Source organism: Oncorhynchus nerka, linkage group LG4 (genome assembly GCF_034236695.1).
Source record: "Oncorhynchus nerka isolate Pitt River linkage group LG4, Oner_Uvic_2.0, whole genome shotgun sequence".
Lineage (NCBI taxonomy): Eukaryota > Metazoa > Chordata > Actinopteri > Salmoniformes > Salmonidae > Oncorhynchus > Oncorhynchus nerka.
This window is the reverse complement of record NC_088399.1, coordinates 11,130,019-11,250,643: the sequence shown is the minus strand read 5'-3', so window position 1 is coordinate 11,250,643 and position 120,625 is coordinate 11,130,019. Positions and strand designations below refer to the sequence as shown.

Below are 120,625 nucleotides of genomic sequence, written 5' to 3'. Positions count from 1 at the left end.
ACAAAATTGCATCAGTTGTTTTCTATTTCACCAGTGCTTGTACAGTAGCTTATTGGACATGAATATTTTATGAAAACAAGCATTGCTTGCTGAGTTTAACTTATCCTTTTGGTTAAATATTTCTGATCATAATGTCAATATTCAAACTTATTCATTGAGACTGGGTTGACATTGATTGGAGTTCTTCAGATGGCTTCAGTCAGACGTTATTTTGCGGTGTGTTGGTTGAAAGGACACCTAGTGGTGAGCTGTAGAATATGTTTGGTTGGAGGGACACCTAGTGGTGAGCTGTAGAATATGTTTGGTTGGAGGGACACCTAGTGGTGAGCTGTAGAATATGTTTGGTTGGAGGGACACCGATGATATTATCCACCCCTCTTAATGGCTCCCATACGCAATCCATGTCTCAAGGCTTAAAAATCCTTCTTTAATCTGTCTCCTGAACCTTCATCTACACTGATCGAAGTGGATTTAACAAGTGACATCAATAAGGTATCATAGCTTTCACCTGGATTCACCTGGTCAGTCTTATGTCATGGAAAGGGAAGGTGTTCTTAATTTTTTGTATACTCAGTGTGAACAGAACAGGTGAAAGTTTAGGGTTGTTTTTCAGAAATTTCGGTTGGACAATACTTGGAGCCAACCAGGGTTTTTGGAAAACCTGGGAATTTTCAGAAAGTTATTGGATATTCCTGATGGGCAGGAAAGTATTTTCTGATCACATGATGGGCAGTAAAGGATTTTCTGATCACCTGATAGGCAGGAAGAGATTTTCTGATCACCTGATAGGCATCCAGATTAGCACATATGAAGAAAATTAGGTGAGTAGAGGAAGTCACCATTGAGATGCATCCATTGACTTCAGTCATATGTTCTGGAGAAATTATAGAATTTGTAGTTCAATCTTTTTTTTGCTATTCTCAACTACGATGATCTGTGATTATACAGTGTGTTGTAAAACGAGTTGTGAATTCATTATGTTTAATGATTGACCATCCCAAAGCAAGGGCAAACTATATATGTTGCTCTCTTACGCTCTCTTATTTGACCCTCTTAGAGCTAAGCTACACAAGGTCAAGAAGACAGTCTGGCACCCTATTCCCTATGGTGATCTTCTTATGTCTTGGGCCCATAGGTCTCTTGTCAAAGTAGTGCACAATGGCTGCGTTTACACAGGCAGAAGAATTCAGATATTTTCTTCTTCACTAATTGGTCTTTTGACCAATCAGAACATCTCTAAAAAAGATCTGATGTTAAACAAAATCTGATGTGATTGGTCAAAAGACCAATTTGTGCAACAGTAAAACATCTGAATTGGGCTGCAGTTGTAAACGCAGACAAAGTTGGAAATCAACATAGCCACAGTAATTGAAACTCTTTACCCGCTAATTCAATGGGTACTGGTAATTCCCTGAACATTGATAAATGTCCAGAAACCGTAGGACATGATCAGAGAACAGATAGGACATTTTCAGAAACCAGATTAACATTTAAAAAATTTAAAAAAGAGGAAGGGAAGCACTGCTAAAATCCACAACAGTAAGTTTTGCATTCTGGGAAATGTAGTATATTCCCCATATTGAACATTTTTATTTTAATATTTACTAAATATAATAACTTTGAATATTCACATACAGGTTTTGTTTTCCTTGATCATTTATTTGAAGAATTTGTCCTCTAAATCAATTTCAACAATATTTGATATGCATGTATATAACAACATGTTTGATGTTTTATGTACAGGATGTATATTTGTATAGACCACACCTAATGTGGAACAGAAAAAGGCATCGAATTAAATTAAAATTCGAATTGCAATTCTGTATCATTTTCACTACTTCAATTCACATTAAATTAAAATGCAAGACTTGAATTGGAATTTATGAGGCATTCTCAATTCCGTTGTGAATCGAGCCCAACCTTGTGTTAGAAGAAGAAACCTTTATTGTCCATGATCTGTCAGAAAGTGGGAACATTATTTTCCTTTTTGACCCAACCCCCAAAACACACACACACACACACACACACACACACACACACACACACTGAGGGGTTTGGAAGCTCATTGTCAGCAACAGTGTGGCTCCCGGCATAGAGTGCGTTTAGACAGGCAACCCACACCAGATTGGATTGGCCAAAATAACAATTAGTGAAAAAAAATATCAGAAGTAGGCTGCCTGCCTAACACAGCCATGTAGAACAGTTAGGGGTGCCTTGCTCAAGGGCACAACGGCAAGGGCACAATAGCCCGGCTATTGTGAAAGATTTGAGCTTTAGACGGTGGAATCAATACTTTCACCAAAGCAGTTCCTGTATACTCTGCTTCTTGTTTTCCAAGTTTGCTTCTACCCATACTTGTGTTTTTGAGGCTTTGGAGGAATTATGTCTCTTTTCCCGCCCCTTAGTGACGACATACAAATTACGTTTTTTGGTTATTGGGGTGTATTCATTACGACAATTGTGTTGGAAAACGTTTCTTAAACAGAAACACACTGAACGAAATGGGGGCGGGACCTACCTGAATTAGTCCAATAGAAACTCTCGTTTTGCTCTGTTTGCTTACTTTTGGTTCTTTAACGGCAAACGGTTTCCGTAATGAATTAGCCACCACGGAGTGGAGTTTTGTCCGCTAGTAATGAATACGCCCCTGGTATTTTGAGATTTTTAATGATAGCTGTGATAGCGCAAAATGAAAATCCCCATGCATAATTGGTAGAGTAAAACTGCAAAACACACTTGGAATAAGGTAGATAAATCAGCATCCCTGCTAGTAACAGTGTCGGGACAATGTTGGCTGCAAACTAGCAACAACATTTTTTCATTGCACACACATTCAGCAAGGTGTACTACTGGCAGGCTAGCTAGCTAAGCTGTCCGTGTTGTCAGAAGCCAAGCAGGACTAACTTACTTTGAAGGCATACAGACTCGACTAAGGGCGTTTCATATTAGATAAGGTAAGAGACATTTAAAAAAAACATTTTTAACGTTAAGTAAAAAAAAAACAACACAAATTGTACATTTAATTTCACTAAGCTTAACATAAGAAGGGGAGGCAAGCGTGCCTGGCCAATGTTAACAAGTCGCTAGACATTTGTCAGGAAGTACAAGCTAACTGTGCTAGGTAGCTAACGCCGTTAGCCATAGACTAGGCTAACAGCGAGGTGATGTACCTGTCTGGATGGAGGAAGACCGATGAGTCATTCAGTCATTTTATCGGATGAAAAGCTTTTTGAATTCCCCATTCAACTGAAAAAATGCTAGCTAGCTAACCCTAAGAATATTTAGATAAGTATGTCATCCAACCCCAACGTTGATGTGATTTAGAACTATAAACGTCCTTTTCCGTTGCCCGAGTGAATGTTGATTGTAACGTCGTTAATAATTATTTCACTGTCTGTGTCAGCTTGTTATCATTTACATGTTGTAGAAGCTAGTTTACTAATGGCAAGTATCAGACCCAATGTTACTCTTTCTATTCACATACTAATAATCCTGATCAGAATATGTTTCCAGGACACAGTCAGAGAACTGGTTCACTATCAGAAGTCTATTCAATACATCTTCCTTGAACCCCATTGCAGTCTAGCCTAGTATATATGTGTGTGTGTGTGGTCCACACAGAAAGGAAAAAAACATCAATCAGTAGCTACAATCCAACCTGGAGAACTTGCCCTTGCATTTCAAGGTTGGACTTGTTTTGGATTGGGCATCATCTGACTATCCTGGGCTGATTGTAGCATCCTGGTCGTGCTGTGACTGACATTTTGTTCCCATGACAGATGTCCAGTCTGAGGGTGATGGAAGGTTGCATGGTGGTGTGTGTGCGTGCCCAGGCAGATAAACAGTGTCACAAATAGCCCTATACACTACTTCTGACCAAAGCCCGACGACGAGGTGAAGTAGTCACTGACATTTGCGTGTGATACTGTTATTTTATTGTTGCTCTTTTTAAATCATTTTTGCCCCACTTTGTTTTTACTAAATACTTTATTAACACTTATTTTTCCTTTACTTAAGGTCTTGTAAGTAAGCGTTTCACTGTAAGGTCTACTACACCTGTTGTATTCCGCATGTGACAAATACAATTTGATTTGATGTCAGCGAAACGGTGTGGTCTTATCTCTGTCAAGCAAAAGAGGGAGAATGCTGCTGAATGCATATTTTCTGCAAAATGCTCTATATTTGAGCTTTCTAGCCTGTGTTCATTTGTGTTGAAAGTCACTGTCTTTTCTAGATGACAGCTCAGAGTAGGCTACTTCCTAGTCAGGTGAAAGGATATCAGCTAGGCCTAATATCGATGTGGAAACATTCGGGAAAAAAACCCGATATAATTGGTTGATGGTGCTAGAACAACATAATACACATTACTGTTATTGAACAAGGCTATTTTTGGCTAGTGTTCAACCTTTGGAAAGTGTGTCCATACTCTTCTGTTATAAATCTTACATGGGCCCTTTCACTTCAGGTGAGTGGCCACTTCCGCAATAATCCTGGTTCACTTGTGTCCCAGTTCAGCTGTAGGCCTATGCAATTCACTAGGTTGTCTTTCTATGCTATTGGCTGTATTCAAATAAAATCTAATGTTATTGGTCACATAAACATATTTAACAGATGTTATTGCGGTTGTTGCGAAATGCTTGTGGTGCTAGCTCCAACAGTGCAGTAATATCTAACTAAATGCTTGTGGTGCTAGCTCCAACAGTGCAGTAATATCTAACTAAATGCTTGTGGTGCTAGCTCCAACAGTGCAGTAATATCTAACTAAATGCTTGTGGTGCTAGCTCCAACAGTGCAGTAATATCTAACTAAATGCTTGTGGTGCTAGCTCCAACAGTGCAGTAATATCTAACTAAATGCTTGTGGTGCTAGCTCCAACAGTGCAGTAATATCTAACTAAATGCTTGTGGTGCTAGCTCCAACAGTGCAGTAATATCTAACTAAATGCTTGTGGTGCTAGCTCCAACAGTGCAGTAATATCTAACTAAATGCTTGTGGTGCTAGCTCCAACAGTGCAGTAATATCTAACTAAATGCTTGTGGTGCTAGCTCCAACAGTGCAGTAATATCTAACTAAATGCTTGTGGTGCTAGCTCCAACAGTGCAGTAATATCTAACTAAATGCTTGTGGTGCTAGCTCCAACAGTGCAGTAATATCTAACTAAATGCTTGTGGTGCTAGCTCCAACAGTGCAGTAATATCTAACTAAATGCTTGTGGTGCTAGCTCCAACAGTGCAGTAATATCTAACTAAATGCTTGTGGTGCTAGCTCCAACAGTGCAGTAGTATCTAACTAAATGCTTGTGGTGCTAGCTCCAACAGTGCAGTAGTATCTAACTAAATGCTTGTGGTGCTAGCTCCAACAGTGCAGTAGTATCTAACTAAATGCTTGTGGTGCTAGCTCCAACAGTGCAGTAATATCTAACTAAATGCTTGTGGTGCTAGCTCCAACAGTGCAGTAATATCTAACTAAATGCTTGTGGTGCTAGCTCCAACAGTGCAGTAATATCTAACTAAATGCTTGTGGTGCTAGCTCCAACAGTGCAGTAGTATCTAACTAAATGCTTGTGGTGCTAGCTCCAACAGTGCAGTAATATCTAACTAAATGCTTGTGGTGCTAGCTCCAACAGTGCAGTAATATCTAACTAAATGCTTGTGGTGCTAGCTCCAACAGTGCAGTAGTATCTAACTAAATGCTTGTGGTGCTAGCTCCAACAGTGCAGTAATATCTAACAATTCACAACAATACACACATCTAGATAAAAAAGAAATGGAATTAAGGAATATCTAAATATTAGGATGAGCAATGTCTGAGTGGCATTGAATAAAATACAGTAGAATACAGTGTATAAATATGAAATGAGTGAAACAGATTGGAAACATTATTCAGGGTAAAATGAGCGCGCACACAGTGTCTGTCTGCACCCGTTCATAGTTGGCTACCTTTTAGTTCTTCAAAAGAGCAGATCTTGAAAGGGCATAGTTTTCCCAGAGCTGTCAACAGCCTGGAATATTTATGGTGGTTGAATTGGCTCAGTTCTTGTGGGCATTTGTAGAGCTACAACGACTCCAGGTGTATTTCACTCCAGAAATCCATTCGTTTTTTTTCATGAGGAATATAAAAAAAATAAAAGGCCTATGGCATGAATAGTTAGGATGATAATGTATTATACAGACAATTCTGCTGCTAACACAGATCTAGCTCTAGTGTCATTTAATTCAAGCTCCTTTTCCCTTGCCCTCATCTCCCTCTCAATGTCTCTTCACTGAATTAGATCTATTCATTTGTGCCATTCTGTCAGACAATGCCCTCCATTTTATTTTTTACTTCAGTGGCATTCCTCCCTAGCCTTCCTCTCTGCTCGCTCAGACATGAGGATTACCCGGTTATAGCCGATAAGTACCCAGTGAAAAACTTCCAAAGTGTCTCTCATCCTGCACCGTTAAAGGGAGGTTGTTAGGACAGCACATGTAACGGTCTGACCTTCCCTGTAATCTGGGTTTCACGTTCACTGTCTCTGCAGTGACGTGAACCCGTTTGATAGTCCGCTCTGCTTCTTAATCAGCGGGAACAGGGAGGACAGCCGTGTGCGTCATGTTTCATTGCCGTCTTCCACTGTGTGTGTGTGTGCTGTATTATGCTCACAATATGACCCATGTGGAGGATGGACAAGTTCAAATATCCTTATTGGCCTCCAAACATTTGGGGCCTTTGTGATAATTTATTTTGTGGTGGACAAATAAAGCACATCCATGTTTGTGTTTCAGGCAAGATATTTAGAGGACAAAAAGGACATGCTGGGCTGTAAGGAACAGGACGGTGGGAGTGTAGCACCAGCTCACTGGCTGTGACCCTCTAACGGAGTACGGTAACCCAGCACCCTGATTGTACAAGTAGACATGCACCAGGGATAAACCCATTCCCTTCCCCATCAAGTTCTTTAAACTACCCCCCCCCACCTCTTTCTCAGGGGGTCTAGTGGACCAGTTTGGGTCCCAGACAGGCAGGCCCTGGGGTAGGGAAGAGAGGGTGAGGGATAAAGCCTAGTTCTTTGGGGGCTGGGAGGTGAGGTGAGTGAGAGGTGTGGCATTTGGAGGAGGGAGTGCAGCAGGAGGCACAGGGCCAGCCACAGACAGGTCTGTGGTAGAGAGGGACAGGCCTCAGCCCCAGGACTCCCAGGGTCCCCAGCCGCAAGACGGCCCAGCCATGTCTAAAGGAGGTGAGGCTCCAGACGGCGGGGAACACCCTCGCTTCTTCGTAGGCTGCGACGACAACGAGGGCGAGGAATTGCTGGACCCCGGGCGGGTCATGGGCTACGACTGCCTCTACGAGAATGTGGAAGAAGAGGAGGAGGACGAGGACGACGAGATGTATGATTCGGTGAGTTGATTTGCCCATAGAGATCGTCAGTGGCTGAAGATAAAGCGTCCATCTTTATAAAGAGAACATCATCCAAGTCATAACAAAATAGGCACAATTGAGATTGCAGCGGAGGCACTTGATTCTGCACTAAATGTAAATCTATGGCTTTTGATCGAAGTCCATTTTTAGGTGTAATATGCTCACGTATAAAGTAACTTTCCAGGTTCTGAATTGAGCAAAGGGTTCACACACAACAAAGTGAATCCTCAGTCTGTTCAAATCTTCACACAGACTGTTTCATAGTCTTTTTTTGGAGCATCTAATAGTGCAACATCATGGAAATTAGAGATTTATGTCACAGTACATGTTATAGGATTTGATCAGGATTTGGCTGAGATGTTGCAGTGGAAATTTGGAGTTGATCTCATATATTTGCATTGGGCATCTTTGTGAACATACTTTAATTCATTAAAAATGATATGTATGTAACTCCAAACACTCAAATGAATTGCCTTCCATTCTAAAGCTTGTGATGGTTGAACATTCTATTTTGAATCAGCTTTGCTGAATATTGTGAGTTGTTATATAACTGTCAATGCCGTTTCTATCCTCTGTATGAAGAATTGATCGGCTTACATTTCCCCCAAAAATGTCCTTCTTTAATGTTCCTTGAACAATCCTAAATAAAATGATTGGTTTACATAACAAGTGTGTTGTGCCATTGTCATGCACTGTAAAATACTGGTATGATGACATAGTTGTTAAAAAATGACCCAGAGTGGACAGTCAGTTGTCTAGAAAGAGGCTCATTAGGCAATCTACCAACTGACCTAAAGTAGACAGTCCGATAGCTGTCTAGGGAGAGTCTCATAGCTTCAAGTTCCTCTCCCCTCCCTAATTTGTAATGATCTCAAAACAAACCAAATGGTTGTCTCCTGGGAATTGGCTTTCAGCTGTCCAGTTCTTGCCCACAAGTGGAAATTACTAAAAGAAGACAAGGAGAGCACTTGAGCCTATTGAGATGCACCCATTGGTGCCTATTCCTCCATCTCCTCTCCCTAGCGAGGGAGGAACACGAGAGACTATTGCATTGCACCAAGGTTATAGGCTGTGTTCCAATACTCTATAGCATCCTGTCCTCATCTCCTTAACCCCTATTCCTCCATCTCTTCGCCCCTAGCCTCCTGAGAGGCAGATCGTGGTGGGCATCTGTGCCATGTCCAAGAAGTCCAAGTCCAAGCCCATGAAGGAGATCCTGGAGCGCCTCTGTCTGTTCAAGTACATCACGGTGGTGACCATCGAGGAGGAGGTCATCCTCAACGAGCCTGTGGACAACTGGCCACTCTGTGACTGCCTCATCTCATTTCACTCCAAAGGTGAGCGCTGGGTTACCATGCATGTGCGTATCAACAAGCACACAAGCGCATAAACACACATACACATGAATAAACACACACATACACCCTGGGTCACCATGGACACGCTGGGTTACCATGGACATGTGCGGACACACAAACACAATTTATAAACAAACAGACACAGTAGGGATGAGACAAATGTACAATGTTTAAATGGCCATTTTTCTTAATCTGTTTTCCATTAAAACAGTAAGTCAAATTCCACGTGAATTCACAATGCAGATGGTGTACATCGTGCTGCCTGTGGAGAGAGAACAATTTATCATTTATGCTGCTCTTGCTTTTCACGAGAGTGGCGTGTGTAGGTTATTGTCGTCCAATCACAAGGCATCAAACCGGTTAGATATCAGAAGATATCTAGGTTAATAGATTGGAAGGCTAGTTCTCAGGAGATATCTAGGTTAATAGATTGGAAGGCTAGTTATCAGGAGATATCTAGGCTAATGGATTGGAAGGCTAGTTATCAGGAGATATCTAGGCTAATAGATTGGAAGGCTAGTTATCAGGAGATATCTAGGCTGATAGATTGGAAGGCTAGTTATCAGGAGATATCTAGGCTAATGGATGGAAGGCTAGTTATCAGGAGATATCTAGGCTAATAGATTGGAAGGCTAGTTATCAGGAGATATCTAGGCTAATAGATTGGAAGGCTAGTTATCAGGAGATATCTAGGATAATAGATTGGAAGGCTAGTTATCAGGAGATATCTAGGATAATAGATTGGAAGGCTAGTTATCAGGAGATATCTAGGATAATATATTGGAAGGCTAGTTATCAGGAGATATCTAGGATAATAGATTGGAAGGCTAGTTATCAGGAGATATCTAGGATAATAGATTGGAAGGCTAGTTATCAGGAGATATCTAGGCTAATAGATTGGAAGGCTAGTTATCAGGAGATATCTAGGCTAATAGATTGGAAGGCTAGTTATCAGGAGATATCTAGGCTAATAGATTGGAAGGCTAGTTATCAGGAGATATCTAGGATAATAGATTGGAAGGCTAGTTATCAGGAGATATCTAGGATAATAGATTGGAAGGCTAGTTATCAGGAGATATCTAGGATAATAGATTGGAAGGCTAGTTATCAGGAGATATCTAGGCTAATAGATTGGAAGGCTAGTTATCAGGAGATATCTAGGATAATAGATTGGAAGGCTAGTTATCAGGAGATATCTAGGATAATATATTGGAAGGCTAGTTATCAGGAGATATCTAGGATAATAGATTGGAAGGCTAGTTATCAGGAGATATCTAAGCTAATAGATTGGAAGGCTAGTTATCAGGAGATATCTAGGCTAATGGATGGAAGGCTAGTTATCAGGGATTTTTTAAAACATTATCGATCCCAACTTTGAAACGTTCACACCCCGAACACATGCACATACGTAAACACATATTTAAACACACGCACACACACACACACACACACACACACACACACACACACATAAACAAACTCATACACACACATACTCACTTACCCACGCCCTCGCATATACAGCCCTCATTGTTTAGGTTGACACTGCTGTTCATTCATCACAAGACGGTTCAGTGTTTTGAAATGTCCAACATTGCGTAACCGTTACTGGAAGGAGGCAAGGGGGTGTTTCTAAAGACAGAAGAGGCATGTGCTTCAGCACATACAGTGTTTCCTTTAAGGGATACTTTTCCCAAATTAGGATGATTTGCACATGAAGTGTGAAAAAGGTTAAGGAAAACAATATGTAATTGGGTAAAGTATCTCACACTGATTGTGTAGCTCAAAGTTACTTCTAGATGATTTGGACAGTGCAACATACTAATATTGATAACATTGACTTGCATTGGATATGTGCCACAAATGCTAAAAAGTTTGCATTTGGAAACAGTGGCCAGGTCAACAAAAGACTAGACAGCTTACAAGGTATGACAACAGGGTAAGGGAAACTACACACATTTTTATATTATTTGGCTAAACTATCCCTTTTTAAGGAGTCACAGCACTGGTGCTTCTGACTTTGTGTTGTAATTGACATGTAATGTGTTTTCATTGTTTCCTGTGTCTGCACGTCCAAAGTTAAGTGGGGGTGGGGGTCACCCTACTTTTCTTAAACCATTGCTTCGTCCCAAATTAGGGCTGGGAATTGCCAGGGACCTCATGATACGATATTATCACGATACTTGGGTGCGATACAATATATATTACGATTCTATGTATTGCGATTCGGTACTGTGATTTTATTGTGATTTGATTTTATTGAGATTTGATGTTCCAAACATATTCCTTGTGCTGGGGGACAAGAGTGCCATGAGAAAACGACTATTAATCAGTCATGGAAATAAAAGTGCTGAAAACACATTGGCTCCCTATTTAAAAGAAGATGAACAACAAGATATATGAAGAAAAAATATGTTGGTGCAGGTATAGCAAAGTAGCGCAAAAATTATATAGCGATATTGTCAACGATATAATATATCGTCAAAAATAATATCCTGATATATACCAATTAAACCCCCCCCCCCCCCCCCCCTTCCCTGCCTGCAATGCTTTGGACCAGGGCCTATATGTAAACAGACCTCTCCAACAAGCGATTTATTTACTACGTAGTCCTTGTCTGTCTGGCACACCACACCTATGTCACCCAAGAAGCTGTGATGTGATTTGGTCAGCTGCCAAGCGGCCTGTAGTTAAGTTTGTTTACGGCTGGTGGTTTATTTCAGCTTGTTGTTTAGACTTGTCCTCTAGACCTCAACTCTAGCTGGTAACCTAAGAGGTTTAGGATGTGTCCCAAAATACACCCTATTCCCTACATAGTGCACAACTTTAGACCAGAGCTCTATGGCACCCTATACCCTACATAGTGCACTACTTTAGACCAGAGCCCTGTGTACTGTGTAGGGAATATGATGCCATTTGGACGGTCATTAGTCATTTTGTCATATGAGCTAAACAGTAAAGCAAACATGTTACCTCTCAATGTATTGTAGAGAGAGAGAGCGAGAGAGAGAGAGAAACACACATGCCCGTTTAGTTCACACAATCTCTGCTAGTAAGGCCTTTAAAGCACGGGCTATACAATGAAATGCCTTCGTATGAAGTGAAAAAGTTGCAAATGTTTTAGGAAATTAGCCGTTAGCAAATGTATTTTCCTCCGTCCTCCTGGCACAGAGGTCTTTTGAATGAGCTTGACTTCACCTCTGTTCTCCTACAAACAAATGTTTTTATTGGTCTTTTTTTTTTTTTTTTTTTTTTTTAGGTTTTCCATTGGACAAAGCAGTAGCCTATGAGAAACTCAGAAACCCGTTTGTCATCAATGATCTGGATCTCCAGTACTACATCCAAGACAGGTAAGGTGATTGACAGTTGCTATGGGAATCATGACCATATCTGGTCAAAGGCATGTGTTGGACAATAGGTCATTCTTCACATTATGGTTGCTAATAGTCATCGGTGGATAACTGAGCAATGCTGAAGTTTATAATCAAAGGGTGAATGATATGTTCCCCTCTGCCGATGTTTGATGCCTTGGCCCAATCAAGAGAATCTAGTGTTTTCATTTCTCATGAAACAAATACCACTGTTTCACTAAAGGCAAAGGTGTACAACTCTTGTCAGAGGGCAGCAGTGTATGCTTCCTCAAATTAATCTTGGGTTGGGTGTTCGATCATTAATTGATCAATCATGTTGAATGAAACACTAGAAAATACTCACTATAGACCATCCACAACAATGTCCTTCACCGTTTTCTAAACTTTTGCTTTATTCAATAATCCACTAGTCAAAAGGCATGTGTTGGACAATAGATCCTGACATGCTGTTGCCCATTCTTCACATTATGGTTGCTAATAAAAGGTTTCCCGAGTGGCGCAGCTGTCTAAAGCACTGCATCTCAGTGCTAGAGGTGTCACTACAGATCCTGGTTCGATCCCGGGCTGTATCACAGTCGTCCGCGTTAGGGGAGGGTTTGGCCCGGGGTAGTCCGGGTTAGGGGAGGGTTTGGCCCGGGGTAGTCCGGGTTAGGGGAAGGTTTGGCCCGGGGTAGTCCGGGTTAGGGGAAGGTTTGGCCCGGGCTAGTCCGGGTTAGGGGAAGGTTTGGCCCGGGCTAGTCCGGGTTAGGGGAAGGTTTGGCCCGGGCTGGTCCGGGTTAGGGGAAGGTTTGGCCCGGGGTGGTCCGGGTTAGGGGAAGGTTTGGCCCGGGGTGGTCCGGGTTAGGGGAAGGTTTGGCCCGGGGTAGTCCGGGTTAGGGGAAGGTTTGGCCCGGGGTAGTCCGGGTTAGGGGAAGGTTTGGCCCGGGGTAGTCCGGGTTAGGGGAAGGTTTGGCCCCGGGTAGTCCGGGTTAGGGGAAGGTTTGGCCCCGGGTAGTCCGGGTTAGGGCAGGGTTTGGCCCCGGGTAGTCCGGGTTAGGGCAGGGTTTGGCCCGGGGTAGTCCGTCATTGTAAAATAAGAATTTGTTCTTTAATTAACTTGCCTAGTTAAATAAAGGTTAAATACAAAAATAATACAAAAAAACACTGGTGGATTTTTAAACAATGCACTACTTTTGATAAGCCTTTATGGACTCTGGTTAAAAGCCATGTGTTGGACAATATCTCCCCACATGCTGCTGCCTGTGTTTTCACTGCAGCAATGGAAACAGGAGGTTGCTTTCATTCTTCACATTATGGTTGCTAATAAAAATAATTAATAATAATAATAATAATTATTATAATAATAATCATAATCAATCAATAATAATAGAATAATTTTGCACGCCCAATTTTTCAGTTTATGAATTGTTAAAAAAGTTTGAAATATCCAATAAATGTCGTTCTCCTTCATGATTGTGTCCCACTTGTTGTTGATTCTTAACAAAAAAATACAGTTTTATATCTTTATGTTTGAAGCCTGAAATGTGGCAAAAGGTGGCAAAGTTCAAAGGGCCCAATACTTTCGCAAGGCACAGTATATAGTATATATACAATATAGAAAGTATATATATATATATATATATATATATATATATATATATACAATATAGCATTTCACCCAGACAGACATGGATTTTGTCCCAAATGGCACCCTATTCCCTATATAGTGCACTACTATAGGGCTCTGGTCAAAAGTAGTTTATTATTAAGGGAATAGGGTGCCATTTGGGATGCATACATACACACTAGTGATGCGCGGGTTGACTCAGAACCCGCGGTTATATCCGTGGGGTGGACGGGTTTAGGCTCATGACATTTTGTGTGGGTGAACGATGGGTAGGTGGCAGGCAGGCGGGTTGAATAGATTAAACAATGCATTAAAATAAAAATCTATAAATGTATATTTCTTGTGTAATTCATATCTATAGCCTAGATTCTGTAATTCATACCAATTGGCTAGATTGTTTAATTCATATCAACAGGCTATATCCTGCGATGCAGTGCCTTACACCGCTGCGCCACTCGGGAGCCCAAGATTAGTATTGCCTCCACACTGACGGTCACGGGTCATTGGGGCAGTGAAATTCCACATGACTGTTTAGTCATGGTAATTAGGCTTCTCCAAGCTCTGATGCTGATCATTAGTAGCCTACCAAACTTGCTAACTGCCTGGTACTCAAGCACTCTCTTGTCCCTCTAATCACTCCGACATCAATGCAAATGTAATCGAAAATCAAATAAAACACTTCATGAGAGCCCATGAGCTCATGTTGCGCAACATTTCTATAGGCTATGTAATTGCATGAGAAAACAGAGTGATGGCTGCTAATAAAAAGAGGAGGATCCCATCAGCTCTCTATAGGCTAGGCCTACTATATTTCTCAACTTTCCTAATATTAAGCACATTGCTTATATTTACAACAGGAGTATAGCCTACCTGGCTGGCATGAAAATAAACCACGGGGAAAAGTGTCCTCCATTCGCTATTTTTTAAGATTTCACCTTTATTTAACTCGGCACGGCAGTTAAGCACAAATTCGTATTCACAATGACGCCCTACCCCAGCCAAACCCGGACAATGCTGGGCCAATTGTGCGCCGCCCTATGTGACTCCCAATCACGGCCTGGATTCGAACCAGGTACTGCAGTGACGTCTCTTGCACTGGGATGCAGTGTCTTATGCATAGACAACATATGTTTTTCCTGCTGCCCCTGTTTCAAAACAGGTGCATGATAATTGTCCATTCTAAATCTAAACAAATGTCACACATATATTGTTTAGTGTATGTAAATACAAGTTAAAATCAAGAAAAGTCTGATGGGTGACGATATTAGCCTATCACTTGTGAATGATATATTATCACTTGTGAATGATGCCCAACATAAGAAACAATGCCTTTTTTACGACTTGTTTGAGTCATAGTTGCACACCTCATGTAGCCTAGCCCATAGGCCTATATGTTTTAATAAGGTTTGTATCACAACTGAAGTGGCCCAAAAAAATTAAGCACATTAATCCGCTTTACAAGGCGTGTAGAGCCTAACTGGCATATATAAGCAGTGCGTGAGTTTCAAGTTCGGAAAGACAATTTTCACCATAAAAATGCACCTTTTATAATAAAAGCATTACATGCATAATTGCATTTGCAGTCACTTTTCATAATGTTTTCTGCTAATGGAACATTAGCACTTATAGCCTACTACCACGTGCTCATTGCTGTGCTTATAATGTGAAGAAATAGCCTAATAGTTTCTAACATTTTAAGCTAAATGTTCTGATCTGTTGCGTCAGCCACATTGCATAAAAAATGTTTTTTGGTTGTATTAATTTGGGATCTATTGCATCCCATAACTGTCCCAGACTGTTTGAGACATTGAATGAATGTCTTGGAAGATAATGATTCATAACAGAAACGTGTATATATAATAGCGTATTATAAACTGGGTGGTTCGAGCCATGAATGCTGATTGGCCTAAAGCCGTGGTATATTTGACTACGCGTTGCGTCTTGCATAAGAACTGCCCTTAGCCATGGTATATTGGCCATATACCACATCCCCTTGAGCCTTATTGTTGCTGATACACCAAACACACCACCTCATTTCCGCACGCGAATGTCAGTTACTAGACAGAATGAGCTTTTGATTGAAACAACGTGTGAATGCAGGTTACTAGGTAGAATGGGCTTTGATTGAAACCGCGTGTGAATGCAGGTTACTAGGTAGAATGGGCTTTGATTGAAACAACGTGTGAATGCAGGTTACTAGGTAGAAGGGGCTTTGATTGAAACAACGTGTGAATGCAGGTTACTAGGTAGAAGGGGCTTTGATTGAAACAACGTGTGAATGCAGGTTACTAGGTAGAAGGGGCTTTGATTGAAACAACGTGTGAATGCAGGTTACTAGGTAGAAGGGGCTTTGATTGAAACAACGTGTGAATGCAGGTTACTAGGTAGAATGGGCTTTGATTGAAACAGCGTGTGAATGTCGGTTACTAGGCAAAATGGGCTGTGATTGAGACAAAATACAGGAAGGTTATATGTAAGTATTTCACTGTAAGGCCTGTTGTACACCTGTTGTATTCGGCGCATGTGACAAATACATTTTGAAAATTTGATTTGATTTATATAGTAAACACCATCTGCTCTAATTTTCTTACAAAACAGTTGCAAGAAGATCTACATGCATATTCCGGTCTAAATGCATGCATGTATGTAGGCTACGCTGGCCCACAAAACCATCCTGTTGTCCCCCATTTGGATGTTTTTATACGCGGTCACCCTACCGGCATGAGTGAGAAAAAATAACCTGCTGGAAAGTAGCCTCCATCTGCTATTCTAGTGAGTGTGATGACATGTCTTTATCCCCTGCCCCTGTTCCTGCCCATTTGCTAATGGTCCACTCTAAGTCAAAACTCATTTGACATATTATTAAAGACTAGATTCAATTGAGAATAGTCTGATGGGTGAAAATATGATCACTTGATGAGAGAACAGTTTGTGCAGCCTGAGGCAAGGAATAGAACTCAAGCTTTTTTCCCCATTATTTTTCTCAAATCATCAGTAGCAAATAGTCGCATCATACAGACCATATATATTTTTATTTGTAAGACATTTTAAGGTTTGTATCATTCACAACTAAAGTTACCAAATAACTCTAAATCAAATGTATTTATATAGCCCTTCGTACATCAGCTGATATCTCAAAGTGCTGTACAGAAACCCAGCCTAAAACCCCAAACAGCAAGCAATGCAGGTGTAGAAGCACGGTGGCTAGGAAAAACTCCCTAGAATGGCCAGAACCTAGGAAGAAGCCTAGAGAGGAACCAGGCTATGAGGGGTGGCCAGTCCTCTTCTGGCTGTGCCGGGTGGAGATTGGCCAAGATGTTCAAATGTTCATAAATGACCAGCATGGCCAAATAATAGTAATCACAGTGAACAGGTCAGGGTGAAATGTTGAAATGTTTTCTTTCATCAAAACATTAGGCTACTATGCACTAGGGATGTGTCAAATGGAAACATTTTCTTAATGTTTTAAACAGCAATATATCAGTATTCCGTTAAAACTATAAAACAAAAATTATACAATTCTATGTGAATTCACAATGCATCTGCACGGCTGCCAGCAACAGTTAATGTCACAGTAATGCTAGTATAGGTGCAATGCTTAACGTTCTGAAACCATCTGTTGCTGGCAGCAGTGCAGCTGCATGACCTGTACTAGCATTACTGAGCCTCAATTCCACCTGGCAAAGTTAGCATTTTCTTCTCATTTAACTTCTCAAAATATTGCCATACAGGAATTTACTTCGGTCCCTTGCCTTTCTCTGATTGATCCAACTGTTAACGACGATGGCGTTGTGGTGGAGAATCGACTCCAAATTAATTGATTCCTCGACTTCTTGCACGTCAACTCCCAATGTTGACTCCCATTTCTGAGTGTCGATGGTAAAAAGTAGTGCACTATATAGGTGATACTGTGCTGATTTGGACGCACGCCATTGCTGATTTGCTGTACATTGGGCCTATCCTATATTTACGATATGATGAAACAAAACTTGACACCCACCACTTGATAGTGTTAAATGCTAAGTCAATAGATGCCATTGTACAGGCTAATGAAAGGCCAGTTCAATCAAGAAGCAGGGTGAAAATGGATACTTCGGGATTTTGCCAATCTACTTCCAAAAAGTAAATGAACTTGTGTATACTATTTTTATGTCTCTGTGTCCAGTATGAAATAAGTTTTGCGAGCCAATGGTAACTAGCGTTAGCACAATAAATGGGAGTCAGATATCCATAGACTTTGTCATTGCGCTAACGCTAGCTAGCAATTGCTCTGGCACTAGTTAGCAACTTCCATATAACCACGTGCAGAGACAGAAAATTGGAATCCATGAGTTCATGTAACTCCGGGGAAGATGATAAAGGGCTAAAATCCTGAAGTATCCCTTTAAGAAAGTGGTCACATTCAGAAAGACTTGAAACGGCACACAGCTGTTTAAAGGTGAAGCCTTGCTGCAGGCTAATTGACGCCACACAGCTAATGAAAAGAGTGGTTTGATCCCTGTGTTGTTGATGCTCAGTCAACTGATCTAGCATTTCTCTTCCTCCAGGAGGGAGGTGTACCGGATCCTGAAGAACCAGGGCATCCTGCTCCCACGTTACGCCGTTCTCAACAGAGACCCTGCGAGACCAGAGGGTTAGTACCCAGTACCTTAAAGGTCAAAGCAGGGTAGCCTAGTGGTTAGAGCGTTGGACTAGTAAAGGTTGCAGGTTCAAATCCTTGAGCTGACAAGGTACAAATCTGTCGTTCTGCCCCTGAACAGGCAGTTAACCCGCTGTTCCTAGGCTGTCATTGAAAAAAAAGCAATGTTTCTCAATCCTGGTCCAGGCAACCCAAAGTTGTGCACATTTTTCTTAGTTTTTCCCCTAGCACTAACACACCGGATTCCAATAATCAGAGGCTTGATGATGAGTTGATTGGTTGAATTAAGTTTTTGGATGCTAGGGAAAAATCTTCCATGTGCTTTCAGACTTCAAAAGTAATCTAATGTCAAGATGAGTACTTATCATATATATCGATCCAGCTATGCCTCAAACCCCAAGATGAATGGAAAAGATGAGCACAGCCAATCTTTAAATCAGATGGTCCTTCTCTTTTCCATTCATCGGTATTGTGTATTGTGACATATAGCTGGATCTACAAAAGGGATGGCCTGGGATGTGGACTTAACTCAACAGAAGAACAGGTTTGAGGTTTGTAAACATCAGACAAGCTTTGAAGTGTAATGTCCCTTTAGGTTTATTTGTAGAATATGGGGCACGTTCTCAAATGCGCCTCTGTATACCTTAATGATGGTGACAAAAAAAGTGTTTCAGTGTAGGAAAATAGCATTATGTGATCAGTGTTTAGACCAGTGTGTTATTCTCCATTTGATTTCTGCCCAGAACCTCACGTTAGACTGTAAACATCCTGTTCCACTGCTTGTTCTGTGTCATAGTTTTTTGTTGTTGTAGTTTATTCTTATGATTATCCAAACAGAAATTGTGTCCAAAGATTTACTCACGAAACCACATTTCCACCCACAGTTGTTATGCAAGTAAAGTTCAACCATGTGGAAAGGATATTATGTGGAAAGGATATTATGACAGCCATGTTCAGCATGGTTGGATCTTTTTGTGTCTGTAAATTGAATTATGTGAGAAATGGTGGCGGAAATGCCTTTATGCGCAAATATTGATAAAATAACCACTTATCCATAATAATCTCATCATGTAGACTAGCCTACCCACACATCCTACCGCACTATATCGGCAAGCTGTTGGCTAGAGTGCCAAGACCAGAGGAGGCACCTTTGCTATTCAACGCAACAGTTTTTTGTGACAAAACTATCAGTAGAGTTGAAAATGTTAGGAAAACACATTGAACTTTAGATTTTTATTTGGGACGAGACAATTTAAGCGAAAAGGTACATTTTCTGTGCACTACTTTCATCACGCACTAATTTCTATCCTCAACGAGTCCGTTTGGTAGAGACACCGCTGGTGGGGAAATGTGCATATTGTCTTTATGCAGAATTGTGAATATTTGAATGAAAACCTAGCCAGTGATGTTAATTGTCTAGTCCAATATGTCAGCTCAATATACAAACACATTTTTAACATTTTCAAATCTGTCGTATCTGGAATGGAATCAGTTTAAATTCCTCTCTCGTCCTTTAGATCGCTGCAAACAGAAGATTACTGGCATGTAGAAAGGCTACAGGGATTCAACTGTTTTACATTTCAGTCTTAAAATGGCAACTAGCCATGACTGTGAAACAGATGGGGAAACAATACTGTTTTAGTGGAAACAATCCTGTCAAAAAGGACAATGCAGCCATTTGGCATCTGAAATGAACCCCCACCATCATGTTAAAATCCAATAGGAATATGAGCTACGGCTGGATAGACCTGTTCACACCACATCTGTTGCTGTTGGCAAATAAAGGCCATTCAGCTACGGCTTAAATTTGGCTCATTCCCTTGATGGTAGAGCTTTATCTTTTGGCAAAGAGACCTAATCGCGTCTCTTAACATATTATCTGCTAGCCTTTCCCAAGTGTACGTCATCAACACTTCTCTGAGATGAAATTAGATCAGACCATTGATCATTCAGGATGCCTCATTGTCTAGGTTGGATGCCTCATTGTTGTTTGAATGGCTACCACACAATGTTTGAATGGGCACCAGGTCTAATCCAGTCCTGGTACACAGGGTTGTGTTCATTAAAATGAAAACGTTCAGATAGGCCTATAGGCTCAGCTGTGTAATGTAGCTGCAGTGAACCGTGTGTGTGTTAGCAGCTGTCTCGTTCCCATCCACCCCCTGCTCTGAGGAGTAAAACTGGAGCACCACTAGGCCTGGGAGACCTGCTTCCTGTCTGTCCTGTCTCAGCTCTGCACTGCTTAGTGATTATACACCCACCCACACTGGTGTTTGGATCTCTCTCTGCCACGTTCCCTCTCTCCCGCTTGCTCTCGCTCTCTCGCACTCGCTCTTGCTCTCCCTTTTCCAGGATGATGTACTGTAGACTAGTCCTTCTGTCTCCTCTGTCTCTGTCTTTCTCGCTCTCCTCTTTCCCTGTTTTTCTCTACTGGTTCTCTAGTATGGGTGGCCAATTTAAGGAGGCCCTCTGTTGACATGACAGCTGTCTGCTTTGACCTCTCTGACTCTAGGCTTCCATTGTGATAGATGGGATACACTATGGTGTTTATTTTCCTTTTTATGAAATGGATCTCTACTACAATTCCATGTTTCATCTCTACGTTCATATTTATTGAAATTGTGTAGAGTTCCGTGTATTTACCAGAGGATGTTGAGAAGGCCTATTTAGAACGTTCAATGGGCTTTCGTCAACTGAACTAAATCACCCCGCCCAGTGTGTCAGAACACATAAAGGGACTTTTCAGACCAGCATCCTGTTAATAGGCCTATTAGCCTGAAACGAACCACATCCTCAACCGATTCCTAAATGAAATATCAGATTGCAGTCTGCCACGTCCACTTAGTTTTTCCCGTTGGAACAGGCTTTTTCAGGCACGCAGCAGTAAAGATGGCTGCTGTGGAATCTAGCAGATAAGCCTCTGTGCAAACGAAGAAAGCTTCCCTCCCAAAGTCGGGTTGTGTCCTAGCCAGTGGAGCACAGGTACTTTACTCACACATAGTCACTGCCATGGAGGCTTTTATTAGATATTAGATTAATAGGTGAGAAACCATCTGGTCCCATTTTAATGTAGCAGTTTGGTGACTGTGCTGTTTTGGGGGGGTTTCAGTGAGGTACATGCAGATGGGCAGCCCTATGCTTTAGCCAATTTATTTAAAGCCGCTATGCTGCATCAGTTGGGCAACAGGTTATAATGCTTTTAAAGGGAGCATTATATTTCAGATGGTTGACAACCTAAATGAATTTTCATTCATTTTAAAGCAGAATGTCATTTTTAAAAAGTCACCAGAAGTGACCTTCTCAGTTCTACACAAAAAAATATCACAGGGGTGCCCCCCCCCAACACACACGCTTACTTTGCCTCCGCTGCTAAACTAAAATCCTAAAGGAAACACTTTCCCTTTCTGTTGGATAAAGCCAGATTATAAAAGGAGAAAAGCATCAATGTATGAAATTGTCATTCTGCCGCACATCAAGAGGCCTTTTGAACTGTCAGGAAACCCAAGAACATATCTGTTTTTGTCCATTTTCTATCTCTTTTGCATTACAAGCGCCATTAACCGACAATGCAGTTAAAAAATAAAAATACCTACCAAAAAAAAAGAAGAAATAAAAGTAACAAATAATTAAAGAGCAGCAGTAAAAGAGGCTATGGTTAACAACTCTTCTGTGACGCAGACACTGTAGAAACACTGTACTAACACCAGCACAAACAGATCTGGGACCAGGCTACAGAATTGGTTGGTTTGGTGCTGGACTATTAAATGGCTGCACAGGGTATATCTATTTGACCAGGGTTAGTGACCACTGTTGTACAGTAAAGAGTTGCTGCTAAGGGTTCTGAATGAAGATCAAGGCCTGCTAATCCCATAGATAACCAGTTGTATGTGCCGTCTCTATCCAGAGTGTAACCTGGTGGAGGGGGAGGACCACGTGGAGGTGAACGGTGAAGTGTTCCAGAAGCCCTTTGTGGAGAAGCCTGTGAGCGCCGAGGACCACAATGTCTACATCTATTACCCCACGTCGGCCGGAGGGGGCAGCCAGAGGCTCTTCCGCAAGGTTAGGATGCACACATAAGGTCATGACATCCATCCATACACCAATAGGCCATATATATATATATATATATACATATATATACACTGCTCAAAAATATAAAGGGAACACTAAAATAACACATCCTAGATCTGAATGAATGAAATATTCTTATTAAATACTTTTTTCTTTACGTAGTTGAATGTGCTGACAACAAAATCACACAAAAATGATCAATGGAAATCAAATTTATCAACCCATGGAGGTCTGGATTTGGAGTCACACTCAAAATTAAAGTGGAAAACCACACTACAGGCTGATCCAACTTTGATGTAATGTCCTTAAAACAAGTCAAAATGAGGCTCAGTAGTGTGTGTGGCCTCCACGTGCCTGTATGACCTCCCTACAACGCCTGGGCATGCTCCTGATGAGGTGGCGGATGGTCTCCTGAGGGATCTCCTCCCAGACCTGGACTATAGCATCCGCCAACTCCTGGACAGTCTGTGGTGCAACGTGGCGTTGGTGGATGGAGCGAGACATGATGTCCCAGATGTGCTCAATTGGATTCAGGTCTGGGGAACGGGCGGGCCAGTCCATAGCATCAATTCCTTCCTCTTGCAGGAACTGCTGACACACTCCATCCAGCCACATGAGGTTTAGCATTGTCTTGCATTAGGAGGAACCCAGGGCCAACCACACCAGCATATGGTCTCACAAGGGGTCTGAGGATCTCATCTCGGTACCTAATGGCAATCAGGCTACCTCTGGCGAGCACATGGAGGGCTGTGCGGCCCCCCCAAAGAAATGGCACCCCACACCATGACTGACCCACCGCCAAACTGGTCATGCTGGAGGATTTTGCAGGTAGCAGAACGTTCTCCACGGCATCTCCAGACTCTGTCACGTCTGTCACGTGCTCAGTGTGAACCTGCTTTCATCTGTGAAGAGCACAGGGCGCCAGTGGCGAATTTGCCACTCTTGGTGTTCTCTGGCAAATGCCAAACGTCCTGCACGGTGTTGGGCTGTAAGCACAACCCCCACCTGTGGACGTCGGGCCCTCATACCACCCTCATGGAGTCTGTTTCTGACCGTTTGAGCAGACACATGTACATTTGTGGCCTGCTGGAGATCATTTTGTAGGGCTCTGGCAGTGCTCCTCCTTGCACAAAGGCGGAGGTAGCGGTCCTGCTGCTGGGTTGTTGGCCTCCTCCACGTCTCCTGATGTACTGGCCTGTCTCCTGGTAGCGCCTCCATGCTCTGGACACTACGCTGACAGACACAGCAAACCTTCTTGCCACGTCTCGCATTGATGTGCCATCCTGGATGAGCTGCACTACCTGAGCCACTTGTGTGGGTTGTAGACTCCGTCTCATGCTACCACTAGAGTGAACGCACCGCCAGCATTCAAAAGTGACCAAAACATCAGCCTGGAAGCATAGGAACTGAGAAGTGGTCTGTTGTACCCACCTGCGGAACCACTCCTTTATTGAGGGTGTCTTGCTAAATGCCTATAATTTCCACCTGTTGTCTATTCCATTTGCACAACAGCATGTGAAATGTATTGTCAATCAGTGTTGCTTCCTAAGTGGACAGTTTGATTTCACAGAAGTGTGATTGACTTGGAGTTACATTGTGTTGTTTAAGTGTTCCCTTTATTTTTCTGAGCAGTGTATATGTATATCTATCACACACACACTATAAGTATATGGACACATTCGGCTATTTCAGCCACACCCATTGCTGACAGGTGTATAAAATTGAGCACACAGCCATGCAATCTCCATAGAAAACCACCACTGACAGTAAAATGGCCTTACTGAAGAGATCAGTGACGTTCAATGTGGCACAGTCATAGGATGCAACCTTTCCAACAAGTCAGTTTGTCAAATTTCTGCCCTGCTAGAGCTGCCCCAGTCAGCTGTAAGTGCTCTTATTGTGAAGTGGAAACGTCTAGGAGCAACAATGGCTCAGTTGCGAAGTGATAGGCCACACAAGCTTACAGAATGGGACCGAGTGCTGAATATACATTTTTTTTTAAATCGTCTGTCCTCTGTTGCATCAGTCGTTACCGAGTTCCAAACTGCCTCTGGAAGCAACTTCAGCACAATAACTGTTCGTCGGGAGCTTCATGAAATGGGTTTCCAAGGCTAAGCAGCCACACACAAGCCTAAGATCACCATGCGCTATGCCAAGCGGAATTGTGAAAAGCTCAATGCTATTGGACTCTGTAGCAGTGAAAATTTGTTCTCTGGAGTGGTGAATCATGCTTCACCATCTGGCAGTCTGATGGACGAATCTGCGTTTGGCGGATGCAATGAGAACACTACCTGCCCCAATGCATAGAGCCAACTGTAAAGTTTGGTGTTGGAGTAATAAATGGTCTGGGGCTGTTTTTCGGGCTAAGCCCCTTAGTTCCAGTGAAGGGAAATCTTAATGCTACAGCATACAATGACATTCTAGATGATTCTGTGCTTCCAGCTTTGTGGCAACAGTTTGGGGTAGGCCCTTCCAGTTTCAGCATGACAATGCCCCCATGCACAAAGTGAGGTCCATACATAAATGGTTTGTTAAGATCAGTGTGGAAGAACTTGACTGCATCGACCTCAACCCCATCAAACACCTTTGGGATGAATTGGAACGCTGACTGCGAGCCAGGCCTAATCGGCCAACATCAGTGCCCGACCTCACTAATGCTCTTGTGGCTGAATGGAAGCAAGTCCCCACAGCAATGTTCCAACATCTAGTGGAAAGCCTTCCCATAAGAGTGGAGGCTGTTATAGCATCAAAGGAGGGACCAACTCCATATTGATGCCCATGATTTTGTAATGAGATGTTCGATGAGCAGGTGTCCACATACTTTTGTAATACACATACACACAGTCAGCTGTCAACATTCCTAACTAAGGCCATAACTCAGTGCTCTAGCAACATCTCTGCAGTGTTAACAAGCCCCTAATACCATTTCATACTAACTAGAGCCTGCTAGAACCTGTACAAGCCACTAACACCCTGCAAGGCTAGCTAGAGCCTCTAACCCCCTGCAAAGGCTAGCTAGAGCCTCTAACCCCCTGCAAAGGCTAGCTAGAGCTTCTAACCCCCTGCAAAGGCTAGCTAGAGCCTCTAACCCCCTGCAAAGGCTAGCTAGAGCCTCTAACCCCCTGCAAAGGCTAGCTAGAGCCTCTAACCCCCTGCAAGGCTAGCTAGAGCCTCTAACCCCCTGCAAAGGCTAGCTAGAGCCTCTAACCCCCTGCAAAGGCTAGCTAGAGCCTCTAACCCCCTGCAAAGGCTAGCTAGAGCCTCTAACCCCCTGCAAAGGCTAGCTAGAGCCTCTAACCCCCTGCAAAGGCTAGCTAAAGACTGTACAAGCCACGGTACAGCATTCATGGCTGTCCATGTAATTTATCTCCACCTGATCTTCCCTCTAGATTGGAAGCAGAAGTAGTGTTTATTCGCCCGAGAGCAATGTGCGAAAAACCGGATCCTACATTTATGAAGAGTTCATGCCAACAGATGGAACTGATGTGAAGGTAAATCCCATTAGTCAACAGCCGTTTTAGTTAAACAAGTGTTAAACCTGTTTACTTCAGTGTTTTCCATTCTACTGTCTAAAAAGTAGGGTAACAGTTTGGGGTCTGCAGGGGTGAATTTAGAGTCAATATTTGCCTTGAAGAACAACATAATAGGATTTATGTGTTATGCCTCGCGGAAGACTGTCTCGGTTTCAAAAATGATGAGAGGAGAGTGACTGTGCAAATCTAGACTGCGGAGTCCGCCGAAATAGAAGTCGTCCAACCCAGCAGTATATATATCATTCTGCTTATCTCATGGGCTCAGCTGAAAAGGGATCTAGCTAAAACCACATATTATGTCTACGTTCCAAATGGCGTAGGGCCCATAGGGTACCACTTGGGACAAGCTATATTTACTATCTGGGACCAGCTGAAATAGGGCAGCTAAAAATGCTCATTATATTTACTTTGCAGGAACAGGCACCAGCTTTTAGTTACACAGCTGATAAAAGGCGAGGACAGTGAGGCCACTAGATTCAGTGTGTATGTCCATGGTCTTTGCTTTGAGCACCACAGTCAATTCTGTGTCCTGAATTGCACCCTATTCAGTGCACTACTTTTGACCAGGGCCCCTACTCTCAGAGAACGATGGAAGTAGAATAGATAAATAAGTAAAAAAATGATAAATGCTGGATAGGTAACCATCATTTTGTGGGTATGTGTGTGTGGGGTGGGCTTGGTCCTTAGGTGTACACAGTGGGGCCGGACTACGCCCACGCAGAGGCCAGGAAGTCCCCGGCCCTGGACGGCAAGGTGGAGCGGGACAGTGAAGGCAAGGAGGTGCGCTACCCTGTCATCCTCAACGCCCGCGAGAAGCTCATCGCCTGGAAGGTCTGTCTGGCCTTCAAGGTAACCAGGGACAACACGCTAGCAACCGGTAACCAGGGACAACACACTAGCAACCAGTAATCAGGGACAACACGCTAGCAACCATGACTTTAAGCTTGGCCAAGACTGTTGCTATGTCCCAAATGTCACCCTATTACCTACATAGTGCACTACTTTGTACCAGAGCCCTGACCCTCTGGTCCAAAGTGGTGTACTGTGTAAGGAACAAGGTACCGTTTAGGACCAAGCCAGGGACTTGACTCGTTATCCTTAGTCTGACTTGATTAAGGTGGACAGCCCTGTGGAATGGACCAAGCAAAGGTGATGGGGATTGTCTAAAGAGAGACAAGTGGCCTAAATGCTAGGAAACACAGAGTATAAGTGCCATAAGTATCCAAGTTCCCTAGAGACTAAATAGAACGTAGTGCCCAAATTGTAACACATCAGAAATATCAAAGTATATCAAGACATTGTCTGTTTTCAATTATGGCCCAATAATGTGCATTCCATCTGATTTAATCAAATAATGTATTTTAATATTCTTTGATACTGTGTACAGTAAACTGCTTTAAATGACGATAGGTTTCAATTCCCGTTTCTGCCTTACCAGTGAACCATAAAGGCCTGATTGCAACTTTAGATAGTGAGGTTTAAATGTCAGATCTCGGATTCTCATTTTCACTTCTCCTTTCTCTTGACAGCAAACGGTCTGTGGTTTCGACTTGCTACGTGCCAACGGCCAGTCGTACGTGTGCGACGTCAACGGCTTCAGCTTCGTGAAGAACTCCATGAAGTACTATGACGACTGTGCAAAAATACTGGGGTCAGAATCCACATTTTGGAGAAAAGAAATGACTAATTATTGTTGCTAAAATTGCTCATTTTACAGTTTGCAAATGATCTTTTTGAAATGAATTAGTTATGGGTATTCCTAAATGAATGAAATAGGTTATGTAGTACTTTAGATGGAAGACGCTTCATATGATGTCTAATATTGCCTTGTAAAAATACTCAAGGTTTTTAAAATATTTTTATATATATATATATATCTAATAAACAAAAATATTATTTTAACTAGGCAAGTCCGATAAGAACAAATTCTTATTTACAATGACAGCCTAGGAACAGTGGGTTAACTGCCTTGTTCAGGGGCAGAACAACAGATTTTTACCTTGTCAACTCGGGAATTCGATCTAGCAACCTTTCGGTTACTGGCCCAATACTCTAACCACAAGGCTACCTGGACCGAACCGTTGACTGTGAGATCCATTCAATAGTTTATGGAGTATCTTAGATCACCAGTGTCATGGAGCTTCATTGTTTTTATAGATTTTTATTTTTTATTTTATTTCACCATAATTTAACCAGGTAGGCAAGTTGAGAACAAGTTCTCATTTACAATTGCGACCTGGCCAAGATAAAGCAAAGCAGTTCGACACATACAACAACACAAGAGTTACACGTGGGATAAACAAACGGTCAAATGGTCAATAATACAATAGAAAAGTCTATATACAGTGTGTGTAAATGAGGTAGGATAAGGGAGGTAAGGCAATGAATAGGCCATAGTGATGAAATATTTACAATATAGCAATTAAACACTGGAGTGATAGATGTGCAGCAGATGAGTGCTTCTATTGCTTTATAGACAGGATGGAGTTAAGAGTATTATGCAACTATGTAAGGTGAGATACTGTTCACTGTATATCACACACTCTTGTGCTTTATTATACAGCAGGATGAAACGATTCCCATCGGTTCCCGGTTTCAAATGTTTCCGCGGACCCCAAACCGATCCAAATGTAGTATGCATCGGTCAGAAAATCAAACGTCACGAATCGCCTGTTTAATTATAAATATTTTTTGCTTATATTACTTTCTTTCTACTGAAATAACCTAATATTTTGGAACAACTGATACACATCAGTGTCAAACTAAGCATGTAACTGTGTTGACAGTCATTGATCTACAAGTCATTTTGTGCTGAACAACCCCAGGTAATATCAGTAGCCTAGTCAAACTGCTGCACTGTGCCCAGCTTCGTGCTGAACAACCCCAGGTAATATCAGTAGCCTAGTCAAACTGCTTCACTGTGCACAGCTTCGTGCTGAACAACCCCAGATAATATCAGTAGCCTAGTCAAACTGCTGCACTGTGCACAGCTTCGTGCTGAACAACCCCAGGTAATATCAGTAGCCTAGTCAAACTGCTGCACTGTGCCCAGCTTCGTGCTGAACAACCCCAGGTAATATCAGTAGCCTAGTCAAACTGCTTCACTGTGCACAGCTTCGTGCTGAACAACCCCAGGTAATATCAGTAGCCTAGTCAAACTGCTGCACTGTGCCCAGCTTCGTGCTGAACAACCCCAGGTAATATCAGTAGCCTAGTCAAACTGCTGCACTGTGTCCAGCTTCATGCTGTCCAGACTGAGGTAATATCAGTAGCCTAGTCAAACTGCTGCACTGTGCACAGCTTCGTGCTGAACAACCCCAGGTAATATCAGTAGCCTAGTCAAACTGCTGCACTGTGCCCAGCTTCGTGCTGAACAACCCCAGGTAATATCAGTAGCCTAGTCAAACTGCTGCACTGTGTCCAGCTTCATGCTGACCAGACTGAGGTAATATCAGTAGCCTAGTCAAACTGCTGCACTGTGCCCAGCTTCATGCTGACCAGACTGAGGTAATATCAGTAGCCTAGTCAAACTGCTGCACTGTGCACAGCTTCATGCTGACCAGACTGAGGTAATATCAGTAGCCTAGTCAGACTGCTGCACTGTGCCCAGCTTCGTGCTGAACAACCCCAGGTAATATCAGTGGCGGCCTGTTCTGATCTTGAAATTCTGCACAGCACCTTCAGCTTTCAAATGCTAAAATGGCTTGTGGGAGATTAGGCTTTATTAGTTGACTGACAACCTATGTAATTTGCTATAGGTTATTATCTATGTGCTGTTGAAAATTGTGTTTTACCATAATAAAAGTACATTACCGGAGACCACTCATTTGGCTATTCCTGCTGAACTGGCTTACAGTAGATTTCATTTCGATTCTTCAGGTTCACCATCTGCAATAGTTTTGATAGTTTTACTTGAAAGAATCAGTGTTATCTTTTGATATATAGGTTAAAGTTGATCATTTCGTCACAATAACTGCATGGACATATCAGGAGGAGAAAACAAGCTATTTAAAAACTTTCAAACATTCCATTTTGCAGAATTTAATTTAGAATGGAGTATGAATGTGTTACTGCAACAAATGTTAGTGCATCGATTCGTTCTCTAAACAAACCGACCCCCCCCTGAATCGTTTAAAACTAAAACGTATCAACCTGTATCGTATCGGAGCCCATTCATCTGGATCCATGTACGTAATGAATCGTCTAGAAAGGGAAAGATGCACATCGGTATTATACAGATTCATAATGGTCAGACACAGCTTGTTTTAAGATTAATATTTGTATTAGGCAGTGTAGCGCTAATACAAACCCAATACAACATGTAATAAGAATGATCTTCAAGTAGTTACCAAAGTTTCTTTGTCCCTGAACATCATCTGTCCTCTCCTGTAGAAATATCATCATGAGAGAGCTGGCTCCCCAGTTTTCCATCCCGTGGTCCATTCCTCTGGAGGCTGAAGATATCCCCATTGTCCCCACCACCTCTGGAACCATGTACGTATTTACACACATTTTGATGATGCGTTCGTAGTGAATAAAGCTGTTTTAGCCATAGCAAATGTAGCTGTAAATTGGTGCACTTTTAGGCCCCAACTTGACTTCCGTGTGCATAACTCAAATGTTCCTGCATATCCTCCATTGACATAATCGTATACATTTAAATCAAGCAAAAAAGATGAGCGTACATCTCAATAGGATTTAGCCAGTAATGAATAGAACATGGCTGAACTCCACTCATATGGTAAGTTGATATGTTTAACTGTTGCTACTCTTAACTCAGGATGGAGCTACGGTGTGTTATCGCTGTGATTCGTCATGGCGACAGAACTCCCAAACAGAAAATGAAAATGGAGGTTCGGCACCAGAGGTACATGACAGCTGTTCCACACAGTCAATGTACAGGGCTACTGTCACACTACAGTACTGTTAACATGGTGATTCAGTATTGGTGAATGTTTTCATCACTGTAATGTATCGCCTCTTTATTTGTATTTATTTTATTTTTTTAGGTTTTTTGATCTATTTGAAAAATGTGGCGGGTACAAAAACAAAAAACTAAAGTTGAAAAAGCCAAAGCAATTACAGGTAAATAAAACCTATTTGTATCCTTTGTACGTTGTAGCTTCATCACGTGTTGTACAGTACAACTTACCTACATCTCATTTGTTTATTTCCAAATCCAGGAAGTGCTAGATATCGCAAGGCAACTCCTTGTCGAAATCGGACAGAACAACGATTCCGAAATTGAAGAATCCAAAGCAAAACTTGAACAACTGAAAACAGTCCTTGAAATGTATGTGTTACTGCACATTCCCAGATGTCTTTCTAACGATTTGAATATTTGATTTAACAATCTGCTCTTAAAACAAAATGTGTTTTGCTTTAGGTATGGCCATTTTTCTGGCATCAATCGCAAGGTTCAGATGACGTACCTTCCACATGGGTGCCCCAAAACATCCAGTGAAGAGGAAGGTAGGATTTGTTCTGTCATGTAGACTTTATATAACATTTTCTCTAGTCTGAGAACTGATTGTATGTGTTTGTGTGTCTGTGTGGTTCTCTGTGACTTACTGACTCATTATATGTGTGTTTCTTTGTGATGTCTGTGCTTGCTGTGCCCTATAGACGTGCGTAGGGATGACCCTTCTCTGCTGCTGGTGTTGAAGTGGGGTGGGGAGCTGACCCCGGCAGGCAGGGTACAGGCTGAGGAGCTGGGGAGGGCCTTCCGCTGCATGTACCCTGGAGGACAAGGTAACAACCTCTATCCTCCACTCCCTCTTTATAGACAAGGTAACAACCTCTATCCTCCACTCCCTCTTTATAGACAAGGTAACAACCTCTATCCACTCAGGCTTTAAAGCGGCAATCAGCAGTTGAAACGATAACAAAGCTTTTTTCCTGATACCCCAAATGACCCCAATCCTGACTTACATTTATTTGTCTACCTAGATAAGTACAATCCACTTCAATACCCATCTCATGTTCCATATTTAGGTTGTAATGTTAAATTAGTGGACGTCCTTACAGACTCACACTGATGTGTTAAAAGCTGATTTGGTATTTTCCAGGTGACTACGCAGGATTCCCAGGGTGTGGCCTGCTGCGCCTCCACAGCACCTACAGACACGACCTGAAGATCTACGCCTCCGACGAGGGACGCGTTCAGATGACAGCCGCTGCCTTCGCTAAGGTCTGTCTGACAGTACAGATTTTTAAAGAGACATTTATCCGATGTTTTTAGACCCCAACATTTTTTTAAATGTTAAGATAAATCCATGTCCCATGCCTATTTGCCTCTTCCCAAATGAATAGAAAATACTAACTCACAATAACATCTGGAAATTGAATGGCGCTTATCTTTTTTCCATTTAATTTTGGATTGAGGCATATCTCGATCTACTCAACCAGATGATCTGAAATGTGGATATATCTCAAAATGTGTCTACTTTTGAAGTCTAAATAGAAACAGCTGACACACTTTCTTTTTGGAGTGAAATGTACTTTTAAGAATGTTGTCTCGTTAGTCAGTCAGTCAGTCTAGTTATAATACGTAGCCTAGTGGTTAAGAGCATTGGGCCAGTAACCAAAAGGTCACGTTTTCGAATACCAGAGCCGACTACGTGAAAATCTGCCGATGTGCCCTTATTGCTCCTGTAAGTCGCTCTGGATAAGAGCATCTGCTGAATGACTAAAATGTAAATATATCTGGTGGCATCCATTCAGGGACTGCTGGCGCTGGAGGGCGAGCTGACACCAATTCTGGTGCAGATGGTGAAGAGTGCCAACATGAACGGGCTGCTGGACAGCGACAGCGACTCTCTCAGCAGCTGCCAGCAGCGCGTCAAGGCCCGTCTCCACGAGATCCTGCAGAGAGATAGGGACTTCACTGCCGAAGATTACGAGAAGGTTGGGACTAAGTGATGCAGTCTTAAGTTCTGTCCTGTCCGATCCATTTTGTCTGTGACTGTTGTGGCTCATACGGGCTGTGGAGAAAGCCACTCTGTGACAAAATATACATTAGCGTTTGATCATTATAAGTACTACTGTTGTAAATAGATTCTTGCTAAAATATTATTTTTGAAAATGTCCAATGACCCATTTTTTTCTTGTCCTAATGAAATAGTCCAAGCAGGATACATAAGCTGACATGGCTCAGAGATGTATAAAATCCTGTCTCTGACTGTGGGCCGTAGTGATTTTTGTCTGTACCATCCCTAATATTTCCCCCCTTCCTAGTGCTCATAGTATTTTGTCTTTCTGTTCCCAGCTGGCACCCACCACCAGCTCCTCCTTGATCAAGTCCATGCAGATGATCAAGAACCCGGTGAAGACGTGTGACAAGGTGTACGCTCTCATTCAGAGCCTCACTCTGCAGATCAGACAGAGGATGGAGGACCCCAAGTCAGCTGGTAAACACTCTGCTCATATCTCCAGCGAAGATCCCCATTGAAACTAATGAACTCCAGGGATGGTTCCAAATGGTACCTTATTCCCTTCTTTAGTGCACTCGCTTTGACCAGGACCTGTAAAGGCACTGTCGGGAATAAGTTGCCTTTTGGGATGCTCCCCAAATTTTGCTCTGAAACCCCATTTTAAAATCCATAATTATGTTGAATCATAGGTCCCTGTCATTATCGTGAGTCACTAAGTCAATGGCTTGAATTGAAAGTTAGAGCTCTGATTTGGAACAACGGGCTTGTTTATTTATTTTATTTATTTCACCTTTATTTAACCAGGTAGGCTAGTTGAGAACAAATTCTCATTTGCAACTGCGACCTGGCCAAGATAAAACATAGCAGTGTGAACAGACAACACAGAGTTACACATGGAGTAAACAATTAACAAGTCAATAACACAGTAGGAAAAAAAAGGGGGGAGTCTATATACAATGTGTGCAAAAGGCATGAGGTAGGCGAATAATTACAATTTTGCAGATTAACACTGGAGTGATAAATGATCAGATGGTCATGTACAGGTAGAGATATTGGTGTGCAAAAGAGCAGAAAAGTAAATAAATAAAACAGTATGGGGATGAGGTAGGTGAAAATGGGTGGGCTATTTACCAATAGACTATGTACAGCTGCAGCGATCGGTTAGCTGCTCAGATAGCTGATGTTTGAAGTTGGTGAGGGAGATAAAAGTCTCCAACTTCAGCGATTTTTGCAATTCGTTCCAGTCACAGGCAGCAGAGTACTGGAACGAAAGGCGGCCGAATGAGGTGTTGGCTTTAGGGATGATCAATGAGATACACCTGCTGGAGCGCGTGCTACGGAAGGGTATTGCCATCGTGACCAGTGAACTGAGATAAGGCGGAGCTTTACCTAGCATGGACTTGTAGATGACCTGGAGCCAGTGGGTCTGGCGACGAATATGTAGCGAGGGCCAGCCGACTAGAGCATACAAGTCGCAGTGGTGGGTGGTATAGGGTGCTTTAGTGACAAAGCGGATGGCACTGTGATAGACTGCATCCAGTTTGCTGAGTAGAGTGTTGGAAGCCATTTTGTAGATGACATCGCCGAAGTCGAGGATCGGTAGGATAGTCAGTTTTATTAGGGTAAGCTTGGCGGCGTGAGTGAAGGAGGCTTTGTTGCGGAATAGAAAGCCGACTCTTGATTTGATTTTCGATTGGAGATGTTTGATATGAGTCTGGAAGGAGAGTTTGCAGTCTAGCCAGACACCTAGGTACTTATAGATGTCCACATATTCAAGGTCGGAACCATCCAGGGTGGTGATGCTAGTCGGGCATGCGGGTGCAGGCAGCGATCGGTTGAAAAGCATGCATTTGGTTTTACTAGCGTTTCAGAGCAGTTGGAGGCCACGGAAGGAGTGTTGTATGGCATTGAAGCTCGTTTGGAGGTTAGATAGCACAGTGTCCAATGACGGGCCGAAAGTATATAGAATGGTGTCGTCTGCGTAGAGGTGGATCAGGGAATCGCCCGCAGCAAGAGCAACATCATTGATATATACAGAGAAAAGAGTCGGCCCGAGAATTGAACCCTGTGGCACCCCCATAGAGACTGCCAGAGGACCGGACAGCATGCCCTCCGATTTGACACACTGAACTCTGTCTGCAAAGTAATTGGTGAACCAGGCAAGGCAGTCATCCGAAAAACCGAGGCTACTGAGTCTGCCGATAAGAATATGGTGATTGACAAAGTCGAAGGCCTTGGCAAGGTCGATGAAGACGGCTGCACAGTACTGTCTTTTATCGATGGCGGTAATGATATCGTTTAGTACCTTGAGTGTGGCTGAGGTGCACCCGTGACCGGCTCGGAAACCAGATTGCACAGCGGAGAAGGTACGGTGGGATTCGAGATGGTCAGTGACCTGTTTGTTGACTTGGCTTTCGAAGACCTTAGATAGGCAGGGCAGGATGGATATAGGTCTGTAGCAGTTTGGGTCCAGGGTGTCTCCCCCTTTGAAGAGGGGGATGATTGCGGCAGCTTTCCAATCCTTGGGGATCTCGGACGATATGAAAGAGAGGCTGAACAGGCTGGTAATAGGGGTTGCGACAATGGCGGCGGATAGTTTCAGAAATAGAGGGTCCAGATTGTCAAGCCCAGCTGATTTGTACGGGTCCAGGTTTTGGAGCTCTTTCAGAACATCTGCTATCTGGATTTGGGTAAAGGAGAACCTGGAGAGGCTTGGGCGAGGAGCTGCGGGGCGGAGCTGTTGGCCGAGGTTGGAGAAGCCAGGCGGAAGGCATGGCCAGCCGTTGAGAAATGCTTATTGAAGTTTTCGATAATCATGGATTTATCGGTGGTGACCGTGTTACCTAGCCTCAGTGCAGTGGGCAGCTGGGAGGAGGTGCTCTTGTTCTCCATGGACTTCACAGTGTCCCAGAACTTTTTGGAGTTGGAGCTACAGGATGCAAACTTCTGCCTGAAGAAGCTGGCCTTAGCTTTCCCGACTGACTGCGTGTATTGGTTCCTGACTTCCCTGAACAGTTGCATATCACGGGGACTCTTCGATGCTATTGCAGTCCGCCACAGGATGTTTTTGTGCTGGTCGAGGGCAGTCAGGTCTGGAGTGAACCAAGGGCTGTATCTGTTCTTGGTTCTGCATTTTTTGAACGGAGCATGCTTATCTAAAATGGAGAGGAAGTTGCTTTTAAAGAATGACCAGGCATCCTCAACTGACGGGATGAGGTCAATGTCCTTCCAGGATACCCGGGCCAGGTCGATTAGGAAGGCCTGCTCACAGAAGTGTTTTAGGGAGCGTTTGACAGTGAATGAGGGGTGGTCGTTTGACTGCGGCTCCGTAGCGAATACAGGCAATGAGGCAGTGATCGCTGAGATCCTGGTTGAAGACAGCGGAGGTGTATTTGGAGGGCCAGTTGGTCAGGATGACGTCTATGAGGGTGCCCTTGTTTACAGAGTTAGGGTTGTATCTGGTGGGTTCCTTGTTAGTGAGGGGATGAGGAAACGGAGACCTTGATTCTGGTTTGGATTCTATGACACATCCCACTTAATGAGTATGAATGAACCATAACATTCCCTCCCCATGTAGTAACCAAAAAAGTTATAAACAAATCTAAATATATTTTATATTTGAGATTCTTCAAAGTAGCCACCTTTTGCCTTGATGACAGCTTTGCACACTCTTGGCATTCTCTCAACCAGCATGGAGGTGTGTTGGGTCATTGTCCTGTTGAAAAACAAATGATAGCCCCTCTAAGCGCAAACCAGATGAGATGGCGTATCGCTGAAGAATGCTGTGGTAGCCATGCTGGTTACCCTGGAATGAGTAGGTGTGTCCAAACTTTTAACTGGTACTGTCACGCGACCTTGATGAAATGAAAAGACAACAATGTGTTGACCAACGATATGTATATTTGTTTATTTGAAATTGAACCTTTATTTAAAACCTCTTAAGGATCTACCCCTTTTTTCAATTTTTGCCTGAAATGACATACCCAAATCTAACTGCCTGTAGCTCAGGCCCTGAAGCAAGGATATGCATTTTCTTGGTACCATTTGAGGAGGAAACACGTTGAAGTTTGTGGAAATGTGAAAGGAATGTAGTAGAATATACCACATTAGATCTGATAAACAATAATACAAAGAAAAAAACAACTGTTTTGTATTTTTTTGTACCATCTTTGAAATACAAGAGAGAGGCCATAATGCATTATTCCAGCCCAGGTGCAATATACATTTTGGCCACTAGATGACAGCGGTGTATGTGCAAAGTTTTAGACTGATCCAATGAACCATTTCTGTTCAAAATGTTGTATCAAGACTGCACAAATATGCCTAATTTGTTTATTAATAACTTTTTATGTTCAAAATTGTGCATTCTCCTCAAACAATAGCATGGTATTATTTCACTGTAATAGCAACTGTAAATTGGACAGTGCAGTTAGCTTAAATTCTTCTTAATCTTTCTGCCAATATCAGATGATATTTGTCCTAGGAAAATGACACTGATTCCGAAGAGGCTTTTAACTAGGCAAGTCAGTTAAGAACAAATTCTTATTTACATTAACGCCTACCGGGGGAACTGTGGATTAACTACCTTGTTCAGGGGCAGAACGACAGATCTTGGGATTCAATCCAGCAACCTTTTGGTTACTAGTCCAACACTAACCACTAGGCTACCTGCCATCCCAAATATATACATTAAATGACTGATGGGGCATCTGTTTTGAAGCTACCGCGCCTCAATCTTGGTACTCTCCCATCATTGGTACTCCCCCATCAAGTTAAAGAAATGCATTTAATAAAGTCTACATTTGTTTTTGCCACTTAATTGAAATACTGTAGAATTTCATTCATTCCTATGGAGGCCTGTTCCTCCTGGGGAGTGCAAAGATGGCCGACCGGAGGTTTCAACGCCTCTCATTGGCAAATACATCAGCAATACAGGGTTTGGTGATGATGACTCATGAATGTTAATGTAACATATACTCAGTGAAATGTATGTACCAGGCCTCCCGAGTGACAGACCGGTCTAAGGCACTGCATCGCGGTGTTGGGGCGTCACTACAACATGGGGTTCGATCCCATGCTGTGTCACAACCGGCCATGACCGGGAGTCCTGTAGGGCGGCGTACAAGGGGCCCAGCATCGTGTAGGTTAGAGGAAGGTTTGGTTCGAGGGGGCTTTACTTGATTCATTGCACTCTAGCAACACCTTGTGGCGGGCCGGGCACTTGCAGGCTGACTTCTGTTGTCATTTGAACGGCGTTTCCTCCGACACATTGGTCCAACTAGCTTCCTAGTTAAGTGAGTGGGTGTTAAGAAGCAGGGATTGGCAGGTCATGTTTCAGAGGACGCATGACTCGACCTTCCCCTTTCGTGAACCCGGTGGTGGAGTTGCAGTTTTTTATTTCTTTTTTTATTTCACCTTTATTTAACCAGGTAGGCAAGTTGAGAACAAGTTCTCATTTACAATTGCGACCTGGCCAAGATAAAGCAAAGCAGTTCGACACATACAACGACACAGAGTTACACATGGAGTAAAACAAACATACAGTCAATAATACAGTATAAACAAGTCTATATACGATGTGAGCAAATGAGGTGAGATAAGGGAGGTAAAGGCAAGAAAAAGGCCATGGTGGCAAAGTAAATACAATATAGCAAGTAAAACACTGGAATGGTAGATTTGCAGTGGAAGAATGTGCAAAGTAGAAATAAAAATAATGGGAGGAGCAAAATAAATTTAAAAAATACAGTAGGGAAAGAGGCAGTGATGACACAAGATGGTAATCATGAAATTGGGGGGAAAAATTGCAACAAAAAAATAAATGTATGTACCAGATGAAAGTAGATTACACTGATTTTCACAGTTACTTAATAAAGTAGTTTTGACTCAGTTCTTATTCATTATTTGACATGCCATATTTTACCACAATATCTAAAAGTTATTGGGATATGAATGAAAGACACAATATTAAACCATTTAATTTAAAAAAATTTAACTACATTTTGAATGATGTTTTGGTCAAACTGTCATCTAAATGTGGTAGTTGCAGTATTTGTGTACATGCCTTTTAACAGTAGAAATACATTTCAAATTGTTCATATAACTTGTTGTCCTGCACCTATAGTGTAATGTTCATTTGAAAAAATGTACTTTCTAGACATCCAATTGTACCATAGTGAAACTCTGGATCTGATGCTGCGGCGCTGGGCCAAGCTGGAGAAGGACTTCCGGATGAAGAACGGCCGCTACAACATCAGCAAGATCCCAGACATCTACGACTGCATCAAGTACGACGTGCAGCACAACAGCTCCCTCAACCTGTCTAACACTATGGAGATCTACCGCCTGTCCAAGGCCCTGGCCGACATCGTCATTCCACAGGTATGTTCCACGTTTTGGATCAAAGATTTTATGATTGGCATTTATGTAGCAAGCGCCTTTCACCAAGACACTACAGTGATGCACAGCAGACGTACAGCACCAGTATACTCTCCATACATCGTGGTGAAGTTTGGAATGATTGAAGCATTTAATAGTGGCAGCCCCTATTACATTCTGCTTATAGATATAGTTTATTTGGTAAATATTTTCTTTACTCTACTTGAACTGCTCTGTTGGTTAAGGGCTTGTAAGTAAACATTTCACGGTAAGGTCTACACTTGTGACAAATAAAGTTTGATTTATATCTTGTAGTGTTACCAGATAGACTAGAAATAGGTGTTTGGTTAAAGGGACATTTGTTTTAGTGGCCACTGTTATGCTCTTGTTGAAATAAACATATTTTTTACACCCCTGTCCCGTCAGGAGTATGGTATCTCTCAACCTGAGAAGCTGGACATAGCCAAGGGCTACTGCACCCCCCTCATTCGCAAGATCCGCTCCGACCTGCAGAGGACACAGGACGACGACACCGTCAACAAACTGCACCCTGTGTAAGACATTTCTCGAACTCGGGGCTCCAGAGTGGTGCAGCGCTCTAAGGCACTGCATTTCAGTGGGCTCCAGAGTGGCACAGAGCTCTAAGGCACTGCATCTCAGTGGGCTCCAGAGTAGCACAGAGCTCTAAGGCACTGCATCTCAGTGGGCTCCAGAGTGGTGAGGCGCTCTAAGGCACTGCATCTCAGTGGGCTCCAGAGTGGTGCGGCGCTCTAAGGCACTGCATCTCAGTGGGCTCCAGAGTGGTGCGGCGCTCTAAGGCACTGCATCTCAGTGCTAGAGGCGTCACTACAGACACCCTGGTTCGAATCCAGGCTGTATCACAATCGGCCGTGATTGGTAGTACCATAGGGCGGCGCACAATTGGCCCAGTGTCGTCCGGGTTTGGCCGGTGTAGGCCGTCATTGTAAATAAGAATTTGTTCTTAACTGACTTGCCTAGTTAAATAAATGTTAAATAAAAATAAATGTAAAAAAACATGTGGAGTCACCATCCTCAGAGTAGTATCCATATCGGTCTCCCTATGAAATACAATTGCAGTTGTCTCATGTGTGTTGTCCAGGTATTCCCGTGGAGTCATGTCCCCGGAGCGTCATGTCAGGACCAGGCTGTACTTCACCAGTGAGAGCCACGTGCACTCCCTGCTCTCCATCCTCCGCTACGGAGCTTTCTGTGACGTGAGTCCTCTCTAACATTGTTCCTGAACTTCCGTACGTTTACATTTCTGTATTGTATCTATTGAACCAGTTTAAAGGGCCATGTTTCACATTAGAATCCACCAAACATTGTGTATTGCATATATTTATTAATATGATGTGTCACATTTTTTGTGGGGGGGTTTATTTATTTTTTTAGAAGAAAAAGAAACGCACACCTATTAAGACGAGGTGCTGGCTAGCGGAGTAGAAACTTGAAAATAAAAGAAAGCCGCACACTCTTGGAGCTCAGATGCAAAAATTTAATACCAACGTTTCGACAGCCAAATTTTTGCATCTCAGCTCCAGGAGTGTGCGGCTTTCTTTTATTTTCAAGTTTATTATTTTTTTGTCTACCAAATATAACCACATTTTACCCAGAAGAATGTGGTTAATATGGCTTAAATATGTCTGAATCTCATATTTAACTTGCTCATATCCCAGGAGACCAAAGATGACCAATGGAAGAGGGCCATGGAGTACCTCAAGGTGGTCAGCGAACTGAACTACATGACACAGATTGTAATCATGCTTTACGAGGACCCTAACAAGGTACTGTAAGGTCCAAGTATATGCCTGTGGGTTTTGGTTATGTTAACTAGCAGCCTGACTCAGCTGCTCACACCAGCTGAGTCATCACACAGCCTCTGTAAGTGGGATTGTTGGAGTAGAACCAGATTTTATTTTCATAGCCGATATAGAATGGATCTCTTTCATGTCTATTTACTGAGGAAGTTGTCATAATAATGTTGCATATATAATATGGGTTGTTTTGGCGCTCAGTATTATGGGTCATAGAGGGAGCAATGCGCTTTCATCTCTAATTGTTTTGTGGTATGTTTTTGAGGGTAACACCAATGTTATTATAATATTAATATAATAATAGTTAGGTGGGTGCTTATTATTTGTCCTATTTCACACATGTACAAGTGTGTATTATACGCATGTGTGAATTGGAAATGTTTATTTTTTTTCCGCATTTCCCAACTTCTCCTCGGAGATTGGGGTCACAGCCAGAGTCTGCCATGATCAACGACTGCCCTGTAGAAAATTAGGGCTCAAGGGCACATCAACATATTTTTTTTCACCTTGTCGGTTCTAGGATTCAAACTAGCAACCTTTCGATTACTGGCCCAACACACGCTACGCTGCCTGCCACCTTATTATTACCAGCACCATTGTATCATTACTCTAGGACCCTTCGTCTGAGGAGCGCTTCCACGTGGAGCTGCATTTCAGCCCGGGAGCCAAGGGCTGTGAGGACGACAAAAACCTGCCCTCAGGGTTTGGCTACAGACCAGCTTCTCGAGAGGTAAGGGGTCCCAGTTTCTGAAGAAACCATGTGTGTGTGTCATTAGATGCAGGTCTTTGTAGAACTGTGTAACCACTTTTAGTGTGGCATATGGTGAATGCTGATGTAGTTACTGGGGAAAAAGTTGATAGAAAAGCTTATTGAGGTTAAGTGTTTTATGGGTGTGAGTTGTGTAGTTAATATTAGTATTCGGCTTACTCACATCTTGACAGGAAGTAGTTAATCTTAGAGGCAACATGAATGAGCCTATATCCTGTTTGTTTTTTTACTCCATTGTGTGCGTTTTTCTGATTAATCAGGAATTCCAGATCTTTTTTTCCAAACCTCTGAAATCATCTTATTTCTTTTTCTCATGGTTTAATGTGGACTATAACCTTCTTTTCCCTTATACATGATGTTCTACCAATCGTATCCCTGTCATCTCCAGAACGAGGGATCCAAGAAGAAGTCTAAGGAAGACAACGACGAGGAGTCGGCCGCCGCCAACGCCAAGCGGGACGAGCCGGACCGAGCAGCCCTAATGATGTTCAGGCCACTGGTGTCTGACCCCATCTACATCAACAGAAAGTGCCCACTGCCCCGCTCCAAAAAGATTGGCTCTGTGGAAGTAAGTGCCACCTTCAGGTCCAGTTCAGAATACACATGTGGTATACAGGATAGACTGTATACGCTAATAGTTGTAAAGTGTCACAACAAACGTACACTATGGTAGTCACCTGCTAGCTACATTGGTGATAAAAATGCCTGGTTAGTGCTACTGCTCTTGCATGTAATTGGCTTGAATTGGTTTTTGGGTTAGTACTGTGTAGTGTTGTATGTTTACAGCAGAGCTATGCAACAGAATAACAATGGTGCACTGAAAGGGGTCACCTGATGAGTCACCAGCCCCCTTTGGAATGTAAGCTTACTGTGTTACTTATTACAGTAAAATACCATTACAATTAGAACAAGGAGTGATTTTTAAGGTCTCAAACCTTCTCTCAATAGCCCAGCCGCGAGCAAGTAACAATTGTAAAATGTACACTACCGTTCAAAAGTTTGGGGTCACTTAGAAATGTCCTTGTTTTTGAAAGAAAAGCACCTTTTTTGTCCATTTTAAAATAAACATCAAATGGATCAGAAATACAGTGTACATTGTTAATGTTGTAAATGACTATTGTAGCTGGAAACGGATGACTTTTAATGGAATATCTACATAGGTGTACAGAGGCCCATTATCAGCAACCATCACTCCTGTGTTCCAATGGCATGTTGTGTTAGCTAATCCAAGTTTATCATTTTAAAAGGCTAATTGATCATTAGAAAACCCTTTTTCAATTATGTTAGCACAGCTGAAAACTGTTGTTCTGATTAAAGAAGCAATAAAACTGGCCTTCTTTAGACTAGTTGAGATCTGGAGCAACAGCATTTGTGGGTTTGATTACAGGCTGAAAATGTCCAGAAACAAATACCTTTCTTCTGAAACTCGTCAGTCTTTTCTTGTTCTGAGAAATGAAGGCTATTCCATGCAAGAAATTGCCAAGAAACTGAAGAACTCGTACAACACTGTGTGCTACTCTCTTCACAGAACAGCGCAAACTGTCTCTAACCAGAATAGAAAGATGAGTGGGAGGCCCCGGTGCACAACTGAGCAAGAGGACAAGTACATTAATGTGTCTAGTTTGAGAAACAGACGCCTCACAAATCCTCAACTGGCAGCTTCATTAAATAGTACCCGCAAAACACCAGTCTCAACGTCAACAGTGAAGAGGCGACTTCGGAATGCTGGCCTTCTAGGCAGAGTTCCTCTGTCCAGTGTCTGTGTTATTTTGCCCGTCTTAATCTTTAATTTTTATTGGCCAGTCTGAGAGATGGCTTTCTCTTTACAACTCTGCCTAGAAGGCCAGCATCCCGGAGTCGCCTCTTCACTGTTGATGTTGAGACTGGTGTTTTGCAGGTACTATTTAATGAAGCTGCCAGTTGAGGATTTGTGAGGCGTCTGTTTCTCAAACTAGACACACTAATGTACTTGTCCTCTTGCTCAGTTGTGTACCGGGGCCTTCCACTCCTCTTTCTATTCTGGTTACAGCCAGTTTGCGCTATTCTGTGAAGGGAGTAGTACACAGCGTTGTATAAGATCAGTTAGCCTTTTAAAATGATAAATTTGGATTAACTAACACAACGTGCCATTGGAACACAGGAGTGATGGTTGCTGATAATGGGCCTATGTAGATATTCCATACAAAATCTGCCGTTTCCAGCTACAATAGTCATTAACAATGTCTACACTGTATTTCTGATAAATTTTATGTTATTTTTAATGAACAAAAAATGTGCTTTTCTTTCAAAAACAAGGACATTTCTAAGTGACCCCAAACTTTTGAACAGTAGTGTATCTTTGATGGTCCATCTTTGCATGAACACACAAAACTCCTCAAAGGAATTACTTTGCTCTTCTACATGTAGCGTTGGCCTTGGTCGTTGAGAGAAATGAAGTGCCACGTTAGCTATGAAGCTTTCAGCAAACTCGCCTCTGAAAGTTGTTACCTGTAATTTGAAACTTTATGTTTTTATCTGGATCTTCATCTTCTTTGCTTGTAATATTCAGATCTATGTCTGTATATTCATGTTGATATATTTAATTTATTTTGAATGTAATATTGAAATCTATTTCTGTGTACCCACCCACACACAAAACATTGCTGTATGTTGGTGAGAGTGGTGAGTGCATGGTAACTACTGGTCTTTGAAAATGTTGTAGAAACGAATCCATTTTCATTTTATTTTAAGTGGTGGTCACCAATACACGTTAGAAGAAATTTGATATTTTTTTACATCTGTATTCTACACTTGACCTTTATAAAATTCAGCTTGATGCAGTCACTCAGGTTATAAGTAATAACAAAAATTTTGTAATATATATATATATTTTTGTTGTTGTCTAGAAGTCAATGTTATTTTGCTAAATTCATATTTACTGTACCTTCTAATCTCCATTGCATATACTTCAGTAATGCACTAAGTCACACCTCCACAGTACACCTTGCATGTGCATAAGAGTGCAACATCTATATTTACCTTTGTTTCCTTCAGATCACAAAGAAATGTTCTGCAAGCAGCGTGTACCATCACTTTTGCCAAACAACAACCTCTATATGTTTCAAATTCACCAGTTACACAGCAAAATTACAAATGTTAAATCAACTCTCATAGGGTTAAAATTAACACTGTGTCCGTGTTGTTCCACACTACACCGAGCTAATGTTAGACTTTCAAAAATGTTAGAAAGTCTGAAAGTACAGTATTAAAAGCGAACTGTAAATAGTTTAAAATGTATATTGACCAACACTGGTTATTGTGTTTCATTCACTATATACTCGTGTAAGTGTTAAAATCAACTCAACAAGAGTATATCTTTAACTTTAATTGTTGATTACATTGTCATACCTGGCGGCAGGTGCCTAGTGGTTTTAGAGTGTTGGGCCAGTAACCGAAAGGTCGCTGGTTTGAATCCCTGAGCCGACTAGGTGAAATATCTGTCAATGTGCCCTTGAGCACGGCACTTAACCCTAATTGTTCTGGATAAGAGTGTCAGCTAAATGACTAAAATGTCAATTTAATAATGCTGGCTTTTAAGGGTATATATTACAAAAGCAACTAGCTCTGTACATCTTTTGACTAATAGTGAATATTGTGCCTTACCCACAGTATTATAGTGAAGATTGTCCCTCCTCACCCACTGTATTATAGTGTAGATTGTCCCTCCTCACCCACTGTATTATAGTGTAGATTGTCCCTCCTCACCCACAGTATTATAGTGAAGATTGTCCCTCCTCACCCACTGTATTATAGTGTAGATTGTCCCTCCTCACCCACTGTATTATAGTGAAGATTGTCCCTCCTTACCCACTGTATTATAGTGTAGATTGTCCCTCCTTACCCACTGTATTATAGTGAAGATTGTCCCTCGGCCCACTGTATTATAGTGAAGATTGTCCCTCGCCCACTGTATTATAGTGAAGATTGTCCCTCGCCCACTGTATTATAGTGAAGATTGTCCCTCCTCACCCACTGTATTATAGTGTAGATTGTCCCTCCTTACCCACTGTATTATAGTGTAGATTGTCCCTCCTCACCCACTGTATTATAGTGAAGATTGTCCCTCCTTACCCACTGTATTATAGTGAAGATTGTCCCTCCTCACCCACTGTATTATAGTGTAGATTGTCCCTCCTCACCCACTGTATTATAGTGTAGATTGTCCCTCCTCACCCACTGTATTATAGTGAAGATTGTCCCTCCTCACCCACTGTATTATAGTGTAGATTGTCCCTCCTCGCCCACTGTATTATAGTGAAGATTGTCCCTCCTTACCCACTGTATTATAGTGTAGATTGTCCCTCCTTACCCACTGTATTATAGTGAAGATTGTCCCTCCTTACCCACTGTATTATAGTGAAGATTGTCCCTCGCCCACTGTATTATAGTGAAGATTGTCCCTCGCCCACTGTATTATAGTGAAGATTGTCCCTCCTCACCCACTGTATTATAGTGTAGATTGTCCCTCCTCACCCACTGTATTATAGTGTAGATTGTCCCTCACCCACTGTATTATAGTGTAGATTGTCCCTCCTCACCCACTGTATTATAGTGAAGATTGTCCCTCCTCACCCACTGTATTATAGTGTAGATTGTCCCTCCTCACCCACAGTATTATAGTGTAGATTGTCCCTCGCCCACTGTATTATAGTGAAGATTGTCCCTCGCCCACTGTATTATAGTGAAGATTGTCCCTCCTCACCCACTGTATTATAGTGTAGATTGTCCCTCCTCGCCCACTGTATTATAGTGTAGATTGTCCCTCCTCACCCACTGTATTATAGTGAAGATTGTCCCTCGCCCACTGTATTATAGTCACTGGTCTTTCACATTATCACATGGTGTTGGCAGTACACTGTTTGGTGATTTTACTTGACTTAATGCATTACACCAGCTGTATGCTGACACTAATGCTGAGAGAATAGTCTACACACATCAGCTAAAGTTGCCCAGGGCTACATTTACTTTAAAATGTATGTATTGATTGTTAATTATCTGATTAACGAACTTGTGCCAGGATCATGTCAATGTGACCCGTAAATGGACAGTCTAACAATTGCTAGTACATTGATGTTTCTCTTTTTTTTTGTATTTTTTTTTTTTACTTTCCTTTTAGTCCCCATTGCAGCCAGACTTTATCAAGACCGCAGCTGGCAAAGTATGACGATACATTATACCAAACCTAAACAAAAAAAGTTCCTACTTGTGAATGTTGATGGGACACACATACATTAGCTGGAGACTGTTCTTTTTTTTTTGTAATGTTGCATGACTGTGCTGTTTTTGCCCCCTCTCTCACTTCCAGGAAGAGAGCCCCCTGAGTGTGTCTAGCCCTGACTCTATTGGTACCTGGCTTCATTACACCTGTGGTGTTGGTACTGGGCGTCGAAGACGCAGATCAGGGGACCAAATCACTTCCTCCCCTGTCTCCCCCAAATCACTGGCTTTCACATCCAGTATTTTTGGCTCATGGCAACAGGTTTTTACCCATTTTAATTTATTATCCACACAAACAGATGACACCTACTCTTGTTCATGTGTACTTAAAAACACTGCTGCGGTCAGCAAGGACACCTAATCAGCAGATTGATGTAAAGATGCCATTTTTACCCCTATTCGCAATTTCAAAAAATGTGTGCCATTTTCATAATTTAAAAAAAACAAAACTAAATGGTACTGTGAAGAATGATTCCTTTTTGTCTTTCATTTTTTGGGACGGTCATTCGGTTCATTGGGTCCATACAGTGAAGATGATAACTCTTGAAACAAGGTTACATTTTAGTATGTTAAATTGTAATAGCATTTGCAATTCAAAGATTGCTGGCTATGGGATACTCATTTTGCACTGTAATTAAAAAAAAAATATATATATATATATATATTGCAACTAACGTTGTTGCTCTGCTGCCTTGGTGGAATTCACACTTTCCTCACAATGTGGCCACAATGTCTTCTAGAGGTACACCTAAAGTGCTTAGCACCAACCAGCTAATGAGACACTGTCTGTGGCTCTCTCCCTGGTTTCATCTTTGTTGAGGTTTCTCCCTGTTTTGTTGTTCCCCCGGTAAATATATATATATATTTTTTACATTTTTTTATCAAATACCTGCTCATGGACTCTTTCAATTATGGCTGTGTGAAATACAGTACCAGTCAAAAGTCTGGACACACCTACTCATTCAAGGGTTTTTATTTTTTTAACTATTTTTTACATTGTAGAATAATAGTGAAGACATCAAAACTATGAAATAACACATGGAATCATGTAGTAACCAAAAAAGAGATGTCTGTAACTTGAACTCTGTGAAGCATTTATTTGGGCTGCAATTTCTGAGGCTGGTAACCCAGAGTTTCCTCTGCAGCAGAGGTAACTCTGGGTCTTCCTTTCCTGTGGAGATCCTAATCAGTGCCAGTTTCATCAAAGCGCTTGATGGCTTTTACAACTGTACTTGAAGATACTTTCAAAGTTCTTGACATTTTCCACATTGACTGACCTTCATTTCAGTAATGATGGACTGTTGTTTCTCTTTGCTTATTTGAGCTGTTCTTGCCATAATATGGACTTGGTCTTTTACCACATAGGGCTATCTTCTGTATACCCCGCTACCTTGTCACAACAAATGAACTTTTAACAAGGCACATCTGCTAATTGAAATGCATTCCAGGTGACTACCTCATGAAGCCGGTTGAGAGAATGCCAAGAGTGTGCAAAGCAGTCAAGGCAATGGGTGGCTACTTTGAAGAATCTCAAATATAACACATTTTTGGTTGCTACATGATTCCATGTGTGTTATTTCATAGTTCTCATGTCTTCACTATTATTCTACAATATATAAAATAGTAAAAAATTAAGTAGAAGCCTGGGATGAGTAGGTGTGTCCAAACCTTTGACTGGTACTCTATATTCCACTATATTGGTATCAATACTCTATATTCCACTATATTCATAACTTGAACAACAGAATGTATGTCTTGCTTTTGTCATGCATTTTCACGGTTTGCCAACATGAAAAGCCATAATCGAACCAGTCTGTCTGCACAGTTTGGTGTCGTTCTTTTCATCCATCTAAGAGACTAGGTAAAGACCACTCTTTATATTAATCTGCTGAAACAGACATTAGCTGTCCTTCGCGACTCGCTCGGATTTGCTGTTGAGTGAGAATTTGAACAATAATCTGGGCCACTATCAGAGTGGCTAGTGTGACTAACTAACATGCAGATTTTGGAGATCTGTTTGGGGTGGGATGTCCGTCCTAAGCTTGCCTGCCGCTTATGCCTCCAAGAAATTTGGCCCAACTCGGCTGCGATGGAATTTAACACACTCTTTTCTAACGGGTCACTGCTTTGCTCCAATCAAATGTAAAGCAGGCTATTTCAACTACATTTCTCGCCCTATTTGCCAAATGGACACACAACCAGATTTGAATGTGAAATTGGCTGTATTTTATACTTTTGACCAGATGATATTAACGATAGGGCCATTGAAGTCATCCTATAAAGGGGAAATGCAGTGTGAATATTTAAAGCAGGTCTAAGGTTGACACTAAATCATATATTGAAAGGCAATATCTTTCAATTATAGCAGTGATCAATAATAGTATGTATTATAGAATATATATATATATGTGTGTGTTTGTATAATAGTATGTATTTTATCATATATTATAATAGTATGTATTATAGTATATTAAACATTGCATTCTGAAAGTATTGAGACCCCTTCCCTTTCTCCACATTGTTACGTTTACAGCCTCATTCTAAAATAGATTTTTTTTAATAAATAAATAAAAATTGTCCATCTACACACACTACCCCATAATGATAAAGCAAAAACTTGTAAAAATTTTTGCAAATTTATAAAAAATATAAAACCAAACTTATTTACTGAAGTATTCACACCGTTTGTTATGAGATTTGAAATTGAGCTCCAGTGCATCCTGTTTCCATTGATCATCCTTGATGTTTCTACAACTTGATTGGAGTCCAACTGTGGTAAGTTCAATTGATTGGACATGATTTGGAAAGGAAAACGCACCCGATTTGGAAACACATCTTTCTGTATAAGGTCCCACATTTGACAGTGCATGTCAGAGCAAAAACCTAGCAATGAGGTTGAAGAAATTGTCCGTAGAGCTCCGAGATATTATTGTCGAGGCACAGATCTGGGGTAGGGTACCAAAACTTTTCTGCAGCTTAGATGGTCCCCAGTGGCCTCGTCATCCTTAATTGGAAGAAGTTCAAGACTCTCCCTAGAGCTGGCTGTCTGGCCAAACTGCGCAATCGGGGGAGAAGGGCCTTGGTCAGGGATGTGACCAAAAACCCTATGGTCACTCTGACAGAGCTCCAGAGTTTATCTGTGTAGATGGGAGAACCTTCTAGAAGGACAACCATCTCTGCAGCACTCCACCAATCAGGCCTTTATGGTAGAGTGGCCAGACTGAAGCCACCACTAAGTAAAAAGCATATGACAGCCCACTTGGAATTTGCCAAAGGGCACTTTAAGGACTCTTAGACCATGAGAAACAAGATTCTCTCGTCTGATGAAACCAAGATGGAACTCTTTGGCCTGAATGCCAAGCGTCATGTCTGGTGGAAACATGGCACCATCCTTACGGTGAAGCATGGTGGTGGCAGCATCATGCTTTCCTGTTTTTCAATGGCAGGGACTGGGAGACTAGTCAGGATTGAGGGAAAGATGAATGGCGCAAAGTTCAGAGAGATCCTTGATTAAAAACTGGGGTGAAGGTTCACCTTCCAACAGGACAATGACCCTAAGTGCACAGCCAAGACAACGCAGGAGTGGGTTTGGGACAAGTGTCCGAATGTCTTTGAGTGGCCCAGCCAGAGCCCGGACTTGAACCCGATCGAACATCTCTGGAGAGAACTGAAAATAGCCATGCAGCGATGCTCCCCATCCAACCTGACAGAGCTTGAGAGAATCTGTAGAGAAGAATGGGAGAAACTCTCCAAATACAGGTGTGCCATGCTTGTAGCGTCATACCCAAGAAGACTCGAGGCTGTAATCGTTGCCAAAGGTGATTCAATAAAGTACTGAGTAAAGGGTCAGAATAAAGCTGTAACGTAACAAAATGTGTGAAAAGTCATGGGGGTCTGAACACTGTATATTATAATAGTATGTATTATAGAATATTATAATACTATGTATTATAGTATAATTTATTTGCTGTCAGAGGACACGTGACTGAGTTAAAGGTGCTTATATTATGGCTGTATGTGTGGTGGCACTTAAATGTCTTCATCACGCCGTCTGTACAGTACCTAACCACCTACATTTACATCACACTGATGTCATGTACTACAACTGTAGTGTATAGGCTATACCCTACTGTACATTTACATTTACATTTAAGTCATTTAGCAGACGCTCTTATCCAGAGCGACTTACATAATTAGAAAAGGCATCATTGTAGGCGAACATACAATGATGGACAATTTTATGTATATTTGCCTCAGACTACTTGCATTTGAGAGATTTTCCGAGAAACTCTCATCTCTCAGCCAAACTCACAGCAGGCTAGGCCAGTGCTAGAAGAAGCTTCCAATTGGCTTGTTCACACCTCCCCTGTAACTATTCCCCAGGTGATTGCTGTAAATGAGAACGTGTTCTCCGTCATCTCACCTGGTAAAATAAGGGTTAAATAAATACAAAATAAATCCACCACTTCCTGTAATGTGGTTTTTCTGTATGGAGCCTGGTTGGTTCTAGTCACTAAGATGGGTCTTCTGCCCTACTAGACAGGGGTTACCCTTCCTGGTCCTACAGGTGAGCCATGTGAGGTGTGAGAATGGGCTCACAGTGTGCTCATTGTCTTCGTGCTCTCATGACCTTTCAATCCACTGACACAGACCAGGATCCTGCTGTGAGGTCCGCCCCACTCCACCTCTACCTCCCTTCATCCCCCCCTAAAAAAAGGGCAGAGGATCCGCTCATTTCAAGTTTGTCTCGTTTCTTTTGTTGTCCATGCACGAAACGGAGATATTAACATCTTGGATGAGAAAATGAGAACACCAAACTCAACTTCTTTCTTCATGTTTTGTCTTCACTTTGACTTTTTTTTTTTTTCTTTAACACGGGTGTAATGTGTATCTTGGTTAAAGTTGTGCAGTCTTGATAGTTTGAAACCTGATTTTCTGCAAACTGTTGCCACGTCCATCCTCGTCCCTCAACTCCTGCATCTCTTCTCACCCGCTGTGTCATCCGTAATGTCCAACCTCTCACGTGGCATGGACTTCGTGTGGCCATAGGGACGTTGCATGTTCATCTTTCTTTTCTTCTGCTGATTAGTCTTTGTTGGCGTCTGCACTACCATTTCCCTCTGCTGCTTATTAACATGTCTTTCCAGAAAAAGGCATCCGTTTCAGTGAGGTTGTGGACGAGTTTCAGTGAAATGTGGTAATATAGTTTTTTGTTTTCTCCTCTAGGTTCTGTCAGAGAACAATGCCCATGCACAGCGACCTGGTAGACTATACTCTGAACACAAACTCACCCCAGGAGTAGGTAAGCATAATCACTGCTTTTAGGACGTTTGAAACAAATGAGCTCCAATTTATCACTTTATATTATTAAGAAATGTAAAAAATAAAAAAAATGAAAATTCTCTTCTTTTCTTTTAAAGAATGTGATTTAGATGTTTCATTATATCCCTAGTTTTCAAATGTTTGTGTCTTCACATTACTTCAGCATAACTTCAATGTGAGGGCAAATATTGGAAGTAACTTTTGCAATGCAATGATTTTAGATTTGTTCTGTACTGTATGTTTTCTGACGCATCTCAAATCTTTGCTTTGTGTTGACGGAGCCTCAAGCACCTGAAGTGTCATACACTGGCTGCTCTCTTCACAATTAACGATCAATTACTACATCTGTGAAGTAATACTGTCAACAAGCTGTTAAGCATACTTTAGACAAAGATTTTTGCCACACAACTAATACAGTGCTGACTCAATTTCTCATACATGCTGGTAATGTCCTTAGTGACCTAAAATGTTGTAGCCACAGCAAATTCTTAGCAAAATATTAGGGATTTGTTGCTGACTACCATTTTAGAAATGGCTGTCCTACACCTTCATTCTTTTCTTTCACTTTTTTCTTTCACTTTTTATCTTTTTGTATCACTAAGTAACGCTTTGATATTACAAACTATCATGTTTGAATTGTTTTATTATTTATCTTAATTTTGATCGTATTATTTGTGATGGTATCTAGTAGCTAGTAGTTTATGCCTGTGTATCGTACCAGGTTCTTGGCTCATAATTAGCTGTGCAATGAAGATGACAGTCATCAAGATACGTAGCAACTGTATAATAGCCTAGTGGTTAGAGGACATAGTTATCAACTTGTAGGGACCTGGATCAGGTTTCCCGATAGCGTTGGAAATTAGGCTTTTACCAATGTTCTAACTATGCATCGTTCATAACGACCGAAGAAGCTGTAACATGCGTTACCCAAAACACCACGTGAATAACACTCGCCAAGTGCATCTTTTCATGCGTTTCCCATAACACCACGTGAATAACACTCGCCAAGTGCATCTTTACATGCGTTTCCCATAACACCACGTGAATAACACTCGCCAAGTGCATCTTTACATGCGTTTCCCATAACACCACATAGATAACACTCGCTAAGTGCATCTTTACATGCGTTTCCCATAACACCAGATGGATAACACTCGCTAAGTGCATCGTTAAATTAGTTTCCCATAACACCACATAGATAACACTCGCTAAGTGCATCTTTACATTCGTTTCCCATAACACCACATAGATAACACTCGCTAAGTGCATCTTTACATGCGTTTCTCATAACACCAGGTAGATAACACTCGCAAAGTGCATCTTTACATGTGTTTCCCATAACACCACATAGATAACACTCGCTAAGTGCATCTTTACATTCGTTTCCCATAACACCACATAGATAACACTCGCTAAGTGCATCTTTACATGCGTTTCTCATAACACCAGGTAGATAACACTCGCAAAGTGCATCTTTACATGTGTTTCCCATAACACCACATAGATAACACTCGCTAAGTGCATCTTTACATGCGTTTCCCATAACACCAGGTAGATAACACTCGCTAAGTGCATCGTTAAATTAGTTTCCCATAACACCACATAGATAACACTCGCTAAGTGCATCTTTACATTTGTTTCCCATAACGCCACATAGATAACACTTGCTAAGTGCATCTTTACATGCGTTTCCCATGACACCAGGTAGATAACACTCGCTAAGTGCATCTTTACATGCGTTTCCCAAAACACCAGGTAGATAACACTCGCTAAGTGCATCTTTACATGCGTTTCCCAAAACACCAGGTAGATAACACTCGCTAAGTGCATCTTTACATGCGTTTCTCATAACACCAGGTAGATAACACTCGCAAAGTGCATCTTTACATGCGTTTCCCAAAACACCAGGTAGATAACACTTGCTAAGTGCATCTTTACATGCGTTTCCCAAAACACCAGGTAGATAACACTCGCTAAGTGCGTCGTCGAGCGCATGTGTCAATACCGAAAAGATTGAAAGAAGGCAGCGCTGATCTCTGATCAGTTTTCTTCATTCAAATTCTTACCCTCCCATTTTAGAATGAATGCGCAATAATGACCCCGGACCAGCTCATGGAGAATCTATCACATATGGCTGCAATAATTTGAGTCATTTTATTCTAATGGCTTACCCTATGATAATGCACTAAATCACAGATTTACATTGCGCATGTTTACGCATCATTTAAATGTATTGAGGCACAATTACATTAGCCTGCAATTAGCAAACTATAACTCAATATGATTTAAATATTTCGGCCTGATAAGTAGTTTAAATGTTGTTTTTTATCCTTGCTTGGCTAGTTTGTAACAATTGCTAACTTGTATTTGATATTGGCGGTCAAAGATAGAATGTGTTTCTGTCTATGTTTAGCAGAAATATTTGTTGTGTAGGGGAGGGCAATAAATAATCGAACAACGCACTTCAATGTTTTACATTTAGTTTGAGGCAGTTGTTAAATTACAAGCATTTTCAAGTGCAAGTTTAGTAACAAAGGTTTTGGTCAACAGCTCGGAGATATAACATTGCTCCTAGGAAGGTTTTTACAATTAACCCAGGTCTATAATGTCGGCCAAAAATTTAGGAATTACACCACCCCTCCTCCCCCTCCCACAAGGCCATCCTCATGCCAAGTGATATTACTGTCATTATGTGAAGGCTCTTATGAGGCTGCACAGGGTCTTTTTTGTGGCAAGAATCTCCTAGAAATGCATGCTGCATGCATTCCAATGGTGTGGACCAAATGGTTGTTGTATGTATCTTCTCTTAACTCCCACCAGGGTCTCATTGCGCTGGTCTCTTTAGCACCATGGTGCTCGGGGCCTCCTCCAGTGCACCTAACCTACAAGATTATGCTCGCGCGCACCGTAAAAAGCTGACCTCTTCTGGCTTCTTAGATGGTATGTGCAAACACGCATCTTTAAAAAAAAAAAAAAAAAAGATGAACCCTTGCTCATTTTTCTAAAGGAATCCTGTAATTTCCTCCTGTGTATTTCAATAGGAAATATATGAATGTATTCTGACAGTTTGTGTCGGTCCCTCTAATTTACCATATTGTGTTTTTCGACAGAAACATAATTCATGTTATTGGGAGAAGAAATTGTAATAATCCATCTTTTTAGTTAATATGGTGAAGTCCATTGTTTTGGTAGTGAATTTAAGGTTTATTCATACAAAATAAGACGTATTTTTCCGGAGTTGTGCACAATGTTGCACTCAGTACTGATCCCCCCTCATAACTTCTTTTGATAATCAATATCTTATTTAAGTATCTTACTTTCAATTCAAATTAATTGCGGGTCAAATATTCCTGCCTCAGAAATCTTGTACTATATCGATTTAGCTAAACGATGAGGTGTGAACATCCATTATTTCATTCATTACTACATTTTTTTTTTAATTGTTAAAAAAATTACTCATGCAAACAATTTCTTATGGCTAGAATCCGCACCGGACATCTGCACACGTAACTAAGATACAACTAAACATTTAGCTTTGATCTCAGAGTTGCGTGTGCGGATCTCAAGTAAGGACTTGGCCCTCAATCACAGTTTACCTTCAATCAATTTAAATCAACCGTTGATTTATTTTGGGGGGAAATTTACTGGAATTTGTATTACAAATAAAAATTTAAAATGTAAAACTTTGTTCCTGTAGCTAGTTGTAAAGCGCATATGTTGTAATATGCTTGGAAAGTACATAACAGCTGGAGGAGACACCTCGTCATTTTTTCGGGGTATGTTTTTGACACGACAGATAGCAAGTAAAAGTGTGCGAACGGTTGCTAACTATCTGTAGATATCTTAAGCTAACTGGCTAATTAACTTAGCTAGCTGGCTAACTTTGGGGCGAAACAATTAACATATTTACTGTTGGTTAGCTACCGCATCGCTCTTTGCTAGCAAACTTAATGCTCCCTTCAAAACTAGTAAAGTGTCTCTACTAATGTCTACATTTTGGCGTCTCCACTTAACAACCATGTTATTCAGTGTTGGGGTCCATTCCATTTCAATTATAAATTGGAATTGGAATTTCAGTTTACTTCCGGAATTAATTTAAATGGAATTGACCACACCCCTGGTTTTGTAGCCATATTACACTCTTCAAACAGTTGTCTACAAATACTTCATTGTAATTTGGTTATGAATATTGTCGTTGAATATGTTTTTTTGTAGTTTTCTTACACTAGCCTTTGTAGCTTTTCCGTATTTTTATGCATTTTAGATAATCCTTTTGGACCTTTCCAGACATTTTTGATAGAGCTTTTATTAAAACAGCCCTATTCCACAAACTTTAGAAAATATTTTTTGTATTATGCTGGCAGACTGTGGATTTTTTAATTTTTTAAAAATTTTACCTTTATTTAACTAGGCAAGATCAGTTAAGAACAAATTCTTATTTTCAATGACGGCCTAGGAACAGTGGGTTAACTGCAGAACGACAGATTTGTACCTTGTCAGCTCGGGGGTTTGAACTTGCAACCTTCCGGTTACTAGTCCAACGCTCTAACCACTAGGCTACCCTGCCGCCCCGGCAAGGTATAGATGATAATATTTTTGTTTTTATTTGATTGCTCACCCAGTTTTAGAACGCTACGAAGTACTACATGTTATAGCACTTTTGCACAGACTGTTTCACTGTTGTCATTTACTTGGGCATTTGATTTAAAGCCGGAGTCATTCCACCACAAAAAGCACAAGAAATAGCATTTCACCACCCACCATCTCAGATTGTTCTGAAATCATTTGTATAGTTCAAAACAGATAAGATTAGTATTCCTGAAACATTATTTTGTTGAAATACACTACGTTACCAAAAATATGTGGACACCTGCTTGTCGAACATCTCATTCCAAAATCATGGGGATTCATATGGAGTTGGTCCTCCTTTTGTTGCTGTCACAGCCTCTACTCTTCTGGGAAGGCTTTCTCCTAGATGTTGGAGTATTGCTGCAGGGTCTTGCTTCCATTCAGCCACAAGAGCATTAGTGAGGTAGGGCACTGATGTTGGGCGATTAGGCCTGGCTCGCAGTTGGCGTTCCAATTCATCCCAAAGGTGTTCGATAGAGTTGAGGTCAGTGCTCTGTGCAGGCCAGTCAAGTTTTTCCACACTAATCTTGACAAACCATTTCTGTATGGACCTCACTTTGTGCACGGGAGCATTGTCATGCTGAAACAGGAAAGGACCTTCCTTGCCCGAACCATGAAAAACAGCCCGGGACCATTAATTCCTCCTCCACCCAACTTTACAGTTGGCACTATGCAGTGGGGCAGGTAGCGTTCTCCTGGCATCTGCCAAACCCAGATTCCTCCGTCAGACTGCCAGATGGTGAAGCGTAATTCATCACTCCAGAGAACGCGTTTCCACTGCCCCAGAGTCCAATGGGGGCGAGCTTTACACCACTCCAGCCGACGCTTGGCATTGCGCATGGTGATCTTAAGCTTGTGTGCGGCTGCTCGGCCATAAAAACCCATTTCATGAAGCTCCCGACTAACAGTTATTTGGTTGGTGTTACTTCCAGAGGCAGTTTGGAACTTGGTAGTGAGTGTTGCACCTCAGGATGGACGATTTTTACGCAATGAGCGCTTCAGCACTAGGCGATCCCGTTCTGTGAGCTTGTGTGCAGCTCTAGCAAGGCAAAAATTTGAGGAAGTGATTGTTGGAAAGGTGGCATCCTTTGATGGTGCCACGTTGAAAGTAACTGAGCTTGGCCCCCCGAGGGGCGCAGGCGTCACTTTTTTCCAAATCAAATCAAATCAAATTTTATTTGTCACATACACATGGTTAGCAGATGTTAATGCGAGTGTAGCGAAATGCTTGTGCTTCTAGTTCCGACAATGCAGTGATAACCAACAAGTAATCTAACTAACAATTCCAAAACTACTGTCTTATACACAGTGTAAGGAATATGTACATAAGGATATATGAATGAGTGATGGTACAGAGCAGCATACAGTAGATGGTATCGAGTACAGTATATACATATGAGATGAGTATGTAGACAAAGTAAACAGTGGCATAGTTAAAGTGGCTAGTGACATAAGAATGCAGTCGATGATCTAGAGTACAGTATATACATATGCATATGAGATGAATAATGTAGGGTAAGTAACATTATATAAGGTAGCATTGTTTAAAGTGGCTAGTGATATATTTACATTATTTCCCATCAATTCCCATTATTAAAGTGGCTGGAGTTGGGTCAGTGTCAATGACAGTGTGTTGGCAGCAGCCACTCAATGTTAGTGGTGGCTGTTTAACAGTCTGATGGCCTTGAGATAGAAGCTGTTTTTCAGTCTCTCGGTCCCAGCTTTGATGCACCTGTACTGACCTCGCCTTCTGGATGATAGCGGGGTGAACAGGCAGTGGTTCGGGTGGTTGATGTCCTTGATGATCTTTATGGCCTTCCTGTAACATCGGGTGGTGTAGGTGTCCTGGAGGGCAGGTAGTTTGCCCCCGGTGATGCGTTGTGCAGACCTCACTACCCTCTGGAGAGCCTTACGGTTGAGGCGGAGCAGTTGCCGTACCAGGCGGTGATACAGCCCGCCAGGATGCTCTCGATTGTGCATCTGTAGAAGTTTGTGAGTGCTTTTGGTGACAAGCCGAATTTCTTCAGCCTCCTGAGGTTGAAGAGGCGCTGCTGCGCCTTCTTCACGACGCTGTCAGTGTGAGTGGACCAATTCAGTTTGTCTGTGATGTGTATGCCGAGGAACTTAAAACTTGCTACCCTCTCCACTACTGATCCATCGATGTGGATAGGGGGTGTTCCCTCTGCTGTTTCCTGAAGTCCACAATCATCTCCTTAGTTTTGTTGACGTTGAGTGTGAGGTTATTTTCCTGACACCACACTCCGAGGGCCCTCACCTCCTCCCTGTAGGCCGTCTCGTCGTTGTTGGTAATCAAGCCTACCACTGTTGTGTCGTCCGCAAACTTGATGATTGAGTTGGAGGCGTGCATGGCCACGCAGTCGTGGGTGAACAGGGAGTACAGGAGAGGGCTCAGAACGCACCCTTGTGGGGCCCCCGTGTTGAGGATCAGCGGGGAGGAGATGTTGTTGCCTACCCTCACCACCTGGGGGCGGCCCGTCAGGAAGTCCAGAACCCAGTTGCACAGGGCGGGGTCGAGACCCAGGGTCTCGAGCTTGATGACGAGCTTGGAGGGTACTATGGTGTTGAATGCCGAGCTGTAGTCGATGAACAGCATTCTCACATAGGTATTCCTCTTGTCCAGGTGGGTTAGGGCAGTGTGCAGTGTGGTTGAGATTGCATCGTCTGTGGACCTATTTGGGCGGTAAGCAAATTGGAGTGGGTCTAGGGTGTCAGGTAGGGTGGATGTGATATGGTCCTTGACTAGTCTCTCAAAGCACTTCATGATGACGGAAGTGAGTGCTACGGGGCGGTAGTCGTTTAGCTCAGTTACCTTAGCTTTCTTGGGAACAGGAACAATGGTGGCCCTCTTGAAGCATGTGGGAACAGCAGACTGGTATAGGGATTGATTGAATATGTCCGTAAACACACCGGCCAGCTGGTCTGCGCATGCTCTGAGGGCGCGGCTGGGGATGCCGTCTGGGCCTGCAGCCTTGCGAGGGTTAACACGTTTAAATGTCTTACTCACCTCGGCTGCAGTGAAGGAGAGACCGCATGTTTTCGTTGCAGGCCGTGTCAGTGGCAATGTATTGTCCTCAAAGCGGGCAAAAAGTTATTTAGTCTGCCTGGGAGCAAGACATCCTGGTCCGTGACTGGGCTGGGTTTCTTCTTGTAGTCCGTGATTGACTGTAGACCCTGCCACATGCCTCTTGTGTCTGAGCCATTGAATTGAGATTCCACTTTGTCTCTGTACTGACGCTAGCTTGTTTAATAGCCTTGCGGAGGGAATAGCTGCATTGTTTATATTCGGACATATTACCAGACACCTTGCCCTGATTAAAAGCAGTGGTTCGCGCTTTCAGTTTCACGCGAATGCTGCCATCAATCCACGGTTTCTGGTTTGGGAATGTTTTTATCGTTGCTATGGGAACGACATCTTCGACGCACGTTCTAATGAACTCGCACACCGAATCAGCGTATTCGTCAATATTTCCATCTGACGCAATACGAAACATGTCCCAGTCCACGTGATGGAAGCAGTCTTGGAGTGTGGAGTCAGCTTGGTCTGACCAGCGTTGGACAGACCTCAGCGTGGGAGCCTCTTGTTTTAGTTTCTGCCTGTAGGCAGGGATCAGCAAAATGGAGTCGTGGTCAGCTTTTCCGAAATGGGGGCGGGGCAGGGCCTTATATGCGTCGCGGAAGTTAGAGTAACAATGATCCAAGGTTTTACCACCCCTGGTTGCGCAATCGATATGCTGGTAAAATTTAGGGAGTCTTGTTTTCAGATTAGCTTTGTTAAAATCCCCAGCTACAATGAATGCAGCCTCCGGATAAATGGTTTCCAGTTTGCAAAGAGTTAAATAAAGTTTGTTCAGAGCCATCGATGTGTCTGCTTGGGGGGGGATATATACGGCTGTGATTATAATCGAGGAGAATTCTCTTGGAAGATAATGCGGTCTACATTTGATTGTGAGGAATTCTAAATCAGGTGAACAGAAGGATTTGAGTTCCTGTATGTTTCCTTCATCACACCATGTCTCGTTAGTCATGAGGCATACGCCCCCGCCACTCTTCTTACCAGAAAGATGTTTGTTTCTGTCGGCGCGATGCGTGGAGAAACCCGTTGGCTGCACCGCGTCGGATAGCGTCTTCCCAGTGAGCCATGTTTCTGTGAAGCAGAGAACGTTGCAGTCTCTGATGTCCCTCTGGAATGCTACCCTTGCTCGGATTTCGTCAACCTTGTTGTCAAGAGACTGGACATTGGCAAGAAGAATGCTGGGGAGTGGTGCGCAATGTGCCCTTTTTCGGAGTCTGACCAGAACACCGCCTCGTTTCCTTGGGTCGCTGCATGCGATCCATTCCGTTGTCCTGTTTGTAAGGCAGAACACCGGATCCGCGTCGCGGAAAACATATTCTTGGTCATACTGATGGTGAGTTGGCGCTGATCTTATATTCAGTAGTTCTTCTCGACTGTATGTAATGAAACCTAAGATGACCTGGGGTACTAATGTAAGAAATAACACGTAAAAAAAACAAAAAACTGCATAGTTTCCTAGGAACGCGAAGCGAGGCGGCCATCTCAGTCGGCGCCGGAAGTTGTGGTTCGATCCCAGGCTGTGTCACAGCCGGCCGTAACCAGGAGTCCCATAGGGCGGTGCACAATTGGCCAAGCATCGTCCGGGTTTGGGGATGGTTTGGCCCGGGCGCTTTCCTTGACTCATCGCGCTCTAGTGACTCCTTGTGGTGGGCCGTGCACGTGCAAGCTGACTTCAGTTGAACAGTGTTTCCTCCCACGGAGTGGTGCGGCTGGCTTCCGGGTTAAGCGACCAGGTGTTAAGAAGCAGCTCGGCTTGGCGGGTCATGTTTCAAAGGACTCATTACTCGACCTCTCCCGAGCCCGTTGGGGAGTTGCAGCAATGAGACAAGATCGTAACTACCAATTGGATATCACAAAATTGTGGAGAAAAAGGGGATAAAATTACAACAAACAAAAAAATATATAATCACTGAGCCATTCTACTGCCAATGTTTGTCTGTGGAGATTGCATGGCTCTGTGCTCGATTTTATACACCTGTCAGCAATGGGTGTAGCTGAAATAGCCGAATCCACTCATTTGTGTGTGTATAGTGTAATTTGATATCTGAGCAATTAAGCTAATTGATTGTACCCAAGTTGTCCATTTTTATTTATAAGATTCATACAATCTTCAATAAATGTAGTACCTAATATCCGATTTAGACCATAATTCTTCCTAACAATAAGTAAGACATGAGGAATTCAATAAAATTGTAAAAAAGGCCACCCACGGACACCCCACCCCAACGACCACGCCAATCCCACCCCAACGACCACGCCAATCCCACCCCAACGACCACGCCAATCCCACCCCAACGACCTGTATACAGTATCAGGTCTCTGTTTGACAAATAGTATGGATCTGCTGCTTGGACTATTGCTTATTCATCATTTGTGATGTATTCCCTGTGAATTTTGTTCTGAGAAATCGGGTCATTGAAGTGGCTTGCATTGTTTACTATAAATTCGGTTTGCCCACTAGGTGTCGCTGTTCCTGATGCTTTTATCCGTTTTGCTGGTCTCTTGTGTTTTATTAAATGGATCACAACATTTCCTGTGCAACCTTGGGTAGAAAACCAATAGCTTTTGCTCATGATGAAAATACATTGTGTGGTCATCCTCACCATAGAAACCAGTCCTCCATGAAAAGTGATTCAGTTTGTCCTTCTCTTAGTCTTAACTTGTGTCCAGGAAACGACCTCTTTTGTGTTTTATTACCTTCAAAAAAAGGGTATGGATTAGTTAGACCATTCCTGGCGAACAAGCAAACCATTAGGCTACATCAATTGTAAAAGTCCCAAACACATACTCTCTAGTGTTTTGCAAGTGTAATGGTATTTGGGTTGGGTTTAATGGTAAATGTCACTAATCACACTAAATATTAGGGATGCAACAGTACACAGTATGTTGTCGAACCGTTCGGTACGCCCCCTACAGTGTTCAATACGCACACGTGAACCGCGGAATTACGATATGCCTGTCGTTTTCCTATAATTTCCCAAACTTGCTTATTGCTCTGCAGACTACACGCACGTTGTACATTCAGATCCACAGAAACAGACGCACAGTTTGTGAACAGGCAAGTCAGGCAACTGCTTGGGGCCCCAGGCCGTTAGGGGACTCCTGAGGGCTTACAGACTTTACTCCACAGCAATGTACCAAAATGTGTCAACCGCAACCCCCTCCCCCTTAAACAACCAATGTACGATTTGCAATGACATCTCAGTAGGAAACTGCCCTAAAGGGGCCCCATGAAGAGAGGGGAAACACACAAAAAAAAGCACATTTGAAGAGATACCGCTGTCTTTCAAATCCGCAGTGTGGGAAATGTTGGATTCAGCGTGCAATACGATGACAAGGGTAAGAAGACCGTAAACAAACAAAGTACAGTCTGCAAGCATTGCTTTGCCACTGTCAGCTACTCGAGTGGAAACACTTCAAACGTGATGTGTCATTTACGTGGCCATCACCCGGCTGTATCCCTTGTAGGTAAAGCTGGAGCAAGGAGAGTCCACTCGTTTGCGAAAACACAACAAACTCTCTTTGCTGCCTTCCAACAACAAGTTGCGACAAATTCAGAAAAACATAAAGAAATAACAGAAGCAGTGGGGGTATTCATAGCAAAAGATTTGCAGCCCTATTCGGTGGTTACTGACTCGGGATTTCGTCACCTGATGATTTTCTTTAACTGCGTTACAATGTCCCCTCCCGCAGACATTTCAGTAGCAAAGTAATTCCCAAACTCTATGAAACATCACGGAGAGAAAATGTAAACAAATTGATAGACACCATATATACCTCTCTCCACTGATAGTTGAACCTCCAGAGAAACTCAAAGCTACCTCACTGTGATGGTTCACTATTACTGGAAGCTACCTCACTGTGACAGTTCACTATTACTGGAAGCTACCTCACTGTGTTGGTTCACTATGTACTGGAAGCTACCTCACTGTGTTGGTTCACTATGTACTGGAAGCTACCTCACTGACGGTTCACTATTACTGGAAGCTACCTCACTGTGACGGTTCACTATTACTGGAAGCTACCTCACTGTGACGGTTCACTATGTGCTGGAAGCTACCTCACTGTGACGGTTCACTATGTGCTGGAAGCTACCTCACTGTGACGGTTCACTATTACTGGAAGCTACCTCACTGTGACGGTTCACTATTACTGGAAGCTACCTCACTGTGACGGTTCACTATGTGCTGGAAGCTACCTCACTGTGACGGTTCACTATGTGCTGGAAGCTTCACTATTACTCACTGTGACGGTTCACTATGTGCTGGAAGCTACCTCACTGTGACGGTTCACTATGTGCTGGAAGCTACCTCACTGTGACGGTTCACTATGTACTGGAAGCTACCTCACTGTGACGGTTCACTATGTACTGGAAGCTACCTCACTGATGGTTCACTATGTACTGGAAGCTACCTCACTGTGATGGTTCACTATTACTGGAAGCTACCTCACTGTGATGGTTCACTATGTACTGGAAGCTACCTCACTGTGATGGTTCACTATGTACTGGAAGCTACCTCACTGTGATCGTTCACTATGTACTGGAAGCTACCTCACTGTGACGGTTCACTATTACTGGAAGCTACCTCACTTTGATGGTTCACTATTACTGGAAGCTACCTCACTGTGACGGTTCACTATTACTGGAAGCTACCACTGTCACTACTGTGACGGTTCACTATTACTGGAAGCTACCTCACTGTGACGGTTCACTATGTACTGGAAGCTACTGGTTCAAGCTACCTCACTGTGACGGTTCACTATGTGCTGGAAGCTACCTCACTGTGACGGTTCACTATGTACTGGAAGCTACCTCACTGTGACGGTTCACTATGTACTGGAAGCTACCTCACTGTGACGGTTCACTATGTACTGGAAGCTACCTCACTGATGGTTCACTATGTACTGGAAGCTACCTCACTGTGATGGTTCACTATGTACTGGAAGCTACCTCACTGTGATGGTTCACTATTACTGGAAGCTAAGTGATGGTTCACTATTACTGGAAGCTACCTCACTGTGATGGTTCACTATGTACTGGAAGCTACCTCACTGTGACGGTTCACTATGTACTGGAAGCTACCTCACTGTGACGGTTCACTATGTACTGGAAGCTACCTCACTGATGGTTCACTATGTACTGGAAGCTACCTCACTGTGATGGTTCACTATGTACTGGAAGCTACCTCACTGTGATGGTTCACTATGTACTGGAAGCTACCTCACTGTGATCGTTCACTATGTACTGGAAGCTACCTCACTGTGACGGTTCACTATTACTGGAAGCTACCTCACTTTGATGGTTCACTATTACTGGAAGCTACCTCACTGTGACGGTTCACTATTACTGGAAGCTACCTCACTGTGACGGTTCACTATTACTGGAAGCTACCTCACTGTGACGGTTCACTATGTGCTGGAAGCTACCTCACTGTGACGGTTCACTACGTGCTGGAAGCTACCTCACTGTGACGGTTCACTACGTACTGGAAGCTACCTCACTGTGACGGTTCACTATGTACTGGAAGCTACCTCACTGTGACGGTTCACTATGTACTGGAAGCTACCTCACTGATTGTTCACTATGTACTGGAAGCTACCTCACTGTGATGGTTCACTATTACTGGAAGCTACCTCACTGTGATGGTTCACTATGTACTGGAAGCTACCTCACTGTGACGGTTCACTATTACTGGAAGCTACCTCACTGTGACAGTTCACTATGTACTGGAAGCTACCTCACTGTGACGGTTCACTATTACTGGAAGCTACCTCACTGTGACGGTTCACTATTACTGGAAGCTACCTCACTGTGACGGTTCACTATGTACTAGATTAGGAGATAAAATGCTACGTGTTGCAAACTCATCCCTTGTATGAGAGTCATACAAACGCACACTTTACTTAAATACAAAGAAACCGTACCGTTACCCACAAACTGTGATACATACCAAACCGTGGGTCTAGTGTACCGTTGCATCCCTACTAAGTATGGAGATGTATTGAAAAACACAATTATTAGTAAACAACTGCCATGCAATGGTTTATAATTTCATTAGGGTTGTCACATTTTAGTCACAAACTCATTTCTCTATCAACGTTTTGAGCTTGTATGAAAAGTATTTTGAGAATTGCATAGGGATAGCTGTCTCAGACAGAGGCCACTTGTTGGGTTGAAGCTTTAGGTTGATAAGAGAAGGACAAACTGAATTGCTTTCATGGAGAACTGGCTTGAATTGTGAGGACGATCACACCATTTATTGTAATCATGAGCCAGATCTATTGCTTTTCTACCCAGAGTTGCAAAGAAAAGGTTGTGTTCCATTTAATAACTACAACAGACTGCAAAGTGGATAAAAGGGTGTAGCGGCAGGAACAGTGGAATTTAGTGGTAAAAACCTGGTACTTTCACACTGATTCATGGTAAATAATACAAGCGATTTCAATTAATAACAGGGGGAATAAAAACATAGCCAGATTTGCAGGAAATGCATTACAAAGGATGAAGAAGCAATACAACAAACCGCAGCTTTATACTACTATTCAAACGTAAGAAATTCTACTATATACAGGTTGTTGTGGTGGGTTTGGCGCTGAGGTCCATGGGTGGCTTTTTGAACATTTTAGTGGATTCCTCATGTCTTACTCAGTGATGGGGAAAAGTACCCAATTGTCATACTTGAGTATAAGTAAAGATACCTTAACAGAAAATGACTCGCGTAAAAGTCACCCAGTAATATACTAAGTCTAAAGGTATTTGGTTTGAAATATACTTCAGTATCGGAAGTAAATGTAATTGCTAAAATATACTTAAGTATCAAAAGTAAAAGTATACATAATTTCAAATTCCTTATTAGGCAAACAAGACGGTACGATTTATTTTTATTTTTTTAAGTAGTCAAAAATATAGTAAAAAATACTTTAAAGAGCTACTTTAAGTAGTTTACAACACTGGTCTTACTCGGTGTTAAGAAGTTTGGTCCAAATCGAATGTTGGGTACTGTATACTGTGTTTGTTGAATGTTATGTGAATGACCACAAATCAAAAGGGAAAATTGGGGTGCACTCAAATTATAAGAGATTAATTTAAAACAAAATAATGTTTCAGGAATGCTATTCTTATCTGTTTATAACTACAGAAATGATTTCAGAACAATCTGAGATAATGAGTGTCATGGCTTGCTAAACCATCTGTTTGAGTCATGAAAAAAATCCACATTTCTTAGATTGTGGCTGTCAAAAACGAACAGCTTTTCCTTTAGTTTGAAGCAAATTGATCAGGATCATCAAGCTTGTAATTTATTACCCCATAAAATCCAGGATTCTCTGCACAGTCACATAGAATGTATCCTATTTGTAATCATTTATAGCAGTAGAAAGATGCCGAAGCACCAGCAAGGTAAATGTAGGAAAACTAGTTGGTGGAAGGCAGGTGGTGAATGTACAGAGGCTAAAGTAGATGTGGTTTGGGTTGGATTCTGCCATATGCAAGGTCCGATGAAGTGTGGGACCAACAGGTGTCCTTTTTAGAAATGTTTCCGTCCTAACCCCCCCCCCCCCTTCAGCAGATAACAATAACAATTGTTGATCTTCAAACTTTGCTCTGGCTGAGAGAATCCCAACAGTTAACTCACTACTAAAACAAGCGCTCCGTTTCCCACCCTTCTCACCTGCATGCCTTCTAATACTTGATTTATTTAGCCTTTTCCTAACCTCTATTCCTTTTAGCTGTTGTACATTTCAGGTACCTGTTTTTCTCTTTCTCAGAGGCCACGCGTGGGTCTGCTGTAAAACGATTTTCTATCTCATTTGCGCGACACCCAACCAATGGTATGTTTGCTTTTGTTAATTAAGATGCATCCTTACCTCATCCCTGTTGTCATTTTGATCTGGATAGAATCTTCCCTCCTCATGAGATCCTCTGCTAGTGTCAAAGCAGTGCACAGGGAATGTGATCCTAAACATTGAGACTTCTGAATGCTCATGCAGCCCTCTAAGATCATGTGCTTCTTTTGTTCGCCTGAAGTCCTCCTGTTTTTGTCACCCTATAGTTTAGGATTACATGGAGCTATTTTGTGACCTGCTAGGCTAGCTAGACCTGTCCCCTGCTTATCTGTTTATTTTAATAGTCAAAGTGCTGTATTTTGGTTTGAATATGGCCTTCAATTTTTTCTTGATGACTTTTGTTGTTGGAGTTCGGTGACTGTATCACAACAATGTTGCCAATCTAAATGTTCCTTTAGAGGTATGGCAAATAGTTATACCGTTGATCTTGTAATGCTGCTGATCTAGTCAAATATGGTAATGCTGCTAATCTAGTCAAATGTGGTAATGCTGCTAATCTAGTCAAATGTGGTAATGCTGCTGATCTAGTCAAATGTAGTAATGCTACAAATCTAGTCAAATGTGGTAATGCTGCAAATCTAGTCAAATGTAGTAATGCTGATAATCTAGGCAAATGTAGTAATGCTTTTAGTCTTTGGCAAATGTAGTAATGCTTTTAGTCTTTGGCAAATATAACAATGCTGCTAATCTAGTCAAATATGGTAATGCTGCTAATCTAGTCAAAGGTAGTAATGCTGCTAATCTAGGCAAATGTAGTAATGCTTTTAGTCTATGGCAAATATAACAATGCTGCTAATCTAGTCAAATGTAGTAATTCTGTTAATCTAGGCAACTATAGTAATGCTGTTAATTTAGGCAACTATAGTAATGCTGCTAATCTAGTCAAATTTAGCTATAGTATCTATTGCACTTTTATATTTTTTATGTAAAGGCAACTTTTTAAATCAATGTGATATCTGAGATTAATATGTTCTTACATTTGGGCCGCATAAACCTGTCAGTCACCTCAGTTTGTGGTTAACGCTGTAATTTTGATGCAACAAAATATGATTTTGTATTTAAAGTACGTTCTTTGTACATTAAACCAATTTGCACTAATTTGATCATTTTGGATTATCGTTTTTTTTCTGCTTTTCTAAATGGGTCAGTCTTTTCCAGTATGTTCTGTGGTAAGTGTTTTATTATGTTTAATTTACCCATTTATATCTTGTCTGAACGTTGTTTGGTGTTTTTATTTCATATAGATTTCTGTTGTGTATAGTTCAGCTTCCTTTCTCAGTCTAGACCTTCACAGTCTCTTAAACGTAGTCTTCCCTGTTTTCTCCTTTCCTCAGACCCTTGGCTATGGAAATACCTTGAGTAGCTGTGTGCTTTAGTCCTGCCCCTCAGAACACTTTTGCTCATGAAAATTATATTTCTATTTGTTGCTGTTGACAGGTGCTATCTATGATAAGTAATCTAAGCCACAGCCATACAGTACATGTCCTACAGTCCAAAAAGGTTTAGTATATATATATTTAGTATATTTGTTGATAAAATATTAAGATTTGTTATCATTGTTACTGTTAATTTCAAGCATATACAGTACCAGTCAAAAGTTTGGACACACCTACTCAAGGATTTTTCTATATTTTTACTATTATCTACATTGTAGAATAATAGTGAAGATGTCAAAACTATGAAATAACACATTAAGAATCATGTAGTAACCAAAAAAGTGTTAACCTCAAATATATTTTGATTTGTTTTTCAAAGTAGTCACCCTTTGCGTTGATGACAGCATTGCACAATCTTGGCATTCTCTCAACCAGCTTTACCTGGAATGCTTTGAGTAGGTGTGTCCAAACTTTTGACTGGTACTTTATATATTTACTTAATATACAGTTGAAGTCGGGAAGTTTACATACACTTAGTTTGGAGTCATTAAAACTAGTTTTTCAACAACTCCAAAATATAGTTTAGGCAAGTCGGTTAGGACATCTACTTTGTGCATAACAGTAATTTTCCCAACAATTGTTTACAGACAGATTATTTCACTTATAATTCACTGTATTCCAGTGGGTCAGAAGTTTACATGCACTAAGTTGACTGTGCCTTTTAACAGCTTGGAAAATTCCAGAAAATGATGTCATGGCTTTAGAAGCTTCTGATAGGCTAATTGACATTGTTTGAGTCAATTGGAGGTGTACTTGTGGATGTATTTCAAGGCCTACCTTCAAACTCAGTGCCTCTTTGCTTGACATCATGGAAAAATCGAAAGAAATCAGCCAAGACCTCAGAAAAAAATTCTAGACCTCCACAAATCTGGTTCATCCTTGGGAGCAATTTCCAAACGCCTGAAGGTACCACGTTCATCTCTACAAACAATAGTACGCATGTATAAACCCCATGGGACCTCGCAGCTGTCATACCGCTCAGGAAGGAGACGCTTTCTGTCTCCTATAGATGAACGTACTTTGGTGCGAAAAGTGCAAATCAATCCCAGAACAACAGCAAAGGACCTTGTGAAGATACTGGAGGAAACATGTACAAAAGTTTTTATATCCACAGTAAAAAGAGTCCTATATCGACAACCTGAAAGGCCGCTCAGCAAGGAAGAAGCCACTGCTCCAAAACCGCCATAAAAAGCCAGACTACGGTTTGCAACTGCACATGGGGACAAAGATCATACTTTTTGGAGAAATGTCCTCTGGTCTGATGAAACAAAAATAAAACTGTTTGGCCATAATGACCATCGTTATGTTTTGAGGAAAAAGGGGAAGGCTTGCAAGCCGTAGAACACCATCCCAAACATGAAGCACAGGGGTGGCAGCATCATGTTGTGGGGGTGCTTTTGCTGCAGGGGGGACTGGTGCACTTCACAAAATAGATGGCATCATGAGGGAGGACTATTATGTGGATATATTGAAGCAACATCTCAAGACATCAGTCAGGAAGTTAATGCTTGGGTCTTCCAAATGGACAATTTTATTTTATTTTTTATTTTACCTTTATGTAACCAGGCAAGTCAGTTAAGAACAAATTCTTATTTTCAATGACGGCCTAGGAACAGCGGGTTAACTGCCTGTTCAGGGGCAGAACGACAGATTTGTACCTTGTCAGCTCGGGGGTTTGAACTTGCAACCTTCCGGTTACTAGTCCAACGCTCTAACCACTAGGCTACCCTGCCGCCCCAAGCATACTTCCATAATTGGCTAAATGGCTTAAGGGCAACAAAGTCAAGGTATTGGAGTGTCCATCACAAAGCCCTGACCTCAATCCCATAGAAAATGTGTGGGCAGAACTGAAAAAGCGTTTGCGAGCAAGGTCGTCTACAAACCTGACTCAGTTACACCAGCTCTGTCAGGAGGAATGGGCCAAAATTCACCCAACTTATTGTGGAAGCTTGTGGAAGGCTACCCGAAATGATTGACAGAAGTTAAACAATTTAAAGGCAATGCTACCAAATACTAATTGAGTGTATGTGAACTTCTGACCCACTGGGAATGTGATGAAAGAAATAAAAGCTGAAATAAATCACTCTACTATTATTCTGACATTTCACATTCTTAAAATAAAGTGGTGATCCTAACTGACCTAAAACAGGGATTTTTTACTAGGATTAAATGTCAGGAATTGTGAAAAGCTGAGTTTAAATGTATTTGGCTAAGGTGTATGCAAACTTCTGACTTCAACTGTATATTTCTTGTTATAGGGAAAGTTAGAAGTTTAATAAGAAAGGGGGGAGATCCAATATATACCTTTTCCTGAGGGATCGTATAGTGTAACTACAGTGTTATACATCCCTGCAAATATTTTCACACTTGGCCAACAAATAAGTTTTTAATGATAAAGGAACTCTGTTCAAATCTATTTTTTATATTAATTTACATCATATCGCAAAATGTGTCTTTCTACAGAGTACCCATGTTTTTCATCCATGGTGTGTTACTCATTGGGGGGGTATTCATACAAATAAATATGTGGTTATTGCTTAAAATGATATTAGTTATATATTTAGCAAACCAATATTTTGTTCTATGTATTGACTCAATGACATGCTAATGGGGAAGATTTTGATGCGGTTATTAGTGATCAAATAAATGTTCCCTTTTGCCCTCCGTTGTTTTAACCAGAGAAGCCCATTGTAAACATACTAACCGAAAATGTTTTCTGCATCATCACCTTTGTCTGCAGTGTCTCAGACACATTTATTTACACTTTGGTGTTACTGTAATGCCTAGATATTATTTTCTCAATTGTTACCATCTCAGCTATCAAATTTGACATACTTTGGAAACTGAATCTACCACAGCTCTGTTGTGAAAATACACACTGTTAAAAACCTGAAGTATTATTTCTATATTTTAATGCAATCATTTAGGAAATAAGTATATCTAACCAAATCCAATTGTATACAGTGCATTCAGTGTATTCAGACCCCTTGACTTTTTACACATATTGTTACGTTACAGCCTTATTCTAAAATGTATTTAAATTGTTATTTCCCCTTCATCAATCTACACACAATACCCCATGATGACAAAGCAAAAACAGATTTTAGACATTTTTGCAAATATATTAAAAATAAAAAACTGGAAATATTACATTTAAATAAGTATTCAGACCCTTTTCTCAGTACTGTGTTGAAGCACCTTTTGCAGGGATTACAGCCTAGAGTCTTCTTGGGTATGACGCTACAAGCTTGGCACACCTGTATTTGGGGAGTTTCTCCCGTTCTTCTCTGCAGATCTGTCAGGTTGGAAGGGGAGCGTCGCTGCACAGCTACTTTCAGGTCTCTCCAGAGATGTTCATTCGGGTTAAAGTACAGGGTCGGCCTAGGCCGCTCAAGGACTCCTGCACCTTCGCCCCAGTCTGAGGTCATGAGCACTCTGGAGCAGGTTTTCATCGAGGATCTCTTCATCAAGGATCTCTCTGTACTTATCTCTCTGTGCTCCGTTCATCCTTCCCTCAAACCTGACTAGGCTCCCAGTCCCTGCTGCTGAAAAAACTGATACTGCCATGCTTCACCGTAGAGATGGTGCCAGGTTTCCTCCAGATGTGACGCTTGGGATTCAGGCCAAGAGTTCAATCTTGGTTTCATCAGACCAGAGAATCGTGTTCCTCATGGTCTGAGAGTCTTTGCGTGCCTTTTGGCAAACTCCAAGCCGACTATCATGTGCCTTTTACTGAGGAGTTGCTTCCGTCTGGCCACTCTACCATAAAGGCCTGATTGGTGGAGTGCTGCAGAGATGGTTGTCCTTCTAGAAGGTTCTCCCATCTCCACAGAGGAACTCTGGAGCTCTGTCTGAGTGACCATTGGGTTCTTGGTCACCTCCCTGACCAAGGTCCTTCTCCGCCAATTGCTCAGTTTGGCCGCGCAACCAGCTCTAGGAAGAGTCTTGGTGGTTCCAAACTTCATCCATTTAAGAATGATGGAGGCCACTGGGGACCTTCTATGCTGCATAAATATTTTGGTTCCCCCAGATCTGTTCTTTGACACAATCCTGTCTCAGAGCTCTACGGACAATTCCTTTGACCTCATGCCTTGGTTTTTGCTCTGACATGCATTGTCAACTATGGACATTATATAGACAGGTATGTGCCTTTCCAAATATTTTCCAATCAATTGAATTTACCCAGGTGGACTCTAATCAAGTTGTAGAAACTTCTCAAGGATGATAAATGGAAACAGGATGCACCTGAGCTCAATTTCGAGTCCAATAGCAAAGAGTCTGAATACTTATGTAAATAAGGTATTTCTGTTTTTTGTTTTGAATACATTTTTAAAAATCTATCAACCTGTTTTCGCTTTGTCATTGAGGTATTGTGTGTAGATTGAGGGCTTTTTTTGTGTTTAATACATTTTTGAGTAAGGCTGTAATGTAACAAAATGTGGGAATAGTCAAGGGGTCTGAATTCACCGTATTACCCACAGTCACTAATCGATTACCACTGAAGAATAATGCTAGAGCCGCCAAAGAGTATGCCAAGTGGAAAAAGAGATGATTCCAGGAAAAAGAAAGTAGCCCCATTATTCTTTTATGTATCGTCATTTCTAAAACGTCTTATAGTTGCCATGTACATTAATGCCATTTTCTTACATTATGGTATTTTATTAAATGTGCATTATGCAGATATTGCTTCGCCATTTCCTGGTTTCTAAAATTCTAATAGTTCTCCTAATTTCAGTTTGTGGCAAAACAAGCAATGTATAGAGAATCATTGTACCATCTAAACCGCTGCGAAAATATTTTCAATAACCACAAATATTGTATTGTCAGCTTGTTTGAAGCTGGTGTACAAAACGGAAAGTAAAAGATGCAAAAATGAAACTTAAGAACAGGACTCATAGAAATGGCACATAGAACAGATCTACCGCTTCTTGCTTCCAATGAGAGTGACAGATCTATAACTCGTATTTTTATGCGCAAATTTCATCAGGTTGCCCAAAAAATTACAACTTGTAGCTTTTAAATTAAATGTAAAAAAATAATAATAATAAATTAAGACAGCTTTTTCTCCTGAACGATATTGTGGTTTTTGTTAGACCACTTTGTTCAATCTCTCCCCAACGTCCATCAAAGGCTTCAGGGCTATATAAACCAAACTGTATTCCCAACTAGGTTAAGTTAACATTCACTCTTGTGTTTCTTCTCATCCTGGCTGTGACAGTCGTGATGGGTATTGCTTTCAGTGGGATATACTTTGTATCATACATCTGCCTGCATCCTACAGTATTCACCTCAATCAGATCTGATTTTTGTCGGTAGTGTTTTATTTTGTTTGCTGTCACTTGGAGATAATGGAAGCATTGTGATTTTTGTCTGCCGATTTTCAAATAATACAATGTTCTCTGTCATGAGTAGTCCCCAGAGGGCTTGTAGTGTTCTCCGTATTGTCGGCTTATCATCTGGAGGCGTTTCCACCCTCTAGGTTTTGAGCTGTACTCCATGGTTCCGTCCATATGCCCCCTGGAGACCCTGCACAACTCGCTCTCGCTGAAACAGATAGACGACTTCCTGGCTTCCATCGCTGCATCTCATGAGTCGCTCCTGGACATCTCTGCCTCCTCCCCAGGTACTTATCGCTGCTCATCGTACAGTACAAATGATCAACGGTAATTTGTTGCCGCTCGCATCTCAATGCCTTTTTTTTTGTGTGTTCGACAGCTGCGAAAAAAACTCCTTTGAACACTTACACTCCTGCAAAGATATTGCCCTGCCCTTTCACGCAGGGCAAGAAGAATATGGACAAGGCTGCAACTGGTAAACGATTTAGGGTTGAATACCCATCACTTGCTATAGTAGTACTGTAAGTAATAGGCTTGCTCTGTCTATGTACTCTTTATTTGACCATTCTTTGGGCTATTCCAGCATTATAGATGTGACATAAGAAATAAAGCAAATACGCTTTTGGTCCTGAGTGGCGCAGCGGTCCTCGGCACTGCTTCTCAGTGCTAGAGGCGTCACTACAGACCCTGGTTTGATTTCAGGCTGTATCACAACCGGCCGTGATTGGAAGTCCCATAGGGCGGGGCGCAATTGGCACAGCGTCGTCCGGGTTTGGCCAGAGTAGGCCGTCATTGTAAATAAGAATTTGTTCTTAACTGACTTGCCTAGTTAAATCAATTTAAAAATGGATGTGACATGAAATGTACAAGATTTCAGGGGAGACTGAACATATTTGAAAAAAGTCTGTGTTTGTAAGTCTTTTAGAATGAAAGGCTTAACTGAACACAAAAACAACCATTTTGAAAAGATTGTCTTGCATTATTACTTTGGAGAGGAGAAGCAACGATTATGGATGTGAAACTCTCCGTTATGGATGTGATAGTCTGAAACAGTCAGATTTCACATCAAAATCTATCGTATTGTAACACAAGTGTTGTCATCTGGAATGTTTTTTAGAATGTCAAACGAAGTGGAACTACATAATTATGGTCCAGAATACTGAATAGCATTCTGCACCATAGACTAATAATGCAAGGCAACACTCCGAACTGAGTATTAAAAAATATTTAAAAAACAACAACATACATCTTCATCAATGACCATTACTAGTTAAATGTAGACATGGGATTATTTATTTATTTTTATTTAATTTTTCTTAAAAGGGTGGATCAGCTTTAATATTTTGGATAGATTGTAGCTTCCATCAAAGTAATTGTCTGCGTCATTTCCAATCTCCCATATATTTTCGGGGTAAATATATTTATATATACACTACCGTTCAAAAGTTTGGGGTCACTTAGAAATGTCCTTGTTTTTGAAAGAAAAGCACGTTTTTTTCCATTAATATAACATCAAATTGATCAGAAATACAGTGTAGACATTTTTAATGTTGTAAATGACTATTGTTGCTGGAAACGGCTGATTTTTAATGGAATATCTATATAGGTGTACAGAGGCCCATTATCAGTAACCATCACTCCTGTGTTCCAATGGCATGTTGTTAATTGATCATTAGAAAACCCTTTTGCAATTATGTTAGCACAGTCTAAAACTGTTGTTCTGATTAAAGAAGCAATACAACTGGCCTTCTTTAGACTAGTTGAGTATCTGGAGCATCAGCATTTGTGGGTTCAATTACAGGCTGAAAATGTCCAGAACAAATGTATTTTTTTTAAAAATTTTTATGGCTTTTTTTTAACTAGGCAAGTCAGTTAAGAACATTCTTATTTTCAATCACGGCCTAGGAACAGTGGGTTAACTGCCTTGTTCAGGGGCAGAACGACAGATTTTTACCTTGTCAGCTCAGGGATTCAATCTTGCAACCTTACAGTTAACTCGTCCAACGCTCTAACCACCTGCCTTACATTGCACTCCACGAGGAGACTGCCTGTTACGCGAATGCAGTAAGAAGCCACGGTAAGTTGCTAGCTAGCATTAAACGTATCTTATAAAAAACAATCAATCAATCATAATCACTAGTTAACTACACATGGTGGATGATATTACTAGTTTATCTAGCGTGTCCTGCGTTGCATATAATCGATGCGGTGCGCATTCGCGAAAAAGGTCCGTCGTTGCTCCAACGTGTACCTAACAATAAACATCAATGCCTTTCTTAAAATCAATGCACAAGTATATATTTTTAAACCTGCATATTTAGTTAATATTTCCTGCTAACATTAATTTATTTTAACTAGGGGAATTGTGTCACTTCTCTTGCAACAGTCAGGGTATATGCAGCAGTTTGGGCCTCCTGGCTCATTGCGAACTGTGTGAAGACTATTTCTTCCTAACAAAGCCAGGGGATGATTTAACAAAAGCGCATTTGCAAAAAAAGCACAAACGTTGCACGACTGTACCTAACCATAAACATCAATGCCTTTCTTAAAATCAATACACATAAGTATATATTTTTAAACCTGCATATTTAGCTAAAAGAAATCCAGGTTAGCAGGCAATATTAACCAGGTGAAATTGTGTCACTTCTCTTGCGTTCATTGCACGCAGAGTCAGGGTATATGCAACAGTTTGGGCCGCCTGGCTCATTGCGCACTAATTTGCCAGAATTTTACGTAATTATGACATAACATTGAAGGTTGTGCAATGTAACACGAATATTTAGACTTATGGATGCCAGCCGACATGTTTCATTATTTATTTGAGGCTAAATTGATTTGATTGATGTATTATATTAAGTTAAAATAAGTGTTCATTCAGTATTGTTGTAATTGTCATTATTACAAATACATATTTTTTAAATCGGCCGATTTTATCGGTATCTGCTTTTTTTGGTCCTCCAATAATCGGTATCGGCGTTGAAAAATCATAATCGGTCGACCTCTAGTCTCAACGTCAATGCTGGCCTTCTAGGCAGAGTTGCAAAGAAAAAGCCATATCTCAGACTGGCCAATAAAAATAAAATATTAAGATGGGCAAAAGAACACAGACACTGGACAGAGGAACTCTGCCAGCATCCCGGATTTCTGTTGGCCATATTTTTTTCAACTGTACTGTGATGTTTCACAAAAGTTCTGAACCTTTCTATTCTCATAGTTTCTACAGATTGTAAATTACAGGGAAACATTTTTGCTAAAATAATTATTATATTATTGATCGATTGACTGACTTTTGAAATCACCCCATATTGCTATCTGCAGCGTTAGCTCTAGGTTAATGTTGCAATTCTTCTGCCATTCCTGGACCTGTGACCAAAAATGAGCTACATATGGACAATACCAAAATAAATGATCTAATAACTCTGCCTCCTTGCAGCAAAATCTGCAGAGCTGGGAATGTTGTATCCCCTATATAAACTCAGCAAAAAAAGAAACGTCCTCTCACTGTTAATCGCGTTTATTTTCAGCAAACTTGACATGTGTAAGGATTTGTATGAACATAACAAGATTCAACAACTGAGACATAAACTGAACAAGTTCCACAGACATGTGACTAACAGAAATGGAACAATGTATTCCTGAACAATGGGAGGGGGGAGGGGGGGGGTCCTAATCAAAAGTAACAGTCAGTATATGGTGTGGCCACCAGCTGCATTAAGTACTGCAGTGCATTTCCTCCCCATGGACTCTTCCAGATTTGCCAGTTCTTGCTGTGAGATATTACCCCACTCTTCCACCAAGGCACCTGCATGTTCGCAGACATTTCTGGGGGGAATGGCCCTAGCCCTCACCCTCCAATCTAACAGGTCCCAGACGTGCTCAATGGGATTGAGATCCGGGCTCTTCGCTGGCCATGGCAGAACACTGACATTCCTGTCTTGCAGGAAATCACGCACAGAACAAGGAGTATGGCTGGTGGCATTGTCATGCTGGAGGGTCATGTCAGGATGAGCACCAAATGAGGGAGAAGGATGTCTTCCCTGTAACGCACAACATGAGATTGCCTTCAATGACTACAAGCTCAGTCCGATGATGCTGTGACATATGTGGGAGAATTATATACATGATTTGATAACAAAAGAGAAAAGGTACACTTATGGGTTCTGTTCTGGTAAAATGCATTTTCTATTGTATAGGGCAGGAAGAAGTTAAAGGCCATAGGGGACACTAAAAATGCAGACACATAGACACTTAGGCTAGCTGGACATTCAATGACTAACTGATGGATTGCCTGGGGACGGGGTCGGCCAGGTGACTAACTGATGGATTGCAGGCATCGGTCACTTCACAGGGGAAACACAAGTCTGTTTGGCCTTGGACAAACATATGAAGAGCAGGGGACCAGAACAGATGGGAACCCTAAAGTTAAAATGAGATGAAGGACACATACAATAGGGACACAGAGTTAATTACAGGGTCTGAGCACAGGCCACAGGAAGGGGGGGATGTAAATTATTATCTTTAGGTCAAAGGAAAGGTCTTGACATCATATAATCTGTCCGAAAGCAGATGTGGGGGTTATTGAGCTGAACAAACAGGACGCACAGATTGGAATGTAACGTAATTTACATATGGGATGGGCTCATATGCAATATGTGAATAAATACTGGAGCCAGGGCTCTGGAAAAGGTGTGAGTCCCGTGGGTCCTGCGGGGCTCTCCGACTTGTAATGCGGGGGTGTATTAAAAGTCTATCATTGAATTCAAAGTTCCTGGTCGTGTCATGTTTGAATCGATTGGCCACTACACATACCGCCCCAGACCATGACGGACCCTCCACTTCCAAATCGATCCCGTTCCAGAGTACAGGCCTCGGTGTAACGCTCATTCCTTATACTTAACTATAAACGCAAATCCGACCATCACCCCATGTGAGACAAAACCGTGACTCGTCAGTGAAGAGCACTTTTTGCCAGTCCTGTCTGGTCCAGTGACAATGGGTTTGTGCCCATTGGCGATGTTGTTGCCGGTGATATGGACCTGCCTTAGAATATGCCTACAGGCCCGCAGTCCAGCCTCTCTCAGCCTATTGCGGACTGTCTGAGCACTGATGGCTGAATTGTGCGTTCCTGGTGTAACTCGGACAGTTGTTGTTGCCATCCTCTACCTCTCCCGCTGTTGTGATGTTCGGATGTACCGATCCCTGTTGCACGTAGTCTGCCACTGCGAGGACTATCAGCTGTCCGTCCCATCTCCCTGTAGTTCTGTCTTAGGCGTCTCACAGTACGGACATTGCAATTTATTGCTCTGGCTACATCTGCAGCCCTCATGCCTCCTTGCAGCATGCCTACGGCACGTTCACGGAGATGAGCAGGGACCCTGGGCATCTTTCTTTTGGTGTTTTTCAGAGTCAGTAGAAAGGCCTCTTTAGTGTCCTAAGTTTTCAAAACTGTGACCTTAATTGCCTACCGTCTGTAAGCTGTTAGTGTCTTAACGACCGTTCCACAGGTCTATATTCATTAATTGTTTATGGTTCATTGAACAAGCATGGGAAACAGTGTTTAAACACATTACAATGAAGATCTGTGAAGTTATTTTGATTTTTACCAATTATCCTTGAAAAACAGGGTCTTGAAAAAGGGACGTTTCTTTTTTTGCTGTGTTTATATAACATTCTATTGGTTGCAATAATTTGGTATAATTTAAATTGAAAAAATTCAAAGTTTTGAATCCGGCGTCGTTTTGCATGTCAATTCATAAACCATGTGCCATGGAATTGGTACATCGCAAATCTCTTCCCAACTATTTAGCTATTTATATGGCACAGCTGTCAGAGTTCCTTACTTTTTCCCCCTTACACTTGCCTCTTCCATTTTTGCGGTAATGCTACAATTAGTTGGTTGTAATAGACATGAGATTATTTGTATTTAATCTTTTCTGAAATATTGTGTTAAAATAGACATGAATATGCAAATGAGCAATATGCAGATTAAGCTATTTGGTTTTGGGGGGGTCCCCACTAGCTGTTGCAAAAGCAGCAACTACTCTTCCTGGGGTCCACACAAAACATGAAACATGACATAATATAGAACGTTAATAGACAAGAACAGCTCAAGAACAGAACTGTATCAATTTAAAAAAGGCACACGTAGCCTACATATCAATACATACACAAACTATATAGGTCAAATAGGGGAGAGGCGATGTGAGGTTTTTCTTTACCTGTTTTTTGACATGTGCCTACTGTTAGTCTGCACTCCAAAATATAATTAGGAACGTGGTTTCGATAATTAGGAACGTGGTTTCATTCTGAAATGATTGACAAGTTTTTCTCAGGTTGACCTTCCGCTGGAAATGTTTTCCTTATTCAGTCACAATGTTCTTGTGAATGGAGAATGCCAAGTTGACACATCTGAAAGCTCAGTAACGGCTGGAGATTAACTCTACAATTTGAGATGAACTGAAGTCCATTTCACCAGCGGTGTGAGCTATGCTCACGGTTGACCATGCTCATTGAGCTTCCTTTTCTCCTTCACAGGGATCAGCTCATCGCCCACTAAAGAACCCCGGTCTGGCCCTGCCGACCCTTCCCCAAACGCTGCAGCAGGGGATAAAGCATCCCAGCCGTCCCCTTCTCAGCCCACCACAGAAAGTAAAGCAGCCCTGCAATCCTCCTCTGAGGACCTGGAACCTCCTACTGGATTCTCAGCCACCCTGAACCCAGCAACTCAACATGCCTCCAAAGAGAAACTGGAAGCCTCAACCCCAGACAAATGGGTCAAGCAGACTCTGCAGCACGATGCCCAAAGTTGCAAAGTGCCACCACAAACCCAGAGTGGTGACGTGTCACCACCATCCCCTGCCAAAGGTGCACCAAGTGGCAAAGTCCCTTCAAAGAACCCCACCCAAGATAACCTTACTTGTAAAATGTCCCCACACTCACCTTCCAAAGAAATCCAGAGTGGTAAAGTGTTACCACAAACGTTTACCCAGGATGCACCAATTGGTAAAGTAACACCACAAGCCCCTTCCCTAGACCCCACAGAAAAGGGGTCCAAGACTTCACCCCATGACAGAGTTCACCAGGGACTGAATTCTAAAGGGACTCTTGGAGAAGGTGCCATGTCTTTGACCACCAGTAAGGAAAGGGAGGCAAAGCTGGACACCAAATAAACAAATGTTCTGTTCAAGGTCAAAACAATATTGCAATTGTTACATAATTAGGATTAGATTAACCAGAAATCACAATCTCGTCTAGACTAGGGTTATTTGTTACAAAATGCTGTTACACATTTAGCTGAGCTTACAACATGGCAATTTCATGATGTTTCTAGGGAGGGTGTCACTGTTGCACAGTGTGTGTAAAAGGTACACTTAACTAAGACATGCAATGTGTTTGTGATTGTCTCTGCTACTGTATGACTGCTTCCCATTTGATTCACCTGTTGCTAGCGTCTTGTATATTTTAATGTAATGCCGATGTATAGAATTTAAATGTTGAATATTCTGCTGCCTACATCTCGCTGGATTCCTGAACTGAGACTAATGGAATGGATGTTCTGGCTCATCTTGAGCCTACAAGGTCCAAGCTATGTTTGAAGGGTCAGATAAAATATACTTGTTTCCTGTACAGGGTACATATGTTTTTCACCTATATTTTCAGACCTACTCTGAGCTTGCGCTTCATTTCCCATTCATGAAACTGGAATCGGAAGTGTCTGCCTTGTGCACACTGTAATGACCATCGTTTTCACTCTTTATTACATTGTAATCAAACATATAATTGTTGTGTGTATATATATATATATTCAGAATAAAAGTTCAGGGAAAATCCTAATCTTTGGTTTAACTGTCACTTCATTAGTTCTTTACTACAAACTGTGCTTGTTGTGTCATTCATGTGTCTATTTGTCTGTCAAAACCATTCTATTTCTTTTGATATGAGAGGTACAATTATGGAAATATTCCTCTAGATAATGTTATTCCCACAGTATATATGTGTTAGCAGGGGAAACACGATTACATCATATTACACAAAACATTTAGCAGGCCTAGACATTGGAGTAATTATGACAGTCAAGGTGTGACAGGTAAAGAAAATGGGATCAGACCTGGGTTCAATCTGTATTTGATTATTTGTTATTTAAATACACCAAAATAATGTGGCCCGAATCAAGTACTTCTACTAGAAGTATTTTCTAATAATTTCCTATAAAAAGCCTACTGCTTAAAAGCATTTTCCAATACTTATTTAAAATACCTGGGTTAAATGCATATTTAAGTCAGTGTATTTGAGTATTTCCAAATGCATTCCAAGATTAATACATTACATTTAGCAGACACTTTTAGCCAAAGCGACTTCGTCATGCGTGCATACATTTGGGTGGTCCCGGGAATATTCAACTATTTGTTTTTTCAATATAAATTAATATCATGGTACCCCAAATGTCTTTGAAAGTAATTGATACCCTAAATCAGGGATCTTCAACTAGATTCAGCCGTGGGCCAATTTTGATGTTGAGCAGATGGTCGGGGAGTCCGGAACTTAATAATAAAATTTAAATTTTGATTGTGAACTGACCGCAAAGAAGCCTAAACAAGATAATACATAATCATTTCAAACCCTGATTACATTTGGAAACATTGCAAAGGGTGCCATCTTTCACATGGGATGTTAAAACAGATGTCCTGACTCTGGTCATTCAAAATCCCATGGAGCTTATTGTAGGAGTAGTCTTGGCCACCTAATCACCCCCCTCATTCCTAATTGGCATATATCACTCCTCACCTCTCCACCTGATAGCTGATGTGTGGTGAGAATTCTGGCACAAAAATGGTAGCTGTGCATCACTGAGGTGGGTGCTACACATTGATGGTGGATGAGGTGTGTATGTAAAGTGCTTTGAGTACCTCAGTTGGTAGAAAAGTGCTATATAAACCCAATCAATTATTATTTGTATACGATCGTAGCATTCGGAAAGTATTTAGACCCCTTGACTAATTCCACATTTTGTTACGTTACAGCCTTATTCTAAAAAGGATTGAATTGTTTTTTTTCATTGAGTCCAGCTGACATTAGTTAGCAAGTATGAGACCATAGCATAGCTTTTTGCCAGCTTTAGGTAGCTAGCTCCAAAGAAACTCAGATTGCATGGAAAGTATTCAGACCCCTTCCCTTTTTCCACATTTTGTCACATTACAGCCTTACTCTAAAATGTTGTTGTTTTTTATCCCATAAATCTACACACAATACCCCATAATGGAAGAAGTTTGGAACCACCAAAACTCTTCCTAGAGCTGGCCGCCCGGCGAATCTGCGCAATTGAGGGAGAAGGGCTTTGGTCAGGGAGGTAACCAAGAACCCGATGGTCACTCTTGCAGAGCTCCAGGATTCCTCTGTGGAGATGGGAGAACCTTCTAGAAGGACAACCATCTCTGCAGCACTCCACCAATCAGACCTTTATGGTAGAGTGGCCAGACGGAAGCCACTCCTCAGTAAAAGGCACATGACAGCCCGCTTGGAGTCACCTAAAGGACTCTTAGATCATGAGAAACCAGATTATCTGGTCTGATAAAACCAAGATGGAACTCTTTGGTCACGTCTGGAGGAAACTTGGCACCATCCCTACAGTGAAGCATAGTGGTGAGCATCATGCTGTGGGGATGTTTTTCAGCGGCAGGGACTGGGAAACTAGTCAGGGTTGAGGGAAAGATGAATGGAGCAAAGTACAGAGAGCTCCTTGATGAAAACCTGCTCCAGAGCGCCCAGGACCTCAGAATGGGGGTTGAAGGTTCACCTTCCAACAGGACAACGCAGGAGTGGCTTCTTTCTGCTGTGCTCATATTTCTGACCAGGAGTTCCATCTTTTCCATGAAAGAGTCAAGGAATCCGGGCTTCAAAATAAAATAATACCATATTTTAGATCATTTCTGAAAACATGCAGTCCAATAAATGAAGCCTCTTGTAAGAGCAAAATGCTATATTTATTCGAACAGAAAAGAAAGAAATGGTGCGTGCGATGGAGGGTACTTAGGGATGGCAGGATACATTTTTTCCGCAGAAATCTGTAAGTCTGACTGTTGTGGTACATCTGTATTCCAAGTTGTTTTACCTCCACGGAGAACCTCCGCCCGCTCTTATTTCTCTGCACACTGCTCTGTAGTTTGAAGAAGTCCTTTAGATGTGGAGGTAGGGACTCCATGGCCTCCAACATTGTATCTTGTTTTGTTCTACAAATTATAAAGAGGATAGTTGGGTGATGAAGAAAAACCCACATAATTGTATAATCAATCCTAATGTTGTCTATTAGAATTCAACATATGCTTTATTCCAATCTACAGGAATTTTTTTTGGTGTCAATTTGATAGAATACAGTTCCTGGAGAAGAAAAAATCTATATGAGATTAACTTTGTGATATTTTTTTGTTTCAATGTGTCTGTAATCAATTACTGCGAGTGTATAATTATTATACTATAGACCTCCTTCCAATGGATGATGGCCTCCTGCATGACACCTGTGCTACATGCCGCTTCCTTTGACACCTAAGCTTCCCGTTTGCTTGTGAGGACGCCTAGTTCTGCCACCCCTGTCATCTGACAGACCACCTTCTGCAGACCATCAGCTGCTTCCTCTGCTGGAGCTGGGTCTACGCTCTCCTTCACTCTCTTGTTCTCCCTGTCTTCTTTCTCACATAAACCTCCATCTGCTTCCCTGTCTTCTCCTTCAAAAATAGACCATTCAAGACTTTAAACCTGTTGTATTGATATAAAACTATAACGATGCATCTTTAATTGCTATGAACTTTGTAGTTGGCTTACTTATTTTTCTACTATGCCGTGCATCTGTTGCAGGTTGAAAGGGTGGATTCCTGCTATTTATTCTGGTAGGTACTGCCTCGGAGGACAGTGTCTTCCGTGTATCATATGACTTGAAATGTATTTTTGTTGACAAAGATAGTAGCTGTACCAGAATCAGAATAAAACACTCTTCAAAGTGCTCCTCGCACACAGCATAACCCCCTTTTCTTTAGGCCCTCAAAGGACTTCTGCAGACTGATGTCTCTGTGCCTGATGTTTCTCAGCCATATCTTCCTCCGGACTGATTTATTTATTGAATTCACAATTTTTTTTAAAAATTTTGCTTCATTTTATGGAAATATGACTGACTCCAGAAGAGACCACAGAAGTTTCTGGGAATCTACAACACCAGTTGTTTTTTTAACCTCTTCTCTGGGACCCCCAACCATTGTCTATATCAGGCCTGGACATTATTTTCCATGGAGTGGCCAGAATCCTATTACAGGATTATTCATCATGTGTATAAATAACTGTGTTGACAGATATATCTACTGTAAATCACGTCCAGGTATGCTACTTATTATACCTTTTTAACATGCACAGAAATAAACCACATCCATGTTCTCCTTTTGGTAGGTATTTTCTTTATTAAACATGCAATGAACTACACGAAGGGAAAGGTACACTGTGCATTCAGCACCATGGACAGAACTCTTGTTAATGGGTATACACATAGGTCAGTTAGGATCACCGCTTTATTTTAAGAATGTGAAATGTCAGAATAATAGTAGAGAGAATTATTTATTTCAGCTTTTATTATTTCATCACATTCCTAGTGGGTCAGAAGTTTACATACACTCAATTAGCATTTGGTAGCATTGCCTTTGAATTGTTGAACTTGCGTAAAACATTTCGGGTAGCCTTCCACAAGCTTCCCACAATAGGTTCGGTGAATTTTGGCCCATTCCTCCTGACAGAGCTGGTGTAACTGAGTCAGGTTTGTAGGCCTCCTTGCTCGCACACACTTTTTCAGTTCTGCCCACAAATTTTCTATAGGATTGAGGTCAGGGCTTTGTGATGGTCCCTCCAATACCTTGACTTTGTTGTCCTTAAGCCATTTTGCCACAACTTTGGAAGTATGCTTGGGGTCATTGTCCATTTGGAAGACCCATTTGCGACCAAGCTTTAACTTCCTGACTGATGTCTTGAGATGTTGCTTCAATATATCCACATAATAGTCCTTCCTCATGATGCCATGTATTTTGTGAAGTGCACCAATACCTCCTGCAGCAAAGCACCTCCTGTGCTTCACAGTTGGGATTGTGTTCTTTGGCTTGCAACCCTCCCCCTTTTTCCTCCAAACATAACAATGGTCATTATGGCCAAACAGTTCTATTTTTGTTTCATCAGACCAAAGGACATTTCTCCAAAAAGTATGATCTTTGTCCCCATGTGCAGTTGCAAACCGTTGTCTGGCTTTTTTATTGCGGTTTTGGAGCAGTGGCTTCTTCCTTGCTGGGCGGCCTTTCAGGTTGTCGATATAGGACTCGTTTTACTATGGTTATAGATACTTTTGTACATGTTTCCTCCAGTATCTTCACAAGGTCCTTTGCTGTTGTTCTGGGATTGATTTGCACTTTTCGCACCAAAGTATGTTAATCTCTAGGAGACAGAACGCGTCTCCTTCCTGAGCGGTATGACGGCTGCATGGTCCCATGGTGTTTATACTTGCGTACTATTGTTTGTACAGATGAACGTGGCACCTTCAGGCGTTTGGAAATTGCTCCCAAGGATGAACCAGACTTGTGGAGGTCTACAATTCTTTTCTGAGGTCTTGGCTGATATATTTTGATTTTACATGATGTCAAGCAAAGAGGCACTGAATTTTAAGGTAGGCCTTGAAATACATCCACAGGTACACATCCAATTCACTCAAACGATGTCAATCAGCCTATCAGAAGCTTCTAAAGCCATGACATCATTTTATGGAATTTTCCAAGATGTTTAAAGGCAGTCAACTTGGTGTATGTAAACTTCTGACCCACTGGAATTGTGATACAGTGAATTATAAGTTAAATAATCTGTAAACAATTGTTGGGAAAATTACTAGTGTTATGCACAAAGTAGATGTCCTAACCGACTTGCCAAAACTAGTTTGTTAACAAGAAATTTGTGGAGTGGTTTAAAAACTAGTTTTAATGACTCCAACCTAAGTGTATGTACATTTACATTTAAGTAAACTTACGACTTCAACTGTAGGTGTCTGGTTAGACTGTACTCTCCTTCCAGACTCACATTAAACATCTCCAATCTAAAATTAAATCTAGCATCAGCTTCCTATTTTGCAACAAAGTATCCTTCACTCATGATGCCAAACATACCCTCGTAAAACTGACTATGCTACTGATCCTTGACTTTGGCCATGTCATTTACAAAATAGCCTCCAACACTCTACTCAGCAAATTGTTTGTAGTCTATCACAGTGCCATCCGTTTTGTCACCGTTGGCTGGCCCCCGCTTCATATTCGTCACCAAACCGACTTGCTCCAGGTCATCTATAAGTCTTTACTAGGTAAAGCCCCGCCTTAGCTCAGCTCACTGGTCACCATAGCAGCACCCACCCATAGCACGCGCTCCAGCAGGTATATTTCACTGGTCACCCCCAAAGCCAACTCAACTTTCCTTCCAGTTCTCTGCTGCCAATGACTGGAACGAATTTCAAAAATCACTGAAGCTGGACACACATCTCCCTCACTAACTTTAAGCATCAGCTGTCAGAGCAGCTTACCAATCATTGCACCTGTACATAGCCCATCTGTAAATAGCCCACCCAACTACCTCATCCCCATATTTGTATTTATTATTTTGCTCCTTTGCACCCCAGTATCTCTACTTGCACATTCATATTCTGCACATCTATCACTCCAGTGTTTAATTGCTAAATTGTAATTATTTTGCCACTGGCCTATTTATTGCCTTACCTCCCTAATCTTACAACATTTGCACACACTGTATATAGACTTTTCTATTGTGTTATTGACTGTGTTTGTTTATCCCATGTGTAACTCTGTCGCACTGCTTTGCTCTATGTTGGCCAGGTTGCAGTTGTAAATGAGAACTTGTTCTCAACTGGCCTACCTGGTTAAATAAAGGTTAAATTTTGGACGACGCTGGGCCAATTGTGCACCGCCCTATAGGACTCCCAATCATGGCTGGATATGATACAGTCTGGATTCGAACTAGGGAATGTAGGGACGCCTCTTGCACTGAGATGCAGTGCCTTAGACCGCTGCGCCACTCGGGAGTACTGTCAGAAGGTGGGTGAGATTGTTGGCTTCTACTTGGTGGGTCAGAAGGTGTCATTTTCTCTTGAAGGCTTTGACAAGGCTGTACATCTGATGTGCAAAAAGGCCCTTCCCTTGTAGTTTGGAATTCAGCTCATTCATGAGGACCATGATGTCCACAGTGAAGGCAAAATCAGCCAACCATTCTTTATCTTGCAGTTAAGGGAAATCCACGTTTCCTTTCATTTGCAAAAACTCTGCAATCTCTGACTTCAGGTCCCACACCCTTTTAAGCACCTTCCCCAAAATCAGCCATCTCATGTTTGTGTGGTAGGGGAGATCTGCATGACCCGACTCTGTCTCTTCCAACAGTGAGACAAACTACCTGTGGTTTAAAGATTTTTCTCTTCTGAAGTTTACCACTTTAGTGACTGTATCCACAACATGGCTCATTTTCAGAACACATTTACAGAGCACCTCCTGATGAATAATGCAATGCAGGAAAATGTTCTAATTTGGGTTTAGCTCAGCTTCTTGATCTTGTATCCTTTTCAAAAGGCCAATCTTTTTTACTGTCAAGTTTGTGCACCCATCAGTGGTCACACTGGATAACTTTTCAAAACTCACTCCCAGCTTTGCCACACACTTTTTAACCTCCAATAAATATTTCCCTGTGGTTGTGCTCTTCATTGACTGCACTGATGCAAGCTCCTCTAATTTCAAAGTCTAGGGTTTACGCCTAGTAAGAATATCAACAACTGCACCGTGTCACTGCTCTCATCCAGGGCCAAGGAGAAATAGGTGAAATCCTTTACTTATTCGTTCAACTGTTGTTCCACATTCTCTGCGATGTCCTCAACACACCGTGTCACTGTTCGTCTTGATAGGGAAACATTTTTAAACAGCTCTTTCTTGTCGGGGCAAAGTATTGCTGCAGAGTCGATTAAACATTTATTTAATGATCTAGCCCTCAGCGAATGGCTTGCTATGTAAAGCAATTTTGTGGCACAGTACTGTACATAGCTAGGTCAGCGCAATTCCGTCGTTTGCTGAATGCAGTTTTGTGAAAAGTCCTTGCTGCTTTTGCAACTGAGAAAGCAACTCTTTTGATGCACTTGCCCTCTGCTCAGAAGACATATTCCTATATTTCTGTGCATTCTTCGTCGGGACAAGTTGTAGTCTTTCAAGACAGCGATGCTATCTTTGCACACTTAGCACACAGCTTTCCCTGATACCTCAATAAATAAATATGTCATGTCCACTCTTGCTGAAACACCCTACATTCATTGTCCTCTTTCCTTTTCTTTGATATCTTTGAAAAACAATTTTTTTTTCGCAACTTCTAGCTAGCTACTATTTTTAACTGGGACGTGTGTGTCAGCCTGTCAGTCACTGTATTTCCTAACTTCTAGCTAGCTACTATTTTTAACTGGGACGTGTATGTCAGCCTGTCAGTCACTGTATTTCCTAACTTCTAGCTAGCTACTATTTTTAACTGGGACGTGTATGTCAGCCTGTCAGTCACTGTATTTCCTAACTTCTAGCTAGCTACTATTTTTAACTGGGACGTGTGTGTCAGCCTGTCAGTCACTGTATTTCCTAACTTCTAGCTAGCTACTATTTTTAACTGGGACGTGTATGTCAGCCTGTCAGTCACTGTATTTCCTAACTTCTAGCCAGCTACTATTTTTAACTGGGACGTGTATGTCAGCCTGTCAGTCGCTGTATTTCCTAACTTCTAGCTAGCTACTATTTTTAACTGGGACGTGTGTGTCAGCCTGTCAGTCGCTGTATTTCCTAACTTCTAGCTAGCTACTATTTTTAACTGGGACGTGTGTGTCAGCCTGTCAGTCGCTGTATTTCCTAACTTCTAGCTAGCTACTATTTGTAACTGGGACGTGTGTGTCAGCCTGTCAGTCACTGTATTTTCTCGTGCAGTTGTTATTTATACGTGCCTTCAAAATAAATGTCCCACAAGCGGTGGAAGTTAAAATATTACACAAAGGTGAGTATTCATTGGGCTTTTAATATGAATAACAAATACGTTTTTACAAACTTTACTATGGCAAATTCTTTGTGATCTGAGCATGATTCCGCGGGCCGTATTGAATCAGGTCGCGGACCAAATACAGCCCCCCACCCGGCCTTTGCCCATGCCTGATCTATACAGTATAGGCCAGTGTTTAGTTTAAAGTTTATTCTTGTGTTCTCGACCCTTGTTTTCTTATTCCTCTACATCTGAAGTTTTTAGAAGTCCTTTAGATCCTTGTCACCTGAACCTCCTGCAGAACACCTGAACCTCCTGCAGACCACCTGAACCTCCTGCAGACCACCTGAACCACATTTGACATCATCTGCTGGAGTTGGGTCTGTGCTCATGGTCTCCTGTTATCTTTCTCACCTCTTCTCTAGTTTCTGCTGGATGTTGGGTCTGTGCTCATGGTCTTCTGTTATCTTTCTCAACTCTTCTCTAGTTTCTGCTGGATGTTGGGTCTATGCTCATGGTCTTCTGTTTTATAGTTTATTTAGTAGTGTAGTGGTTTTTATAACATCTGTGGTAGTGTAGTTAGTTTGTAGGTAATAGTTTATGGTTATGTCCTCTATCCCTGTTTTTCACCCTGATTGGTTGTTTTTAATGGTGCTCTACAGTTCATTCAAACAGCAGCCATGTTGTTTTTCTCTCTGTATGTGTAAGAGGAGAAAGACAGACTCCAGAGGTCAGCAGAGAGGCAGCCTTTCTTGCTACTCCTGTGACCAGTACCCAAATGAGGACCTTCAATTCTTACTGATCGTGTCCTGCTATAGTTAGTAGTGTATATAGACTCCATCCTTGTAGTCTGCAGACTTCTGGGTCAACCTCGCACTCCTTTTCTTCAATCAAAACTAACACATTCCTTTCTGTGAGATACCAACATAACAACCATTGCCTGATCAGCAACACCCCCAATAACGGAGAACATATTATAGAATAAAGACCCACACTTTATCCTGTCCTATGAAACATCATAATAAAGACCCACACGTTATCCTGTCCTATGAAACATAATAATAAAGACCCACACTTTATCCTGTCCTATGAAACATTAGAATAAAGACCCACACTTTATCCTGTCCTATGAAACATTAGAATAAAGACCCACACTTTATCCTGTCCTATGGAACATTAGAATAAAGACCCACACTTTATCCTGTCCTATGAAACATTAGAATAAAGACCCACAATTTATCCTGTCCTATGGAACATTAGAATAAAGACCCACACTTTATCCTGTCCTATGAAACATTAGAATAAAGACCCACACGTTATCCTGTCCTATGAAACATTAGAATAAAGACCCACACTTTATCCTGTCCTATGAAACATCATAAAAAAGACCCACACGTTATCCTGTCCTATGAAACATTAGAATAAAGACCCACACTTTATCCTGTCCTATGAAACATCATAATAAAGACCCACACGTTATCCTGTCCTATGAAACATTAGAATAAAGACCCACACTTCATCCTGTCCTATGAAACATTAGAATAGACCCACACGTTATCCTGTCCTATGAAACATCATAATAAAGACCCACACTTTATCCTGTCCTATGAAACAATAGAATAAAGACCCACACGTTATCCTGTCCTATGAAACATTAGAATAAAGACCCACACTTTATCCTGTCCTATGGAACATCAAAATAAAGACCCACACTTTATCCTGTCCTATGAAACATTAGAATAAAGACCCACACTTTATCCTGTCCTATGAAACATTAGAATAAAGACCCACACTTTATCCTGTCCTATGAAACATCATAATAAAGACCCACACGTTATCCTGTCCTATGAAACAATATAATAAAGACCCACACTTTATCTTGTCCTATGAAACAATAGAATAAAGACCCACACGTTATCCTGTCCTATGAAACATTAGAATAGACCCACACTTTATCCTGTCCTATGAAACATCATAATAAAGACCCACACGTTATCCTGTCCTATGAAACAATAGAATAAAGACCCACACGTTATCCTGTCCTATGAAACAATAGAATAAAGATCCACACGTTATCCTGTCCTATGAAACATTAGAATAAAGACCCACACTTTATCCTGTCCTATGGAACATCATAATAAAGACCCACACTTTATCCTGTCCTATGAAACATCATAATAAAGACCCACACTTTATCCTGTCCTATGAGACATTAGAATAAAGACCCACACTTTATCCTGTCCTATGAAACATTAGAATAGACCCACACTTTATCCTGTCCTATGAAACATTAGACCCACACTTTATCCTGTCCTATGGAACATTAGAATAAAGACCCACACCTTATCCTGTCCTATGAAACATTAGACCCACACTTTATCCTGTCCTATGAAACATTAGAATAGACCCACACTTTATCCTGTCCTATGGAACATTAGAATAAAGACCCACACTTTATCCTGTCCTATGAAACATTAGAATAGACCCACACGTTATCCTGTCCTATGAAACATTAGAATAAAGACCCACACGTTATCCTGTCCTATGAAACATTAGAATAAAGACCCACACGTTATCCTGTCCTATGAAACAATAGAATAAAGACCCACACGTTATCCTGTCCTATGAAACATTAGAATAGACCCACACTTTATCCTGTCCTATGAAACATTAGAATAAAGACCCACACTTTATCCTGTCCTATGGAACATTAGAATAAAGACCCACACTTTATCCTGTCCTATGAAACATCATAATAAAGACCCACACTTTATCCTGTCCTATGAAACATTAGAATAAAGACCCACACTTTATCCTGTCCTATGACACATTAGAATAAAGACCCACACGTTATCCTGTCCTATGAAACAATAGAATAAAGACCCTCCACATTATCCTGTCCTATGAAACAATAGAATAAAGCCCCAGACTTTATCCTGTCCTATGAAACATTAGAATAAAGACCCACACTTTATCCTGTCCTATGAAACATTAGAATAGACCCACACTTTATCCTGTCCTATGAAACATTAGAATAAAGACCCACACCTTATCCTGTCCTATGAAACATTAGAATAAAGACCCACACTTTATCCTGTCCTATGAAACATTAAAATAAAGACCCACACTTTATCCTGTCCTATGGAACATTAGAATAAAGACCCACACTTTATCCTGTCCTATGAAACATTAGAATAAAGACCCACACTTTATCCTGTCCTATGGAACATTAGAATAAAGACCCACACTTTATCCTGTCCTATGAAACATTAGAATAAAGACCCACACGTTATCCTGTCCTATGAAACATTAGAATAAAGACCCACACTTTATCCTGTCCTATGAAACATCATAAAAAAGACCCACACGTTATCCTGTCCTATGAATAAAGACATTATCCTGAAAACATTAAATAGACCCACACTTTATCCTGTCCTATGAAACATCATAATAAAGACCCACACTTTATCCTGTCCTATGAAACAATAGAATAAAGACCCACACTTTATCCTGTCCTATGAAACATTAGAATAAAGACCCACACTTTATCCTGTCCTATGAAACATTAGAATAAAGACCCACACTTTATCCTGTCCTATGAAACAATAGAATAAAGACCCACACATTATCCTGTCCTATGAAACAATAGAATAAAGACCCACACTTTATCCTGTCCTATGAAACATCATAATAAAGACCCACACTTTATCCTGTCCTATGAAACATTAGAATAAAGACCCACACTTTATCCTGTCCTATGACACATTAGAATAAAGACCCACACGTTATCCTGTCCTATGAAACAATAGAATAAAGACCCACACATTATCCTGTCCTATGAAACAATAGAATAAAGACCCACACTTTATCCTGTCCTATGAAACATTAGAATAAAGACCCACACTTTATCCTGTCCTATGAAACATTAGAATAGACCCACACTTTATCCTGTCCTATGAAACATTAGAATAGACCCACACTTTATCTTGTCCTATGGAACATTAGAATAAAGACCCACACCTTATCCTGTCCTATGAAACATTAGACCCACACTTTATCCTGTCCTATGAAACATTAGAATAGACCCACACTTTATCCTGTCCTATGGAACATTAGAATAAAGACCCACACTTTATCCTGTCCTATGAAACATTAGAATAGACCCACACGTTATCCTGTCCTATGAAACATTAGAATAAAGACCCACACGTTATCCTGTCCTATGAAACATTAGAATAAAGACCCACACGTTATCCTGTCCTATGAAACAATAGAATAAAGACCCACACATTATCCTGTCCTATGAAACAATAGAATAAAGACCCACACGTTATCTTGTCCTTTGAAACAATAGAATAAAGACCCACACGTTATCCTGTCCTATGAAACATTAAAATAAAGACCCACACTTTATCCTGTCCTATGAAACATTAGAATAGACCCACACTTTATCCTGTCCTATGAAACATTAGAATAAAGACCCACACTTTATCCTGTCCTATGGAACATTAGAATAAAGACCCACACTTTATCCTGTCCTATGGAACATTAGAATAAAGACCCACACTTTATCCTGTCCTATGAAACATTAGAATAAAGACCCACACGTTATCCTGTCCTATGAAACATTAGAATAAAGACCCACACTTTATCCTGTCCTATGAAACATTAGAATAGACCCACACTTTATCCTGTCCTATGAAACATTAGAATAAAGACCCACACTTTATCCTGTCCTATGAAACATTAGAATATAGACCCACACTTTATCCTGTCCTATGGAACATTAGAATAAAGACCCACACTTTATCCTGTCCTATGAAACATTAGAATAAAGACCCACACTTTATCCTGTCCTATGAAACATTAGAATAGACCCACACGTTATCCTGTCCTATGGAACATTAGAATAAAGACCCACACTTTATCCTGTCCTATGGAACATTAGAATAAAGACCCACACTTTATCCTGTCCTATGGAACATTAGAATAAAGACCCACACTTTATCCTGTCCTATGAAACATTAGAATAAAGACCCACACGTTATCCTGTCCTATGAAACATTAGAATAAAGACCCACACTTTATCCTGTCCTATGAAACATTAGAATAGACCCACACTTTATCCTGTCCTATGAAACATTAGAATAAAGACCCACACTTTATCCTGTCCTATGAAACATTAGAATAAAGACCCACACTTTATCCTGTCCTATGAAACATTAGAATATAGACCCACACTTTATCCTGTCCTATGGAACAATAGAATAGACCCACACTTTATCCTGTCCTATGAAACATTAGAATATAGACCCACACTTTATCCTGTCCTATGGAACATTAGAATATAGACCCACACTTTATCCTGTCCTATGGAACAATAGAATAGACCCACACTTTATCCTGTCCTATGAAACATTAGAATATAGACCCACACTTTATCCTGTCCTATGGAACATTAGAATAAAGACCCACACTTTATCCTGTCCTATGGAACATTAGAATAAAGACCCACACTTTATCCTGTCCTATGAAACATTAGAATAAAGACCCACACTTTATCCTGTCCTATGAAACATTAGAATAGACCCACACGTTATCCTGTCCTATGGAACATTAGAATAAAGACCCACACTTTATCCTGTCCTATGGAACATTAGAATAAAGACCCACACTTTATCCTGTCCTATGGAACATTAGAATAAAGACCCACACTTTATCCTGTCCTATGAAACATTAGAATAAAGACCCACACTTTATCCTGTCCTATGGAACATTAGAATAAAGACCCACACTTTATCCTGTCCTATGGAACATTAGAATAAAGACCCACACGTTATCTTGTCCTATGAAACATGTTCAGTTGCTGCCCTCTTAAACCTGATTGATGTTTTGAGGCTCTGCTCTAATTCTACACATTGTGTATGTCTCTCTCGTGGTGTGTCATTTTCATATTGAGAGGGGATCCATCCTCTACTTTCATGGTTTCTATATTGTTCACCATATTACCGGCTATTTAATAAATGTTGGTGAAATGTACAACCTTTTGAGTTTTATCTATTTTCAGAAGATGCCTATAATTATAGTAGACTATATTTAAGGTATTCTGACCTAATCTGATCATAGGGCAACAGAGCATAAGTAGTTGCCTATACAATGTTTTACAGACAACTACCATAACTTAAGAGCTTAATGGTGTTCTACAGCTCGATAAATTACTTTGCAATGACCCCAGTGTCACTAATGATGGCATCTTTTGATGGTGCAGCATACCCTGGGATACCCTGGTATGTTTTATAGCTGGACACATTGGTCATCTAATGTTAATTAGCCATGTTGCCTCATCATGCTAGTTGTGTTAAACCCAGCTATAGTTTTGTTTCATTACTGGTAGCTAGCCTATTTTATCTATCAGTGACCATTGCTTTAGTGATTGGTTAGATGGGTTGTCATGGATACAGCACACTACTGGTTACACAGCCACCGACATATTCCTCACCATGCAATAATTTATCCAAATCAGTGGCGACCCATCATTCATTTTATTTCTTGAGGTTACCTGTTTTGCATGTTATTTTGCCATTAATACATGTCACGTATCAGTTGGCAAACAATGTAAAATAAATAAATAATGAGGTAATAAAGCCGCATACGTACATGGTCTCTTTTTTGAGTAAGGCCGTTCCAAAATGCAGGTGTTTCAGCCTAGCTCAGTGCTTTCTGTGGTGGTGGAGCTGCCAGCAGAAAATAGAGAGCGTAAGGGTTGGTAATATTCTCTAGTTGCACCGTGATTGGCTCAGTGTTCTGTCACTCATGCGGACAATACATCACCACAAAATATACGGGGAGAGCTCAAAAATTCAAGCTCCTTGGGTGCTGCCATAGATCTACTTTAGAAATGCCCATCCAAGAAGGCTCATGGTCATCGGTGTCACGCCCTGACCTTAGAGAGCCTTTTTATATCTCTATTTGGTTTGGTCAGGGTGTGATTTGGGTGGGCATTCTATATTCTGTTTTCTATGTTTTTGTATTTCTATGTTTTGGCTGGGTATGGTTCTCAATCAGGGACAGCTGTCTTATGGTGGTCTCTGATTGGGAATCATAGTTAGGCAGCCTTTTCCCTTTTTGTCATTGTGGGAAGTTGTCTTTGTTAGGGGCACTATAGCCCTTGTAAGCTTCACGGTCGTTTTTGTTATTTCTTGTTTTGTTGGCGACATTTTTACAAATAAAATAAAATGTACGCTCACCACACTGCACCTTGGTCTCATTCCGACCACGGCCGTGACAATTGGCCACAAATAAAATGACGTCAAATCATGTTTTATATATATATACCGTAGCTTTGGATGGACAGATACTTTGATACATCATACTTTGAAATCATTTTCAATCTTTGTCATGTGAAGAGAAATCAGGGGTGCAACTTTCACTGGGGACGGGGCGGACATGTCCCCCCCCCCCCCCCACATTCTGAAATTGCAAGCTTTAGGACCATGCGGGATGTCTCTGAGCGGTCGGGTAGGCTGTTTGCAGTGTTTATCCGACTGAAAGAAATATATATATGTCCCCCTCTTCTAAAACCAAAGTTGTGCCCCTGAGAGAAATTATAGATAAAACGTACATTGGACATAAACAATACACAAGTAGGACATCGCAAATCCAAAAATGAGTTGTTTGGAAGGAATCAGTGGCTAACTGCAAGTGTTGCAAAGCAATCACTAGCCTGCTATTCAGTGGAGATGGTGTGTGGTCCAAGTCTGGGTTAAAGGATCTCTTTTCCAAGCTTAAAAGGATAAACATTCACATGCAACACCAAGGGCCAGAAAAGGTTGAATACATTGGCCGTGCTGTCAATCCAGCATGACTTCTGCTGCATTCAAAACAACTGGAAACTCGGAACTGGGAAATCTCAGACTTCAGTGAGTTCAATACAACTGGAAACTCTGGAAGAAATGTTGCTCCGACTGGCAAAATACATTTTGAACCGTCATTCAACATCCAAGTCGGGAACTCTGGCCTCTTTCTAGAGCTCCGGCACGAAGATCACTGACGTCGTGATGTGACCTTGTTTTTTTCCCCGAGTTCCGAGTTGTCTTGAAAGCACCATAAATCCAGAGAATGCCGGACTTTGATGAAAAAGTTGGATGACAACATTTGCCCACAAGAAGGACTGATACCTTCCTGCACAACAATGGTGAGTCCAAAAATTGCTGCATAAATTATGTAATATGCAAAGGAGATATGTATATTATAGCTAAGCAAGTAATACTAAGTGTATGTTATGTAGTACGCTGTTAGTAGCCCATGTGGCTCAACCTAATAACTGGGTGCTTTCCCCCTTTTCAGTTCTGACTTGGTGGTGCACATGTAGCTTATAGCCTGTTTTGGGGAAATATCATTGAATATTGTAATAGCTTTCACTGTCTACTTATGCCCCCGTTATTCTGACTTGGTGTACAGGGAGAATACTGTAAGAATGGCCCATGTTCTGAATTCTGTCGCTGTACATTTCAAAAGTGCTGAACAAATAGTTCTATTGACTATGTCCGTCTTAGCTCGCTCATTAATGTCTTAATCGAAATTACGGCTTGCCTCTTATCCGCTCATCGTTCCCTTATGCCATAGTTTGTACATCTCAATTGTCAGTAGAAACCACATTGTTTAAGCAAGTCAGCCATATCAGCAGTTTTTTTTAAGGCAGTAAATGAGGCTGAATGAACTGTTTCGCTGCCAGATAAGGCTCTGCTGATAGCCAGGTGGAGTGGTGGTAAGGATTCACTCCATGGTGCTGAAAAGAAAGCTCTGCTGTTGGAACAGCTTTATGTAGACCCTAACAGTTTGTGGGCACCGTTTGTCATCGTTATAGTTCAATTAATGTATTGTTCAGTGTTGTGTAGTTGCTTTTCTGGCATGCATCTAAAACATTTTTATATGCTAAAATCGCCACTGCTCCAAATGCATCTCTTTATTTATTACTTTCAACGTCTGTTGGAAATCTGGACAGTATCACAGCTCATTACTGCACAGAACCTCATTTTCTATCTTTGTAATAATTGCGACAAACATATGAGATTCCAACTCACCAATTTCAAGCGGGAAATTAGCTTTGCATAACAATTTGTTTTTTATATTGCTTCCCCTTAACAAAATCACTGACAACATTTTACAGTAAACAAGGTATTTATTGAAGACGTGTTTCTTATCCTGAAAAAAAAAGTTGATTCACAGACGGAGTACTAGTTGTGGCAAAACTTACAAAGACATCGATTTCTAGCTATTTAATTAAGCCAAGTACAAGTATGTTTTTTGTTTGTTCTTTGTGAGTTGTGAATTAGCTAGCTAGTGAGCTAGATATCTACTTGAGACAAGCTAGCTAGCGCCAAGAAGAGGACGAGGACCATTTGTTCCCTACTGAATATGGATGCCGATCATTAGGAAAACGCCCACTAACTAGTGCACTCGTCCTAAACATAGTCATCTCTGTAAACAATAAGGTAAGTCAAGTCTACCAAACTTAGTGCACTCTGTTTGTTACAGATTCTAGTTTTGGAAACAGAAAACTGTATGGAGATCAAATGTTTCATTGATGACAAAATTTGCACAATGTCATCCAAAATCCATCTCGTCCCATCTTCTTCTACTGCCATATTTGAGCAGTATCCCTCTAGGCTGGGTAAAGTCCTATTTATCAGGAAGGGAGCAAGTAGTCGAGGTTAATGGTTCACTGTCTAAGGCAAAACCAATGAGTTGTGGTGTTCCGCAGGGGAGCGTGCTTGGGCCTCTGCTGTTTTTATTGTATATTAACGATATCAAAGATGCTTGTTCTTGACATCTTTTTCTTTATGCGGATGACTCTACACTTCTGGTGTGTCACAAAAGTAAAACTATGTTGGAGAGCATACTTAGCACAGAGCTTACTAACATTAGCAGTAAGCAGATATCTCTGCACTTAGGGAAAACTGAAGCAATTATTTTTGGATCCAGACCTAAATTGTGTAGGTCGTCTGAAATCAGAGTGGAGTTAGGGGGTCAGCTACTTGGTCAGCTACCTCTGTTAGCTACTTGGGATGTATCCTTGTTGGAAGCTTGGGAGGTGTGAGCATGGCCAATAAAACGCTAGGGAAGGTTAATGCCAGGACAAATTTTTGGGCTAGAAAATCCAAGCTGCTTGATAAGGACTCCATGAAAGTGCTTGCTACTGCCCTCATTCAATGCCATTTTGACTATGCTAGTACTTCCTGGTTTGGGGGCTTATCTACACTCTTGAAGGGGAAGCTCCAGATAGCCCAGAATAATGCTGATCAGGGTAGTATTGATGGTGAGTCCACGTATTCACATAGGCAGGGAGCTGCTTTCAGGAACTAAACTGGCTGAATGTTGAGGCTAGGGTGTCCCAGATTAGACTAGGTTTGGTTTACAGGAGTATTTATGGTCCTGCGCCCAGATATCTAAGTGATTACTATCCTCGTGTTAGGGATGCACACAATCACAGCACCAGATCAGGTGTTGTTGATGTGTGCTTATACAGGAGTAAGGCTGGGAAAGGTACTTTCTTGTATACTGGAGCCTCAGAATGGAATGAGTTACCTCTGCCCATAAAAACAATGTCCTCTCTGGGCAGCTTTATAAATAAAGTAAAAATATGTTTGATGTCTTCTGTGCCCATATGAATAATCCCTATGTAACTGGAATGATGAGATGGATGTTCTTCTTCTCTGTTTTTAATGAGATAGATGTTCTTCTTCTTTGTTTTTGTTTTATTATTTCACTGCCATACTGTGTTCGATCTTGTCCAGCCATCTTGTCTCAAGAGGACCACAATGGAAATAAATCCCAGACTTTATTGTGTGTTATCCTCGATGATTTTATTAATGTGCATGTATGGCTTTTTCAAGTTTTACGTGTGCTTGTTTTTTTAAATGGTTGAATTAATAAACTAAGCTAAACTAAAATATCTATTGTGTTATATTCTACTACATTCCTTTCACATTTCCATAAACTTCAAAGTGTTTCCTTTCAAATGGTACCAAGAATATGCATATCCTTGCTTCAGGGCCTGCGCTACAGGCAGTTCGATTTGGATATGTCATTTGAGGCGAAAATTGAAAAAAAGGGAGTAATCCTTAAGAGGTTTAAATATCACCTAGGCCAGTCGCTCTTAAATATCACCTGGGCCAGTCGCTCTTAAATATCACCTGGGCCAGTCGCTCTTAAATATCACCTGGGCCAGTCGCTCTTAAATATCACCTGGGCCAGTCGCTCTTAAATATCACCTGGGCCAGTCGCTCTTAAATATCACCTGGGCCAGTCGCTCTTAAATATCACCTGGGCTAGCACAGGATGGACACGCCAGCACAGGTGTAACACATGCAATCGATGTGCCCTACATCCTAATGTGCTACCTTGAAATAGAAATAGAAAAAACAAAACCATTATATATATTGACATCAATTTGACAAAAGCTGTATCCCAAGGATTTTTTTTTTTTTTTTACCTTTATTTAACTAGGCAAGTCAGTAAAGAACAAATTCTTATTTTCAATGACGGCCTAGTGGGTTAACTGCCTGTTCAGGGGCATAACGACAGATTTGTACCTTGTCAGCACGGGGGTTTGAACTTGCATCCTTCCGGTTACTAGTCCAACGCTCTAACCACTAGGCTACCCTGCCGCCCCATCATCAACTAGATTCAGCCGTGGGCCAATTTTTTTCTGGAGCGGATGGTTGTTGGGCAGGAACATAATTTTAAAAAAATGTAGACTGCAAATTGACCGCAAGAAGCCCAAACAGATATAATATTGGACTAAAATATAATAATTTCAAACCTTGATTACATTTGGGGACATTGACCTGTGTAGGGTGCTGTCTTTCAGATGGGATGTTAAAATGGGTGTCCTGGCTCTGTGGTCATTCAAATTCCCATGGCACTTGTTGTAAGAGTAGGGGTGTTCACTCCGGTGTCAAGGCTAAATTCCCAACCTGTGGAAAACAGAAAGGAAAACACTGCACACTGCTGCTCATGCTCCCAGGTGATATTTATTTATAACAATGTTTTGACCCTTACGTCTTCATCAGGCATCCATAAATTCCCATCCTGGCCACATTCCATCATGGCAACCTAATCATCCCCCTCATTCCTAATTGGCATATATCACTCCTCACCTCTCCACCTGATAGCTGATGTGTGGTGAACGCTCTGGCACAAAAATGGTCGCCGTGCAACACATTGATGGTGGATGATGTGAGTTTCCCCCTACTATGTAAAGCACTTTGAGTAACTCAGTTGGTAGTAAAGTGATATATAAATGCAATCAATTATTATGTATTATCAATATTATTTGTTTCTCTCTATTATGCTTGGGGATACTTTGGAAAATTAAAATCACATGATTTCCTGATGTTTTTACAGTTTTTTTTAATGTAAAACGATGAACATTAGAAAAAATAGAAACTATCAGAAAACTTGGGGGGGCCAAATAAAACCTATTCCTATCTTTGGATTGGTGGATAAAGTTTTTTTTTTTGTGGGATGTCACATGCAGTGGTGTTTTTAGCATGTAAATCTTGGTGGGACCCCAAAAAAGAAGTGGGATGCATGCCAGCAAAGCCACTACACTACACTAAATGCACTATAATGGTGACAAACGGTGCCCAAAAACTGTTAGGGTCTACATATAGCTGTCCCAACAGCAGTCCCAACACCTTACCATTGCTACACGTGGCTATCAGTGGAGCTTTGTCTGGCAGCAAAACAGTTCATCCAGCCTCATTTACTGCCTTTAACAAAAACAGCTGATATGGCTGACTTGCTTAACCAAATGTGGTTCTACTGACAATTGAGAAGTACAAACTATGATATAAGGGAACGACAAGCGGATAAGAGGCTATTTTGATTGAGACATTAATGAGTGAGCGACGACGGACGTAGTCAATGTAACTATTTGTTTAGCACTTTTGAAATGTACCACGATAGAATTGAGAACATAGGCCGTTCTTACAGCGTTCTCCCTGTACAACAAGTCAGAACCATAGGATAAATAAAGGGGGCATATAAGCAGACAATGAAAGCTCTTACAATATTTGATGATCACATTTCTCTCAAACAGGTTATAGGCTACATGTGCACCACCAAGTTAGAACAGTAGGCGAAATTAAGAGGTGAAGATAGACCAAATGATTAGGGTGAGGCACATTAAACGCTGTTTGGATCTTTGCGTGTCAAAAAAAAAAACACGTCAAAAAACACTATTTGACACGTCAAATAACACAATTCTATTATAGAATGTTGTGTGTGCCGAATTTGCACGTGCAAGCCAAGCACCACCACTACTATCAGTAGCACTGTCAAAGCTGTACAAAAAAAGTCTGCAAACAAGCACACACCGGCCACGAACGATGTGTTTACAATTCCGCGTTGGTGAAAATAGACCAAATTATTAGGGTGAGGCACATGGGCTACTAACGGCTTACTACACAACATACACTTAGTATTACTTTCCTAGCTACAGTATACATATCTCTCTTGCATATTACATCATTTATGCAGCAGCATAATGTTCCAATACATTTTTGGACTCGTCTTGTGCTGTTCTCACTTAAACAGGAAGGTGGCATGGCAGTCCTGTGAGGGCAAATGTTGCCATCAAACTTTCATCAAAGTCTGGCATTCTCTGGATTTATAGTGGGAACTTGGAAAAAATCCACACAGCCACTCCACTGAATAGCAGGCTAATGATTGCTTTGCAATGCTTACAGTTAGCCACTGATTCCTTACAAACCACTCATTGTTGAATTTGCGATTTCCAACTTGTTGTGTAATGTTTATGTCCAATGGCCGATGAGCACAGATACGTTTTATCTAGAATTTCTCTTCATTATTTATCTTCATATGACAATGATTGAAAAGGATTTGCTAGTAGATTGTCAACTTGATTCCTGATGACAGCTAGCTAATATTTTTCACATGATCAGTCCAATCAATACTAATGTACATATACCATGATTTGACGTCATTTTATCTGTGGCCAATGACCTTGAGCCTTCCTCTATGGCAGGACCCAAAGGGCTTAAATATTTTATGTCTACCCTTACTAAGGATTTAGACTTGGCCTGTGACATGGTGTCCCCATGAGTGACAGAACACTGAGCCAATCAAAGCGCAATGCTCCTATTTTCTGCTGGTTTACCCCACCACTACAGAAAGCACTGAGCTAGGCTGAAACACCTGTTTGCACGTGGCTTTATTAACTCGATGATATATATATTTTTTTTCTTTTACATTGTTTGAAAACTGATATGTGACACGTATTAATGTCAAAATAATATGTAAAATATATATTTATTTTATTTTGCTGAAAATGTGCGGCTCTGCCCCAACCTGTTCTGAATGACGTGTCACCACTGGTCACGTGCATCACTGTCAGTACACTCATAACAGCCTAAGCATTACGAAACTTCTATTAGATCAAATAAGCCTCACGTATCAAAATAGAAATGCATTTTTTTATATTGACTAAATTCGACACTAAATGTCTCCCATACAAAAACTCTTCACTTGCTTAATAATTAATTATTTGCTGAACGTGGAGAGATTTTGGGCGGAGTAAACCTTCTCGTTTTGCCTCTTCCTCTCCGATTTGGCTCAAATAAGAAGAGGCGTGAACGTCGGGTGGCTTTGCTGTTGAACAGGTTTGTTTCCCTTGTTTTATCGTTCTAGCATGTTTGGAGATGTATTATTCGAATTAAACACCTACATTTAAAGATGTTGTTTCAATAGACTACATTTAATCAACCGAATAGTCATATATAATGGCACCATATTGTAATGGTGGACAACAGACTGCTCTCTACCCGGAATGAATAACACCAGTTTTATTAATATTTATGTTAAGATTGCTTTTGCAGATTGCTTTTTTTTGCCATGCATACGGTTGAAAACGAACTCGATGTTATCTCTCCATGTTGATTTTGTTCCATGGTGGTCTTTCTTGCCTAACATTTTCCTTCCAGCCTGCCAGCAGGGGAAAAACAGGATAAAACCGGCCTGTGTCGAATGGTTTTGTTGTGGGAAAGCCGTTTTAATATATCTCTATAATTATATTAAAGCTTAAATTAACGTATTTTATTCATAATACTGCGTCAAATTATCGTGAAAAAATGTATTAGCCCGAATCCCTTTCGTAGCCTATGTTCTATTGAGAGCGCGTATGGATTTCAGATGAAGGATTTCAGATGACAGGTGTGTGAGACGGGATGCGCAGACGGACATCTATTTATGACTTGGAAACATTTACGTTGCAATAATGTCTATATAATTTGCGACGCCAACATAAATTATAGTTTGCTATCCGCTGACATTTAAACGGCCTTGAACGTAGAATTCCATAATTCATACAGGGATGGGCATGGGCCTCATTTGAAAGCAAAATGAAGATGCCAAGCATGACGCAATAGTATTATTTGGCTAGAGTTTTTTTTTTAGGATGGGCCTCCTTTCAACTGATTGAATGAGGCGCATCAACCACCACAAGCTGTGCATTAGTGATATTATAAATAGCCTGTCATTACCATAAAAATATCTACTGTGTGTGAACAGACGAGCCTAAAGGCCCATCAAATGCTTTATCTTTTCCCCTAGACATAAATGTCACAATGGTTTTAAGGGGATAAGAAATGAACTTAGTTCACAATTATGTTAAATGTATTTTGGAATAGGCCTGGAGTGTAAACACCCACAGTTGCATGCATGGTTGTATATATTATGATATATACCTCAGCTGGAAGCCGGTGTTTGGATTATATATTGGCACGGTTTCCCGGCCCTCGTGCTACCTTGACTTCGTCTCGGGCCTAACAACACCGTGCCAATATATCCTCCAAACATTCGTCTCGGGCCTAACAACACCGTGCCAATATATCCTCCAAACATTCGTCTCGGGCCTAACAACACCGTGCCAATATATCCTCCAAACATTCGTCTCGGGCCTAACAACACCGTGCCAATATATCCTCCAAACATTCGCCTAACAACACCGTGCCAATATATCCTCCAAACATTCGTCTCGGGCCTAACAACACCGTGCCAATATATCCTCCAAACATTCGTCTCGGGCCTAACAACACCGTGCCAATATATCCTCCAAACATTCGTCTCGGGCCTAACAACACCGTGCCAATATATCCTCCAAACATTAGTCTCGGGCCTAACAACACCGTGCCAATATATCCTTCAAACACCAGCTTCTCGGGCATTATCACTTAATATAAACTGAAGTGTCCGTAGAAACATGTATTTACATGGTTATTACATTGGGAGGTGCAGTGACATTAACGAGTAGGTCACTTACTGTTATTTGTATGTAAATAAACTGTAGTGTTCGTGTGATGGTTCTTACTATGTGGGAAGCTGCATGTCATTTCACTGTGCAAACAAGCACCAAAACACAAATGTGCAATCACACCAATGCATTGTAAACACGTGTACCTGCACTGTAATTATATTGTAGGTCTGCCTGCCTCCACATGATCAATATCAAGCACATACTCTTCCCAATGACATCTAATATGCATGAGTGAAAGAAGAAAATGCAAGAAAATGAATATTACAAATATTGTAAGGGACGATGGATACCACTGCAGATTTTCACTGCAAGTGTTTGTACATATTCGTTTTAGAACATTAAGCCACATTACGTTTCCTATTCCTCACCAAGTAGTTTGTTGAATATGTTTGTCGTGCCCTTCCCACACTCCTGGACAGCACTCAACACAAGCTTTTGAAGTCTTAATGCTTTCCAGGCATTTGTTATCCATTTCTGTTTTTGATGTCTGGATACTACTGTTGCTCCAGGTTTTGTTTTTATCTCATGGACTGAAAGGTATTTTTTTCTGCTGCTGATTTCAATCTCCTGTTCTCTCATCCAATATCACATGACCATATGTTAATTTTAAGCTAGTAGGGCTGGGCTGCTTGCTACACATTGGTTGAGTGCAAGCTTTAGGTGATGGCCTCCGTCATCACCTTTTATAGGTATGAGGGTTAAGAGATGTGGATGGGATCTCCTCTAAATGTTAATGAATGGAAAGACCTACAGTATGTGATTTGTCAGACTAATTCACATCTGGGAGAATTCCACAAGGTCAAAGGAAGGTCAAAGTATTATTACAGTGTTCTGAAGGATGAAACCATTGCCACCTTGGCCAATCACTAACAATTAATTCCTTGAATACATTTAGATTTTTTTTTAAAACAGTTACAAAGTATCACTGTGTGGACCATGTGTCTGAGAATGGTTTGAACAATTTTTTAAAAAGAGGATTACTTTTGTAGTTATTATTTTGTTTTTGCTCTCTTCATCCCCGTCTGTCTGTCTGTCTGTCTGTCTGTCTGTCTGTCTGTCTGTCATATATTATATATTAATAAATAAATATTTATTTATTTCTCTCGTCAGGTCATGTCGGTAAAGATGGAAATGGATGTCAGTGGCGTGTCCAGGACACCCATCTCTGTTCTACCTGCTGCTGCAGAGGTCAAAGCCATGCTGAAACCCGATACAGGGGACAGGCCCCGCTGTGCCAGCACCCCCTGCTCCCCCATCAAAAGTACTGTTTCAGGCTTCCAGATTCTCCACATGGACTCCAACTACCTAGTCGGCTTCACCACCGGCGAGGAGCTGCTAAAACTAGCCCACAAGTGGTCTCCCAACCCAGAGAAGACCCTTATCACCACACCGACCACCACAACGTCAACAGCATCAGAGGCCTTGCCCAGTTCTGTCCCCAAACCCATGGACCTGGGCATCCACCGGGCGTCGCGCATTTACAAAGCCAAAAACCGCTACTACCAGCCATACGACATCCCCGTGGTCAATGGGCGCCGGCGTAGGCGCATGCCCAGCTCAGGTGACCCCTACCTCAGGCCCCTGTCCCAAGGGGAGGGTGGCCCAGGGAGGGCCCTGCACCACGGCCCCCTGCCCCTCTGCCTTCTCAAGGGGAAGAGGGCCCAGTCCAAGTCCCTGGACTACCTCAACCTGGACAAAATGAGTGTCAAGGAGCCTCCGGCCGACACAGAGGTGCTGCAGTTCCAGCTCCAGCACCTGACGCTGCGGAGCGAGCGCATGTTCACCAGGAACAAGACATGAAGCAACACCAGAGTCACCACCCGCCTGTTCTCTCATCCACTCCCATGGGATTTGGGTGCTATTTCCAGCTGTGCGTTTCTCTCCCTACTCAGATCATAGGATAGTCCTTTAAGGGGACACTTGCGGAGACCACTAATCTTGTTATTATTATGAAGCGAGGGTGACAAACTAAGCGGGTCTCTTGACGAAATGAGACGCATGCTTACGTATACGTAAAAATCCAGTGAACAGAAATTGTTAAGTTAGTACACTGAAAACGGGGGTCGTTTAGATACAAAAATGTGAAGTTCGTCAGGATTAGCAATAACTGGTAAACGTATTTATTGACTGTGTGTGTGAGTGTGTATGTGTGTGCGCGCGCACCTTTTTAAAAATGGTAAGGGATGTGTAACCAATGCCTCTCCAACTGGCCCCTTTTATTCTGCATTGGACTGCACTGTTAGACATATTATGTTTTTACAGACCTTGCATCCTCAACTACAGGACACCTTTACTTTTTAACCACTATACATCCATAGCCATTAGCATTAGCCGCAGCAGTACTGCACTCTACATCCATAGCAATTAGCATTAGCCCCAGCAGCACTGCACTATACATCCATAGCCATTAGCATTAGCCGCAGCAGTACTGCACTCTACATCCATAGCAATTAGCATTAGCCCCAGCATCACTACACTCTACATCCATAGCAATTAGCATTAGACCCAGCAGTACTGCACTTTACATCCATACCAATTAGCATAAGTTCCAGCAGTACTGCGCTATACATCCATAGCAATTAGCATTAGCCCCAGCATCACTACACTCTACATCCATAGCAATTAGCATTAGCCCCAGCAGTACTGCACTATACATCCATAGCAATTAGCATTAGCCTCAGCAGTACTGCACTTTACATCCATACCAATTAGCATTAGCCCCAGCAGTACTGCACTTTACATCCATACCAATTAGCATAAGTTCCAGCAGTACTGCGCTATACATCCATAGCAATTAGCATTAGCCCCAGCATCACTACACTCTACATCCATAGCAATTAGCATTAGCCCCAGCAGTACTGCACTATACATCCATAGCAATTAGCATTAGCCTCAGCAGTACTGCACTTTACATCCATACCAATTAGCATTAGCCCCAGCAGTACTGCACTTTACATCCATACCAATTAGCATAAGTTCCAGCAGTACTGCGCTATACATCCATAGCAATTAGCATTAGCCAAAACAGTACTGCGCTATACATCCATAGCAATTAGCATTAGCCCCAGCAGTACTGTATGTAAGCTACTGTATGTCTGTATGTGTGTGGATGTATAGGGGCGGCAGGTAGCCTAGTGGTTAGAGTGTTAGACCAGTAACCGAAAGGTTGCTAGATCAAATCCCCGAGCTGACGAGGTAAAAAAAAGTCTGTCATTCTGCCCCTGAACAAGACAGTTAACACAACTGTTCCTAGGCCATCATTGTAAATAAGAATTTGTTTCTTAACTGACTTGCCTAGTTAAATAAAGTTTTTTTTTTTTTTATGTGAAAGCTCACTCCGCTACACTACTATTTTGCTCTTGCCAAGCACCAGGGAAATGTGGGTTTAATGTAAACCACTGACTGTTACACAATCAAAAGGTTATTTAAAACAGAATCCTGTAAAGGGGCAATCTGCGGTTACTGCATCCATTTTTGGACTTATAAATTGATGATACTCATTGATTCTTGAAGAATATAACTTTTAAATGCCTCATGAGCTTTACTTCAACTGTCGTAGCCCATCAGAACTTAAAATATATGCTTGTTTTACTCCACTGTTTGTAAACAGTAAATATAAACAAACACTATATATATATCCTCAAAACATGGTTAAAACTATCATTTTCCTATCATTGGTGGTCAGTCCTTGCATTCATATCTATGAATTTGAGTGTGGTTACATTTCTACAGCCCTATCCCTCCGCTTTTTACCGAAACAGGGGCGGGGGAAACGCTTTGTTATTGCTTCAACTGCTGATTGCTGCTCTAAGAGGATTTGTGGGGGAGCGGCTTACCGTCAGAGTGCCTGAGGTGAGATTAGCTCCTTATATACAGAATTAATCCCCTCACTCCATTTCTCCCAGTCAGACTGAATCCTCAGCAGGGGTGAGGGGTTGAATTAGGAGATTCCAGATTTTCTGCATCTAGACGTTGTGTCCATCATTCTGAATCACAGTCATTCTTTTCATTTCCTGAATGGGAGGGATGGGTGTTTTAGCCTGGGTAAAAGGTTATCAATTTAGTTTGATGTTTTTGCCACCCCTTCATAAAGGTGTGTAGAGCACCTGAAACACGTACCGTAGCTATGGAAACCAAAGGAGGATTATTTTGGGGTGCCCTGGGAAAACTTGACCACATTTTAATATGATCTATTTGGGGTTTCGTAGGACACGTGACAATCATTTTGAGGCGTAATCTTGGAGAACACCTTACTTGAAGTAGCCCTGACCTAATGCCCTCATAACAAAATCATTTGCATGATATAAATGATCTGATAGTCTCTTACCAATGACAATTTACCTATCATAAGCCATATGACATGCAATGGTAACTATACACTGAGTGAACGAAACATTAAGGACACTTTACTAATATTGAGTTGTCAACACATGACAGTAAAGTGCACCATCTCATGACTATACAATTCTGGTCTTTCTCAATACTGTAATTCACCAAGCGACCAAAATTGTAACATTTTTTGGAAAGATCACCTTCCTTTCCTCCAGACATGCAAAACTACAACTAGGCAGGGTATTGGTCCAGACATTTACACTGAGTGTAGAACATATTAAGAACACCTTCCTAATATTGAGTTGCACCCCCTTTTGCCCTCAGAACAGCCTCAATTCGTTGAGGGTGTGGACTCTAGAAGGTGTCAAAAGCGTTCCACAGGGATGCTGGCCCATGATGACTCCAATGCTTCCCACAGTTGTGTCAAGTTGGCTGGATGTCCTTGGGGTGGTGGACCATTCTTGATACACACGTGAAACTGTTAAGCGTGGAAAATCCCAGCAGCGTTGCAGTTCCTAACACAAACCGGTACACCTGGCACATACTACCATACCCCATTTAAAGGCACTTAAATTTTTTGTCTTGCCCATTCACCCTTTCAATGGCACACATACACAGTCCATTCCTCAATTGTCTCAAGGCTTAAAAATCCTTCTTTAACCTGTCCCCTCCCCTTCATCTACACTGATTGAAGTGGATTTAACAAGTGACATCAATAAGGGATCATAGCTTTCACCTGGATTCACCTGGTCAGTCTGTCATGAAAGACCAGGTGTTCATAATGTTTTGTACACTCAGTGTACATGTATATGCCATATCATGCATTATATGGTTTGGTGTGACTTTCAAATTCTACTATTATGGGTTTAAGCTCTTTTTCATCATGCTTCTCTTTTCCACGCTAACCTCTTTGTGTCATAGGACAAGAAAATAACCTCCAAAAACCATACAAGGAAATATTTTCAAAGTTAGGAACTGCACATCCATCTCCTCTGTGTGTTCTCCATTGTGTTTGTGTCAGTGTAGTTTGAGTAAAAGGTTATTGGACCCTTCTAGATGGTTCATGGGTTAGGGTTAGTCACCTGTCTGTCTTCACTCTAAATGGGTTTACAGAAATTGCTTAATCTGTATTTCCATTAAAAAAAGGTGTTTAATGTAACTATATCATTATTTATTTTTTATATCATTTTTTATTTCTAGTTGTAATTTATCTGAAGTCATGGAAGATATTGGTTTAATATAAAAATGGCAGTATGTTGCATATAGGCTATGTTTACCTGGAGTGGACACTTAAAGGCACCTTAACCCGACGTATGAACGGTGATGTGTACTTATTTAAGGGTGCAGATCACAACAGCAGCTAAAGATAAAAACTCTTAACGGTGATATGTTTTCACCAAACACTTGGAAATGTTCTCTGGTGAAATATATTCGGTATTATCAATAACCGTCAACAATTTGCTCACAGATGTGACTGTGTTTGCAGTGAATTTTTGGTGGCTTCTTAGTTGTGATGTTTAGAATGTGTTGATTTAACAGTTTAACCTTAACAGTGTTCGTACCGCATCATATTAATAGTATACAGTAGAAATTAACAGTTTTACTTTGGCCATCATGAAGGAAAATGCTACTTGAACAACACATGTTTTAATATGCCATACAATGCAAGATATTGTAAGACTGTGTCAGTTCTAAACAGGAATATCCAATGCATTATGGGAATTAATAATAGACTACAGTAATTCTGGACTGAGATGCCCGTTTATTAGAGAATCTCCATTGAACATGGTTTTTAGGCCAGGACTGTTCTTAATCTGTGATCTGGAAACCGGCCCTCGATGTTCACAGTAAAGCATTGTCTTCATGATTACAATGTGGGTTGAAACGTGATATTTTCCTGCATGACCATTAACCACAACAATGGAACAAGGAAGTTGCATCGCAGGTCAACAGTGCTTTTCAGTGACTCATTTTGACTTCATGTTCATAGGCTTGTGTGGAACTTTGTCATTTTATTCCTACAAAAGGTTTATTGTCATTTTGACTTTCTGGTCAAATCTTTCACACCGCTTGTATACTGTAGTTTTAGCTACGTAAAAGCATTTGTTTTGTTTTCTACTGTGTCTATTTATGCCCTGCAATGCGACTGACTTACGTTTTATTATCTTTCACTTGACATTGTTATTAAAACACTACTACGCTAGGACGTGTCTGTCTCCATTTTTTTTTATGAGCAAATAAGAAACAGTTCTCAAATGTCACCGGGAGGGGTTCCGTAACATTGTTTCAGAAGTGCTGTAATTATTATGGGATGGGATGTGACAGATTAAACGGTTGTTCCCTAGAACGTTTTATAAAGATGCTTTCCCCGGCATTATGTTTTCTGTAATGCCTTTTTCTTAAAACCTACAAGCTTCGTGTCTGCCAGTGGAAAGCACTATTTGCTCAATTCAACTCTTGACTGTATTTGTAGATAAATCAGTTGTAATCATTTAAACACGAATGGAACATGGCAGAGAAGGTACTTATAGAGCACGTCTTGAGAGACGTTAGTAGTGTCAAACCACATGTGAGGATGTCAAATTTGGTCTCTGACGAGAGGTCAAATTAATTGACAGGCAGACTGCTGATACAGTAGGTGGCTTGTGTTACAGACTGCTGATAGGTGGCTTGTGTTACAGACAGCTGTTACAGACTGCTGATGGGTGGCTTGTGTTACAGACTGCTGATAGGTGGCTTGTGTTACAGACTGCTGATAGGTGGCTTGTGTTACAGACTGCTGTTACAGACTGCTGATGGGTGGCTTGTGTTACAGACTGCTGATAGGTGGCTTGTGTTACAGACTGCTGATAGGTGGCTTGTGTTACAGACTGCTGATAGGTGGCTTGTGTTACAGACTGCTGATAGGTGGCTTGTGTTACAGACTGCTGATAGGTGGCTTGTGTTACAGACTGCTGATAGGTGGCTTGTGTTACAGTATCTGCTCTTTGTGTTCTGAGCTCCTCCATATTTCCACAAGAGGGAGAAATGTTTCAGCTCTCGGGGAAGTTCACTCTAGGTGAGAATCTACAGTGCCTTGCGAAAGTATTCGGCCCCCTTGAACTTTGCGACCTTTTGCCACATTTCAGGCTTCAAACATAAAGATATAAAACTGTATTTTTTTGTGAAGAATCAACAACAAGTGGGACACAATCATGAAGTGGAACGACATTTATTGGATATTTCAAACTTTTTTAACAAATCAAAAACTGAAAAATTGGGCGTGCAAAATTATTCAGCCCCCTTAAGTTAATACTTTGTAGCGCCACCTTTTGCTGCGATTACAGCTGTAAGTCGCTTGGGGTATGTCTCTTATCAGTTTTGCACATCGAGAGACTGCATTTTTTTCCCATTCCTCCTTGCAAAACAGCTCGAGCTCAGTGAAGTTGGATGGAGAGCATTTGTGAACAGCAGTTTTCAGTTCTTTCCACAGATTCTCGATTGGATTCAGGTCTGGACTTTGACTTGGCCATTCTAACACCTGGATATGTTTATTTTTGAACCATTCCATTGTAGATTTGTCTTGTTGGAAGACAAATCTCCGTCCCAGTCTCAGGTCTTTTGCAGACTCCATCAGGTTTTCTTCCAGAATGGTCCTGTATTTGGCTCCATCCATCTTCCCATCAATTTTAACCATCTTCCCTGTCCCTGCTGAAGAAAAGCAGGCCCAAACCATGATGCTGCCACCACCATATTTGACAGTGGGGATGGTGTGTTCAGGGTGATGAGCTGTGTTGCTTTTACGCCAAACATAACGTTTTGCATTGTTGCCAAAAAGTTCAATTTTGGTTTCATCTGACCAGAGCACCTTCTTCCACATGTTTGGTGTGTCTCCCAGGTGGCTTGTGGCAAATTTTAAACAACACTTTTTATGGATATCTTTAAGAAATGGCTTTCTTCTTTCCACTCTTCCATAAAGGCCAGATTTGTGCAATATACGACTGATTGTTGTCCTATGGATAGAGTCTCCCACCTCAGCTGTAGATCTCTGCAGTTCATCCAGAGTGATCATGGGCCTCTTGGTTGCATCTCTGATCAGTCTTCTCCTTGTATGAGCTGAAAGTTTAGAGGGACGGCCAGGTCTTGGTAGATTTGCAGTGGTCTGATACTCCTTCCATTTCAATATTATCGCTTGCACAGTGCTCCTTGGGATGTTTAAAGCTTGGGAAATCTTTTTGTATCCAAATCCGGCTTTAAACTTCTTCACAACAGTATCTCGGACCTGCCTGGTGTGTTCCTTGTTCTTCATGATGCTCTCTGCGCTTTTAACGGACCTCTGAGACTATCACAGTGCAGGTGCATTTATACGGAGACTTGATTACACACAGGTGGATTGTATTTATCATCATTAGTCATTTAGGTCAACATTGGATCATTCAGAGATCCTCACTGAACTTCTGGAGAGAGTTTGCTGCACTGAAAGTAAAGGGGCTGAATAATTTTGCACGCCCAATTTTTCAGTTTTTGATTTGTTAAAAAAGTTTGAAATATTCAATAAATGTCGTTCCACTTCATGATTGTGTCCCACTTGTTGTTGATTCTTCACAAAAAAATACAGTTTTATATCTTTATGTTTGAAGCCTGAAATGTGGCAAAACGTCGCAAAGTTCAAGGGGGCCGAATACTTTCGCAAGGCACTGTATTATCAGCTTCCCCTCCCCTAATCCTAACCTTAATCATTAGTGAGGGAAATGCCAAACTGACTCAAGATCAGTGTCTAGGTGCAACTTCACCCTACACCTTCTTGTTTCTTTACATACACTATATATACAAAACTATGTGGACAGCCCTTCAAATTAGTGGATTCAGCTATTTCAGCCACACCTGTTGCTGACCGGTCTATAAAATCGAGTACACAGCCATGCAACTGTAAAGTTTGGTGGATGAGGAATAATGGTCTGGGGCAGTTTTTTATGGTTCGGGCTAGGCCCCTTCGTTCCAGTGAAGGGAAATCTTAACGCTTCAGCTTACAATGACGTTTGAGACGATTCTATGCCTCCAACTTTGTGGCAACAGTTTGGGGAAGGCCCTTTCCAGTTTCAGCATGACAATGCATTGGGGCGGCAGGATAGCCTAGTGGTTAGAGAGTTGGACTAGTAACCGAAAGGTTGCAAGTTCAGATCCCCGAGCTGACAAGGTACAAATCTGTCCTTCTGCTCCTGAACAGGCAGTTAACCCACTGTTCCCAGGCCGTCATTGAAAATAAGAATTAGTTCTTAACTGACTTGCCTAGGTAAATAATAATAAATAATAATGCACACAGTGAGCTCCATACAGAAATGGTTTGTTGAGATCGGTGTGGAAGAACTTGACTGGCCTGCACAGAGCCCTGACCTCAGTCCCTTCGAACACCTTTGGGATTAATTGGAACGCCAACTGCGTAATCGCCCAACATTAGTGAGTGACCTCAGCAATGCTCATGGCTGAATGGAAGCAAGACCCAGCAGTAATGTTCAGACAAGCCATCCCAGAAGAGTGTTATAGCAGCAAAGGGGAGGACCAATTCCATATTAATGCCCATGATTTTGGAATGAGATGTTGAATAACAGATTAATAGATTGAATAACAGATTAATACATTTAAAATACAGAACTTTGTTTTGAAGTGTCTGTCCTATATCTCAGAGATATAAGACAGATCAGGATTATTATGTTTTTAAAACATTTTTAAAATGTGATTTTGCCCCTTTTTTTTTAGGAACTAAACTACTTCCATATATGATGTTTGTAAATTTAAACAAGTTGGAAGTAGAGGATCTACTTCCCAGGTGAAAGCTATGATCCCTTATTGATATCACCTGTTAAATTCACTTCAGTCAGTGTAGATGAAGGGGAGGGGACAGGTTAAAGAAGGATTTTTAAGCCTTGAGACAACCGAGACATGGATTGTGTATGTGTACCATTCAGAGGGTGAATGGGCAAGACAAAATATTTAAGTGCCTTTGAACGGGGTATGGTAGTAGGTGCCAGATGCACCGGTTTGTGTCAAGAACTGCAACGCTGCTGGGTTTTTCCACGCTTCCAACAGTTTCACATGTGTATCAAGAATGGTCCACCACCCAAAGAACATCCAGCCAACTTGACACAACTGTGGGAAGCATTGGAGTCAACATGGGCCAGCATCCCTGTGGAACGCTTTTGACACCTTCTGGAGTCCATGCCCCGGGGGAAATGAGACTGTTCTGAGGGCAAAATGGGGTGCAAAGTCAATATTAGAAAGGTGTTCTTAATGTTTTGTACACTCAGTGTAAATGTACTGTCTGGACCAATACCCTGCCTAGCTGTAGTTTTGCATGTCTGGAAGAAAAGAAGAATGTGATCTTTCCAAAAATGTCACAATTTTGGTGCTTGGTGAATTACAGTGTTGAGAAAGACCAGAAGTGTATAGTCATGAGATGGTGCTCTTTACTGTCATGTGTTGAATGGAGAACTATGTGTCCAGCAGACCTGGGTTCAAATACTATTTGAAATCACTGATTTCTGGCCAGTGGTACTTTACCCCAGAAAATCACCTAGGCTGCGTTCAGTACAGAAAAACGTAATAGAATGTTAAATTGAGTGTAGTCGGTGCTGTACTGAACGACCAGTTGAAAAATGAGGCGGGGTTTAAATATTAAAATATAATTAAATATTAAAATTTATAAGAATATAAATAATAAGAATATAATAATAAGAATATATTATATACGTATATATTATATATATAATATAATATATATAATATATATATAATATAATATATATTATAATATAATATTTTTAATAATAATAATATAATAATAATATAAAAATAATAAATACATATATCATTTAAAAAATGTTTATTAAATATGTCACTTGTTGCTTCAAGCCACTCCCCGGCATACCCACTGAACGGAGCAAACGTATCTCGGTCTGTTCAAGAATGTTTTGAGAAAACGTGACGTTGTACAAACTGTTCTTCAAACGTTCAAGCAAACTGAACGCACCCCTGATTAGCAATTAATCCCATAATGGGATAGTTGTACAAGGTCTTATGAGCGAGCTCAACAAGGTGTTCCTCCTCAAAGACAAACTTGTGCCTCAAGCTGCGTCCCAAATGGCACCCTATTCCCTAAATATTGCACACTTTTGTCAAGGGCCCATAGGCCTCTGGTCAAAAGTAGTGCACTACGTATGGAAAAGGGTGCCGTTTGGTATGTAACACCTGTATTAGTGAAAAAGTGTTGTCTGTCTCTAACTTTATCACTTTTCACTGTTGTTCCTTTTTAATCCGATGAAGAAGGGTCCACTAAAGTAAGATTGAAGGGGTGCACTAATCCTAAACTTAATCATTAGTAGGGAAAATGCAAAACTGGTCCAAGATCATCGTCTTGGGGGCATGGACAATTCGTTTTTTTCTCTGAATTAATCAGCATTAAAGAGCTGCACCGGGGTCAGGTTGTCACCACACTTTCCAAAATCAAATCATATTCTATTCGTCACATGCTTGCTAATAACAGGTAATAATAAAAGTAATAATAAATAATAATAAACATACACAACGAGTAACGATAACTTGTCTATATAGACGGGGTATCGGTTCACCTGGAGAGGATTGACCCAAGAGACACGTGTTATGTTGGCTGTCATGGACAGAGTGGAGTTTTTATTGGTAAAAACAATAGGATAAATTCCACAGTGCATTCAGAAAGTATTCAGACCTCTTGACTTTTTCCACATTTTGTTATGTTACAGCCTTATTCTGGGCTCCCGAGTGGCGCAGCGGTCTAAGGCACTGTGTCTCAGTGCTAGCGGCATAACTACAGACACCCTAGTTTGAATAACTGATTTGCCTAGTTAAATAAAAGTTACATTTAATATATATATATATTTTTTTTTAATTCTAAAATGGAGTCAATAGTTTTTTCCCACTCATCAATCTATACACAGTACCCCTTAATGACAAAGCAAAAACTTAGTTTTTGTGTGCAAATCTATAAAAAAATACAAAACTCAAATATCACATTTGCATAAGTATTCAGACCCGTTACTCAATACTTTGTTGAAGCACCTTTGGCAGCGATTACAGCCTCAAGTCTTCTTGGGTATGACGCTGCAAGCTTGGCACACCTGTATTCGGGGAGTTTTTCCAATTCTTCTCTGCAGATCCTCTCAAGCTCTGTCAGGTTGGATGGGGAGTGTCTCTGCACAGCTATTTTCAGGTCTCTACAGAGATGGTCGATCAGGTTCAAGTCCGGGCTCTGGCTGGGCCACTCAAAGATATTCAGAGACTTGTCCCGAAGCCACTCCTGCATTGTCTTGGCTGTGTGCTTAGGGACGTTGTCCTGTTGGAAGGTGAACCTTCCCCCCAGTCTGAGGTCCTGAGCGCTCTGGAGCAGGTTTTCATCAAGGATCTCTCTGTGCTTTGCTCCATCCATCTTTCCCTCTATCCTGGCTAGTCTCCCAGTCCCTGCCACTGAAAAACATCCCCACAGCATGATGAAGCCACCACCATGCTTCACCATAGGGATGGTGTCAGGTTTCCTCCAGACGTGACGCTTGGCATTCAGGCCAGAGAGTTCAATATTGGTTTCATCAGACCAGAGAATCTTGTTTCTCATGGTCTGAGTCTTTAGGTGCCTTTTGGCAAACTCCAAGCGTGTTGTCATGTGCCTTTTACTGACGAGCGGCTTCCGTCTTGCCAATCTACCATAAAGGCCTGATTGGTGGAGTGCTGCAGAGATGGTTGTCCTTTTGGAAGCTTCTCCCATCTCCACAGAGGAACTCTAAATCATATCCAATCAACTGAATCTACCACAAGTGGACTCCAATCAAGTTGTGGGATCATCTCAAGGATGATCAATGGAAACAGGATACACCTGAGCTCAATTTTGAGTGTCATAGCAAAGGTTCTGAATACTTATGTAAATAATTATTTACGTTTTTAAATTTTTTAAATACATTTGCAAACATTTCTAAAAACCTGTGTTTGCTTTGTCATTATGGGGTATTGTGTGTATATGTATGAGGGAAAAATGTATTTAATCCATTTTAGAACAAAGCTGTAATGTAGCAACATTTTGAG

At 41.4% G+C, this 120,625-nt stretch overlaps 2 protein-coding genes across 3 annotated transcripts; both read left to right on the top strand.

The window, feature by feature from the left end:
• The first annotated feature begins 2,626 nt into the window (after nucleotides 1-2,626).
• Nucleotides 2,627-82,638, top strand: ppip5k2 (diphosphoinositol pentakisphosphate kinase 2). 2 transcript variants are annotated; one of them, XM_029646480.2, is made up of 31 exons: nucleotides 2,627-2,954; nucleotides 6,765-7,377; nucleotides 8,540-8,735; nucleotides 12,016-12,106; nucleotides 18,281-18,366; nucleotides 22,277-22,431; nucleotides 25,833-25,934; nucleotides 26,664-26,825; nucleotides 27,506-27,627; nucleotides 30,369-30,470; nucleotides 30,757-30,843; nucleotides 30,986-31,061; nucleotides 31,160-31,269; nucleotides 31,363-31,448; nucleotides 31,602-31,727; nucleotides 32,045-32,166; nucleotides 32,700-32,882; nucleotides 33,244-33,385; nucleotides 39,063-39,286; nucleotides 39,710-39,837; nucleotides 40,404-40,518; nucleotides 40,981-41,088; nucleotides 41,732-41,848; nucleotides 42,276-42,455; nucleotides 47,043-47,084; nucleotides 47,232-47,405; nucleotides 52,370-52,445; nucleotides 55,286-55,405; nucleotides 74,949-75,092; nucleotides 75,185-75,280; nucleotides 81,340-82,638. In XM_029646480.2, exons 2-31 carry the CDS (start codon nucleotides 7,204-7,206, stop codon nucleotides 81,972-81,974), a joined length of 4,281 nt encoding a protein of 1,426 aa, XP_029502340.1. In that variant the 5' UTR covers nucleotides 2,627-2,954; nucleotides 6,765-7,203; the 3' UTR covers nucleotides 81,975-82,638. The 2 variants fall into 2 exon arrangements, with proteins under 2 accessions (XP_029502340.1, XP_029502398.1); XM_029646538.2 differs by lacking the exon at nucleotides 47,043-47,084 and having other exon boundaries at nucleotides 2,628-2,954.
• Nucleotides 82,639-105,303: 22,665 nt separating this feature from the next.
• Nucleotides 105,304-113,744, top strand: macir (macrophage immunometabolism regulator). The gene is made up of 2 exons (XM_029658964.2): nucleotides 105,304-105,557; nucleotides 108,320-113,744. The coding sequence occupies exon 2, from the start codon at nucleotides 108,323-108,325 to the stop codon at nucleotides 109,007-109,009; it is 687 nt and encodes a 228-aa protein (XP_029514824.1). The 5' UTR covers nucleotides 105,304-105,557; nucleotides 108,320-108,322; the 3' UTR covers nucleotides 109,010-113,744.
• Nucleotides 113,745-120,625: the final 6,881 nt, after the last annotated feature.

Bases quoted from the DNA above. Each gene is read 5' to 3' on its own strand.
- ppip5k2 (XM_029646480.2), top strand. From the start codon at position 7,204: ATGTCTAAAGGAGGTGAGGCTCCAGACGGCGGGGAACACCCTCGCTTC. The intron at 31,728-32,044 runs GTAACAACCTCT...GGTATTTTCCAG, and splicing joins CATGTACCCTGGAGGACAAG to GTGACTACGCAGGATTCCCA. The intron at 75,281-81,339 runs GTAAACGATTTA...TCTCCTTCACAG, and splicing joins TATGGACAAGGCTGCAACTG to GGATCAGCTCATCGCCCACT.
- macir (XM_029658964.2), top strand. From the start codon at position 108,323: ATGTCGGTAAAGATGGAAATGGATGTCAGTGGCGTGTCCAGGACACCC.